This window comes from Panicum virgatum, chromosome 5N (assembly GCF_016808335.1).
Source record: "Panicum virgatum strain AP13 chromosome 5N, P.virgatum_v5, whole genome shotgun sequence".
NCBI classification, from domain to species: domain Eukaryota; kingdom Viridiplantae; phylum Streptophyta; class Magnoliopsida; order Poales; family Poaceae; genus Panicum; species Panicum virgatum.
Window position 1 is genome coordinate 51,616,734 of NC_053149.1, and position 138,703 is coordinate 51,755,436.

Below are 138,703 nucleotides of genomic sequence, written 5' to 3' on the forward strand. Positions count from 1 at the left end.
CATTCTAAAGTCACATGTGGTGTGTATAGGTGGGGTGGTAAAGAAACTACACGCGAGGCAAGACATCTCGAATTCGAGTTCTGGATTCCCAGTAGTATTTTTTACGTTACACATGATCAGGACTAAAGAGTCCGGGACTTTTGTCCCGAATTCATGGTCTCGGTTCAAAAACCGGGATCAATAGGGGTTGTTGACAGGGACAAAAGGCCGGTTGTGTACTAGTGGTCGGGCCGAGGCTGACAGGGCTGTGCCTTGAACGGGCGGCGCTCTTCTACAGTGTGTGTTGTGTACGCCTCTCCTACAGGTCAGGCGTGGATCCAGGACACCCGAAACCTGATCAGCAGAGCTGGGACGTCGACGTGCGCGCTTCAGAGCAAGGCTTTTCCTTCCATTCCCTGATTCCTTGAAGGCTAAAATCGCAGCCCGCAGCACGAGGTTCAGCGGGTTTGTTTGTCCGGTCCACAAACGCTGCGTCAAGTGTGTGAAGAATAGTCTCCCTACGACGCCGTATTTACTCAGTCTTGGACACCGATATTTTTCGAAACTTGAGGGGGGTTTCCGCCAAATATGCCGCAAGAAACGCGGACGATCACGCCTCGACACGTGGCACCTGGTCAAGACTTCGATTCGAAGCACCACCCACAACGGCCGCACCCACAAGCCAAGCGAAGCGAAACAAACAGCTACGAATGCCCGTGGGCGGTGGGCAGTGTGCACGATCGAACAAACCCCGTCGCGCACGGCCCCGCATCCTCGCGGGTCGTTGGCGCCTCCTCAATCGACGGCCGCGCCCAGGGCCCCGGCCGCCTAGGGTTTCCGGCGCGGCGGCCATGGAGAACCTCATCTCGCTCGTCAACAGGCTGCAGCGCGCGTGCACCGCCCTCGGCGACCACGGCGAGGAGAGCGCGCTCCCCACCCTGTGGGACTCGCTACCGGCCATCGCCGTCGTCGGCGGCCAGGTCTGGCAGGCCCGCGATCTCGCATTTGTATTTTTCCTTTCCTTTTTGGTTCTCTGGTTTTGAACGCGATGCTGGAGGTTTTGGCTCTACATTTGGTGTGGAACCCTAGTGTTTGTGATGGCTGCTTCGTAGTTTAATCCGCATTTATGCGGAGGCTACTTGTTCCTGATTTCAAAATTTGGAAGTATTATTCACCAATGTGGGTTTTGACATGCCATTTTCCTCTTTTTTTTTGCCGTTACGTGCGACAGAGTTCGGGTAAATCATCGGTGTTGGAGAGTGTCGTTGGGAAGGATTTCCTACCTCGGGGTTCAGGTACTGTGATGATTTCACGGTTTCGATCTTCCGAGAAAGCTTTAGTACCATAAGCCCCTTTGTACAATTTTGTGATGCTGCTTATGATTTGATGAAATTCTGCAGGAATTGTTACAAGGCGACCCCTGGTTCTGCAACTCAACAGGATTGATGGGCCAGGAGAATACGCAGAGTTCATGCACCTTAAGAAGAAAAGATTTACAGATTTTGGTAAGTCCTTTACTCAATCAGTCAATTGCTGTTATGGCAAGTGGGCCGACCAAGGCCCACGAGCATCTGAACTGAATTGCCAACTGCGTAAATACTGTAATACAGAGCAGCATTGTAGGATAACGTCTAAAATGCGATTTGAAGCTCATGGCACTCTATGGCATTATATTGTGTTTCTCACGACTTGAGCTAATGACATAGGGTTACGTTTGATACTTATCTTTCTGCACTGCTTTGATGGTCATATCTCGTTCTGTTAAATGTGGATTGAATTGCAGATTTCATGAGAGAAGTGAATGTTTTAGTGGCTTATTTTTCTGTTTAGAATTGTGCAAAGTCTGCCATAGCTATGCATGCATGGTTAGTGGTTCCGTAATTTTGATATACTCAACTTTACAGCCCTAGTGAGGAAGGAGATTGCAGATGAAACTGACCGAGCGACTGGTCGCACAAAGCAAATATCAACTGTGCCCATTTATTTGAGCATATATTCCCCAAATGGTAAGACTAAAATCCTGGCAATATGTTGGCTCAGTTTATACTCTTTGCTGCTATTGCTTTACCACATCTCCAATATTCAGCTTCAGTTTTGTGGGGTTTGGGTTGTGGTTGGTTTAATCTTAAAGCTTGAATTTTACGAGTTAGCAACTGGACTACTGGAGCATAACTGTACTTCAAGAAACCTTGCTTGTGTACATGGCTCTTGTTCCCATTAAAAGCCACTATAGTTTACAACATCCCCATCATTGAGACTAGTTCAACTGGCTCAGCCTATGATTTCATTATAACTCCTATTTTGGGATACTTTCAGTGGGATGTTCCTATTGTACCTCTGAAATTTATATTTGGAAGACCATATGCCGAGAAAATCCTGAACAGAGGCTGACTTTCATTCATTTTTCAGTAACTGAACTGGGTGGCTAATGGTTGTAGAATCCTATAGCCCCATTTTTTATATTTTTGTTATGTTGATAAGGTTCTACCTAATTTACTTCCCATTCTCTTCTTAATGTTTTTACCTATTGCAGTTGTTAACCTTACTCTTATTGATCTCCCTGGGCTTACTAAGGTAGCTGTTGGTAAGTCATTCTTGATGTCGAGGTATTGTCTCCTTTATTCCTTCGTAGTAGTTTGTGTTACTAACTTGCAATTATATATTTTGATTATAGAGGGTCAACCTGATAGTATTGTGCATGACATTGAAAACATGGTCAGCTCATTCATTGAAAAGGTACGTTTGTAATAACCCACGCACATTCTTTTCGTTATTATTGAAGAGCATAATTTCTACTTTTTAACTGAATTAAGTGGTGACTACACAAAAAACTGAGAATTGGGTTCAGTGTATTAATCCAGTTTTCCCTCAATATTTTGGTATGCACCAGTTCACGTATATATATCTTGACTAATTTTGTGATCTGATATGTTCTTCTCTTCTATAAAAGCTATACTTGAACTACAGACTGTCTTTTATATGCAAGTAACTGGCATAAATGTTATGTATAACAATGGATCTGTTTGTTTTTTTGTAGCCCAATTGCATCATTCTTGCAATTTCTCCAGCCAACCAGGATCTTGCAACTTCTGATGCAATAAAGATTTCACGGGAAGTTGACCCAAAAGGTATTATACCGATACAAACTTAATGAAGATTGGAGAATGTGATGAGTAGTGTGGTTTTTGAGTATAAGATATTTTATGCCTTTACTCTTCACTTGATGTGATTAATAAATTCATGTAATGTCTATTTTATAAATTAACTTGATAGACCAAAATAGACTCAGGCAAAAAAAAAAATCATCTGATCTTCTCTCAAATGCTATGTTGTTGAAATCAGGTGAAAGGACCTTTGGTGTGCTTACAAAAATTGACCTAATGGACAAGGGCACAGATGCAGTTGATGTAAGTAATATGTGTTACTCAGAATGTTTCATAAACAGTTGATAATTCTCTTGAATAAATAGGTTGTTTGACTGTTCTATGATTCTGTCCCAAATATGTTGAATCTAAGAACAATGATATTCTGTTAACTTACTAATCAAACCTCCTGATCATCTGTAAATTTCCTCTGGTGAGAAACTCACGCATGTGCCTCTCTGGTTCAGCTGCTGAGATCACTTGATTAGATGCATTGCCAATCTTTGTTTGCTTATCACCTTTCTCTTAGGTCAATGCATGTTCTCTCCTTGTGTGTGCTAGTTGCAGTGCATGTTCTCTCCTTGTGTGTACTAGACTACTAGTTGCAATGCATGTTCTCTCCTTGTGTGTACTAGTTGCAAGGCAGTAAGCCCCTAATTGTAGTTCATATGTAACAGCTGTGTCTTAATTCTAATTGAGTTTTGTTCTGTAGATACTAGAAGGAAGGTCGTATCGACTACAGTATCCATGGATCGGTGTTGTCAATCGTTCCCAACAAGATATAAACAAGAATGTAGACATGATCGCTGCTAGGATTAGAGAGCGTGAATATTTTGCAAGTACTCCAGAATATAAACACCTTGCTCACAGAATGGGATCAGAGCACTTAGCAAAGATGCTTTCTAAGGTATGCCATATAATTTATATTTGTTTGTTCAAATCCTATTTTACTATTTATTTGGACAATCTCACGACTATTCACTAGCCATCATCCTGCAGCATTTGGAATCTGTTATTAAATCAAGAATTCCAGGGATCCAGTCTCTAATAACCAAGGCCACTGCAGAGCTAGAAACTGAACTCTGTCATCTTGGAAAACCCATTGCCGCAGATTCTGGAGTAAGACTTCTGCATGTTATCAGTATAAGAATAGATGATTTCTATCTGTTGAATCTTCTCGAGTCCCAAAGTTTTGCCCATTCAATGGGTACCTGAATACATGATGAGTCTTACTATGATGTTACCTATTTCTTTGTGCCAGCTACAGATATGCATCTGTCATGTCCATTCAGACTGTATGCATCATTTTGTAACACACTCATGGTTTTCTTGTTTTATGCTTCTAGCGTAGGACATGCTCTCAGCTTCTCACTAGCCACTATTACATGCACTACAATTTTCTTGCAGCTGGTCCTTCAATTTTCTTATAAGTGTTTTAAGGAGTACTCTTCTTCCTGTTATTCAGGGAAAGCTGTACACTATTATGGAAATATGTCGCATGTTTGACAGTATCTACAAGGAGCATCTGGACGGAGCGTATGTTTCAACTATATCTGTTCATTATGCCTTTTGGAACATCACATTTAAATAGAAGTTTTTTTTTCATTTTTCATAGTTTAGATCAGGATATAATGTAGGGTCTGAGCTGAAACTCCCATAGCAATGATACCTCCTCATGTTTAAGACATTACAATAAATTTATACTTGCACTTTGATAGATATCCTTGTGTGCCTGAAGTCCTGAACATGAATTACAATATTTTGTTTCTAAGCTCGCGCAAATTGGAATGTACTCCCTCTATACCAGAATATTACTATGTTTTTTTTTCCAAGTCAAACTTTTTAAGCTTTGATTATGAATAGCCAAAAAATCATAAAGATTGACAACATAAAAATAATATTAGTTGATTCATAATGAAACTAACTATTATAGCATGTAACCTTTTCTATCTGAAATTAATTATTTTTAAAGATATTGTTGGTTAAAGATGAAAATGTTTGACTTTACCAATTCCAAACGTAGCTATATTTTTGGACGGAGGGAGTATCATCTAATTGATGTGACATTGTTGTATTATGCATTATATTATACCTTGGCACCTTGCATGCACACACTATGGTAAGAACCTGTAGTTAACTGCACATTTCAAAAATTATATATTTACCTGCCAAGTTAGTGATGTTAAACCAAAATTTTCTTCATTGGAGTGCTGAAAATGTACGTGCATGTGTGCTATTTCTCAGCTACTTATTCTGCTACACAAACAATTTTTCACATAACTTATCCACTGAGATATCCAATGAAAATGAAACTTCTGTTCTCTCCTTTCTGATACAATTTGAACTTGGTCTTCTGCAAGATTTTCTACATACTTCTACATTTATTTATGTTACTCCTATTTGTTTTGGCAGGCGTTCTGGTGGTGAGAAGATCTATTATGTCTTTGACAACCAATTTCCAGTGGCTCTTAAACGGTTGCAATTTGAAAAACATCTTGCAATGGAAAATGTAAAGAAGCTTATAACACAAGCCGATGGATACCAACCACACTTAATAGCTCCCGAGCAAGGATACAGGCGTCTTATAGAGTCCTGTCTAGTAAGTATCAAAGGCCCAGCTGAGGCAGCTGTTGATGCGGTAAGACATGCATGTGTTGATATGCTCAGTAACTCACATTTTATTTAGTTTTCTTCATCGTCTCATGCAGTTATCTAATTATTTCTAATAATGTCGTGCCTTGAAATGTTTCCATCTCAACACTTATGGAGATATCTCCAAAAAAATAATATAAAATTAATTAAGGGAATGTTTCATCCCTAGCACTCGAATAGTCACATTTTTTTAATATGACTTATCTCATTTATGTTTGGTCCCAATGTGGACACTCCACATTTGTTAGTGCTTCACAGCTAGTGTTAATCACTGCATCACAAGTTTTTCGTTTCCATACAAGAAAGTATTTTACATGTCTTTACAGTTTGGCATAGTAGGAAGGCAAAATTTTCATTCTTTCGTCAAATCCTTGCACTGTCTTTAGTCACCATCTTCTTCTCTTTTTTTTTTTGGATATATGACACTTACTACATTGGCACTTGGCAGGTCCATGGAATACTTAAGGAGCTAGTTCACAGGGCTATCAAGGAAACACATGTATGTTTTCTCCTTTCTTGATCAGTTGAACTGTATTTGCAGCACAAATATGGTTTTATAATCTGGTTTTATGATTTATACCTGTGGCGTGTGTATGCATGTACCAGTACTAAGGTAGGATTTAATGCATCCCTTTTCTTTTCTTCTTTTTGAAGGAGAGGTGGATGAATCAGCGATCTGATTTGATTTCAGTTATAGTTTCTTCGTTTACCAAAAACTGATATGAAATATTACCTGGAATTCAGGATTGCATCTGTCTTTCTATAACTCTATATGCAGGAACCTGCATTTGTGTATATCACTGAAATGCACCTTAGTAGATTAGCAATAGAAGTGATGGATAAATGTTATTTAGAACAAGAATATCCTGAATGTCAGCTTCACTTAGAATTGAAGTTGTCTGGTTGGGTTTGTGCAGGAGTTGAAGCAGTTTCCAACTCTTCGTGTGGAAGTAAGCAGTGCGGCTTTTAAAGCATTGGACAGAATGCGGGATGAGAGCAAGAAAAATACACTCATACTTGTTGATATGGAGTGCAGCTATTTAACTGTAGATTTCTTTAGGAAGCTTCCTCAAGATGTTGAGAAGGGAGGAAGTCCAACACAATCCATCTTTGATAGATACAATGAGTCATATCTCAGACGAATTGGTAAGGACTTCAAAGTGCATTTTCCACTACAGTTAAATGGTTTACCTTCTTACGGTTGTATATTGCAAGTTTTGAATACACGACATGGCCAAAGGGCCTCCACCTGAGATGGTTAGAGGAACCCAGCGGCACTCCTCAGGTCCTGGGTTCGACTCCCCGTGGGAGCGAATTTCAAGCTGAGGTTAAAAAAATCCCCTCGTCTGTCCCATGTCCAAAGCACAGGTCTAAGACCCGGCCCCAGTCGTGGTCGTCTCACATGGGCTACGGTGCCGCTGTGTAAGGATGGGGCAGGGGTTCGGGGGTTTTCTTGACCTGCGTGAGAAGGTCTTCTCTTAATGCAATGCCCGGGGGCTGTCTTACACGTCAAGTTTTTTTTAATACACGACATGTATTTAAGGATAGTTCCGACGCAGTATACCCAAAAATTAACTTAATTGCATGTTTTTTTACAACATAACATGCAATTATTCTTGTTATCTTACAGGTACTAATGTACAGGCGTATGTCAACATGGTATGCTCAAGCTTGAGGAACTCCATCCCCAAATCTATTGTTCATTGCCAAGTCCGCGAGGCGAAGCGCTCACTGCTTGATCATTTCTTTACGGAGTTGGGAGCAAGAGAGGTGAGTTATTTTGGCGCCATGCATTGTGGCAACTTTTCTTCACATTAACATAATGAGTATTTGAGTATTTAGTTGTTGAAGCGAAAGTGCTATGTAGCTTGTCTGTGCTCATGGTTCACTAATTCACCCATACATTTACTAATCTCTAAACAATTGTTTGTCATATGTGCTTGCATCGTGGCTAAATATAAAGTGTAGCGTGTAGTGTGACGATTGCATTAATACAGTCGTTAACCTCACTTCTGTTCGCTGTGCAGACCAAGCAGCTTTCTAAGCTTCTTGATGAGGACCCTGAGGTCATGGAGCGCAGAGCAAAGCTTGTCCAGAGGTTGGAGCTATATCGGAGCGCCCAGGCAGAAATCGATGCGGTTGCATGGGCCAAGTAATCTCGTCTCCTTGACCAGATTCCGCGTTTTTCAGCTGATTTTTGGTTTGGCCAGAAATATAGCTCTTTCGTGGGTTCATCTGTTTAGGTAGATCATGGTGTTCAGGAGCATAGACATCAGCTAGACCTTTTTGTTATCAAGAAGTTCTATTTCATTTGGCGTTTCTGTTCTTGTGCGCGAGATCGATGAATTTGTTAGGTCGGTCGATTCCTTGTGTAGCTGAAGGAACCACACTAGTTTCTCAGTAAAAAGGCAACGGATAACCCAAAGAAAAAATTGGAGAAAAGGTAACAGAGAACCATACGAGCACAGGCGAGCAGGGGACGATGGACGATGGTGAAGGCAGCAGCGGAAAATAAAAGCAGCACCCACCTCGGAGGAGTTCGGAGATAATCCCCAGGTGCTGAGCCCATCGGGACCGGATCGAGTAAGTCAGCCCAACAAAACTTGGCACGCGGGCCCGGCGATGCTTCGTGCTCGGAGCACTGATCAAAAGTTGGGCTCCGGTCCGACAAGGTCCACTGTTGGGATTGCTCTGGCACCTAATCACCACTGAACCTCCTCAAAGAAAAAACAAAAAAAAACAAATCACCACTAAACAAACAATCACCGACCCCTCAAAAATGAAAAAACACTGAACAATCACCCCTGCAGGCTGCAGCGTTTCAAAAGTAGCTGATGAAAAAGAACATGGCCTCAGTGAACGTCTAAGGGTGCTTGATCCTAGAGGTTAAAGTTTAGTCCTATCACATTGGATGTTAGGATGTTAATTAGAAGAACTAAATATAAATAATTATAAATTAATTGTATAAGTCTATATCTAATTCGTGAGATGAATCTGTTAAGGGTGCTTGATCCTAGAGGTTAAAGTTTAGTCCTATCACATTGGATGTTAGGATGTTAATTAGAAGAACTAAATATAAATAATTATAAATTAATTGTATAAGTCTAGATCTAATTCGTGAGATGAATCTGTTAAATCTAATTGATCTATCATTATCACATATTTAGTGTAGCATCACAATATCGAATCATACACTAAAAAGATTTAATAAATTCATCTCGCGAAATTAGCCTTGGAGTTATGCAATTAATTTTTTTATCATTTAATACTCTATCTAAACATCATGACTAAAGTTTAGCTCTCCTGAAACCCTTTAAAGGCATGATGCAAATGCCAAACCGGCAACCCGAGCAACTGCCAAACTCGACTAGCTACCGACAGACGGAACTCGCATGATGCACACCAACGCTCACATGTGGGCGTCTGTTCGATGGGCGATGGCACGCTCCGTGTCGTCTACACCGCACGGAGAATCAGCCGCACTGTGCGGGCGTGCACGGTTGCCGCTAGGCATCACTTGAAGTGACGGTTCGGCCGACCATCACCTCAAGCGTGATTCCCCATCGAGCGAAATTCAGATCCATTGATACAAAATAATGGATTCATGCATGTAGGTGGAGACAAATTGATGATATCACTAGAGATGTAAGTTAGATAACTTTGGATGATTGAATTGATCAAAAAAATTGATAAAATGAACTAGAATGACATTTTGAGTAAATAATTTGAAAGAAGAAATAAACTAGAGTGGCATGTAGAGGTGATAATGGGCCATGACCCTAATAATTTCTTCACAATCCTACGTAGCCCTTAATTTTTTAACTCAAAATTGTATAAGATTAGAGCCTAAGCCTAGCTCTTGAATTATCTAGGCTAAAATTAAAGCCCTTTACCACCTCTAGTGGCAAGCCATCGTAATTAATTAGCTGACCCAAAAAATATAATTGGGTACCCACTTGCATCCTTAGACTTCACCCACGTGCAAGTTCATACTTCATACTAAAATATATATATAAACCTTAAACCGTGCATCCAAATTAAATTTCGATGCACAAGTATCTTTCTTGCGACAAGATCTTCAAAACAAAACCCTACTTGCCTATGTTTGCACGATATTTTTAAAAATATTCTTAATACTAAATAATTATTTTCATCTACTTTAACAACACGAACAAATAATTATTTTTACAAACAAAAAAATTAAACATGTTGAACAAATAATAATATACTACGTACAAATATCAAACATTATATAGGATAAATAATGGAAAACAAACAAATGAGTCAACATAATGGAACACTTGCCACAGGAACATATAATTTGGCATTACGAACAAATTAGTTATATGTGGATAAATAATTGCACATAAAGAATTATAAATATATACACGTGCCAAATGAGTCCGTATGAAAAACAAATTAGTCAAATTTTCATCAGGCACACACACGTAGAGCATGTGCTTCGGGAGAAAAAGATCTTAACCACATATGCGATGTATAATTATTCCATAAGAGTGATCAAAACGTATTCACACACAAACTAATCAAAGCAAAATAAAAATATTTTAAGAAACGTATTCCCAATAAGAAAATAAATTAGATAAAATTTGAAATTATGCTTATTCATTCATGAATATGAAGAATTATAAAGAAAAAAATTACAATTAGAATGTAACAAAATGCAATAAAAATTTTTAAAATGTCTACATGACCATAAAAAGAATAAAATAAGAATAAAAATGGATATAGAAAAAAGAAGAAAAAGTTATTAGATCTTAAAAAGAAAAGAAAAAGAAAGAAGGATGAAGCCTAACAGCGGACTCAGTTAAAAAAACTAAATAAAAAGATAAAAATGTTAACTAAATAAAAATATGAAATAATAGAATTAAACGAACAATATTAGATAGGGAATAAGGGGCAAACTACTAAAAAAATAAGTGTCACTATAGTTATAGCATTCATAGATCTAGTCCATTGAAAAAAGTAGAGAATAATAAAGAAAGAATAAGAAGAAATAAAATACTAAACGACATAGAAAACAAAATGAAAAAGAAATATCTACCGGAGCATTAAACATAAATAGTAAAAAAATAGATAGAAAGAAAATCAGTATAAAAGAAAAACAAAGAAAAGAAAATAAAAAGAAATAAAGGTGTGTTCACTTTACATGTCTGTGCATGCAAGTGCCTGCTCAAACAGCTTTGCATGCGGGTGACTGCTTAAGGCTTTGTTTGGCACTGCTTCGTCTGCTTCAGCTTCATCTACTGTACCAGTACTGTAGCGAAGCGGCGGAAGCCATGTCTTGCTAGTTTCTCCGGCTTCACCACTGTGCTAGTTTATTTTCTCCCCTGAGCTTCTGTTCGGGCTTCGTGCTACAGGATTCAACGGTGTTGCACAGTACCACTACAGTATGAAACAGTATTTGCAGCACCGAAGCTGATCGAAGCGGTACCAAACGGGCCCTTTATTTCTTCCTACCATGATGACAGCGCCGGTCTAGAGAGTCAGAGAATCTAGACCTGCTAATGGGCTTAAATTCACCCTTCCCACCCCAATGCTTATGGAAATCAAACGGCAACCCACCCCAATACTTAACTCATGGGTGTATCTAGGTTTACTAATTAGAACGCACAACTCATATTTAACTATATATATAGAAATTTAGTGGCTCCTCTCTTGATGTGGGATCTATATATAGGTGTAACCACATTGTTTTGCACAGAATAGCTGCCGGTCATACTGAGCCATTCTCAACAAATTTCAATCAATTTTGATAAAAAATTATAGTGTAAACACAAAGTTTTATTTCCATGGCCCGCTCTTGATGTGGAGCGCACATGTAGTTCTAGCCACACTGATTTGTAGAGAGTAGCTGCCAGTTACACTGAGTTATCTCCAACAAATTTTGGTCAATTTGATAAAATTTTATTGTGTGAACGTGAGATTTTATTTCTAAGGTTTGGCTCTTGATATGGGATCCACGTGTAGTTCTGGGCACACTGCTATGCAGAGAGTAGAGTCAGCTCCAACAAATTTTAATCAATTTGGATCAAAATTTACAGTGTGAACACGAGGTTTTATTTTCGTGATCCGTCTCTTGATATGGGCTCATGTGTAGACCTAGCCATACTGCTTTGCCCATATTAGTTGTCAATCACATACTGAATCATCACTAGTAAATTCCAGTCAATTGTGATAAAATATTATTATATGAATGCGTGGTTTTTAATTTCAGAATCCGGCTCTCAATGCATGATCCACATTTATATATAGTTATACTAGTTTTCACAAAATATTCGTTTCAACCCACCCCACCCCGTCTCAATTCGTATTTATATAGAAGCTGCTCCATCCATCCAATCGCACTTTACATGAAGACTTACCTATAAAATCCATTTGAACCCGCCCCACTAGCAGGCATAAGAGAATCACACGGCACCGCAGTCCTAGCAAACCCACTAACATGCGACAAATACAGCAGGCTCTCAGATTTATTGGGCTGATTGACTATTGAACCGTGCACGCGATGGATTGTGATTTTGTAGCACAAGCCCTGGCTAGTCGCAGCGGGCGTGCACGGTGCACCGCACGGGCGCGTCGTGGAGCGGTGGAGGCGAGGGGCGGAGGGGCTGCACGGCACGTCGCGGTCGGGCAACTGTGCGCGTGAGGCAGCAAGTGACGTGCTAGTAGAAAGGGACGGCGGCGACGGCTGAATTTAAACATATGGAAAGTCAGAACGCCACGAGGGGTCCAAATCTGTGAAGCCGCTGTCCCCTACATTGCGCGCGTGCAACAGGGATGAATGCTCCGGGCGAAAGCCTTCTGACGGCGGCGTTCTCGGACGTCGCTTTCCCTGATGGGGCGTCTTTTTGGAGTTTCATTCCTGCTGCACGAGGTCTCTGGGTGAAAACCCTGTCTAGTTTCTAGACGAGCGACGGCGGCGCCTTTGGCGTCGTACCCTCCTCGGAGGCGTTGTCTCTTGAGACCCGCTCGATTTGCAGCTTGGCCGGCCCACTGTCTTTGGCGGCCTCGACCGGTGCTGGCAACTCCGTCGTGGGACAAGCTAAAGGGTGTGACTTCCACACGTCAAGGCGGCTATCTGTTGGTGATCAAGGGTCGTCGCTTGGGTGTCGCTCGGCTGCTCGCAGCGGACCACGGCGGCCGACGTTGCTTCGCAATCGTCGGTTCGGTGTGGGACAGCGTTTCGAGGACGGCGCTTGTGGCAACGGCATCGGGAGACGACTCGGCCTGTAGCGGATCGAGGCGAGTAGGTCAGCATGGCTGTGCCTATTCGGTGCGGTACAACGTTGGAAGACGGCACAGGTGACAACCTTGATCTGCGGCGGCTTAATGCGGGAGGAGGTTACGTGTTGAAGTTGAGACCACGGCGACGGTCTGTTGTTCTGGTAAAGTTCCTTGGAGGCGGGGCGGCTTTGCTCGCTATCTCGACGGCAACTTAAGGAACGAGTTCGAGCATGGAGTTGTGGCGGGATTGGCGAGGCCCCCGCGCACGAGAGAGGAGGCGTCCAACGGCGGATGCGGCGAGGCGCCCGCGCGTTTGGTTTGCTCGGACTCGGTATTTCTCATTCCGTCAGTTAGGTCCTGCTTGGTTGCAACGCCCAAGAAGGCGTCTGCCTCCATTGATCCTTCGCTAGCGCCGGATCACGTCGGAGTCTCGGTGACTGCAAGGGTGCGGTACGTGGTTTGGAGTTGCGGTTCGTTTCTCTCCGCTGTCGTCTTCATGTGTGGGGCTGACGCCGATGGGTGGATATGTGTGGTACCCCGCGTTGATGTCCCAATCCAACCGGGTGAGTTTAGTTGTTTTTTTTCTTTCCTTTTCTTTTCGGTTTCCCTGCCTATGGCCTCCCAGGGCCGTAGTCTTGTATTTTCTGCTATATCAATAGAAACGCACTCGTCGAGTGCCGTTCGTTCAAAAAAAAAAAATCTGTGAAGCCGCATGGTCACAGGCAAGCGATCGCCCTTGCTCGCCAGCCAACTAACCAACCAACCGTCACCGGCCGCACGGATCTACTCCTGAAGCGGGCCGTAGTGGTTAACCGTGGGGCTGGCGTGGCGAGCCATACCTTGAGAAACTGAAACTGCTTGGCGCGTTTAGTTCCAAAAAATTTTGGGCAAATTTTTTTGGAAATTTTTACAACACTAATTAGGAGTATTCAACATAGACTAATTATGAAACTAATTATATGGATGGACGGAAAATCGCGAGACGAATCTATTATGCCTAATTAATCCATAATTAGATGTTGTTTATTGTAGCACGACATTGTCTAATCATTGCATAATTAGATTCATTAGATTTGTCTCGCTATTTTGCCCGAGGGTTATGGAATGAGTTTTGTCGGTTATCCATATTTAATACTTCTAATTAGTGATCAAATGTTCGAAGTTATTGTATCGCATGAAAAATTTTGGAAACTAAACCGAGCTAAAGTGAAGCAGGGCTGGGCGGCAGGCGAGGACCAGTTTTCAGGCTCTCTTCCATGCGAAGAAAAGAAAGGGGAATTCGCAAATTTCTCACTTAACAACGCACCTGCAAATCCTTCAAAAAAATCAAGCATATCCGCAGAACCCTCTCACTGGAATCAGACTATTTGGCTACAGTACAAGCTCTCAATGTAGTACTCCAAACTGATCCACAATTATTTCATCATAGAAGAAGCAAAAAAGATGCTACGAATATTTCAGTGCTTCAAAGTTAGTGCAACCGAAGTGCAAATGGAATGGCTCACGAGTTAGGACAGATTGGCAGGAGAAAGTTATTTTCTAGTTTTATTTCTGAAGGCGTTCCAGCCTGCGTATCGGTAGGCGGTAGCTTTAAGCCATGATTGTAAACATGCTTGGTTAGTTTATAAGCTCTGTCCGTTAAAAAAAAGGAAACACTAACACGGGTCTCAAAACAGCTCCACTGTATACGCCAAAATTCAGGAGGAAAATCGATAAAAAGATAATAAACTTAGCTAACATCATGTGTATAACTCCTTTTTGTTTGCGGAACATTTGTATAGCTTTTTCAATGACAAGTAACATAATGTACGCCAAATTCACATCAAAGTTTGCTGACGTCGCTAGCTAGAGGTCCATTCGATTCCCCGTGCCCTGCTGCCACGAGTCGACACGAGAGCCTTCTACTTCATGCTCTGATACATGCCATCAATGACGCTCTGCAGACAAATAGAACACAATCCAGACGAAGGTCAGCTTGGCGAGGATGGGGATCGTCCAAGTGTGGTAACTGTAATTGTGAAACTGAAGTTGTGCCGTACCTGGTAGTATTTCAGCAGCTGCGGCCGCTTCTTCTTGTACGTCGGGGTAATGAGGTCGCGATCCATGTCGAACGGCACCGGGTCCAGATGAACGGCCCGGATGAGCTCGAAGCCTTTGAGCTGTCGTGCCAAGACACAGAATGATGCGTCAGATCAAGCTGCCGATGTCATTGCAACCATCAGCATTCCACATAGGCGATGATGTGTTCCAATTGTCCAGGTTCCTTACCTTCTTTTCTTTACCCATCTTGGTTAGTTCTCCCAAGATGAACTCTTTGGCTTTCGGGTCTTCACAAATCGTAGCAAACTCTCCAGTTACCCCGTTCGACTCTGCCCATCGCTCCAGAGCCTGCTTATTGGGGTTCACCACCGCAACAAGGCTTGATTCGAAGCTGTTGCCATACACCCAAACCTGGACGTACCAGTAGGAAATTAGTGGACAAATTTTGGGATGTTTTGAAATAATTTGCTGCAGAAAACTCAAGTAAGGTGTTGTCGATGAAGGTTGTTTTGAGCTGTACCGAATCAACACCGGGAGTCTGGCCAAAGATGTTCTCCAGATTCTCGACCGCAACATACTCTCCCTGCGAGAGCTTGAAGATATTCTTCTTGCGGTCGATGATCTTCATGCTCCCATCAGGCTGCCACTCACCAATGTCTCCTGTGGTAAATAGCAACTTTTGACAGTGAACAATTGAAGTTGTAGAAAAAAGTCTGGATTTGTGAAAAAATTTCAAAGGTTTTTTTGATGACAAGTTGAATTGAGGGTCACTTTCAAGACGGTTATCGGTCCCCCGTGAGTTGAATGCAAGCCATAAATTTGTTGACAAGAGGGCTCTGAAAGTTTTGTTCCCTTCCCACATTTTTTTTTCTGGACTACTCCTTTTAACACATTAACGAACAGTGATGCCGACGTGGACAGCCCATTCCCTTTTTTTTTGTTCTTGATAAAGGACGGGGACGTACTTCCATCAGACGCTGGGGGAGAGATTGATACCTGTGTGGAACCAACCATCGACCATGACTTCCTTGGTTAGGTCCTCTCGCTTGTAGTACCCTGAGAACAGGGTGTCCCCTCTTATACAAATCTCCCCACGAGGCGTCTCGCTGGACAACGCGTCATACCCCATCTCAGGGACAGATTCCAGGCGTACTTCGACGTACGGGACCGGAGGGCCGACGGTTCCCAGCATGGACATGTTGTTCGGTAGGGAAACAAAGGACCCAGCACAGGTCTCCGTGAGTCCTAGAGGAAGAAAATAATCATAGGCAATCAAGAATGTCAGGGATTTTGGGCGAATGTTCATGTTTTTAATTTAATCTTTTTTTTGAGAAAGTTTTTAATAAAGAAATTTTTTTAATTTAATCTTGGAAATGTATATTTTGTTGACGTCTTGACGAGCATACCATAACCCTGGAGAACATGGGAGCATGTCACCACACGCAGATACTCCTCAACATGTCTAGACAGGGGAGCAGCACCCGATAGAATCAGCCGAACCCTGCCACCTAGTCCCCGTTTCACCTATATATGGTACAAAGAAACAAATCTAGTCAGTAAAAAAGCACGGATAAGAAATCAAATTGTATTTTAAAATTCTAGCTTCTTGCCATTTCATCGTACCTTGGTGAAGACCAGTTTGTCAAACACTGCAGCAGCCTCGTCATGCTTGCTTCCTTTCAACATATTACCTTGTTTGCTGCACAATCATTTGGAGTTAAAGTTAGAGCCTGGTCACTATATTAGCCAACATATACCTTGATGATTAAGACTAACAACAGCCTTACTATTTGTAAGCAACATTGAACAAGGTCTTCTTCAAGAAACCACCAGTTGTGATTTTATCTTGCAATCCTGAATCACAAAAGTAATAAATGTCATTATTTGTATAACTGTTCGAACAACATTGTTTTTTCTCGAACACACATAAGAGCTGTGTATTTTTATATTATAGAGAGAGAAAAAGAGAGTCCCGTACATCTTTACCTCTCCTAGGCGATAACAGAGGTTCGAATACCATAACAGTACTGAATATGTTACAAATGGATTGATGACAGGTATGTAAAAAAAAATTCAATTCATGCACCACCTCACTGGCAGAGATTGTGTTATACGATTAATTGAAAGTTCAAGTGTCTGCTTTGCGCTCAGTTGGTTTGTTGGAAAAAGAAATATTTAATTCAATTAGAGTACCTCCATAAATCCTGTCCAGAACACGTGGAACAGCGCAGAATACTGTTGGTTTGAGTTCGCCAATGTCTTCAACCAAGAGTTTAACATCCTGAAATAAAATGCTTGCGATCATATTCACTTGAGAAAGGTATTGAGTATAGAACATCATGTGTTTCCTATACTTACCCCACGCCAAAATCCAATTGAAGCACCATGGTGAATGAACACCTCCTCAATCACCCGGTCAAAGATATGAGCAAGCGGAAGGTAAGATATGTAAACATCATCCTCGCGAAGCTGTTGGATCAAAATAAGATTTTGTAAAAGGAAGAGATAGTGCATTGTTGGGATACACAACACTGAAATAAAATACGATAGATAAGTAGCCTACCTCCTCGCCTGAGATTCTAAGGAACTCATCTACTGCTGAAACAATGGTAATGATGCTCTTGTTGGAGATTAATACTCCCTTAGGATCACCAGTTGTGCCACTAGTATACATTATTGTGCATATGTCATCCTTTTCCTTTGGTGGGAGTTCAAACTTCTCTTCACCTCCCTGTTGGTAAAACAGAAAAGGTTAATCATTCTAATGGATATATCAAGTCATATTTCTCACAATGATATCCCCTAAAAAATACGTAGTGTTGAAATTTGAAACTGAAAACGTGCCTTCACATAACAGAGTTTACTTGTAACAAAGCATTTATTTCATCTACGATTTGGTTAGGAAGGGAGAACCCTACCAGTTGCAGAAACTGTTCCCACGAGTAGATGGATAAGCCATTCTCTTCAACTTTTTCCTTGTGTTCGGGATTGACCTTACCGAAGCTCACAATTGCTTCAAACAAAAATGAAAGACTATCAGTAAGTCATATCCACTATATTATAGGTATGCACAGAGCCAGAAATTTCTCAAACTTACTCTTCAAAAATTTGGTTGAATTGGGAAATGTCTTGAGTATCTGAAAAGAACAATGAATTATTTGAAATGGTCAAACAAAAAGCTGCGCTGGGGCTCTGAAAGCATAGTACAGTACATTCTTGATAGGGTAGACAAGTTAGAGCAAACAGCAAACTGTGCTATGGGTTATTCTAATAAATCAAACAGCAAAAAAGGCCATTTTGTACTGGTGACTGGGTGCTATACCCTTCTTTCTTCTTAATATATTGATACGCAGCTCTCCTGCGTGTTCGAGAAAAAAAAACTATAACATTTGTCATGTACTTTTGTGGCTATAAGGAAAATGCAAAATAATGATTGTAGATTGCTAAGATAACATTTTCAGTCATGGAAAAGATCTTGAAACAAACATATAGGTGTGATTTGAGACAAGATCATGTCTTATTTCTGTAATGGCAACTTGTAAGATGCAATGATTTTTACTATGCCGACTACGGTGGAAAAGTCATAAAAATGCTACAGTAAAGGAGCATACCTCCCCAATCTTCTTTTCCTCAACAAAAGCAATCTGTACCTCTGCATGGCACAATACAAATTCTACTGCCCCGGCACCTATAGCCATAGAAGTGGACAGCAGATGGCAGCAGGCCATTGTTAACAAATGAACCAAACAGGAACATTGTAAGTGTGCGTACACATGTTTTAATTTGGCAGTTGCTATGCAAACATGATAATCCTGATTCCTGAATGTCAAGTATTTCCATTGCTCCACGGGAACAAGAAAAACTTACCAAGCGTGTCATACAATGGAACACAGTAGACGCCATGGGCATTGCAGGCCTGCACAATAAAGCGACATCATCGTGAAATTTTTGGTATGGTCAAAGAAAGAAAAGATGCATAAATACATTCATGAAAGGCAGTAGAATAGGGGGCATTTTTTTCCAGACATCCAAGAAATTTACAGAAAGTTTTCCAGGCATGCTCTCCCAATATTAAAGGATCAAACAGGTAATTGACAAATTAAGTCTAAAACTATGACTAAAGAAGAATGACTTTCCAATAAACTTCAAACCTACTGAAAAGTTGAAACAGCTGTGGCCATTTTTTCTTTGGTGGAACAAGAAAGTTGTAGAAGTAGGGCTTGTAGCTATGAGCCTACTGATTCTTCTAGGCTAAACATCTTAATGAACAAAGCAGCAAGTGGACTCGATGCTTGTAATTCGGCTTAGGATATTGATGCCATAAACGTACCTGCATACTGATAACCCACTCAGGCGAGTTGGCCCCATAAATGCCGCACCGGCCACCCTACAGACAATGAGGCATGGGACATGTCAACAGCCCATCAGCACACCATATATATTCAGAGAATAATGGAAGTATGGAACAACGAGGTTCCAGCTTCTCGGTATGGAAGGCCGCAGAGCAATAATCCGAATAAAAAGGTCTGGACCTTGCCGACGCCGCAGCTCCGGATCGCAGCCCCGACCTTGATCACGGTGTCGTAAACCTCCTTGTAGGTCAGCCACGTGTAGTTGCCAGCCTTACGCAAGAGACGGAGACGCCAATGAATCCAGGGAGGAACAGGAAACACAGAGAACCGTAAGCAAGCACCAGGTGGTGAGAGAGATGGAGAGGCTCGCGTGCGGCTACAAACCTTCCCGTCGACGATTTCGCGGCGGCCGAGCATCTTGTTGCCGGGGCACTTCTCGACGGACAAACTGCACAGAGGGGGCGCATCACGCGCACAAGCACGTCACCGGCGGATCGGAGATATGCGAGAGTAATTGTGAGAGAATCGACGCAACCGACTGATGCCGGTGGTGAACGTGATCCGGAATTCCAGGTTGAAACCCGGCATTGCGGACCCAGGGGGGAGATAATAGATCTATCTGCTCGAGATGCACATGCAGAGCGACGGCGCGGAGGATGATGAGAGCGAGAGCAGCGGAGGTAGAGGATCACGGAAGCGTACCGGAATATGTCCCAGCAGCAGTCGAGCCCCGGCGCGGCGCCCTTGTCCCCCGCGGCGCATCGGTACGTCGGCCCCGCCGAGGGCGCCCCGTCCGCCGCCTCCCTCCCCTCCTCCACCTGCACCAGGTGCTGCATCGTCGATGATCCCGCCACCGCCACCGCCACCGCCTCCTCTCTCCGACTCTCGCTCTCTCGTGCGTGCGCGCCACGCGGCCCGGCAGCGGGTCGACGAATTTATCACAAGAGTTCTGAGCTCGAACCAAAGTCTCGCGACGGCGCCCGCCAGCCCGCGCCCGCCCGTATATGTACCCCCGCGCACCCGTACCGTACCGGAAGGCGGGGCGCGACCGCGACCTCTATCGCGAGCGGCCGAAGAAGGCCCACGTCCGACCCCGAGGATCCGCGTGCTTGGTGCGCCACGGCGTGCGCGACCCGGCCGCGGTACACGGCACGGCACGGCACGGCGGGGCGGACCGGGCGCGGCGTGGATTTCCTTTGCGGTGTCGAAATCAGGAGATCGTTGACACGGGCGGTTTTTGTATTTTTATATTTTGTATTTTCGTTTTTTACAAAAAATATATTTTCGACTTGGAAATTTACAGAAATATACCACACCCCGCTGCCGGGACCTGGCCGCTCGGCAGCCGGGCGGCAGGGGCTTATCTGCAAAAAAAAGACGAAAAAAAATTACAAACAGGTCCCTGGGGACCGGTCGCCCGGCAGCTGGGCGGCCAGCCCCCCAGGCCGCCCAGCAGTGGGGCGGCCGGCCTTATTTTTTGCAATTTAGCTTTTTTCGCGAAATAATTTTACATATGTGCTCTTTTTATAACTTTTTGCAGAAATAGACCCTAGGGGTCGGCGCTGTAATATGTGTCGCCGAGATAACACGTCTTCGCCGAGGTGCCACACACGCACAAGCAATCTAGTGAATCTTCGAACTTGCCTTTAATATTTTTGGACATTTTCGGGAGACTAGAATAATAATGTGAATCACACATTAAATATAACGGTAATAATTAAGAACTAAAAACTGCATTACACAATGTAAACTATAGGAATTACATCATAATACAACGTTAATGAAACACACATCAGACATGCAGTGACATGACAGAACCCGTTGCAACTACGGTAAACAGATTCTGAACTAAGTTAACATGCCTTAGGGAATTTAGAAAAACACAACAAACACAACGATGCAGCATGTGACTAGCACTAGATAGTCCTAGTAGCCGTACCCCCACGTAGCAAACTGCGTTGAGCTTTCTCCGCAGAACAGGAGCAGTTTGCACGCAACAAGTGACAGATATGTTGTTAAAAAATACATATATGCTATAGTTATGTACATCAAATGCGTCATGTTGTCGCTATGTGGGGCTACAATCAGCTCCTAGGGCTCAGTACTTCAGCCTGTACTGAAACCATCTAATCTAACTGTTCAAGCTAAACAAATCTTCTGCTCTGCGTGTGCAATGATCAGGAGGGCACTGCAAAACTCGTAGTGCGTATAAACCAGTACAGAACATATTTCAAATTGTTCAGCATGTTCTTCAGCGCCTTGGTCGAGTTCTCCCTCGTATTGAAATCGCCTAGGACAACCCTGTAGTCCCCTACTTTATCACCATCAATCCTGTAAACCAGGTGATCTTATTGAGCAACAATGTGATCAAAGCTGCATGCCAATACAAGATATTTTCCTACTTTTTGTTAATTTTCAAGCTTGTTGCAAAATAACAAAGTCCTGCATGTACCCTGGACCGAAAATTGTAGGAATGAACAGAAGAAACAAATGGATATCACAACCATACAAGCCATATTTCAGTATTTTAATGGTCACAACTCCACAATGCAGTTAAACAAATTGAACATCAGATGGGAATCTTCAGTCACGACAATATTTCTTTAGGCACAGTTGCAAAATAACGAAGATATCATAAGCATAAAATAGAGAAATTCCGATGTGTGAATGACATGATCTGTAAGCCTACATAATACAAGAAAACTAGTGTTCCAAAAAAATCTTACCTATAGGGGAGCTTCAATGACTTGTCAGGTGGAACATTCTTCTCCTTATCCAAACTTACAGCAAACTCAACAAACTCTTGCAGGCACGTCAGAAACCATGTCATGGCCTTATCATATTGGGTGCTGAACAACACATTTGCCGGACCAAACCTGAACATCATTCACACCCAAAGCATGATAAATTTGCATGCCAATTCAAGGTGAACAGAAAATGCAGAAAAAGACCAAAGCCATTTTGCAACAAATAGAAGAATACTTGGTTCCTTCTAACGTAGTTTTCATATGAGGTTAAATTTTAAGGGTACTACACCACTTCATTATTACTTAAAAGACTTTTTCATGTTGATCTGATGCCCAAGCCAAGAAACAATTGACAATCACTATCTCGCCTCAATAAAAACAAACATATTTGCCTATATGTATTACTAAATACGAAGGTTTGTTAATCAGATATCAAACAAATTTACTAGGAAAAAGACCATTTTACTAGTTTAACCATGGAGAGTAGGAGACATGAAAATTACACAAAGTTTTTTTTGGACAATGGACATAGACTATGATGTCATCTGTCACCGCACAAAATTTGAACTCAAAACTGAATTTGTCCAGGGACAAATGAAAACGAGATTGGGCCAATTTAGATAGTTTAGGGGGAGTAAAAAGAGTTGAAAAATTGTTCAGAGGATCAAAATTGTTCCAGGTGTTAAATGGACTTTTTCCGATTTATTATGAACCATAGAAAAGTGACGATTGAGGAAAATTGAAGCAAAACCATATAGAAAGGGGCAAACACAAAGAGTACATTTGCCAGCAGAAAGCTTACAGTTTATGTGTTTTGTTATTGATGTCCGTGATTCTTGGATAGCTTCCCACAGCATGAATCTTGATCCTGTATCTATGCAAACATTGAGGAACTCAAAAGCATAATTTATCTGTATAACAATTTGTAGCATGCTAAGTAAACTTTTGCCATCTAAATATAATCAATAAAGCAAAACATGCAACTTACTTAGCGATAAAAAAAACTGTACTTATAATGCTAATGCTGCCGAGAGAGAAAAATAGACACAAAAAATGCCCAGTGGTCACCTAGCAAGCTACAAGATGTATTGACACCACCACCCAGCACCATCTTTTCTGTTCGTGCCAGTTGCCAGATTACTACCTACACATTAAGCAGCCAAGTTTGACCAGCCTTGGCATATGTTTAGTTAACTGCCCACACATTGGCTTGCCAAATTTCTCCTCACCACGATGCATTTGGGACCAATTTGCTGCTACAAAATTATGGTGGCAAGATAACTGTGGCAATCTATGGACATGAACCAAATAGGTGCGGTAATGTGTGTTCGACATATTCCTAGCCACAAGTGTGGCAAAGTTAGTAAAAAAAACTAAGTGTTTGACACATGGGCCTAGGGGGCTAACGAAATGTGGCTAGTAAACCAAACACACAGACAGATGTAGCAATCAACCAACTGTGGCATGACAAAGGGATGACAAGTTAGTCTGTGAACCAAACATAGGAATACCTTTAACACACATACTATTTCACTACTGTCATTGGCAGTAACACACCCCTAATAGCAGAGGAGACGGCTGCTGGACTGAGGTTATTAGAGCTAAAATATATTTCGGCATGCACTCCTAACAAACAGAGAAGATGGCTGCTGGACATAGCTTCTCTGAGCCAAAATATAATTTGGTATATTGGAGAGAATAATTGTGTCTATTCCTCCAACCATAGAAGGGTGGGTAATATAGAACCTATACATGGGCCTCTAGATGAGCCTCTATACATGGGCCATAAGGCCACTCACACATACACCAACACCCCCCGCAGTCTGAACTACCGGCGCAGCGGTGTTCAAGACTGGACAATAAAGAAAGCACACATAGGGCAAACACCCCCCGCAGCCACAACTAGCCACCTGCTACGTTGAGACTGAAACGAAACTCCGAGAAAGTCGAGGAGAGGAGACTCTTGGTGAAGATGTCAGCAAACTGGGAGGTGGTCGGGACATGGAGGACCCGAACATCGCCGATAGCGACCCTGTCGCGAACGAAGTGCAAATCGATCTTCACATGCTTCGTCCGCTGATGCTGAACGGGGTTGGTGGAGAGATACACGGTGCAGACGTTGTCGCAGTAGACGAGCGTGCTCTTGGCGAGCGGACTGTGGAGCTCCGCCAAGAGCTGTCGTAGCCAGGGCGCCTCCGCCACGCCGTTAGCAACAGCCCGGTACTCCGCCTCGGCACTGGAGCGGGAGACAACCGGCTGCCGCTTGGACGACCAGGAGACCAGGTTGTCGCCCAGGAAGACGGCGTAGCCGGAAGTGGAGCGGCGAGTGTCCGGACAGCCAGCCCAATCAGCGTCGGTGTAGACAACCAGCTCAGCAGAGGACGAGCGGTGAAGGACCAGGCCGAGGTCCACAGTGCCACGGACGTAGCGGAGGAGACGCTTCAGCGCAGCAAGGTGTGACTCCTGGGGATCATGCATATGGAGACAGACCTGCTGAACAACGTAGGTGAGATCCGGCCTGGTGAAGGTGAGGTACTGCAAGACACCTGCCAGACTCCGGTAGGTAGTAGGATCAGTCACAGGATCCCCCAGATCAGCAGACAGCTTCGCCTGAGTGTCGACAGGAGTGGAGCAGGGTTTGCAATCAGTCATCCCAGCCCGCTCCAGAATATCGAGGGCATACTGACGCTGGTGAAGAAGGAGGCCAGACGAGCAAGGCTCAACAGTGACGCCCAAGAAGTGGTGGAACTGGCCAAGATCCTTCATAGCAAACTCCTGCTGCAGAGAGGAAATGACGCGCTGAAGCAACTGCTGACTGGAAGTTGTAAGCACAATGTCATCGACATAGAGCAGCAGATAGGCAGTCTCATCCCCACGGCGCTAGATGAAGAGAGATGTATCAGACTTGCCTCGGTGAACCCCAATGTCAGCAAGAATGTGGCGAACCGAGAATACCAAACCCGATGAGCCTGCTTCCGACCATAGAGAGACTTGTTGAGCCGGCAGACCATGTCTGGACGACTGAAGTCCACAAATCCCGCTGACTGAGAGCAGTAGACTGTCTTTGACAGAGTGCCATGACGAAACATATTCTTCACATACAGCTGGTGCACAGGCCAAGAGCGAGAGAGCGCAAGCGAGAGGACCGTGCACATAGTAGCAGGCTTCACCACTGAATTGAAGGTCTCATCATAGTCCACACCAGGCCGCTGGGTGAAACCCCGGAGAACCCAGCGAGCCTTGTAGCGCTCCAGAGTGCCGTCAGCCCGACGCTTATGCGTCCAGATCCACTTGCCTGTGACCACATTGCAACTAGACGGACGCGGCACGAGGTCTCACGTCTGGTTAGCAAGAAGAGCCGCGCACTCCTCTTCCATCGCGCTACGCCAATGAGGATCCGCTAGGGCGTCGCGGACAGAGGAGGGTACCGGAGAGATCCGCGGCTCACCCTCAGTGGCGGAGAGAGTCGCGGCCTGAGACGCCATCCGCCGAGTCACCATGGGATGGATATGTCGAGGATCCCGATGGACGACTGGCGGGTGGTACACCGCCGGCTCGACACGAGAGTGAGGCGGCGGAGGCGGCGGTGTCGGTGCCAAACGACGCCGGTACACCTGCACCGGCTGAGCGTACCGCGGCGGCGCCGGTTCAGGCGCCGAACGACGCTGGTACACCTGCACCGGCTGAGCGTACCGCGCAGGTGCAGGGGGAGGCACCGGGGCCGCGCGAGGCACAGCAGGGGATCCCGTGTCCGCGCACGGCACGACAGGAGGACCTGGGGCCGCGCGTGGCGCGACAGCGGGCACCGGGGCCGCACTGGGCGCAGCAGGGATCACCGGAAGCGTGCACCGGGAAAACCTGCAGGGAAAGGATAGACAGGTAAAGGTGGCTGAACCACCGGGTCAGTCGAAAACAGCGACTCCAGCTCGGGGTCAAGAGAAGGTGTGGAGGAAGTGGAGTAGGGGAAATCCGACTCGTCAAACATGACGTGTCGGGAGATCAGGACGCGGCGAGAGGTGAGGTCAAAGCATCGGTACCCCTTGTGGTCAGAGGAGTAACCAAAAAACACACAACGAGTCGAGCGGGACGCCAGCTTGTGAGAAGCAGTGGAGGAGATGTTAGGGTAACATGCACACCCGAAGACCCGAAGGTGGTCGTAGCGAGGAGGGGTACCGAAAAGAGCGTGGTGTGGAGTGGGAGCAGGAGAAGCAGTGGACGGAAGACGGTTAAGCAAGTAGGTGGCGGTGTGGAGGCTCTCAGCCCAGAAGCGTGGGGGCAGAGAGGCCTGGATCAGAAGGGTGCGCACGACATCGTTCGTCGTGTGAATCATCCGCTCAGCCTTGCCGTTCTGAGGAGAGGTATACGAACAAGACATACGCAGTTGAACACCCCGAGAGAGGAAGAAGGAACGGGAGGTGGAGTTATCGAACTCACGCCCGTTGTCACACTGGACGGCCTTAATGGTGAGGCCGAACTGAGTGGACACCCAGGCAAAAAAGTGGAGGAGGGTGGGGAAGGTCTCAGACTTGGCGCGCAAAGGAAAAGTCCAAGAATAATGAGAAAAATCATCAACCACCACCAGATAATATTTATAACCCGACATACTGAGTACAGGAGATGTCCACAGATCACAGTGAACAAGATCGAAGTCATGCGCAGCATGCGAAGAAGACGAAGAAAAAAGAAGTCTGACATGATGACCTAACTGACACGCATGACAAAGGTGCTCAGAAGGAGTCCTAGTACATGGAACATCGGTACTACGACTAAGATGAGCCAAAACGTCGCGGCCGGGGTGACCAAGCCGGCGGTGGCAGGTGGTGGAAGACGGCGTCACGGCAAAAGCAGCAGACGAAGAAGAAGTCGAACGCGGAGCAGCGGAAGCAGGAAGTCGAAGGGTGTAAAGGGGCCCGAGCTGTCACATCGGAGAAGCGGACGCCGGGAAGCCGAATCCTTCACAGTAAGACCAGAAGAGTCAAATTCAATGGAACAAGAATTGTCAGCAGTAAACTGGCGAATGGAAAGAAGGTTGTGAACCATCTGAGGAGCAACAAGGACATTGGGAAGACGAAAAGAGCCAGGAGCAGAACCCACGGTGGTGACAGGAAGACAAGACCCATCACCAACCATGATGGAAGAAGAACAAGAGGGGTGTGGGGGTCGGACAGAGGAGAGGATACCGGCATCTGGGATGGTGTGGAAGGATGCACCCGAGTCGGCGATCCACTCGGTGCTGATCGGCGGCGTCAGTCCCATGGTGTTGAAGGACTGCGTCAGAGCAGCCTGGTCCCACCCCCCAAGCCAGGTCGGCTGCTGGCTGGGCTGAGCGGGCGGGGTCCAGGACGGCGCGAAGAGGGGAGCCGCAACATTGAACATGGCCGCCGGCTGGAGCTGAGGACAAGGCCCACCCCCCGGACCCTGGAAGGGCCACATCGAGATGCGCCCTGACCATGGGTTGCTGAAGGATGGCCAGGGCGTACCTCCAAGGGCAGGGGCGGGAGCGGGAGCCGGAGCCGGAGTCGGCACGCCCCGACAGCCCCCACCGGTACCGGTACCCCCAGAAGCAGGGCCACCAGTACCACCGCCACCCCGTCCCCCCCGCTGACGACGTCCATGCCCGCTCCTCCCCCACCTCCAGTCTGCCCGGCGGGAGCAACACCAAGGAGGGAGGTGGCAGGAGCGGCGGAGGAAGCCGGTGGAGCAGCAACGAGCGCGGTGGGGGTGGACGAGGACGATCCGAGCGCGAGACCCCTGGTGATCTCCACGAGGGCGAGGTCGTCCCGGACCTGCAGGAAGGAGGAGAAGGGCATCTGGCGGGTGATCCATGTCTTCAGGTAGTCATAGGTGCTGCTCAGGCCTCGCACGACATTGAGCACCAAGACCCGATCGCACACCGGACACCCGAGGTCGTGAAGAGCATCAGCCATGCCCTTCATCCGTCGGCAGAACTCACCGACGGAGAGGTCCCCCTGCACGAAGGTGCGGAAGCTGGCGTCGAGCTGGAGAGCGCGGAACTCGGCGTTACCGAGGAACTGCCCCTCTAGCGCCAGCCAGGCCTGTCGCGCGGTGCCGCCGTGGGTCCTGACGAGGTCCTGAAGATCTAGGGAGATGGTCCCAAAGATCTAGGACATGGCGACGCTGTCGAGGCACAGCCACACCACGTCCCGCGCCTCGATTGGCGAGTCGACGAGGGCGTGGTCGTCGAGGGCGTAGCGGCGGAGGGTGAGGAGGACCTGGTCCCGCCAGCGTCCGTAGGAGGAGGACGTGGGGTCGAGGAGGGCGGTGACCAGGGCCCTTATGTTCTGGACGCCGGCGGCCTGGAGGTGGAGCTGGGCGACCATGGGGTCGGTCGGGTCGTGCCGGGGTCCAGATCCAGCGGGCGGGGCCTGGTGAGAGGAAGAGGCACCGTGCTCGGGGACGACGGGCAACTGGCCGGAGGAGATGCGGAAGCAGTGCTCCGCCTCGGCGACCCAGAGGACGAGAGCATCGGCCGTGGCGCGCTCGCGCTCCCAAGCGAGGGCAGCCACGCGAACCCGCTCCTGGGCCGCCGAAGCCTCCGACTTGGCGGCGAGGAGGGCCGCTGCGAGAGCGGCGTCGGCCTGCTGCCCTCGGAGAGCGGCGGCGAGCGGCGCATCCGCGGGCGCCATCCCGAGACCGGACCACGCGGGAGCGGGTGTGGGGAGGATCGCAGGAAGGGCGGCGTCGGCGGCAGGCTGCTTGCCGGCAGCGACGGCGGCACGGTGGGCGGCGGCGGCGGCAGCAGCGGCGACGTCCCCCGCGCCAGCTGTAGCGGCGGCGGCGGGCTGCACCAGTGCGGGCGGCACCGGCACGGGCCCCTGCGCAGGCGGCGCACCCTGCAGGAGGCCCTGCACGGGCGGAGGAGGCGGCCCCTGCAGGGGACCCTGCACGGGCGGATCCGGAGCCGGATCGGCCCCCTGCGCGTCCTCCGCGCCTCTGCGGCCGCGGGCAGGGGCGCCAGCGCGGCAAGGGCGGCGGCGGCTGCTGCAGCTGGCGGCTGAGATGGGAGGGAGAGAGAAGAGAAACCCTAGGCTAATGATACCATATTGGAGAGAATAATTGTGTCTATTCCTCCAACCCTAGAAGGGTGGGTAATATGGAACCTATACATAGGCCTCTAGATGGGCCTCTATACATGGGCCATAAGGCCACTCACACATACACCAACAAGGTATATGCATCAAAATGACCAGAAAAAACCAAACACGATCGACATGGTCAACCTAGTAAAATGCACTGAAGCAGGTGGCATATAGGCCAATCATTTGGATATACTTCTCAATGAATAACAGCTACATAAACTTAAATATAAAACTGTCATGTGCCAAGGATACTGAAATTTCGGGGTGTAATACTGAGCCATGGTATGCAACAGAAGTGCAGCCTGACCCCAAGCAGCATTTATCTCATCCCACTCAACCTAAGATAAGAGTGACATAGCTGTATTCAAAGTGTGCCTCAAATAGAATGTAGTAAATCAATGTCTTATCTTTACATTTTGCAATTGGGATACCTACCACATGAGTGTGTCCAAGTCGGAGGTTATTTATTGTTCCGAATACTCCATACTGTGAAATATAGAATACATCATTCAAAATATTTGTATGCTTTAACATTTCCAGATGGGCTCGAGAAACTTCTATTTTTGCTGAAATGGCATCTCTTTCTTCCTGAATGATGAAGTGACAATTTTTCAGGTAGCAAACTATCAGTGACAGAAGAAAATGATGGAAAACAAGTCAACTATAAGAAAACATGCATATAGATAAGGAATCATGATTTGTGCTGCTATTTGCAAACAAGGCACTACGAAAGATAACAATGCAGGAACTACACACATTGCACAAAAATTATTGGCTTTAGACCTTTAGTATGCAATTGTTGGGATGAAAGAAATATATGATCACAAAATTAACATAGATTCAGTAAACTGTGAACTTCTGACTAACATGGAATAGAATGGATGTCTAATTGTCTATACATTTCATGTAAGGTTTCAACACATTTTGATGTAAGTCAACACTAGGTCAGTGCACTGCTATTCTGACAAGTATAAGCATACCTGATTAGATGTCAGCTGAAGCTGAAAGCTGTTGAATTCTTGCCAATACCTGCCAAAAATATGACACATAAGCTTTGCTTAGCAATTGAAGTTTTATAAACAACATGGGCCAACCAAACACTCAGACTGTGTAAACAACTGCATAATTGTTGTGGCAATTAGCGAAATGATGTTCCTGTGATAACAATTTTCCAGTGGTGGTATCTTTTATGCCAACTTATATGGAACATTTTATTTAGTTATAAAGTAGCAGCAAAGTATTTGCTTTTTTCTCTGAAGAAGTGGGTGCAATATTGCTCAACCTCTTATTTCCAGAAAAGAAACAAAGGAGAGCAGGAAAAATAGGAACTATTGCAAGCATGACCAAGAGATGGAGAGCCTACTGTCAGCGCCAAATAAATAAAAAAAATGGTTCAAGACAATGCAGCCTGTAGACAAACTTTAAAACTAATAACAAGAGGATGCCAGAAATAAAAATGGGAAGGAGAACAAATGCTAACCGCTCTTCCAATTCCTCAAATTGTTTATATTTTGTTTCAAGATCTTTCATCTCAGAACTAACTTCTGAATATTGCTTTTCAGCCTCTTCAATATCAGCTTTAAGTTTCTTTTCTTCTTCCTCAATCTGAATTGCAGCAAAGAATACAAATGGAATTTACAGAGTGTTACAGCTTACACATACCAACAAACAAATCTTGTAGCTTCTGCAATAAGGTTGGTAACATGGACATGCCTTCCAATATATTATGTTTGATTTTTTTTTTAAATATGGCTATTAAGTGTTAACTGCTTGAGCACTATTATGCATTTCAATAAAAGGCATACTTTCTCATTTCATGCCAGCTTCATAGTAAAAAAGATATAATTTGATTTCCATGTAATGCTGCTACATATTCATCATCCTTTAACCTCATTAATTAGCTTCCAGTATCATGCATCATCTTCTTAAATGCTGGTGGAAAGAACACATAATGTATACAAACTAAATAGTAAACTCTGGATTAAAGTTCATTAATTAGTTTATGATTAAATCATATATGCCAACAGGCATGGTCACCTTTTGGTTCTCCTCCTGAAAATCTGTTTCACTGAGAATGCTGTAGGATTCTTGCTCCAGTTGTTGAAGACAAGCCTCATAAGCTTTGATATCAGAATTAATATCTTCAATCTCAAAATCCATCTTATCAGAAAGAATTCTCATACATTCCACACAAAGTGGCTGTTCAACCTGCACATGATAGTTAGATCATTAGATCATTCGCACAAAAAATAATGCTATAACTGATTAGCACAAACATAAAGAAAAATATGAATGACAACAATAGCAACACTCACACAATCAATATCGATGCATCTTAAGTAAGCAATACTACCTGAGTTTGTGAGGTCGCAATCTCGAATGCTCTTTTTAATACAGTAACACTAGAGAAAAAACCAGAATTATTTCCTGCCAAGGAGCAACTTGGTGGTAGCAGCTGTGCACCATCTCCTTCAGAGGAAGATGTCTTGTATATGGAAGCAGTAGAAGGTGGAAGGACAATATACGAGTCCTCTATTGGCCTTGTTAGTTGGTTAGGTTCAATATGTGGGGATGCAGCACTTTGTGGATGTGGGGGAATTCCAAGACCTTTAGAACTGTTCTTCTTCGATAATACTACATAAGAATCATTCATCCTGCTTGCAGCCATATTACAACCCTGAACAGCAGATGCATGCAAACCTGCATCCATTAATGGTACAAAACGTCAGAGCCAATATTTTGCATGGTGGAGAAGCTTGATGGGTAGTGCTCGAAGGAAAGGGGAAAAAGAGAGGAAATTAAATGATGATTGTCGGGTCAAATCTGTGGCACAAAATTATATCAATTTAAAAGAAGATATCTAGAGTAAATCATTTAAACTTTGGCAGCTCAAGAAATTCCAGTTTTAGCATCATCGAAACAAAACAATGAAGAATTCTTAGGCTTAAGATCAAGGCAGCAACTCTTTTCCCAGTTCAACAGAAGAATTATAGCTACGTTCCTAAACAAGTCATACGCTAAGTATTTGCTGATTAGCCTTTCAGCTTATCCTGGATTTGGTCATGCAGGTTACATTGTGGGTGAATACCTCTATTTCAAACAACCAAGCAAAAGAACAGTGCAACGAGAAGCATGCTTGACAAGTTGACATAACTTAAATATGCAACATTCGCACCACGATGGATGGATCGTGGGTACTTGCTAATTTCCAGTTAAATCAGTAACGAAAACTTAAAGCTGTATGACCTCAACTTGTCCACCACCTCGTGCAATTCAGTGGGTGGAATTTGCAATCCCTATGACATGAGCTCACTAAGATTGCAAACCTGTCACAATCGCAATCAACATAACCACTGCAATTTCTAGAAACAATTACAATTTAGTGTATTCCATTAGAAAAATGCACGTGCAGTTATCGACAATTCAAATGTGCCTGATTCCTCAAGCTAATATCATCTAAAGAATTTAATCATGCAATCGGCTCGGTTCGAATTGATGGGCAAATAACGGGATGGCTAATCTTCGGATGAGCGACAAATGTACCGGAGGCCGGGAGCCTGTCGGCGACCCCGACGACGGCAAGCGCGCCGTGGCACTCCTGGCACCTGAACCGCGGCACAGATTGGCCCGCCGCACCGCTCTTGCCACCAGTCAGGTGCTTCATCTCGCCGGGTGCCAACGCTCCCACTAGGCAGGCTCCTTGCTGAACCGAACGGCCGTTGGCCTTGCGTTTGGCGGACTCCAAAGCGGCAGTTTATCTGCGATTCCCTTCAGGCACGAGGGGAGATCGAATCGGAGGAAGAAGGTGGGGTGCGGGCGGCGAAGACGCGGACGGAATCCGGCAGTGCCAAACGGCGAGGCGAAGAACAGCGTAACTGACGTGTGGGACCGGAAACGGAGCAGAGTATATGGGCCCACCTGTCGGTGGGTTGGAAGGCGGCATCCTTCCTTCTTCTAATCACGTTATCAGACGTCCTCTGGTAAAGTTTCTCTTCCTCTCCCTCTCCCTCTCCCTCTCTCTTCGACGACGTCGGCGAGGGCTAGGGTTTGGTGCGCCACCGCCGTCCGCCATGGCAGAGGCCCCCCAGTACCAGATCCTGGTGCGGCTCCTCGACGGGCGCACCGGCTGCCTCCGCTTCACCACGCCCGCCGTCTCCGGCGCCGCCCTCCTCGATGCCGTCGCGACCCTCTCCCGCGTTCCCGCCGCCGCGCTCCGCCTCGTCACCGGCCGCCTCGACGTCTCGCCCTCGTCCGTACTCACATCAGCCGCCGACGGGCAGTTCCCCTCGGCGTCCGCGCTCCTCCGCCTCCGGGGAGGCAAGGGCGGGTTCGGCTCCCTCCTCCGAGGGGCCGCCTCCAAGGCCGGACAGAACAAAACCAGCAATTTTGACGCCTGCCGCGACATCAACGGCCGCCGCCTCCGCCACGTCAACGCCGAGCGCCGCCTCGAGGAATGGAAGGCCGAGGCTGCGGATCGCCAGCTCGAGAAGCTCGCCGAGGACTTCATCAAGAAAAAAGCCAAGGAGGCGGGCCGCCGCGGTGGGCCCTCAGCCGCCGAGGTGGACCAGTACCTCGAGAAGTACCGCAAGGATGCTGAGATCTGCGTCAGCGCGGTTGAGGAATCCGTGCGTGCATCTCTTGGGAAGAGGAAGACCGCGCCTAAACCACCCCCTGGGGCGGACTCCAAGAAGCTTAAGATTTGGTGAGTAGCATCCAATCCTTTAGCATGTTGATTGAATTGCAGTTCATTTGGAAATATCAACTTTTCATCTCCTTAATTGAGCTATTTATGTCCAGTAACATTGGTACCCGTTTCATTTGGGAAGTATGGCGAGTTGTGCCTTCTGAATGCCAAGCTTGTTCTATTCTGTTGCTCTGGGATGTTAATTGTTATGTATACATGTTTACTTCTAATACTCCCTAATGTCTCTGAGTAGAGTAATAATGTAATATGCAAGGAATTTCATGTTTGGTTTTCTCAAATCTAAACACGTCAGATTGCCCTTATAAGCCTCAAATATAGGTCGTTTATGGGATGATTGCGTGTAAAGATAGTTGTGTGTCTGCAAGTCTGCATTTTGTTTTTAGGTATCTGATTAAATCAAATCAAATCAAATTTATTACACTGGACAATGGCTGAGTGCCTGATTTAATTCCATTGTTCAGGTTGGGAAAGAATAAGGTAGAAGATGATGAAAGCGATAGTGACAGTGATGTGGATGATGAGGATAGAGAAGGTGATGAGGGCACAGATGCCAAATCCATAGTTCTTGATGACGGGAATTGCTCAAACGGATCCAGCAAAAGTGAGGACGAGAAGCCTGATCTGGGTTCCATTTCTGGGTCACATTCAGAAGGAGAGTCCTCAGGTGAAAAGTCCCAGCACATTGATTCAGACGAAAATGGAAAATGTCTTGAGTCAACTGTGGAACCGGCAATGAGATCAGGGGCTGAAGGTGGTGATTTTGAATCTGATGGTAGTGTGGAGACTGACGTAGGAATGGTGGATCAGCCCATTTCTGTGATCAGTGCTGTAGTTGCTTCAGAAGAAGTGCTGAAATCCGATGGAGTCAAAGCAGATGTGGATGACACTGCTTCAGCTGCTTCAAATCAAAACAACCCAGAGGTGACTCAAGTAGAAGAATCTACTGATGTAAGCAATTCTCATTCAGAACCATTAGACCTGGTAAAGTACAGTTCAGCTGCAGAATTGGAGGTATGTTGCGAACTTTTTTCTTGACTTACTTTTTTGATATAATGATTATATTGTAGCTCTGCACTTGACATGCATTCTCTTTAAGCAATGTTATAAATTAGAGGTATTACTTTCAAGGATTACTGTCATATTACCATTATGTAAGGAGTTTAGAAATTTGGTAGCAGCTCAATTGCTAAGCCCCATTGATGGTACTATTGTGTCATGATAAGCCGATTGTATTTTAAAATCTCAAACTATTTCCAGATACCAAGTCAATCATAATAGCACTATTTATAGCTTCTATAGTTTCCCTTCAATACTCGACAAACACTGGGTCTTTGAATTGTGCTAATTCATACGAAGTGGCAAATGAGATTGCCTTGGAAATTAATGGGTAACGGGCTCATGTAGATATCATGACATACAAAGTGTAATGTGCATCAATTAGAATGGCCATTTAAATCACTGTTTCAGTCCCTTGTTTCATTCTGATTTACTCATATGCACTTGTAAAATCCATTTGATTTTATTGTTTTGTGTAACTCAATTTCCCATAGAATACTTGGCTGTGTGAGCACGGCTCACTGGATTCCTGTCTTTCCTCCTTTTCCCATATGAAATATATCCATCTACTTATTAAGACACAGGAGGGTCTGAGTTTTGTTTAGTCACTGTTTTCCTTTTATGTTTGAGCTTTATCCATAACTTTGATTTATGATCTTCCCGGCCTCACTGCTGGTGCCTTGCAGACACTTGGCTTGGAGAAGCTCAAGGTGGAGCTGCAAAGTCGTGGACTAAAATGCGGTGGAACTTTACAGGAGCGAGCTGCCCGACTTTTCCTTCTGAAGACGACTCCACTGGACAAGCTACCAAAGAAGCTGCTCGCAAAGCCCACTGCTGGGGGAAAGTGAGTAGTAATAATAGCATGTAACAGGTTATATGATTAAGGAAACAAGATGTAAGACTTGAGCTGTATTTGAAGATACTGGAAATCTGTTGTAAGACGATCATACGCCTTTGTCTTGGCACGGCAAATCAATGAGATGCCTGCATGTATATTAACTGCTGCTCTCCAAGCCACTATGTATTAGTTGCCTCTTTTTAGCTCAAGTTATGTTTGAATTTGTGATGCTGCTAACTTCGCACATGAAACGCGGGCAAACGAAAAAGTGTGGCAATACCTGTCGTGCCTCTTGATTAGAACTACTCAGATCGTGAGATCGTCGATGGTTTTTCATTATGGGATAAAGGCACATAGCTCTGGAGGAGGATGTCTGGATGGGGTTGACGACAGGTATGTTCTGATGGACAGAGGCAAGCCCTTATGTATGTATTTAGTTAGCCTCTTTTTAGCCGTTACTAGCAGCAGTCCGGGTTTGAGCCAGCCGGCATGACTTGCCTTCCGCAGCTGGACGCCGGGTTCAACAACCAGGAACCCGCCGGTAAAATTAGGGGTGTTAATCGGTGATCCTTAGGTGCACCTTCAACCCTCCTTTTTAGTTCAAAGTTTTGTGCTACTTTTTCAAAATGAGATTTCAATTTAAAAAAGTAGTATAAAACTTTGAATTAAAAAAGGTTCGAGGTGCAACTAAGAGTCATCAATTAACACCCTAGGTAAAATCCACCTATAACTTCTGAATTCAACGATTCAACTTTCCCTTTTCAAAATAAAAGGTTGCAGAACTTGTCCTCTGTGTGTGTAGCCTGGACTGGAGAGATTCAGGGGCCATAACCCCAGCAAGATCATAATACTCCACGAGAGTTCTGTAACGATTTCTCCGACCAGTTCAGTGTATGAGGTTGGGCCTTCTATCGTGGCGTCGACGTCAAGGTCTCGTCCACATTTCACTTTTACTGATCTCGCCGTTACCGCTTTTCTCCGCTCTGCCTTGGCTGAGAAACGGTCTTGGATAAGGGTCACGTTGCCCTCTTTAAATCTGATCACGATAAAACTTTGAACCGGTCCATCTATGAATGATCGTGACGGCCCACGGTGGCTTCAAAGAGGCACTACTACTAGTTTCAAGTTTCGCCGATGGTCCTCGCCTCATAAGCTAATCGTGCACCTTTGAAAACTGAGTGACCGCGCTGTTGTTAGTTTGTGACTGCCCGTGGCGTGAAAACGGCGGGGTCACATGTTCAAGCTGACTGGTGCTGTAACTGTAACAGCGACCCACCTGCAGTCCCCTGTGACCACCACTAGAGGTGATCATGGGCTCATGGCTCGTTACTCTCTTCACATTCTAACTTAATTTATATATAATTTTTTAATTTAAAATTATATAAGATAAGAATTGGCTTTTTTAAAAGCCAACCTTTAGATTATTATGCTAAAATTTGAGATCCTTTACCATCCTGGCACTACCCCATGAGAGATGGTGGCTAAATCGACTGTATCGCTAGCCATGGGCCATGGCGCGCGTACCACTTGCCCCCGTCGCGTTGCTTTACACTTGAGGTAAAGCGTGAAAGGGTAAGGTCCGGGGAGAGGATAAGAAGAGCCAAGCACTCCTTTGGAGCAGCCTCGAGGTGAAAAGCTAGCAACTGAACTGATGAGGATGGATGGGAACGAGGCGATCGCGATGGCATGTTTGTGTTGTGTCCTGATCAAGAAGCGGAACTCCGGCCACTTCGTTCTATCCGATTCTTTGGATGCTCGATCTCCGTTCTAATCTCAAATCAACGGCTCTAATCCAACCATTTTGGTAATGGCCCAGGGGATACATGGTGGATATGAGAAGAACATACTGAAGGTAGACAACATATACGGTGATCTGACAAACTAGTGGCCACCTCTTTCCACTACATGTACAGACACACGGACGGGTGACAAACCACACTTGCACACACTCACTCCTCAACTGAAACGGCAACTAGGAGTCTAGGCTAGGACACGAGCGAGCAAACTTCCAAAGCAATCTCCAGGCTCGAGCACTCAAACTAGTCGTGTCACACCACCTGTGTGCACTAAAGCTACTTCTCGTTTATCGGCGCGAGCTGCGGGCTCCAGCACACGTGTCGGCACGGCGCCGGGCGCGCGCTGCCGCCGGCCCGGAGCGCGCCCTTGAGCTCCGCCATCCTGGCCTTGCGCGCCCGCGCTCCCTGCGCCTTCAGCCTCGCCGCCAGCGCCTCCGCGTCCTTCCTCCTCATCACGACCTTCACCGTCACCACCGAGCCGGCGGCGCCCGGGGCAGCGTCGCCCGCCGGCGGGACGCCTCCTGCACGAGCACGACGTCGCCCCGCACGCGTCCTTTGTTCCTCCTCCTCCTCCTCCTTCTCAACGTCGTCCCGCCGCTGCTTGCGCGCCGTGATGACGACCGCGCGCCTCGACGCCGCGAGAGCCGCCGCCTCGGTGACGACGTCGTTCTTGGAGCGCCTCCACCCGGCGTTGCCCATCTCTCTGTGCGTGTGTGGACTGTGGAGCGGGACTACTGGTCAGTGGCCAAGTGACAAGCGAGTGGTGGTGGTCGGATAGGCAGCTCTTCGGTCCTCCCGCCCGAGCTTTATTTACTATTTAGAGTTCACGAATGTCAATCTCAATGTACAGTTTTATGGTATAGTCATCAAGACTAATGACTGAGATAACTGTGTCCGGTTGAATTATAATATTGGGGATAAAACTCCCCTCTCATCTTAGGAAACTTCTACCTTCCTCTCCTTCCATGTCAACAAAATTGTAATGTGATACAAAATTTAATACCATAAAATTCTATTGAAATTGGTCTAAAAGACAGCCACAACATGGGACAGATAGGTCTTCTCGCGGTCTATGGGCACAGAACCGAGCGCAAGAACTCAAAATGGTTAGCACTTCCACTTCATACATACTCCACTCTACAATCAACTTTTTTGTCAAAAAATATTTCAGTTTTGCAACAGTACTCTCTCTGTATGAGTTGTTTGAAGCGGTCCTGGATGATGATTCAAGTTGTCGAGGCCTTTTAAATTTGATCAAGAAAGATTGCAGCTTTGAACCGATCAATATGGATTGTGACGGCCTCAAAGATACTCCACTCTTCTTCTTTGGAAATGAGGGGCAGTGTATCTTTTAGAACTCATTTGTAACTGCATCTTACCACACTTGGCCACACCAAGATAAGAGAGTAGCTAATATATAAGTTATGTTGTTGTTTGGATATAAGTATGGAAAGATTCTCTCTCTCTCTCTCTCTCTCTCTCTCTCTCTCTCTCTCTCTCTCTCTCTCTCTCTCTCTCTCTCTCTCGCAGTTTGGTCTGACACGAAGTGAACTCAGAAAAAGTGCAATAAAGTCTTCCTAAGCAAGACAAAGTGTGTTGGAAACTTAGGAGCATGTTTGGATAACATGTTGGCCATATATTGCTGTATAACTCTGCCAAATCATGTGTATGATCAGCAATCTGTTTGCTGCCACATAATACATCAGGGCTTAGCCAAAATATGAGATTAGTGTCTCCTGCGTGGAGCCGGCTAACAAGAACCGAGCAGAGGTGGATCCACAGCCTCCTAGACTCCACAAACAATGAAGACCCCGTTTAGCTGCCTCTTTATTTAGAGAAAAGTCTGATTTACACCTTCGAACTATCGCAAAAGTTCGATTTTCAACCTTCAACTACAAAACCGAACAATATAGGCCATCCAACTGTCAAAACCGGACAAATTTGGCTCTTAAGGTGGTTTTGAAGATGGTTTTTCATTTTCTAAAAAAATTAAAAAATCTAATTAGATCTTAAAAAATCAAAACTAATTCATTTTAAATCAAAAAAATATGAAACCAGTACCAAAATTTTTCTAAAAATGTAAACTATCTATTATTTCTCCATTTGAATATTAGTTATTAAAAAATAATAGGCATAAGTACAAGCAACCAAATATTATGAACATAAAAAATTGGATCTGAACAGCTGACAAGTATTGTGCCAATAGATAGATCGCACTTTTAGAAAACTTTTGGTACCCATTTCATAATTTTTTATCTTAAAATGAATTACTTATGAATTTTTTTAGCTTAAATTGAATATTTTTAATTCTCACAAAATGAAAAACCATCTTCAAAACCACCTAAGGGGCTAAATTTGCCCGGTTTGAACAGTTGGATGGTCTTTGTTATCCGGTTTCGTAGCTGAAGGTTGAAAATCGGACTTTTGTGATAGTTCGAGGGTGTAAACTAAAGTTGTCCCTTATTTTTAGAAGAAATAAAGAGCAAGAAGAAAAAGGAGAGGGAGAAGAAGAGAGAGAGAGAGGAGAAAATAAACCTTCTTGGTTTCGTGGGTAGCTCCGCCACCGGAACCGCGCAAACATGTGGGGCCTAGCGTGGGTACCACGCTGTCAATCGCGTTGCTTTCTGTTCGAGGTTAGGGCGAGGGCAATGTTTATAGCCTATCCCGTCTTTAAAGTAGGCCCTCGTGCCAGTAGACCACAAGCTAATGTCATTGCTACAATGTTGAAGGCCATAGTGAAGGGCCCACCCATAAATAAAAAATTCCACCAAGCTAGCGGCAGCAACAGCAAAGAGATGAGAGAGAGGAGATGGCATGTGAGATGAGAGAGAGTTTAGTATTTTCAATTTCTTATGGGTGATCTTTATGGCTATGGGTACCTATAAAGAGATTCCTTTCTATTGCCACCTTCCACAATGTTGAGCCAGTCTTTATAGGACTATAAAGACCACTTTCCATGCACATTGTGGCTGCCCTTTGTTAGAACTCTAGGATCGTCTAGGAGTAGAACAGTGGTAGTAAACTTTACAGGGGAATGACCTTGCCGACTTCCATGGCGCCGCGGTGGAGGTCGGGGTCCGCCGGAGTAGTAGAAGCAGTGCGGGGCGCAGGAGTCGTAGAAGATGACGGCGTCGGCGTGACGCAGGGGCGACGGCGAGCCGGTTGCGCTTCCCGTCGCTCTCAGCCCTCGCTCTCGATCAGTCTAGGGGTTGAGGTGAGGAAGACTGGCGGCAGCGGTGAACGTCGTTAGTTGAGCTGCCTGTCCCCACCTCTTTTTTATAGGGCTGTGCGACGGGGGCCCACCAGCCTTGTCTTGGGCTGGGCCCCCGATCAGGGCGCGAGGTCAAGGAAAAACATAGGCTATACCATAAACCCATGTCGACTGTGTGTTCTCTGTACACACTGGGCGGTAAGCCTTTAATAAGCGGATCCGCGAACACTTGTCTGTTATTTAAATTCACAATGCATTTCAATCATGATTCCGGACTTCCTCCTTTACAACGTATAATTTTGTGTCAACGTGTTTGGCACCACTGTTGACTCGTTGTCATAGGAGCAAAATACTTTAATGGTTATCGCCTGTCAACCACTATCAACTCCGGGTACATGTTCTCTTAACCATTTTGCCTGTCCTCAGCCTCGTATCATGATATACCATATCTTTGCATCACATTGATCATAATTGCTTTGTTTTGGAGCTTTTCCACACAAAACCTCCAAGTGTCAAAGTTAGTAACAATTGTGGATTTCGCTACATATTTCACAAGTTCTACTTTTGTACTCACAACCCTTTGAGAGTACTTGATCTTTCCAACTTAGCATGAGGCCAACATTCTCAATTTCATTCCAGTGAGCTATATCTGAATTGTACTTTTGCCAAAATAACCTGGAGACACAAAATACGTCAGGATAAGTTCTTTACTTGCACGCTTATAAAGCTTCCAACCGCTGAAGCATATGCAACTGTTTCCATTTCACATTGGTTTCTGGAACACTAAGGTTCCCAAAACTATTACCCTTGACGATAGGAACAGGCGTAGGTTTACTCATTTGCATACTTCATTTTCTTTAGAAGCTTTTCTGAGTATGCCTTTGCAGTAACCATAATACGCCTTTCTTTTATTTTGATGAGTCTCAATCTGTAGAATGAAAAACTCATCACCGAGATTAAAACTTGAGAACAAGAATTCTTTATCTATAACAGTATATTAACACCACCACTAGAAAGTAGGATATTATCTTCATTTAAGAAGTGGAAATCAAATTTCCCATTCTTTAACTTTGCTTAAAAGCTATTGTACTCCTCAATCTCTTTTTAAACCCAAACTTTCTTCTCTTTCTATCTTTTGGCACAAGTCTTACTTTATATCTTTCAATATTCCCTCTGGAGTCACATTTCGTTTTGTAGGTCCATTATAACCTACTGTGATAGCTCTTTTAGAAATCATTTCTTTTCCATGGACTTAACACATGAAATTCTTATGACTTCTTCAAATGAGGTGGAATCGACCTCCATTTGATTTTCTTTACTTTGTATAGGTCCGTCGTTGCTTCTTTTTGCCAAATGGCAATGGACTAATGAGATCCTGCATAACAAAAATTTTCTTTACTTTATTCATTTTTTTAGAGATAACAACATGTGTTGTATACAACATCAGCTGGCATGAGAACCTTGTTTCTCTTGAATCGTCGAAGTGACACGCATTCCTACTTCTCTTCAAGTTTTAAGTCTCTATATACCATGCTTGTAACACCCGAGTGTTAAACTTGGGTTTAACTAGCTAACTAGTGATCCAATTCTCTCGGTTACAAGTCGAGTCACAAATTGACTCAAAACTCGATTTCAAATCCTGGAGCCAGAGAAACCCGGATACTCCGGGTTTGAATCCGGAAATTCCGGATTTACCCGGATACTCCGGATATTCTTCCGGATAGTCCGGACTTGAAATCTTATATCATGTGTTAGGGTCTTTCTACTATTTCCAGACGGTAAAACATCAGCTTTTCTCTCTTCCTCACTCCTCCATGAGCTCTCCCTCTCTCCTTAGCCCTAAACTCCAAATCCTTCCCTCCAAATCCATTTCCAAGGCCAAAGAAGCTCAAATCGGCATGGAGGATCATCTTCTCCAGGTATTCCACATTGGGGTGGTTTCGTTTTCGAGTTTTCTTGCAAGGGAAGCTTACTCAAGTTACTAAGAGCTAGGGCAAAAAGGGATTGATCGATCTAGAGTGTTTAAAGCGATTTCTATTGGGTCAATCATCTCCTTATGAATCATTCTATTAGGGCCTGAAAGGGTTTCAAATTTTGTGGGTTGGTTTTACCAAAATCAAGATTTCAGTTTTTGGGGGCGAAAATGGTAGGAAACCCGGAGACTCCGGGTATAAGCCCGGATACTCCGGATTTGGAGCACTCCGGGGAAAGCTCCGGGTATAGGCCCGGAAACTCCGTACTTGGGAGTTCGGATACTCCGGGTATTAATCCGGATACTCCGGAAATTTCGGATGTTCCGGATTGAATTCTGGATATTCCGGGTTTTGCAGAATTGTGGACGTCGGGTTGTCTCGGGTAGTGGTGCGTGTATACGGTTTAGGTTTGTTACAAAATTTCAAATCATACTGCATGTATTCTCATGTCATATGTATACGTGTAGACGCCGCCGCCGAAGGAGCCGTGTGCGAGGTGATCGCCGGGCCACAGGAGCAGCGGGGGCAAGTTCAGCAGGAGGATTGTGAGCACCCGGCCCAAGGCCCAACTGAGCCCAGTGTCGAGCAGCAGCCCGAAGGCTAGCCCCGGTGCACATCTATTATTTGAAATTATAACACCTATATATGTATTTATTACTTGTGCATTACGTTTTGGGAGTTGATTGAAACCCTAGTTGCATGATCTCTAGGTTTCTCTGAGTTATACTAGCATGAATAGGACAATAGAAATGCTATGCTTTATAGTTCTCGATAGAAGTCGAGTGACTTATTGCACTTGCAAGATTTAGGATGTTTAGAAGTCGGGTAATTTCCAGTTACTCGCGAGATAAAGGTTATTTCATGTTTCCATATATGAGTTACTAATCTTGGAAGGGAATGAAGAATAGAGTTTGAGACCGGGCGGAGAAAAGTGTAGCTCCGTCTGTGTCGGTTAAGGACCGTACCGTTGTTGGCCCTGCTGATCATGTTTAAACTGTACTAACCGCATGCCGGGAGTAGGAGGTAGTCGAAACCGGTAAGCCTAGTACTGCCTCACTTCAAAAGTACAGGATCCCATCTCACCTCCTGGGGTAGTCGAGTAGTCGCGGAGAAATGGGTTGTACGTATTTACTTTTGGTGGTCTCACGTTGAGCTCGGCTGACCATATGATGGTGGGGTGATCCTGTAGTTCGAGGTAGGGAGGGGAATGGTTGGTGCGTGTGGTCCGACGGGGCCTATGCGTGCCGTGTTGGTTAGGTCCACCTTGCAAAGTTAAATCGGATCGATTTGCCGTCAGTCGCTCTCGGACATGGGCACCTCGATCAACTGCGTCACATCATAGAAATGAGATGAAATATGAATGATATATGGTTATGATTACTTGAAATGTTATTATATGCTTTACCATGTTTGCTCTAGATATGCCAATATTAGAATAGAGTTAATTTGTATAGAATCTGGGGCTAAAATACTGAAAGTAAGGAATTACTTTAGTCGCTTTTTCTGCAAAATAACCACCAGCCAAAAGCCTTGCATGTCTAGATATGTGGGCTAAGTTATACCCACTGGTCGGGTAAGTCTTGCTGAGTATTAGTATACTCAGGGTTTTGTTGAAAAAAATGATTTCAGGACCCGCACACGTAGACTTCTGTCCGTGTTGCGCCAAGTTCGTTCGACTGGACGCGGAGGGGTGGAACGTTGAGGACCCAGGCGCGTAGCTTTGGAGTGTATGGAATTGCACACTCGTGGGCTGAGTGTGTAATTCATTTTCGTTCTTATATTTTGTCGTGGCAGATTTCATGTTTATCAAACTTTCTATAAAAGGCGGATACACTTGTATAATATTATGTATTTCGAACTCGGTTTGTAAACTAAATGTTTCAGAGCTTTTGATGTTTGCATTTTTAAATATTGTGTGGTGCTCGTACCTTCTGCGCTCACCTTCGTGTGAGACTACCGGTGTTGTTTCGATCGGGCCGTGGGTTGAGAAAGGATCGCCAAATTAAGCTATTAAGCTAATGCGCCCGATGTGTTCAAATGACGGCCATTACGCTTAATTAGAGTTTTAATTTGGCGGTTCCGTCACAATGCTCCCCCCGATTTTGCCATCTTTTGTAAAGATGGCATATCAGTAAATCTCTTTGTTTGGGTTCTATCTGTTAAAAACTTTATTTATGCTCCGTAAGCACCATCTTACTATCTTTGAGAGTCGTCCAGTATGAATGCTGGAATTTAACTATTTCTTTACATAGGGGTATCAGTATAGTGACTGTTGTACTCCCCATGACGGTCACATTCATTCTTTAATAGATTATCTCTTACTTTCAATGCACATTACAGGGGAGTATCTTTCTTAACTGTCTCATATTTCTCCCCCTCAAAATGTGGCTTGAACTTTTCTGCCACAATTTTGAAGACTATTCACAACTTTTGTGAATGGGGAAACTTTTATCACTTTATCCACATGATTACGTCATGCAGAACAAAGTAATGTCTTAATTCGTATGGGAGTACCTTTTACTCATTTCACTTTAAGAACTCAACATTGCCATTTATTTCAGACCTTTTTGCAAGCCATGCTCGCATATCATTCTTATTTTAAGGTTCGTATGTAACTTTTCATTCTTCTTCAAACTCATTGAGTGCTAAATCACTGTGATACAATAGAAGTGCCCGATAAATTCTAGAATAGCAAAGCTACTCTAAACTTTTCTCCCAGTGTGGAATAGACAAGCACATGAGTCATCACAACTTTCTCCCACCATGCAGGATTAGCACTATGTCTACTTTACCCATCATGCGGGTATTGTTTCATACTTTTTCCAGACATAAATGTCAGGATTGGCTCATATCAAATTCAGAAATAAATCTGAATATTCCATGACACACATGCTTCATCCGACGTTGGTCAAATTAAACATGTATGACTTATCACAACTTTGAATGAACTCAAAATGAATTCTACTTGATAGAGGGTACATAAGAGACATTTCTCAAAACAATCTCTTATTGCTCTATCTTCTTTTCGTGGATCAATATCCATAAGTACCTTTCTTTTCAAGCCAATCTTTACAGAGAATATATTCTCGCATGTAATGACCTTCTTTCTTTCTGAGTCACAAGTACCCATTTCATTTTTTTCGTCCTTCAAGGATAACATGGAACTTTTTGCCTGAAAAGACAATAATCAATACTTTAAGTTCTATTCTATATCACCATTGGGCAAAAATAGAATAATTTTTTACATTAATTTCATACCACCGTTGGGCAGAAACGAAATTAACGTATGAAAAACTCAACAAAATTTAAAACCATATATCTGCTCCTCAAAATTAAATCCTCCCGTTGGTTCGAATTTAATTACAGGATAATCAACTTTATTGCAGCACAAACTAGAAAATACATTTCTCTAGTTTGAGAGCAGTTCTTTAGCTATTCTATGAAAATGGTCACTTTGATGCAACACTTACCATAGACTTTAAACTTTAAGCTAGGACTCATAAGAATTATAATATCATTATCATCAACGTTGGTCAGAAAATAACAATATCATAATTAACTTTAATTTCCTTTTCTTTGAGAATTATATTTATAATTCCAGTGATGCTCAACTTTGAGACTTCAAATGGCATAAAAATGTCAAAACTCAATTTTGACTTTAAACAGCGGAAGCTTTTCTATCTTTTATCCACAAGAAAAATATCATTTAAGACTTTTAGACTATTCTTCCAATTAAATCTTCTCGTTGGTTCCGACTTAATTGAAAGGTAGCAACTGTGTAACAATGGAAATATTTTCCTTTGTTTATGGCAGCGGAACACTTTTCTTTCTTTTCAGAAACAGTACTTTGTACTCATTTTATCTCTAAACAATTTATCTCGTTGGTTCAAAATTAAATAGAGATAAAACTGTACAAACTTACTCAAAGTAAGTTCTTTAATCACGCTCTTAAAATTAATTCTCTCTTTTGGTTTGAATTAAAATTAAGAGCAACAACTTTAAAACTTTGCAGTGGACATATGTAAAATTTTATATTCAGAAGCATTACTGTTCTCATTTTTCTCACTAAGCAAAATGCACGTTTATGCAAATTTGAATAGAGATCAAATTCATCAATCAAATCCATCAATATACGATTCAAATTGCTTCTGAAAATATAGAAAACTTTAAAACTTTCTTTACTGTGTTTTCAGCCCAGTTGAAGCGCGCGGCCCAGCTCGGACCGTTTTCCGGCCCAGCTTGGCCCATTTAGCGCGCGCGGACCATATGTGCAGTACCTCTGCGCACAGCCCAAAAACCGCCCGCTCGCTCTCGTAACTACCCGAATAGGCGTAGAACTAGCCGCAGTACAAAGAAAACTACCCGATTGTATTGTAGTAGGATTCCGAATGTACTCGGCTAGGACTTTCCATGTAACTCTGTCCCCCCCGGATATGTAAGGGCGGGCAGGGACCCCCTCCAAAGATCACCACCTAAGGCAATACAAACAACCACACAAGACGTAGGGTATTACGCAACTCGCGGCCCGAATCTGTCTAAATCTTTGTGTTCCTTGCACCATCGAGTTCCAGAGCAGTCGATCCCTACCTACAAACCTTACTGCTAAGGGTATTCCTGAGCAGGCTTGGCGGTAAACACCAACAGCGCCGCCGTCGGCCCACTCGCCGGCGCGCGCGCCCGTGTGGGAGCGCGCCGCCGTCGAGCGGCCTGGCGGTGGTGCCGTGTGCCCCGAATCGGCGAGCACGTCCAAGACGGCGGCGGCTCGGGTTCGCACGACCGCGGTTGTCCGCCGGCGAACCGGCGGCTCTGGTGGGCTCTCCGTGCGGCGATGGCCGGCGGTAGAGCCGGTGGAGAGGTCCTGGTAAGCCCCGCCGCCATTTCTTTTCCCTTAGGGTTAGGGTTAGCATGATTTCTTTTGACTTTTTCGATGAAAGATCGTTGTTTGCATTCTTTTCTCTTTGATTCCTTCTTTCTTTCGATTCGTGAAATGAATCCTTCCCAATCTCAATCTACACACTAGATCGAGGCTCTTGATACCAATGTTAGAACTCTAGGATCGTCTAGGAGTAGAACAGTGGTAGTGAACTTTATAGGGGAATGACCTTGCCGACTTCCATGGCGCTGTGGTGGAGGTCGGGGTCCGCCGGAGTAGTGGAAGCAGTGCGGGGCGCAGGAGTCGTAGAAGATGACGGCGCCGGCGTGACGCAGGGGCGACAGACGAGCGGTGCAGTGGCGACGGCGAGCCGGTGGCGCTTCCCGTCGCTCTCAGCCCTCCCTCTCGATCGGTCTAGGGGTTGAGGTGAGGAAGACTGGCGGCAGCGGTGAACCTCGTTAGTTGAGCTGCCTGTCCCCACCTCTTTTTTATAGGGTTGCGCAACGAGGGCCCACCGGCCTTGTCTTGGGCTGGGCCCCGATCAGGACGCGAGGTCAAGGGATTAGTTGGCCGTTGGGCCAACTAGTGGAGATCAATTCTAACACCCTTAGCATAGAGCAGGGGCCTAGCTAGACGTTGCTCTCCGTTAAGTTCTAACTTAAAAAATCAAACTCCACCGATGATCTTGTTAATGAACCAGGGGTACACATCGATCATAATTCACAATACTGCAGCGAACATGTATGCTGATCTGATCCCAACTAGTTGCCACCACTTCCCACTGCACGTACAACGCACATAGTCGGGTGACCAAGAAGGCAAGAACTAATACTACTACTCGGCCGCAGCAACAACGAAGGGCACTAAGCTAGCAAGCTGCGCGCGCCAAAAACTAGTTCTCCTTTATCGGCGCGAGCCGCGGCCTCCACGCGTCCCAGCACGACGCCGGGCTGGCGCCGCAGTCCACAGCGCGGAGCTCGCCCTTGAGCTCGGCCATCCTGGCCTTGCGCTCCCGCGCGCCCTGCGCGTTCAGCCTCGCCACCAGCGCCTCCGCGTCCTTCCTCCTCAGCACGATCTTCACCGTCGTCGCCACCGTGGCGGCCGGGGCCTTGCCGGTGGCGGCGCCATCCCGGGCGCACGACGATGCCCCGGCCGCGCCGCTTCCTCCTGCTCCTGCTCAGCTTCCCCCCGCTTCTGCTTGCACGGCGTGACGGCCGCGCGCCGCGGCGCCGCGGCCTCGGTGCCGGTGGCGAATTCCTCGGGATTGGGGCGACGGCGCCGCCTCCTCCCTCCGGACGTGCCGGCCTCATCGCGGCACATGCGCGGCGGCACGGCGTTGCCCATGTCTGCAGTGCTGTGCGCGCGTCTTGCCACTGGTTATTAGAGAGTGAGGCAAGGCGCGCGGGCGGAGGCGGGCAGGCAGGCTGGTGGTGGAGGAGGTGCTCGGGTGGCTGGCTGGCCCCGTGGCCCGGCCGGCCCGGTTAAATGGGGTGCGAGTGTGCCCGTGCCTCGTAGCGTGGCGAAGGGGGAGGACTCGTTCAACCGGCCGGGGTAGTAGGGACGGGGGCGGCGTGTAGACCTGGGCTGCTCGTGCTCGGGGTCATCGCCTCGACGGGGTGACTGAACTCTGACTCTCTGAGACGAGGGCGGGGCCGGGGCGCGCGTGACCGCGGCCGGCCTACGTGTTCCTTTACACTTCGTCCCCGTCGTGGTCTTTGGGGGAAGGGACGGACCAGGGGCGTGACCGCGTGACCGTGCGAGAACTGCCACGCTGCTGTTGGTCGCGCAAAGTTGCCTGCCCGGGGCGCTGGCCGGAGTGGGAGACCGTGAAGGACGGGGCGGGGCCGCGGGGGCTCCCGCGTTTCGCGGTCGGATGCGTTGGCGAGGACTCTCCGTGTGGCGTTTCGCCGTTTCGTGATGCGTGATAGGTGAGCTCCTTTTCTGGAAGGGAGGGAGGGAGCGTTTTGAGTTTCCAAGCGGATCGGTGGATCTCTGTTCCAAGCTTTGCGCTGTGACCGCTGTGACTCGTGGCAGATCGTTGCGACTTGTTACCTGTGATCCCCAGGTGAGGATGATCTGGGCCTTGTTTGGTTCGCGCTAGGATTTGGGCGTGCTAATGAATAGTGACATTTTGATCGCTAATTATGGTGTCAAACAAAGTCAGTTTACAAAACCAACTCTATAACCCCCGCGCTAGTGACCCTGAAGAATCTAATAAGGCATTTGGCCACGCGATTAGATGATGGTTACTGTATCATCACTGTAGTCGATCGTCGATTAATTACCGTTATTAGATTCGTCGCTAAAAATTACACCCATCTCTAAAAAAGTTTTACAAATAGACTTCATTTAGTACTTCATGCATGTGAGATTCTTTTTTCGAGAAATGTGCGTGCTAGTTTTGAAGAATGCCAAACAAGACCCTACTATGTGTGTTAGTCCTACGTAGAAGATAACTCGGCTCTGTCATTTTTTTTCTGTTCTCTTTCTTATTGTATTCTTTGTTCACGCTAGAATTCAGTGGTGCAACCTGCTGTCGTTTTTTTGTATTTCCATCCAGCACACTAGCACTCCTGCGTCCTGACAGTTTTAAAGGGGTTATTTCAAAGTGACTGCAGTGGTCAATCATAGTGGGTCAACTCAATCACGAGGGCGTTGCAAAAGGCCATGTAACTGCACGAGAGTAGGAGACACGGTTAACAGACCTCCCAAGTATCCAAGCACCAAACGAACCAGACGATGGCTCTTACGTTCAGGTTATTTCCACGCACCAGGAACGACGCGTGTTCTAGCAAGAACAAGAGTACAAGGTTTCCAAAAAAAAAAAAAGAACAAGAGTACAAGTCTCTGACCTCATGTCAGCAAGACCATCAGACCCTGGAAAGTTGTTGAACTCAGTTAAAAGTCGCAAACTGTGGTGTCTCAGATTGCCCTTGCACATGCAGAGATAATACAGAATATTACCCAGCAAATTTACATCTATTAATTCAAAAGGACTGTACATTATTCCGACTACAAAACCACATGCCGACATGCAAAATATAACAGGAGAAGAAAAAACAATAGCCGCCAAAACTTCCAACTGTTTATCTACCATCAAAATATATAAGAGCTCTCTTTCCTTCCTTAATGAGCCCGACCATTATCTGTTTCTTATACAACTAAGAGAACACCAATTAATGTGATCAATCACAGGATATCCTAACGAGAACCCAAAACATGTTTCGGTCTATGCAGCAACCGGCTGAACAAGACCTGCGCCAGAAGGGGTGATACCGCCTGCAGCATTCTGATCGTTCGTTGTCAAGTACTTATCCACCGCTGCAGCAGCCTGCCGCCCCTCCGTGATGGCCCAAACCACCAGTGATTGTCCTCGTCTGCAGTCCCCAGCTGCGAAAACACCATCAACGCTGGTGGCGAAGTCTCCGAACTGGGCTTTGAAGTTTGATCTGTTGTCCTTCTCCAGACCCAGTTTGTCAGCGATAGTCTGCAGGAAGACAAGACTATTATTAATTCACAGATATTTCTCATAAGCGCTAGTTTAGGCACTATAATAGATTTGAGAGGTTTCTTTTGAAGGAGAGATTTGAGAGGTACTAACCGCTTCAGGACCCAGGAAACCCATAGCTAGGAGGACAAGATCAGCCTCAATGATTTCTTCTGATCCTTCAATCTCCTTGAGTTGAAATCTTCCATCTACTTTCTCCCACTTCACACGCACTACCTCAAGGGCCTTCAGCTTGCCATTTTCATCGCCAATAAAACGCCTTGTCATGACTTCATAAGTTCTTGGATCCTTGCCAAATTTGGTAGCAGCTTCTTGATGCCCATAGTCAACACGGAAAATTCTTGGCCACTACAGGCAAAGGAGAAATGAGCAAATAAGAAGCAAAGCTGGAAAATTCCTGCATTCAGCAATCTAAAGATAATGATAAATAGTACTCTAACAAATGCTATAAATACATAACTGAGAGATATTTACCTGAGGCCACGGGTTATCGGCAGCTCTCTTGCTCGGTGGTTTAGACAGAAGTTCAAGATTTACAAGACTGCTGCAACCATGCCTAATAGATGTACCAATGCAATCTGTGCCTGTATCACCTCCACCAATAACGACCACTTTTTTCCCCTTGGCAGATATGTATTTACCATCCTCAAGGTTGCTGTCCAGTAAACTTTTGGTATTTGCATGGAGAAATTCCATTGCAAAATGAACTCCTGATAGCTCACGTCCAGGAATGGTGAGATCCCTGTGCAAGGACAGTTTGGTGTTAGAATCAAAGAACCTGCTCTTAATACATCACAAGTATTTGAAGTATTTTTTATATATGCTATTTTTGTTGCAGTTAAGAACGTTACGACATCTGTATCCTACAAACAATTATGTGGGTAACACTTTAGAGTGTCTTAAATTTGTTACCTTGGTTTTGTTGCTCCACAAGCCAAAATAACTGCATCATTCTCAGAACGTAGACGTTCAATTGAGTATAAAGGATCACTACCAACATTGGCATTCACCACAAAAGTGATACCCTCTTCAGCCATTAAATTAACACGGCGTTGAACAATGCCGATCTTGTCTGTCTTCATGTTTGGCACACCATACATCATTAAACCTCCAATACGGTCTGCACGCTCAAACACAGTTACAAAATGGCCCATTTTGTTAAGTTGATCTGCGGCAGCCAAACCAGATGGTCCACTACCAATGATGGCCACCTTCTTTCTGCAATGGGAACATTACATTATCAATGACTGTAACGCGGATACGACCTAGTAATGCAACTAAATGTAACTGAAAATATAGAGAAAAATCAATGCAAAGTTATCAAAGCCTAAAAGTATAATACCCTGTTCTTTGAAGTGGAGGACGCGGTACCATCCATCCCTCTTCAAAACCTTTGTCAATGATTGCACACTCTATGCTTTTGATAGACACTGGATTTTCAATGATCCCAAGAACACATGACCCCTCACAAGGAGCAGGGCAAACCCGTCCAGTAAATTCTGGGAAATTGTTTGTCTCTAATAATCGATCCAATGCTTCACGCCATCTATTCTGGTGAACTAATTCATTGAACTCTGGGATCTTATTTCCAAGAGGACAGCCAGCACCTGAGCTTTCCTGTGAAAATAAAAAAGTTACTAAGAGTTATGAATTCTTATCATAGCAATGGATAAGAGTAGGAAAGGAACAAGTTGAAACACAGAAGTAACGTGTAAAAAATAACTTATTTGAGACAGCTTGTTCATTTCAGCAACTGAATAAAGTAAATCCGTAACCACGATGGAAAGACCTCTTAAACAAAAAATAACAAAAGCACTATCTCACCTGATGACAGAAAGGAGTGCCACAATCCATACAGCGAGCAGATTGCGTGTTTAATAGTGGGCCCGGTGTTGACTCAATCGCAACTTCCTTCCAATCTTTAACACGCTCTTTTGGATCTCGGTAAGAAATACTCTCTCGCTCATATGAAATAAAACCCCGATACTTTTTGGCATTGGCAATGCGTGTTGGTCGGCTAGCTGACTGATCAGGTTGTACTTTCTGTACATGAAAGTTCATAAAATTATAATTAGTCAATGAAAGCTTCCAGAGGATTGGAATTACATTATTAGCTATTTCTGATGTGCAAAAATTTGTAACTGGAGTTAATTCTCTAATAAATTATGAAATCCTAAACAAAATGGGATTTTTTAGCAGCGTATTTACAGTACCTTTGGAAGGAATTTGTGTTTTGAAACATAAAAAAGAATTGTCACTTGAAAATATATCTCACCTTGGTTGTCACAGAAATACCATTTGTCATCTTAGGATCCTTTGCGGGCTTAGCAGCAGCCTTTTCCACTTTTATGTTTTCCAAAACTCTCTTATAATCCCTTGGATATACTTTTACAAATTTTGGAAGAAGATTATTAAAGTCAGAGAGTATGTCTCTGGCTAAAACACTCTCAGTGTTGCGTCGATGTTGTTCAATCATCATTTTCAATGTGATGATGTCATCCTCTTCCTCAACAGGATATAGATCAACTAACTCATTGTTGCAACGAGAACTAAATTTCCCATCAACATCATAAACATAAGCAATGCCTCCACTCATCCCAGCAGCAAAGTTCCGTCCTGTTTTTCCAAGGATAACCACAGTACCTCCAGTCATGTACTCGCATCCATGGTCTCCAATTCCTTCAACCACTGCTTGAGCACCTGAGTTTCGAACACAAAACCTTTCTGCTGCCATACCATTGAAATAGGCATCTCCCTTGGTAGCACCATATAGAGCTACATTACCAATGACAATATTGTCCTCTGGGCTAAATGAACTGTTCCTTGGCGGGTACACAACAATTTTTCCACCAGACAATCCTTTACCAACATAATCATTGCTGTCTCCTTCTAATTCAAGAGTGATTCCAGGACAGAGAAAAGCACCAAAACTTTGACCAGCACTTCCAGTGAACTTCACATGAATTGTACCAGCAGGCAATCCATTCATGTGATAACGTTTAGTGACTTCATGACTGAGCATAGTTCCAACTGCTCGATTCGTGTTCTGGATTGGAGTCTCAATGAAAACACGAACTTGCTTTTCAATAGCAGTTCTTGACAAATCTATTAGTTTGTTATCCAATGCCATGTCAAGGCCATGATCTTGCTTCTCAACACAGTACTGAGCAGCACCTGGACGAATCTCTGCAGCTGACTTCAAGATCAGTGAGAGATCAATGTTCTCATGTTTCTCATTGCTCTTCACCACTTCTGGATCAACCTCAAGCATATCAGCACGTCCAACCATTTCAGTGATGTTGCGGAACCCAAGGTTCGCCATGATTTCTCTTAGCTCCTCGGCAAGCATGAAGAAAAAGTTAATGACATGCTCTGGTTCTCCAGCAAACTTAGCTCGAAGCACTGGGTCTTGAGTAGCTATACCAACAGGACAAGTGTTCATGTGGCATTTTCGCATCATAATACAGCCAAGTGTGATCAGTGGGGCAGTGCTGAAACCAAATTCCTCTGCACCAAGCAAGCAAGCAACAGCAACATCTCTACCAGTCTTTAACTGTCCATCTGTTTGCAGAACAGCGCGACCGCGAAGCCCATTTGCTACCAGAGTTTGATGTGTCTCAGCCAATCCAAGTTCCCATGGAAGTCCAGCATTCTTGATACCTGTCCATCTTGAAGCTCCCGTGCCTCCATCATGTCCAGAAATAAGAACATGATCGGCGTGCCCTTTTACAACACCACTAGCAACAACTCCAACTCCAGCCTCCGAGACTAGTTTGACACTGATACGGGCTCCAGGGTTTGAATTCTGCACAAAAACAAGAATATCAATATCACTGAACAACATTTGCAAGTTAGAGATACACAAACAACAGTAGAAGTCCACCAATAAGAAGTAGCAAGATTGGCCCTCGTAAGCAAGTATACATGAAAATTACGATTAATAAAAGAATTTCACAGGTTAATAAGACAAGGAGCATGTAGAAAGAATTAAACCCAGCACAGAAACAAGCAGTCAAGCGTTGATTGCTTGGGTATAGAAAGCAGTATTGCTATATTGATGATTTATACCTTAAGATCATGTATAAGCTGTGCAAGATCCTCAATTGAATATATATCATGATGGGGTGGGGGGCTAATGAGGCCTACACCAGCTGTAGAATGTCTTGTGACAGCAATGTCACCAATAACCTTGTGACCTGGAAGCTCGCCACCTTCACCAGGCTTGGCACCCTGTACAATTCAAATATGTAAGTAAAGAGAATTCAACATGATATGTAAGGCATATTCTTTCAAAAGAATGTAAAGATTTTAATGGCCGCATAGTACATAATGCTGTCAAAGTACCTGAGCCATTTTTATCTGCAGCTCATCTGCATTAGTCAGGTAATAGCTGGAAACTCCAAACCGTCCACTAGCAACTTGCTTGATTGCACTTCGTTTTGGGTTCATTGAACCATCAGGTAGTGGCTCCATACGAGATGGCTGTTCCCCTCCCTCACCTGCATAGATATATTAGCATAAGTGCATTTGGTAAGATAGGTTTTAGACTTGGGATGAAGGATTTAATATTAATATTAAGATCAAGAAATGTGTCTAAGAATACAAGTTCAAGTTTACACAAAAAATTGAAGGGGTTCTAATTGAAAAGGTAGCCCACGCAAGCTGTTAGGAGGAAATGATCAAGTTCTTCTAATTGAAACCCAGAAACTTATAGCAGGTGTCCTTATCAGCTTGCAGGCATGTACCATTTTAAATAACAAGAAAATCGGGATAATATGGTTTGAGAAGCTAATATTCAACAGAAACAGGAAGATGAAAAAGTTACCAGAACGCATGGGATGAGTTTATCTAGAAGAGTAGACATGCAAAAAAGATCTAGTTTCATTTGGTAGCAGCAACTTCAGTTATACATGATCGTGTCTAATATGTTGAGTGCAGAAGACAGGCCCTACTCCCTCCGTCCCAAAATAAGCTATGCAGCACGGATACGGGGATACGTCATTTTCTCAAAAAAATAGATACGCGGATACAACAACAACAACAACAACAACAACATAGCCTTTTTTCCCAAGCAAGTTGGGGTAGGCTAGAGATGAAACCCGAAAGAAATAAACGCGGATACGTTTTAGAATATTTAAAAAATAAATAATTTTGTATATTAATTAAAATTAGACAAGCATCCAACAATCCAGCATAACACTCTTCCAAATTAGTCTTCTATAAACCACGTATATAATGCAACAATCGGTCTAGGATCCTAATTAAACTCTCATAAAATAGCCTCCACGGCTCACACGAGACTGCGAGTCACAAATGGCCTATACACCCTTGTAATAGTAACTTTGAGCTTATCTATTCCCCTTCCTTTCCTTTCTCTCCGTAACCTTATCCCTTGCCTCCTCAGAGTCCTCTCTATCCGGCGGCACATGGCAGGCCGGACCACGGAGGAGCAAGCACAGGCAAGCGCGGATGGAGAGTGAGCGGCGAGCAGGGGCGCCGAGCTACTGTGCCGGCGGACGGACGGCGAGCCCTTCACCGGTTCCTCTCCCCTCGAGCGGCTACTGCACGGGCGGGCGGACGGCGGCGAGCCGCGGCGGCGCAGCCGCGCAGGCAGTGGCGCGGCCGGGCAGATGGCGGCGCGGCGCGGCTGCGCGGCCGGGCGGACGGCAGCAAGGCTCACCTGCTCGCCCGAGCGGGCAGCAGCGAGGCGCGGCTGGGCGGACGGATGGCGAGGCACGGCGGCACGGACGACAGCGAGGTGCGGCGGCGAGCCGCGGCTGCACGGGCGTGCAGGCAGCGGCGCGGCGCGGCCGGGCAGACGGCGGACGGCGACGAGGCTCACCGGCGCGGGCAGGCAGGCAGCAGCAAGGCGCGGCTGGGTCTGGGGACGATGGGTCGTATCGGAAGTCAGATACAAGAGCGGCAAATCGAGTTGGCATGTTTGATTTTTTGGGCAAAAACGTTAAAAATATTCCTCCAACATTTTGGCAAAAAACTTGGCAATTTTTGGCAACTTGGGAAAAACCAGCCTCCAGCGCGTAAATATACGCGCGCGGCGCGTGGTTGTCATCGTGGTTTCTAGTCAGGTGGAAGGGTGAAAAAAGAAATAAATAACAGAGAAGGGTTCTTGATTTAAGTTTTTAAGAGGTGGAAGGGCATAAATATAATTTTGTTTTTCTCTCAGGGTTCCTGATGTAAGTTAGATCTGGATTTGGCAAGTGAATTATGCCAAACTGTTGGAGATAAACTCTTTTTTTTACTTGGCATATCTTTTTATAAGTTGGCAAAACACAAGATATGACAAGTAAAATATGACAAACTCTTGGAGATGCTCTAACGTATCTGATTTTTTTCTTATTTATTTTTTTTCCGATACTCCCCCGATACGTATCGGTGACGTATCGATGGCGTATCATATCCGATACGGGATACGCCCATGCACCGGCGTATCGGGGTAGCGTAGAAAATAAGTGTTCGTTTAGAAAACTTCAGACACATTACTAGTAGTGAGAAATGATCTTGTTACCCCTAATTAACTATAGCGGTGGTGATTGAAAACCGCGTTGTTTATTTGGTTCCCTAGATTCTTAATAAATGCAAATGTATTGGAAACAGAAAATAACATCTACTTAAGTACTTGACATTGCTTTAGTTAGATGAACCTCGTTACAATCTAAACGAACATTTTTTGTGGGACAAAATTTGAATGCTAAACGAACACTCTCTATGGGATGGAAGGAGTAGATAGCATGAGCTCGAGTTTCAGGAAAAAAAACAGCAGCCCATCACTCTAACAAAAATTAGAAGATAGTCCATACTTCCTAAGTTTGCTTGGTGAGGTTCTTCTTGGAGCTAATGTGCCAAAAAGAAATACAATAAATTTGTCAAAGTAGAAACAGAGGATGCCACATATGGATGAGAACATACCTGTATTTGATTTCCCTCCAAGTTTGTTCATTGCTATAGCAAGGGCAGTATGTGCTTCCAATGAAATAGATCCATAACTCATTGCTCCAGTACAAAAACGTTTCACTATTTCACTTGCAGGTTCAACCTCATCCAAAGATATCTTGTCAGTGATATCTTTAAATTTCAGCATGCCACGTAGATTGCAGGTCTTGTTGAGCTCCTGAATTCGCTTTGAATATTCTTTGTATGCTGCCCGGCTGTTGACTCTAGCTGCTTCTTGTAATTTACCAATTGCAAGTGGGTCGTTAAGGTGGACTTCACCATTTTTCCTCCAGTGGTAGTCCCCTGGGTTGGGAAGGGCCTTTGCGTCTGCACTGCCAGGTGGAGGTGTTCTTGATGGGAAAGCTAACTCATGAAGACGGAGAGCATCTCGTGCAAGCATTTCAAATGTTGCACCCTCAATTCTGCTAGGTGTACCTTCAAAACACTTGTCAATAACTTCGGAAGAAAGACCAAGGGCTTCAAAAATCTGAGCACCTTTGTAGGATGCAAGGGTGGATATTCCCATCTTTGCAAGAACTTTCATCATTCCATAGTTAGAAGCATAGAAGTACTTCTTCACCAGCTCTTCCTTTGAGTAGGGTTGCCTATCTCCATTAGGAGGAATCTTCCCATCATTCTGCAAGCACCAAATTGCTTCAATAGCCAAATACGGGCATATACCATCAGCACCAAATCCAACCAGGGCGCAGAAATGGTGCACTTCACGAGGTTCAGCTGACTCAACCAGCAATCCTATACGTGTTCTCTCAAGATTTGCAACAAGGTGCTGATGTACTGCTCCAACTGCTAAGAGACAACTGGCAGCAACACGGTCTGAGGAAAATCCTGCATAAATTTAAGGAAAACAATAAAAGTCAGATCACAAAGGCTTGAAACCTTGATGGGCTGTCATAGGAATTGAATTGCAAAGGAGCTGTTTCCAAGCCAAATAAGGGAACACTTTGCCACATTGTGCAAATGAAAAGAGCAACAGATAAACCAATGATACTCAAGTTGTAAGGCAATTATACTTTATATTTCAAGATTTTGCAGGCTATAACAATTTTTTTGAGTGCATTTAATTCATCTGTGGAAGAGATGTAATTGATCGTTGGGTCATTAGCATAATCATACTCATATAGAACAAAAATAAACTATTGTAAATAATAATTCTAACCTCTATCTGAGAGAACCAAAATAGTGTAGCCTTGGCGTATGGCTTCACGAGCTTCAGCGCAAATTCTGTCCAAAGTTTCTTCAAGGCCCTTCCTTCCAGCCTTCTTTGGATAAGTTATGTCAAGCACCTTGCTTCGCCAACCACAGTAATTCATCTTTTTAATAGCCTCCATTTCATCAATAGAAACCAAAGGACCTTTAAGGGCAAGGCGGTTGCATTGTTTTTCGGTTGTTTCCAGCAAGTTACCTTCTGGACCAATCATACACTCCATAGATGTTACGATTTTCTCTCTAATAGGGTCAATTGGTGGGTTCGTAACTTGTGCAAACATCTGCTTGAAGTACTCAAAAGTCAGCTTCTCCCTGTTTGACATCACTGCAAGTGGTGTATCGTTTCCCATGGAGCCAAGAGCTTCCATTCCATCCTTAGCCATTGGCAGCAACAACATTTCCAGGGCTTCTACCGTGTACCTGGAGTTGACCAGATGAATAACTGTCCAGCATCCAGAAAAAACTGAACAGTGATGATTAATGAAAGACTTGCTTACCCAAAGGCCTTCAATGGGGTCATAATTCCATCGACACCAACATGCTCCTTGGTCATATTCTTCTGCTGCACCATATTGTAAATGAAATAAGTACAATATTACTTATTTTTGCCCAAGTTGCTATCAGCAAACTAGTTAAAGTTATAGCCCAATTAGATCTATAAATGTTGAAGCATGGTAAACGACTTACTGGAGAAGAGCTACAAATGCTTGGAGGAACTCTATCCGCTTCTGGCACAGATTCTACAATGTCTTTAAGGTATAGCTTTTGTCTCTTGAGCCATTCACCATATGGGTGAGCTTTAGAGTATTGTGATTTCAGAGCTTCATCATCCACAACGGTGTGATTCTCAAAATCAACCAATAGCATCATTCCAGGGTTTAGCCTGCCCTTTCTCAACACATCTTCAGGAGGAACATCAACAACACCAACTTCACTACCCATGATCACACGTCCACTGTGGGTCACATAAAATCGACCAGGCCTCAAACCATTGCGGTCCAGGGTAGCTCCAAGGTAGCGGCCATCAGTAACTACAGGTGAAACTAAGTTAGTTCAAGTAATCATCAGAAGTAAGATCGGACAAGGAAAGTGGGTCAGATATATTTACAAGATATTAGAGCAGGTCCATCCCAAGGCTCCATAAGTGCTGACAGAAATTCATATAGAGCTTTCTTTTCAGGTTCCATATTTGCATCATTCTGCCATGCCTCGGGGATCATCATCATCACAGCTTCTGGCATGCTTCGCCCACCGCGGACAAGAAGCTCAAGAACATTATCAAATGCACCTGCAGTTCACATATTCCAATCAATAAGTTTCCAAAAGATATTTGGTTTTCATTTGCCAACCTCAGACATTGAGCTCCTACCTGAGTCTGAAGAGGTAGCATCCACAATTGGTAGAAGTATCGACAGCTGCTCCTTTGATAAGCCAAGCTTCTCAGCCTCTATGAGACCCTCACGTGCTGTCATCCTGTCATAAATCCAGAGAACAATAAATCCAAACAACATAAGAACATAGAGATGATCATGTTCGCACCACACCAAAAATGTTACCAGCAGAGGAAAAAGGTTTAGCAAGGTTACCAATTCTTGTTTCCTTTAAGGGTATTGATTTCTCCATTATGGCCTAAAACACGCATTGGCTGCGCACGGTCCCAGCTGGGAAAGGTGTTCGTGGAGAATCTTGAGTGAACCTGTTTGAATGTATCGCTTTTAGGAATCATATTATAGCCAGATTTTTGCAGCTTTAAGCTGAATAAAACATCAGAATGAAGCACTAACAGTACCAAAAAGAAAGCGTCAGTTGCACAGAATTTCATGCAAAACAGTTGGGAGCCCTAAGCTACCTCAAACCAAACACATTTTCTTCCCACCACCTAATCGGAGGTCACATCCTGAAGAGTCGGGCATAGCAGTCGGCATAGCAGAACTGCAGCTGGACTCTGCAACATGGTTATCGGGTATCAACTAATAGAGATTCTAATACTTCACTTTAAGGCATCAACAGCCAGGACTAAAATATCATATGAGTAGAGCAGTGACGGTAAGACAATTCAAAAGTTTGATGCCTGCACAGGAGCGTGTCTTCATCTTACAATGGCCTTGCTATTATTGGTTCCCATCCGCCGACTATGATCATGACATTTTTGTGTAATAGTATCAAGGTTTTGTATTTACCAGAGCCATATAACTCGTGAAGTTTTCATGACCTAGGTCTGCATAGTAGTACCCCTTAAGTTGGCACGGCTTAAGCTGGCCCTTGTACACAATAGTCCTGGAAAATCCACAAGAAAGACAATAAGGATTACTCAAACTAACATAACCAAATGTCATTAGGCTACTGTTGACGCAAAAATCAGAGCACTTGAAGGCATCTTTATATCCCCATTACAATATGAAGTCTTGTCAAAATTCCCTTAAAACCAGGCTTAGTTGAGACTCCCTGATCCTTTTCAGCTCTGAAACATAACGAAATAAAAGCACAAACAAAAACTTTTAAAGTGAGGAGAGGGAAGCACCTAGAAGATAGAGAGCACATGTAGAAATCCCTCTCCCCTCCACGCCGTATATCCAGAGCAGCTCGGATAGACCTGATGGAGAGTCTCCGGAGAATATATAGCTGCAACAGTTCATGGAAAACTGTTAAGTCCAATCCATCACGTGTGTGACATAACTTCAAATTGTAAACTCATGGATGACCTGTTGCTCAAACTCAGCCTCTGATCTGGAACTCTTGGTAATGAAAACCTGCTCAATGGCTGGCTCGGTCTCAAGTGCAGATTCACCCAAGTCTGAGTTGTCAGTCGGAACAGGCCGCCACCCGAGTATAACATGTCCCAGTGATTCAGCAACCTGCATGGGAAAATCATTGCCAGTGAAGTGTAAATATAAATCTAGTAATTTGCTGATTGTTTCACACCAACCTTCTTAAACTCAGCTTTGCCCTTCTCGCGACGCTTTTCATCGGTTGGCATGAAGAACATTCCAACACCATACTCGCCTGGTGGTGGTAGCTCAAATCCAGCATCCTTTGTGGCCTATATGAACATCAAGGAAAAACCTTGAATAACTATGTCAAAGGTACTTTATTTTCATTATTTTATTCTTCCTTTTTTTTGTTAAAAAGAATCTCACCTCTTTGAAGAAGTCATGTGGCAGAGCAACCATGATGCCTGCACCATCTCCAGTGTTCTTCTCACAACCGCAGGCACCCCGGTGCGCCATTCTCTCAAGCATCTCAATAGCATCATTGACCTGGGATAAAAAGGGAAACAAAATTGACGTCCCATACGTGAATAGTTTACTGCAGAATACGTACTTATTAGACGATGAAACTCACAGTCTCGCGTTTGTAATCGCCAGAGAGCTCAGCGACAAACCCAACGCCGCACGCGTCACGCTCGAACGAGGGGTCGTAGAGACCAATGCTGCTGTCCGGGAGCTTCGAGAGCGGCCTGACGACCTCGGCGTCGCGTGCCGCCGCGCGGTGCGCCCGCGGCGCTACGCGCTCCTCGGTGCGCTGCACGCCGCCGAGGAACCCGCCGCCCTCGAGAGACACGCCACCGTAGGCTTGCCAACCGGAACGGTTTGGCGCCGCCACGGGCCGGCCGCGACGGGCCCGACGACCTGCGCCCCCCATTGGCGCCGACTTCAACGCTGTCCCTTGCGCCGTCGACATGGTTGAACCGCACGCCTCGCTCTGTTACCTGCCATGCAACAATCAAACAACGACGAACATCAGATGGTGTCCACTTAGCGATTAACCGATTCACTACGCCATGCGGGGGAAAATAGGAGCCAGAAATCCTGGAAAAAACAGATTAAAAAAACTCAGGAAAAACAAGCAGAAAGCACTAGCTGTCTCCTTCCCTACGCCCACATGTCAACACCAAAAGCATCCAGAAAGGCCCGTGCGTCCCACTCTGCAACGGAACAGAGCACGCCCAAAAAAAATTCCGGAACAGACGCCTCAGCGGCGGAAACACACGCGGGGATGAACAGATCTACCAACCCCCTGCACGGCGGCGTAGATTCCTCCGCCGCCGCCGCCGCCGCCGCGACACGGCGGATTCACGAACAAGCGCCCGCACGCACGGACGCAGAATCAAACAGCAATTAATCGAATAATAAAAACGATGAAACGGCCGCGCATGTCAACAACCACGCACGCACGCAACAACCGAACCAAAGCACCAAGTTGCTAAATCCCGTTGGTTTTTTTAGCGTCTCGCGGGTCCTGGCAAGCAGGGCGGAGGAAGCGGGTACCTCTCTCTCTCTCTCTCTCGTCTAGCCTCCCTCCCCCCACCTGGGGGCCGGAACCGGAAGGTGCGGGCTGGGGAGCGCTTGCCCCCGATCTCTTGTCCGCCGCTAGCTTCGCGCTCACGCCCGAGGATTGGTGCCTTAGATTTCTGCGGCTCGCCCCTCGCGTCTCCCCGGCGGCGGCGCGGCGGGGAAGGGATCGGCGATGTGAGTTGGTGGGAGTGGGGCGCCGCCTCTATCGCGGGGTGCCCTTCCCCTTCCTCCCGAACGTCGCTCGCCTCCCTTGACCTCTCCACCGGGTTAGTATAGGGGCGTTGGGGAGCATTCGGCGCCCCTGCATTTATAGAGGGAGGGTGGTGGTGAGCTCGCCCTCGCCGCGCCTGCCCTGCCCTGCCAACCTTACCAGCCCCGATCTCCTCGTCTCGCGTCGTGTCCCCACCAGGGTTCATCTAACCGACCGACGGGTCTCCGCTAACCGCCGGGCTCCGGTTTCGGTTTACCGGACTGGTTGCACCGATTACTGGTAGAAACCGATTAAATTTAAATTTAAATTCAAAAAACTCAGTTCAACCGGTTCGTACCGGTATACCGACCGGTTAGACCGGTTTACCGGTCGGTTTGACCGGTTTACCGGCCGGTTTGATCGGTTTGAATTCAAATCCAAATTTAAAGTCGCATGTGTAACCGGTATACCGACCGGTTTGACCGATTTACCAAGTGGGCCTTAATGGGCCGTCTCATTTTTTTCCTTTTTTTTGTTTTAATTTTAAATGCCCGAAAAATATGTTAAACAAACGAATTTTTGAGAGAATTTGACACCATTAGATTCGTCGCACCTTAAAGTATTTTTAGAAATTTTTTGAGAATTTTTCATTTTTTTAATTCAAATTTAAATTTTGAATTTGGACCGGTTTCATACCAGACCAAACCGGTACCGGACCAGACCAGTTTGACCGGTAACCGGTCAAACCGGACCGGTTACCGACGGTTCGGTTAACCTGGTCCCCACGCGCGCAGACGCTACTGCCTATATTTTCGTCCCTATTCTTCTCGCTAATTTGGTTCCTTTTTGTTTTCATTTATTATTTAGTATTTTGTTTTTTTAGCATAGTACCTTGGGCGAATTTTCATATGGGTCCCCGTCAGAGCCAGGATTTTTTGTTATGGGTCCAGTTGTGGTGATTTTACATTTTGAAAGTGGAACGACATGGTGATTTTGTGTATTGCAAAGATGTTAACGTATTGCAGGTTATACTGACGAGGTGGCATTTATTTGAATAGGAACATATTTATTGAAATATGTTTTTGTGTGTAATCTAAACTCATCAAGTGACTCATTTTACTTGTTTCGTAAGGCTTCCTAGCCAAATTTAACCATTAACTTCTATATCCAACATATTATCCTTGCATGTAAAGTTGGTCTCTAGAGCTTGCATAACTAAATCACAAAGCAGGCGGTTTAGATATTTATTTAGAGCATTTGTGTGCACGATATATGTGCACACACTATTCAAATGGTTAGCACTTTTTTGCTTGAGTAAAGTTTATGCTTTCTTCCTCTCGTGACCTCCCACCTCCATACACCTTGTGCGTAGCACCGACACTTCCCTACTTTTGTTCTTTTTTTATCTAGCTAAGCATGTCATCTCTTATATGATGATTATGCGACAGAGGAGACATTTGTGATAAAAGCACGGAGGATTTTGTACAAGATGTAATATTATTGTCGCTTAGCTAGTGACGTGGAGGAAAGGGGGATGATGCTCACACGCAGCTTATATCATCTACTAGTATCCCACCGGGCACACCAAGCGCATGACCGAATGACGTGCACATTATCTAGCATTCATTTCAGCCTATGCATATCAAAAAATCCATTCTAAAACACACACACAACACAGTTCCTAATGTTTGCATGGTACCCTCATAAAAGGTTTCATTGGTCATATTTTATTTCGTATATACATGTCATACATGCTCTAATAAACAATTGTCCCTAGTGAGGAAATTCAATTGGACACTTCATTTTATTTTATGCTAATCGAAGTAGATAGAAACATTCATTTAAATGAATTAAAGATTTTATAAGCTTGTTCCACGTACTACTTTTTCAAAATATTTATATTTGATACATGAGAGCGTATATCAGAATGCTCTCAAAACATTTACTTATCACTAAAATTATCAATTTCAATAAATATGCCTCACAATTTTTGAACTGACAATTTTATATTGAACTAGAAGATCGAATTTGGTGATCTATCACAAACAAAAGAAATACTTGAAGAAGAGAGGAGGGAAGCGCAATTCCTTCCCTCCAAAGGGGCTCCCATGGAAGGATCTCTTTGACCTTTTTGTAATATAAAATCAAGTAGTAGACGGTTGCATTTTTGCCCTCTTCCGCTGCCTGGCCAGAACCGCAGCAGTCCGGGGCCCACAGCCAGATCAGACGCGACGGGGACCTGTGCTGCCCACAGCCGGCCCCGCGCCAGTCCAGCAAACGACAGCCGCCCGCAGCGCGTGGGCCCCGAGATCCGACGGCTCCGGTTCGGCCGGCGCGCCGCGGCCGCTGCCGCCGTCGATGCGGAGAGCCACAGCCGCCTCGGAGCTCACCACGACGCTGCTTGTTTATCTGGGGGCCTTATCTCTAGTTTTATCTCTACGTGGAAGGGTTTGAATTAATTAAACGCCCCGCATAAAACTGTAATCTTGTTCTTGTCCGACGCTAGTGGCCTAGCCTCCGGCGTCCCTGTCCCGTGCGCACAGGGCTAGAGAGGGGGGGGGGGGCCTACCGGCCTAGGAGAGCCGAGAGCCGAGCCGAGCAAGCGCATCTGCTGCGACTACTGCGCATGCACCCGGATGCAAAAGCGGACGGAGCGGGGCCCAAGTGTCGGGCGAGGTAGGTGCCTTCTGGGGAGAGCTTCTTCTGCACGTGTTCCTCCTCGCAGTGGTGACTGGTGAGCCTAAGGGTGGGAACGTGGAAATGATTATCCAAATTTTTTGCATCCGTATTCGTATCCGCACCTAATATGAATATTTGTATCCATATCCAATTGTAATGTGGTACTAAAGTGGATATATCCGAATTCGTTTTTCCTTATTTTTCTCTATCCGATTCCACATCCATATTCGACAATATCCGCAACATCCGTATTCGAATAAGAATGAGCACATAAGAAACTATTTAAGAGTGATCATGAATAAATGACATATGCTACTAGGTTTAATATTTCTAATGATATATAAAGATTAAGTTTAATTAATTTCAATTTAATTAACTATATTTTGATATGGATAATCATATTGATTTTAATTTACTTTGGTTTATCCACTTATTGATAAAATTATAAATATACTTTATTCCATTCATTCTTTATAACTATTGATATTTCCATTAAAATATTTATTCATTTGCATTTTATATCTTTATATTATTAACTATTTAAATATTTATGGATAAATATGTTTTGATGAGATGCCTTTTTTTAACTATAACGGTTACATACTTTAATCCTTATTGTATAATGACTTAGCGATGCCTTCGAAATATGTTTATAATGAATAAAACAAACGAATATAACTATGTTCCAAATCAAGTAAATATCCGAATCCGTATCCGAATTCGAGACATCCGTTTTGCATCGTATCCGACAACATCCGAATCCGTATCCGTATCCGAGTTAAAATGTGGTAGTGCTATCCGAATCCGATTTCATGCGTATCTGATCCGATTCCATCCTTACGTGAGCTTGCCTGCCCATGCCAAGTAGCCAGTAGATTCCTGACCCAAAATGCTATGCGCACATGGGTGTTCCGGAGCCCCAAAATTTGTGTGGTTCCAGGCTTCCAGCTCCAAGTCTAGTATAGTAATGAACTGTTAGGTTTTAATATTTCTTGATGAGCATGATTCGCCAGTACTTGTTCATTGCCAGTATTGATACGTATAAATTTCAAAACATTATAGGTTACATTCAAGTTTTATGTAACTCATCAACTATTTTTTGAGGAAAAAAGGTATAAAATAGAGCGGATCTATGCATCAAATAGAGCGGATCTATGCATCAGAGATTCTTGCGTTCTAGAAGGGCGTAATAACTACCAAAAAACCGTGTGCCGACGAGCGTAGCAAATCTTTGTATGCAGCACTGGAACTGGAAATCTTTAGGGTAACCTTTGCGTAGCAAGTTAGGTGTGCGAGTGTGCCATGGAACAGATTTAGTTAACCCTCTAGAAAAGGTGTTGACTTCCATCCGAAGAAAAAGCTCGCCACGCACTCCGCTGGGATGAATGGCGGGCCGAGCGAAACAGACTCTGACGGTGGTGGTGGTGGTGGTGGTCGAGAGAACGACTCTCGTTTCCCTTCCACCATTCGAGCTCTGGTCCAATCAGCTGATGGCTTCCTCTTCCGGTGTCCGTTTCGGAGGTGTCAACATACCCACCCACCCAATGCAAATGGGTCCCATTCATCTGGTCATGTGGAGAAAATCGAGCCTCACGGTGTGGCAAGACCGGCAACCAGACACCAGAGTGACCAAGCCATGTTACCTCCTGCCTTCGCATTGCCTCCGGCATCAAGGGCGTGTTTAGTTCGCGATTTTTTATGGATTCGGCATCAAATGCTATGCGCACATGGGTGTTTCGGAGCCCCAAAATTTGTGTGGTTCCAGGCTTCCAGCTCCAAGTCTAGTATAGTAATGAATTGCTAAGTTTTAATATTTCTTGATGAGCATGATTCGCCAGTACTTGTTCATTGCCAGTATTGATATGTATAAATTTCAAAACATTATAGGTTACATTCAAGTTTTATGTAATTCATCAACTATTTTTTGAGGAAAAAAGGCATAACCATTAGCACCTTGCCTCTGAGTTAAAATAAACTGAGCCGTAGTGTTTTTTCTTTTGTTAGGTTTACATGTCAACATTTCAACCTTACAAATATACTTATACCAATCTTCATATAAAAAAAACATTATGAGTATATGGAGTTTGATATCAAGTTTGCTCCAGCATGCTACAATCAATACTTTGTGCCCTGTTCATTAACCTAAATGCAACTATTATAAATAACACTCCTATCGCTACCAATACTCTTGTTTACTAACGTGCTAGCACATCATTTTTGTGCAATCCTATGGTTCAACTTGCTATGTTCTACCTATAGTCATTTTAAAACTTGAAAGAGAAGTCAACCCAACTATCTCCTAATATTGTTTTCAACATGAGGGAAGATAATATAGCAAGCCCATACCTATCACTAAAAGTAAAAGTAAAAGAGTAGATTCACTAATGGCTTGATATAGTATGTATAGTGTCAACTTTCTTTTCTTTTTTATTTTTCCCCTTGAAGACAATGTACTTTGTTGTGCTATCACCTGATCAGCTAATTATTGCTCGAGTTACTGGATATGCTGTACTTGACAAGTTTTAATATATCCAAGGCGAGATTTGGCTGCATTAGTGTTGGATTTGTGGTACGGCAAATCCGAGTACGCCCATATGGTAGATTTCAGGAAGAGGAGATCGCAGAACCAAGATCTTAATGGTAATACAACAATTTAGATGAGCTTCGGATCGTGATGTGTGTAATACCTTATGTCCTGTTGGAGTGGTTATTTGCCTTGTGTTCACCTAAACCGTCGAGGCTCACGATGAGAAGCTGTCAAGGCTGATGATAATAAGCCGTGAGACTGTTTTGATGCCTAGGGGTACCCCTACCCTCCATACATACTCTTAGTCGATTACTATATAAAAGATCTAGTCAGATTACAGTTGTATCTACGTAATACGCCTTCCTTATGTATTCGGCCTTGCCGTTCCAGCCAAGTCCTTGAGGGTACCTAGGGGCTACGTTCCTCAATTAGCCTATAATAATTATTATTTATGCTGGGTTAGTTGCCATAAAATGGAACGTGGATCAATTTTCCTTGGTGCACACTCATCACCCCTATGAAAGCACGTACGCAAACACTACCTTATGAGCATCTTCGAAGACTGAGCCGATAAATCCTCGAGATTGATGAAGTCACCATTGTCGATGGAAACATCTGCTACCACTGAAAGGACACCACTCTTAAATTTTAGAATAATTATTTCTACGGGGAGTTGAACCAAGGACCTGAGATGCTATCGAGGCTCTTTTAACCACTAGGTTATAGGCCCTTTCTCAAATACAAATGTTTATGATACGTGACAAGAAAATTTTGAGTAACCAATGATAAGGATCTTATTTCAAACACATAGCCATCAATAAAAACATATAAACCTAATGGAACAAACAGGTAACTATAGCTTGCAGCAGGGTTGTATTAAATTTCATAGCCTCTTAGAGATCATGCTATCAATCTACAAACCAAGGATCTGAATCATTATTGTTCTAAAATTGGAACCTTTAATAAAATAGTGAAAATAAGGAAGGTTCTACCTGATAAATGTTAAACAAACTTGCAAATTGGAGATTTGAACCTTGATCTCAAATTTGCAAATTTGACTTACTAATACAAGATTTATATTTCATGCTAGCCAATAACTAAAAAATGCACGCTAGCTAGATAGAAATGCCATAAATGATATGTAAATACTGGTATGTTATCACTTAGAAGTGCATGTATATAAAGTAAATAGATTTTGTTACCGCGAACTGAGCGTAGCTCAGCTAGTAGGATTCCTTGTGGTGAACCTACCCACCAGTGTTCGAGTCCTTGACTCGGCACTGGTGCTCGTATTTTTCCGGATTTATTCGAGGATCGGTGATATTATTTCAGTGGTAGGCGAAATGCCCGTCGATAGCGATGAGCTAGTGGAATCTGCCGGCTCAATCTCTTGAAGGTGCTCATAAAGGTAGGGTTGCGTGCGTGTATTCATAGAGGGTGAGTGTGCATACATTTGTGAGAGTCTGTGTTTGTACTATGTTTCGCAAAACAAAATAGATTTTGTTACCAAATCTATGTGGAAAAAGATTGCTATTGATTCATGAATAGAGAACTATCGTGTGCCCGTAACGCATATTATCTTTTAACCAAACCATCTTTTAGGGAACCTTTTTGGGTGAATTTGCAGTTTTGCACCAGAACGAATCTCTACCGGTACTTTAGTTTGGTCCAAAAAAAAGAAACACTTCCCTACATGTACGGTCCATTGGCTCTTGGAGTACCAGCAGGGACGTTGTTGGGGTCGTGGAGCATGGACTCATGATCAAAGGAGTCACGACGGAGCATTTGATAAGCTGCCAGGTGAACATGTTCGCATAGGGACCCAATGCCCTTTCGCCCAGGGTCCCCACCCGTCAAACATGGCAGCACTCGGCCCTGCCATCTGCCAGCAAAAGGCTTGCGACTTGCGAGTGGTGACTTGTGAGTGCTCAGTGCTCCCATCATGGCCATGGGCACAGATACAGGGCGCGTTGCATGAGCATTTGGGGGAAAAAGAATGGCCGGCGCCTGTCCGCGGCACGCTCCGGGTGGAACTGGCCAGTGGCCAGGGGAGGGTTCTCTACAGATCAACAGATGTGCGCGGTGCGGTCGCACGTGACGCTCGCTTGCTTGTCTGCCCCTTGCGGGCCCCTCTTGGTTTCCTCACCAGGCCTTGTCCTGTACTCCGTAGCCCCTTCCTGCTTGGGCTGCACCGTCACGTTCTTCTTGTTCAGACGAAGAGCAGACGTCAGACGAGGCGACTCGTCATATAAGTGTGTAATTACAGCAGATATGATAAAGTTACTATGAAGACAGAAGAGAAAGTATCATGAGATGTGAGAAGAATGTTATCATCATTTTTTATGATAAAAAGAATGTTATCACCATGATACTCTTTCGGCTTGGTTATCTAGTTTACATCTTGATAACTATTCGATAACATTTTCATTTAAACTGATCTAAAATATCAGTTGAAAATACGTGACTGCAAGTGTTATAGTATCCAATAAACAAATTCGAAATAAATTTTTAAAACAAGTACCGTGAAATGTCAACCATTTGCAGTGAGTTGATTGAGTACTGTTGTCCGTTGAGTGGTGATTTGAAAGAGAACATTTATATGGCGGAAGTACTCCATGTGTTAGCAGATCCAAGGACTACTTTGCTGATTATGAAAAAGGGTGCCCCACTTGCTCGTCTGTTGGCAATTCCCATGCAAATTTCTGACGTTCGCCGTTTTCCAAGGCAAATGCACCACTAGCTTCACATGGCACCATGGCGCTGAATCGCTGATCACTCGATGGAATACTTATATGAGCCACCTATGATATGTGATCTAAGTAAAACTTATAGATATGCGCCACCTATGATATGTGATCTAAGTAAAACTTATAGATATGCGCCACCTATGATATGTGATCTAAGTAAAACTTATATGAGGTCAATCGAGTGGACTGTTAGTTGTTAGCTCTATGTGATTAGTTCAAAGCAAAACTTGGTACTACTTTTTCATTGTGGAATTTAACACCCAGGATATTTAGCATCATATACCCTGGTGTCACATAGTAAGTGACATTTCCAACATTTTGAAATGGAGCATTACATTGCAATATATTTTCTGGCAACATTTCTCATTTAATTAGTTACTCCCTTCGAGCATTAAAAAATTCTTGCACAATTATCTTGTGATGTTCACAAAAGTTTATTTTCTTCTACATACCAGTACTTTAACACTAGATATTCAACTTTGGATACGAATGATTTGTGGGGTCCAATCACCTACCCGGCACTTATCAGCACTAGTAGGTCAAACTAGTACAAATTTTAACCTTACATTTCAAGACGGAGGGAGTACAAGGTTTGACGGGGTTCACATACCAGGATAAAATTACCCTCTCTCCATGGTTCCCCACCAACTCACGACCTAATTAGTGTTACTGTAGCAATTTAGCGTCTAATTACGGCATAATTAGGTTCATTAGATTCGTCTCGCGATTTACAGGCAAACTGTGCAATGTGTTTTTTATTTCGTCTAGATTTAAGTCTCCATGCAGGTGCCGGAATTTTTTTTGGAATTTTGATTTTTGGAACTAAACCCGGCTAGAGGGATCTGAAAAGAGAGAAGAGCCAAAGACAACATTGCCCCTACTGACGGAAGACCACGAGAGGTTACCCGCTTATATAAGCACCCGTGGTTATCAAGATATCTTTATGGTTATATCCTACCAATTCGTAATACAGGTGGTGGTGTGCAGCTCGTCCGGCGACGAGATTCTCTTGTGTCTACCTGCCACGTCCCGTGATGTGCACGTGAGATGGATGCCCTTGCCTTTTGGGGTCGCTTTTGCTCGGGGAACACCGCAAAATGTGACCAAGCGACAGATGTTCAAGGGAACAATACTGGCCTAGCATGTTGATTGTTTTTCTTGAAATGATATGTGCGCATCTCGTTCCTTTTAATTCCAAAATAAATACACACTTGAAATTAAAGGTAGTTTTGGGTTGGACCCCAGTAGATTTGACCAGACAAGCATGTGTTTGCAAACTCCAACAAGATATAATTAGACCAGTCTAAATGGAAGTGTCATCGACACAGTTACCAAGACCATAAACTAAATAATCGAGTTGGAGGAGTGTCATGGTAATGACGCTCCTCCCACATTCCATGACACTTCTCATCCTCTCTCTTTATAAAAACTTTGTTATGTCAGTTAATTTAATGCTCGCGACACTACTATGACACTCCCATTGAGACTAGCCTTAAAATTATCGTTTACGCATCCCTTCTTTTTGCGAGTGTGTATTTCAAGTTTAAGAATGTATACTACATTTCATATAGATACTACTTTTATTCAACTTTTGGACGTTTGGCTGATTAGTTTGCCACCAAATTACTCTACATAAGGGCTGGTGAGGAAATATGATTTTTTTTTGCATCATAACAACTCAACTTACCTAGCCGCCTTCAACAAGATGTTTGGTGGTTTCCAACTCACGAGCTTTGTAATCCATCGGTTCATTAAGAGAGAAAGATCGAGAGGTTTGTCAGGTATCACACCTAACACTGGGGAACACAAGAAGCCATCTGATCACAGCTAGCTCGGGCTCTTCACTTTGTGAACTCCAAAATTCTCATTGGATACATAAAACTTGTTGGCATTTTTATAAGAAGTAAGTACGAGACGCAACCTGCAATAGTGCGCCTGAGAGCTCAACTTTAGCCATAAACAAATAAAGCTTCAATCTGAGATCTTCTCCCCCACCCCCCAAAGGGAATGGTTATTTAATTATAATATGGTTGGTAAACCGCTGATTAGTGTGCACACCAACCACAATGTCAAGATCGCTGTATTTCGGTAGTTGCTTTGTCGCTTTTATTCGAGGTTTCTTTTAGTTAGAACGAAGCCACCTGCCTCCCATGTTCTGAGGCTGTGATGAGGCAGACAGGCCGTGGTCCGTGGGAATCTCAAGCTAGCCAAGATACCGTGTCGTCATCTTTCATCAGCACTCTAGAATCTTCATTTTAAGTCCCCACAAGCAAAAAAAAAATCTCTAATAAAACAAAACTAACTAACCCAATTTCATAAACAATGTGGCTTTCATTTTTTTAAAAAAACACTACAACGTATAGCACTTTGTCACTTCATGTGGGGGCAATGTCATGTTTACCCACATGCCACCACGTGCATTCGTCCCAGCCATTTGCTGTGCAATAACTTTCATCGGTTAGGGGAAACAAACACTCAGCATCGATGGCAAGCCTAATCATGAGAATCATAGATGTCCATTCGGGCCGCTCGGCCCGGCCCGCCCTGGCCCGGCCCTACAACTTAGCGGGCCGTGCCGGGTCGGTCAGCCCACGGGCGGCACCGACGGCCCAGGCACGAGCCCACGGGCCGATTTCGTGCAGGGCCAGCCCGACATAGTCCGGCCCAACAACAGAGATCGGGCCGCCCGAAGCCCACCGGAGATGGAGGGGAAGGGGACTAGGGGAGAACCGAAGAGGCCGGCAGTGGAGGCGGTGGCCGGTGGGTCGGACCGTCGGAGACGAGGAGGCGGCGGCGGCTGGCGGGTCGGAGACGAGGAGGCAACGGCCAGCGCCGCGGAGCCGAGGACGGGTCACGGGGCCCGCACATCCATGCCTGCCGCCGTGTCCACCGGCCACGCCGGGCGAGCTTGTGGAGCCGTTCGCCGCACGGATCTGTAGAGGAGGCACCACTGCGCCGGATCTGTAGAGGAGGCTGGCCGGCGGCGGGGCGTTGTGCGCCTGCATCTGCGCCGGCTGCACGGGGCGGGGCGGGGCGCTGCGCCTGCGGCCCTGCGCCGGCTGCGCAGGAGGGAGCGGGGCGCTGTGCCTGCGCTGCGCTGGCTGTGCGGGGGGGAGGGGGAGGCCAGGGGTTGGGTGGGGGGATCTCACTTGTTGGGGTTTGGCGCCGGATCGTGGTCCCTGGGCTGGCTGGGCTGTGCATATTTGGAGTTAGCGGGCCGCTACCGGGCCGGCTTGCTAACTCCGTGCCGGGCCGTGCCAGCCCACGGGCTGGGGTGACGGCCCAAGCCCGGGCACGGGGAGCGGGCCGGGCCAGCCCGGGCACGGTTTTGGATCGGGCCGGGCCGAGCCAAATTTGCCGTGCTTCGGGCGGGCTAACGGGCTGCGGACTGCATGGACATCTATAATGAGAAGGCACAACAAACAGAAGCAAAAAAAAAAAAAGGCATTAGAATTGCCCCCGAAAACACAAGACCGAGACCATCTGGTTGCCCATCTGGTCCTCGCCGCCCCGGCCCGGCCCCATGTTACTGCTGGGACGCCGACCCTACGATCGATCGGTAGCCGCCGGTAGGTGCAAAGAAAGCAACCTCCCGAGGAAACGCCTCCCTCCCCCACAGATCCAAAAGCGGGGCACTTGATGCCTCCTCCTAGCGATAAGGAGATCCGCTCTGAATGGATGCTTGTTTCCCCGCTCCCCGTTTGGACTCATGCGTTTCAGGCCTCGGAGGAGGGGGAATCCGAGCCATTCCCGGCACCATCACAGGAAAAAAGGGATTACTCCCCGCCGGCCAGCTAATCTGGAATTAAGTAGTCGCATCATTGGCGTGGCCAGCAGAATCGCCATGATGCAGGCAGTAAGATTTTTAGTTGTTCTTATTCAGCCCTTGGCTTGCAAGCCTGGATCTCCTTTCGATCTTGGAGACTTTTTGACGTGCTCCGAGCCACCGGCGTTTTTGGCCTTCGCTCGAGCCAGATGCTCCCGGCCCTGGCGTTGATGTCGACTTGTCCTTCTTCCTGCCCTCTACAAGAGCCGAACTGTGCTATGAAAGAGATCAGGGGTGTAACGATCCGGTTCAGGATAATGGCTAAGATCTACTCTACATTTTGAGTAAACCACACCTGCTAAATAACTCTCTTGCGCTTTCGTCCTCGCTTCGCGCAAAAGGCTGCAGCCGGAATTATTCACCTTCCCGTGACCGGTCTTTTAAACTGGTCTAGCTCGTTACCGTTTCTTGGTATGGACTAAACTGGGAATACTGTGCCGGAGATACAGTATTTTTCGCGCTACAGTAGCCATGCTACAGTAACTCGAATTCAGCCCGGCCCAACTGACCACGGGCTGCCACAGTCACCCCCGTTGAGGACTCGACGTCCTCGTCGAGACATCGAACCAGTTTACCCCCATACGGGACAAAGGAGCAGAATCCCCTCTGTTGGGCCACGTCCCATACGTCTAGTGCTACGATCCCATGTGCCACGCCCGTGGGTTCACTGCCAGCAGCCCATGTGTGTCCGTCCACATGCTGTTGGCATCTGTGTTTCCACGCGTCGATGTGCTCATGTACGCGCACTTCTGCCCGTACGTGGATCCCCTCTCTTGGGCTACGTCCCATACGTCTAGTGCTACGATCCCATGTGCCACGCCCGTGGGTTCACTGCCAGCAGCCCATGTGTGTCCGTCCACACGCTGTTGGCATCTGTGTTTCCACGCGCCGACGTGCTCATGTACGCGCACTTCTGCCCGTACGTGGCGTGAACCGCGCGCCGACGTGTTCAGGTACGCGCACTTCTGCCCGTACGTGGCGTGAACCGCGAGAGTATGGCTCTGATACCCCTGTAACGACCCGGCCCAGGATAACGGCTAAGATCTACTCTACACTTTGAGTAAACCACACCTGCTAAATAACTCTCTTGCGCTTTCGTCCTCGCTTCGCGCAAAAAACTGCAGCCGGAATTATTCACCTTCCCGTGACCGTTCTCGTTACCGTTTCTCGGCATGAGACTAAACTGGGAATACTGTGTCGTAGCTACAGTAACTCGAATTCAGCCCGGCCCAACTGACCACGGGCTGTCACAACGGTCGGGGGAGAAAAGATAAGAGGAAGAAAAAAAATGCACCCACCCTTTTGGCTTGTTACGTTCCTTGCAGCGAAGTCTGAAGATATTTTCAGTTTCTGCGGCAGTGCCATTGGGGGTAGCAAGATTACACTATCTCTGTTCCCCGTCTTGCTAGAATGCTGATCGGTCAGAATTGGTTGGGTAGGATGGGTCTATCGGCTGCTGGTGAGAAGTACTGAAACTGTTTTGACAAAACTTGGCCATGCTACAGCGCACGTTGTGATAAGTGGACCTGCCGACAGTAACCCGGGCGGCGACTGGGATCTGAGGATAGCTCTATGCTTGTATCGCCGCTCCCGGCTGGGTGAAGCAAAGATTGCTGCAGCTCCAGTCACTCGCGGCTGGTTTTCCATGCATGTAACGAGAAAGTGCCATGGCTTGATGCTGCGCGTGCCAGCCACCAGCAAGCAAGAGAGGTAGAGATCTTACGTGGAGCCGTGGAGGAAGCTCGATTCTTGCTCGAGCTGAGTGAGCTGTCAAGCGGGTTTCAGTCAGACAGTCACAAACGCCAAGTGAGCGGCAAGAGCTAACCTAATTTGCAGATCATTCGGGACACCGAAAATCAAATTAAGTTTTCCCCCCCAAACAGCCAGATGAGGGAAGATGCGTTGCCTTGCTACGTTTTGTTCACCATGCATGCTAGCTGTTGCTTTCTTCCGTTTTTCCAGAAAGGGAAAAAGTAAACTTATATGCGGCGAATTTCCTCCGTATAGTACTCTATGCCATTCCGTTCAACTCTCCTGCTTTCCTTTTTTTTCCCCATGCCTTAAGACATGAGAATTCTCCATGACTTGAAGAGGAAGACACCAAATCCGATGCAATCACATACTATACTCGTACTATATGGAGAGGAATGGGCAAGTTGTCACTCTCAAGCTTCAAGACGTGCGGCGGAGCAGCAAAGTCGTAGTAACAGCTGATATATATAGCTAGCTAAAGAATCTAATCTTACTGTTCCGTTTGATGTTCATCTGCCATAGCAATCTTTGAAAGGGAAGAATTTTTCTGCACCAATCAGCAGTTACGGACTCAGCCGTCGATTTTTTTTCTTTTGTCATGCTAGTCTTAGTCTTGGGCCGCATGGACGATGCGATTCTTTTCGTTGTTTATTTCCTGGCACGGAGAGGTCATCCCTTGGAGGCAACCAAGGTCCAACCAGCAGCAAGCACGGCACGCCGAGGGCAAAAGGCAAACAGTTTCTTGCTTCCAAATCCCAATTAACAAAAAAAAACAAGATTCCTTCCAATGATCCAACACCTTGACTTGTGGTACCAATCTAACGGCACCACAGATTCCGGCACAACTTGGAGGAAAAGAAATCGAAGCAGAGAGAAGAAATCAGAAACAAGCCGCTAGTAGCAATGAACCATGATGAGATCATGCGCCATGACCCACTCCACGTCTGATGTCTGCACTAGAATAGAGGCAAGTCAGACTTCTCGTGCAACAAGTAACATTTGCAGCTAGATCAGTGGGCATTAATTTCTTTTTCAGTTCCTCCCTCCCTAAACAGAACAGCTGAGTCCATGTTCTCCTCTCCACTGATTGATTATTTTCCTTCGCGGCTTCGGCTTGCCCCGTCCGTCCAGAACCGCAAGAGCTGATCTGATCCACCGGAATGCTCTGACTCTGAGCGAGACGGCAACCAGAGCCCGCCCGGGGAAATCGCCGGCCACTCGACGACGACGGGTCTCGCTCGCAGCCGCTGCCGGTTTGCCGGCGCCGCCCTCCGGGCCCCGCCGCGCGCCAACGACTCCCCGTGCATGCATATGCGCGCGGCCTCACATGCCACTGGGCACTGGAAACCCAAACCGGCATTGGCTAGCTAGCCACTGCCAGCATTTCTGTGATTCTATCTATTTGGTCAGGAGGCATACGTGCCAAGTAAAAAAATGGCCAAGAGGACAAGAAAGCCAAGGCATTGGCATGCACGCATAGGATCCGGCGTCCCGGATAAAACTTTGCTTTTTATCCTTTCTCTACGTCGCCGTCGGCTCGCCTCGTAGACGAGAGTGATGAGTAGGAGCATAAAATTTTGCTCCGGGCGCGGCGTCGTTTCGCTCGCGGGGCGTCCCCGACGCCGACCGAGTCGTCGCCGTCGCGTCGTCGGGTAGGAAGCCGACGAAGCGGGCGCGGCTTTCGCTTTCGCTTCCGGATTTGGATTTCTTTTCCCTCTCCGTACGTGTCGCGTGGCGAGCAGTCGAGCGCCGAGCAGGCGCGGTTCGCGAAGCACGCAGGAAGGACCGGGGGAATTTTTCCCGTGTGCCGCCGCGACAAACCGGTGTGCCCGAAACAGAGGCGCGGGCGCACGGTTCGGGGGAGAAAAAGGTACACTGATCGTGTCGCAGCTTGCTTACGCGCGCCGCTCCCTCCGCCGAATTCGATCTGTTTCGCGCAGCGACTTTTGTCTCCCGCCGCTCTGACGCGCGTACAGCTGACTGGCAATTTTCTCGATCTCCTAGTCCTCAACGGGGGACGACGCCATCTGTGCGAGCATGGTATTGTGGTTGTCATCGATCAAGCTACAATGATGTCGTCCGCCGCCGGTTGAGTGTGCCCACCGGAATTTCGAGAAGGAAAGAAAGCACATGCAGGAAATTCTCCTTTTTTCGCTTTTCCTTTTTACAGAACAACACGGGATTGTACCCGTTGCATTAAATAGAGCAGAGCGTATGCATGAGAGATTCTTGCGTTCTAGAAGGGCGTAATAACTACTAAAAACCATGTGTCGTCGAGCTTAGCAAGTTTTTAGGCAGTCTCAGTGGGAGTGTCATCGACACAGTTATCAAGACCAAAAACTAAATAATCGTGCCAGAGGAGTGTCATGGTAATGACACACATCTCACATTTCATGACACTCTACATTCTCTCTTTTCATAAAATCTTGCCACATCAGCAAAATTAATGCTCATGACACTACCATCACACCCCATTTGAGACTGGCCTTATATGCAGAACTGGAACTGGAAATCTTTAGGGTAGCCTTTGCGTAGCAAGTTAGGTGTGCGAGTGTGCCACGGAACAGATTTAGTTAACCCTCTAGAAAAGGTGTTGAATTCGATCGGAAGAAAAACTCGCCACACACTCCGCTGGGATGAATGGCGGGCCGAGAGAAACAGACTCTGACGATGTCGACATTAACATGGTGGTGGTGGTGGTCGAGAACGACTCTTGTTTCCCTTCCACCATTGGAACTCTGGTCCAATCAGCTGATGGCTTCCTCTTCCGGTGTCCGTTTCGGAGGTGTCACCATACCCACCCACCCAATGCAAATGGGTCCCAATCATTTGGTCATGTGGAGAAAATCGAGCCTCACGGTGTGCCAAAGACCGGCGACCAGACACCAGAGTGACGAGTGACCCAGCCGCCATGTTACCTCCTGCCTTCGCATTGCCTCCGGCATCAACTCCAAGCAGCGCCACGTCGATCAATGGGGGCCCGCTACTGTACAGGAAAGCTCTTCGGGTGGTCCGTTGGCAGGCGAGCGCGAAGCAATCATGCAGACACGACGGGCATCGACACAGCACGGTGCACCTACCTGCGAGCTGACCTCACCAGTCGGCGGTCGCTGTTCACGTACAGACAGCGGAGCGTCCGGACGAGAAGGGGTTGCCTGATCGGCTCCGATCGAGCCTCGCGTGGAGGCTGCTGCAGCTGAAGCCTGAAAGGCTCGAGCTCGAGCAGCAGCGGGGCGCGCGGCGCTGGCGCCCCTCTGCCTCCCGGAGGAGGCAGCATGGCCGGTGCCCGGTGGCTCGCTCAAGTCGCTATGGCGGCGGCGGCGGCTGCTGCTGCTGCTACAGTGCCTCCGATCCACCGCTGTGCTTATCGGATCAGGCCCGGTGCCTAACCGCTCACGGTGACAGTACGTCTCGTCCACTTCTCTCCTCGAAGAACAGGAGATGGAGCATCTGTCGCAAGCTTCAAGACGGATGCCAAAACATTCACTTATGAAAAAAAATCCAAGAAACAAACACCACCTCAGCTGCACATTATATTCTCTCTCCTCCCATCCAATCTCTCTTCTCCATTCATTATTTTATCAACAAGCACCGATGCCAAAACATTCACCGCTCCCATTTTTTCAAGCTTAGACATCACTTAGGCATCACAAACTGCAATGTTAGAAGTGATGTCCAAACACTCTCTCTTCACTCAAAGCCAACATTGTGGAGAGTCTTAACCCCCCAAGTCAAAGGCTACCCCCGGTTGGACGGCCACAGCCCACAGACCACTGCCTGCATAGTTTTCGCAACGTTTACCTGAGCAGTGCATGCATGCAGACTAATTGCTCACTCCTTCCTGCAATCCCCCGGTGGACACGAACGGACGGACGCCGCGACCTGGCAACGCCTACGCGCTCCTCCGCCTGCTTTCCTCCCCACCCCGTGTCTCCCAGGGCGCGCGGCGCGGCGCCCACGGGAACGGGACGCACGCATCCCGTCGCCGTCCCCGTTGCGTCATCGCTTGCTTCCTCGCCATGGCCTCGCTTCTTTCCACGCACTAGAGCGAGTATAAACAAGGCAGTTCTTTTGCACACATGCATAAAGTATTAAATGTATTTGAAAAAATAATTAATTATACAATTCAATTGTAAATGACGAGATGAATCTTTTAAGACTAATTAATCTATGATTAGACATTAATTACTAAATAATGACGAAAGTGCTACGGTATCCAAACCCAAAAATTTTCACTAAAGAGGCCCTAAAGCGCGGGATCGGCGATGCCGCCGTAAGCCCGTACGTAACAGTAGGTAATCGAGACGTCCGCGTAAAAAAAAAGAGAGGCGAGAACAGCACGGGCACGGGAGCCGGGAGGCGCGCGCGGCCGCTGCGGCGGCTGGAGGGCTCCACGGCCCGTTCCGACGCCCAAGGGCCGCGGCGCGCGTCCCTTTCGCGCGCGGAGCGATGCCGCCGCTGCTGCCGGTCGGTCCCCTTCCCCTCTACCGCGCCCCGAGCCGCTGCTCGCGGCCGCGTCCCTCTTGAAAACAACGGAGCTGGTGGCACGTGTTGTCATGGCCTCATGGGACTCTCATGATGGAGCCTTGCGCCCTTGCCGTCTTGCCGCGGCGCGCTTTTCTAAATTGTAATAAGCGAGCACCTGAAAAAGGCTACTGGTAGTAGGAGTATTACGTCCGATTTATTTTGAACTGCTGCGACTGCGAGTCCGGAACAATCGGGGTAGGAATTTTCTCCTCCTCAACCTGACTGATCTATCAAACTGGCCCAAGCTCAGAAAAACTCAGGGCTCTGATTTGTCTGGGCCTTAAACATCTGCCAACATGGGCCTTGAACGCGCTGGCGGGAAGAAACTGGCCCATGAAATGGCAGCCGGACAGGCACAGGCCGACATCGCCTATCCACAGCGCCCGGTCGCATCCGAACCGTACACGGCTCTCCATCCCACCGCCCATCTTGTGCAGGGGCAAAGGCGGATCCCCACTCGCCTCCGTCTCGTCGTCGTCCTCGCGGCCCTCGACCGCGAAATCGAAATCCCCCAAAACCCTAGCTGCCCAGCGCGACTCCCCCCCTTCCCGCCTCTCTGCGGCGCGGCTCGAGTGGCACGCGGCCTCTGCTAGCAAGTGCCGGAGGAGGGGAGGGTGTAGCCCTGCGGGAGGTCGATGGCGTCCACGGTGCTGGAGGCGACGCGGGCGGCGCACGAGGACCTGGAGAGCCTGGAGCGGCTCGCGGTGCGCGAGCTGCAGCGGGACCCCGCCAACTCGCGCGACCGCCTCTTCCAGTCCCACCGCGTCCGCCACATGCTCGGCCTCGTCGTCTCCACCTCCGACAAGCTCGTACGTCCTTCCTATTAGCTCTGATGTCATTCCCGGTCTGTGCTACTATATTCCGTCCGCTGGCTGAAGTGATTCTGTTAGCTAGTTTAGGTTTGGATGCGGCCAAAATTTGCCTCACCGCTGAATCGAGATGCTCGCTTACGGTTGGGTTCTGAGTGTCTGTGAATTACAGATCCGGCTCCCACAAATTTGTTTGTTTTCATCATTCTGTTGCATGTCAAATCATGTGGATCTTCGACTTCTATCTGGGTAGATGGGATTTACAGCACGTTTGGATGCAGTCCCCTGCTGGCCCTGCCAAACTACTGGCTGGTTGATATTTGGCGGCCAAATCATCCGTGCTGGGACGCAAAAATAAACTGAGCCGGAGCAGCTGAATCATGACATGAATCCAAACACAATTTTAGGCCATGGTCTACGACCAAAATTTTGCTGGGCAGACGCTGACATCCATCCAAACATGCCCCTAGGCTCTTGCTTTGTTGGTGCAACTGTGCTAGTGTTATTGTGTTGGAGGTTTTGTGCGGGTTATTTCTGTGCTGTCCTCGTTCCCTTCCTTTCGTTTCGAGTGAAGAACTTCCAGAAGATGGCTCATTTTTGCTAATGCTGCTTATGTCTTGTTTAGGTGGAAATCTATGAGGACAAGGACAATGCAAGGAAGGACGAGATCAACACACATCTTACTGCACCCACGCAAACTTTACTGTTTAGCAAGTACTATGAAAGGCTCAAAGAGGTAAATATCCTAGCGTAGCTGCTTGCCTGATTGTGACAAAAGCAATGTTTTCCTAAACGTTAAACGGTAAACAGTCGGTCACCCTTTGTTTAGTGTTTAGCTCGTTTAAACGGTGTTTAGACGGAGTTAAACGGCCTAAACGGTTTGGCATAGTAACATTAAAATATGCATATTTATGTACATAAATGTCAAATATGCTAGAAAGTCTATATATTTACACATGTAAAAGTAATTATTCTGCCAAATAATATTTTTAGAAGAAATCTAAATCCCACATGAATACCCACATGTACATGAAGGTATCAATAGAAGAAAATGGTATTATGCCAAATATGCATATTGATGTTTTCATATACGTATCAATAGAAGAAAATGGTATTGATTTTCAATGAAGGTGCCTTTTAACTAATTGACTCACATGAATACCCAAATATACAATTGGATAACAAAATGATTCGCGGCAAGTGGATATCTTGCATGCATCGGATTAAAAAGAATAAAAATATCTGGGGACAGGCATCATTTTTTTTGCTGTATTAAGCCTCAGGAATCAAACTGACCGCATGCTGCTCAGTTTCCCTGTTATTATGAGATTTGTACTGTGTTCGTGCTTTACCTGGTCTGTGGTAGACATGTCATGCACAAAAAAAATGTTATTGTTAAAGAAGCTGTGCTAGTCCATTAGCAAATTATCCATTATCAGCAAATATCTAGCCTATGCTAACTCTATATTTTTATTAGTTTTCTTGTGTGAGTTTTCTCCTTAGCATATTTTATTGCTTGTTTGCAGATCCGTGATTATCATAGACGAAACCCTTCAGCCCGTTTTGTCAGTACAACTGATGATTATGAAGAGCTTCTAAAGGAGGAACCAGCTATTGAATTCACCGGGGAGGTATTGTCACTTTCTTTTTAGCTTGTAGCTTTGCTTGAAATTTATGTAACTTTGTATTATAAAGCATACCATGTTTCATCTGAATAACTTGTTACTTGCATTCATTTGCGCTGGTGATTTGTACTTTGTATGCCTTCAATGCTACCCTCTGCTATTCCAGCCTTTAAAATTGTGGCAATTTATCTGGATACTTATTTTTATAATAATAATTTTTAAAGCAAAGTTGAACTGATGGTAATAAAGCTGCATTCAGTCTTTGTGTTAACCAATGCTAGTTAGGTGATCATCGATATAGTTCTGATGAAATCATTGAGTCCATTAGTGCCTTTTCTTTCGTTTCACTACAGTAGTCTTGAAGTTGAGGGTACCTGCGTTGTGATATGTGTACTTTAATTTCTGCAGGCTTGTTTGATTCCTCTTGTAGGATCTCGGTGGTGTGGATGGTAAGATTTAGGCAATGATTTGAACTGAGGTGGAGCATGATCAATAGCTTGACAATTATTCTAAGCATTGTTCCTGTTATGGCCTGCACTTCCTTGTAGTTCTATTCCTGCTACATCTTGTTGCATGTTCAACGCATCGTTGGTGTCAATGTTTTACTGTTTTCGGGGTAGTTATATTTGCATTTGCTAATGGTCTGATTCTTCAATTTGACAGGAAGCTTTTGGCCGTTACCTAGATTTGCATGAGCTTTATAATGAGTTTATAAATTCCAAGTTCGGAACACCAATGGAATACTCGGCTTATGTTGGCAGTTTCTCCCAGATTGAGAAGATCCCGCAGAGTCATAAACTTACAAGGTATGTGATATGTGTTTTCTATGATAAAAAACATATTATCTCCTGGCATGGGCTTCTCTAGTATGTGTATGCCATATGCACCTTCAGTTGATTTCTCTTTTCTTTTCTTTTGGTGGTAGTCTGGTGAGGGATATTGCCGGTGAATTACCTAGGGCCTTGTTCGGTTAACCCCCTTGTGAAGGGGACTGATGGTGTTATGGTCGGCATCCAGTACCAGAGGAGGCAAGCGCGTGGCTAAGGGGGCGCGTGGATCAGCCTTTCACGGGAGTTTCCAGCGCCATGTTTCTAGCGCTTGATTTCAGTAATTGTAGGAGCATTTAGTTGCCTTGTTGGCTGGTTTGTAGCGTGGTTGTTTAGCATGCGCCTATTAAGGCCTAAACTCTTGGCTAATGGAAAACCAACTGGAGATTGAGATCAATCTCTCCCGTTCTCTCTTTGCCTCCACGCCACGCACACCCTGGACGCCGGACCTCTGGACGGCGTCCAGCAACGCCGCCGCCGGACCTTCCGGCCTCGCCCTCCTCCCTCGCACGACTACTTCCTTCGCAGCCGCTACGCCTCTGACAATCTGGTATTGGAGGGGATTGAGGGGAATTTGATCCCTCCAACCCCATCCAATCCTCTTCAATCCCCTTCAAACAGAGCAAGCCCTAGAATGGTGGGATCGTAGGGTGATATGTGTTCCATATATGTGAATAGTAAAATAGTTTCTCTGTATTTTTGCCTGTTGAAAATTCGTCATTCTTTTTTTTCTTTTCTACAAGTGGGATGTGGATAATGAATACTGTTTATCTTTCATTTCTTTAACTTGACAGGCGATACAGAGAATACCTGGAACACATTCTGGAATACCTGACGTCATTTATGTATCGAACAGAACCATTGCAGGATATTGAGAAGATTTTTTCTAAGGTCAGCATTTTTACTATCTTATCTTCCCTTTGTGTTCCACACAGGCTTATGCGATGATGTACTGTTGCACTTTGAGAAACTAGTACTTTCATACCGCTTTTCACTATGATGTTGCTCTGTTAAATTCATTTTGGAGTTGCTTATTATGAGTTTTAGTTGTTTGTTGAATAGTGTAGCATCGTCACATTCACGTAATTTACTATGTGCAAATAACACACTATGTGTGCTCTTGTCCAGTTGGAAAGTGAATTTGAGGAACGATGGATGAACGGAGAAGTACCTGGTTGGGGAAATAGAAGCACAGAAAAGGAATCTGAGGCAGAAGAGCCTGAAATAGACCTTGATTACTACAGCACAGTGGAAGAACTTGTTGAGCTTGGTCCAGCAAAGTTGAAACAGGTTATTCTTGCAGCGCTGTACTATTGCTGAGCATTCTTTTGCTGTCTGTTCATGTAGATTATTTCATCATTGACTTGGTTTGCATGAGTTCTATTGATGTATTTACATTTTGTTAGGCTTTAGCTGCTCGTGGTTTGAAGAGTGGTGGTACTGTTCAACAGCGTGCAGAGCGGCTTTTCTTGTTGAAGGTGATTTAGAAATGCTTGTGCTACTGTATATTCAGCTGATCTTTTGATGATTTATCATTTCTTTTGACTTATTGTTGATTATGTTTTGCAGCATACACCTTTGGAACAGCTGGACCGGAAGCATTTTGCCAAAGTTCCACGTACTAAAGATGTCTCAAACACAGCTTCCAATGGCAATAATTTCAAGGATGATTTGAAGAAGGAAATCGCACTGATGGAAGTAAAGATGAGGCGCCTCTGTGAGCTCCTAGATGAGGTCAGGTCTTCCCTGCTCCCTGTGTGCATACTTTTGTGTCGTTCTTGATGCAATGGTATATTTCGCACTCATACAAACGCAGTCAATCCTTCAACCCATTTTGTTATTTTATAAGCTGAACATGTGTAAAACAAAAAAGATGGTCTTGTCTAGAAGTCCGGGATCTGTATGTGTGTGGTATGCTGTCATTCTGTGTTCCTCAAACTGCAATTGTAGTCATGGGTAGTAGTATGATTATAAACTTTTCCTGAAATAGTTAAGTGCCTCATGCATGTGCTGTGTAGGTTTCCATGTTCTCATCTATTCATCTCATGCATGTGAACTCTCTACCACTATAACCTGTCCCAAGAGCTCCATTGATATTAGCATAACTGAAAACAATGCGCTTGAATGGTTTGTAAAGTTAAAAATGATTAGTAGTACATCACAATACCACAACATGGAACGGAGTATCCTGCTCAACTGGGTTTTTTAGTTAAAACAAGCTAATTTGTTTGTTCTATTCGAGTAAAATCTACTATTTGCAAGGTTTTTCATAAAATTAAGCAACCCGTTCGTAAATCCAAGCAAACTTCAAATACCAACTCACAAAATTCAAAAATTGCGGAGCGTCTTGTGAAGTGAAAAGATGAGCTATGATGGCATGGTTTCTCTAAAAGTGCTCTGTGCTATTGTCGCGCACCTACCAAGAACAGTAGAAATTAACACCGTGTATGTGCACCTCACTGATACCGTCACATGCGCTTACAATATGATTCCAGCATGATCCACTTTCTTGGTACATGAAGCCTCGTTATTGTAAGGACTACGATTGTTCTTTCAAATTTAACCTGCTTAACAATCTTCATGTAGGTCTTTGTGCGGACAAAGGAAAATGCTGAGAAGAAACTCACTTTGACATATGAAGAGATGGAAGCAGAACGGGAAGAGGTAACTTCTCTCTTATCACTTTATCAGCAACTTCACTGTTGTGTTTGCATTTTTCTGGAATTCGTTGTACGGATGTCCCTAATGGGTCATATTTGTCCATAGTCCAGAACTTGCTATTCCTTCTTTGTTTTATGCTGCTGATTCAGTGATTGCGGGTTTGGCATATCGCGATTTGCAGCGGTTTTAATGATTTATAAATATAAATATTTACATGTGTGAGTGCAATATGCATTATAAGAAAAATAACACAGCAAAACTGTTGAGTTCCAAATATATCATATATATTTGAAACACAAGTTTTTGAAGAATCAAGTCACAAAAAGCTTCTTTCAAAGGATGAAAAAAAGTTCATAAGGGGCATGTAAAACACCATTTTTTTTCTTTGGCCCACTGTAAAGACCTTTGCAACTTTTCAAATTCTGCTAAACTGCTAAGCTTCAAAATTTTACCCACTATGCATGTATATTCAAGGTATTACTGCAAACACACTTGTAGCGGCCTACATCAAGGTCATCGTGGCTGTGCATTTCAGACCGGTGATTGGAACAATTATGATATCTTTCGTCTTTGTCCTGTTTTTGAATTCAATCAAATATGCTATTGAGTGCTCTGACTGGTTATTGTTAGTTATTGAAGCTATACAGAATTCATTGGCTGCTCTCTGTTTTATGTGTTTTATGTTTTGTTTTGAAACATTCCATACAGTGTGTAGTGAATCATTTTTCATATTTTTACTATTACTCCATATGATTTGCTGATTGATGTTATCTAATTTAATACTATACTGATTAAACTGCATATAGTTTCAAGTCTGTCATGTTATATCTATGCGAGTCCTGTTAGTAACATGTTATAATAGTGATTGGATGTTTTTTCCTTAGAATGTAGTTCTTTATGAGCTCATGACTTGGTTGAACTTTTTACTGTGTCTTTGTCTTTTCTTTAACAGAAGGAAAATACTCAGTTTATTAACTACTGGCTTATATATTTTTCTATAGGAGGATGTACAGGCTGACACTGAGAGTGATGATGAAGAGCAACAAATCTACAACCCTCTCAAATTGCCGATGGGTTGGGATGGCAAGCCTATCCCCTATTGGTTATACAAGCTACATGGCCTTGGGCAGGTAAAATAGTCTTCTCAGTGCATCTTTGGGAACCTTCCTTTTCGAGTTACTATTTTTAATAGTAGCCTTTTTCCTCTAGTAGCCACTAGTCACCGATGCTCACTTAATGGAACTTTTGATCGACTATTCACATGCCATATGAACAAAGATGTTCATCCTGTATGAATGAATCAGTCATCACTTCACAACTATGAAGCCAAACATGCCATTCTTTGATGCAACAAATTTTCTGATCACCCTGTCAATAACTAACACTAACTTTATGTTATTGGAGCTCTAAAAAAAACTTTATGGTATTGGATGATTATTAAACATTCATTAAGTTTTCAGCATAATATTAATATTTGCCAGTAATCTCTGTACTGTTATTTATAAATATTTTCAACCTAATTATGTGTTCTTTTACTTGGCCCAGTCTAGAGCTGCAAAATGTTCTGTTTCTAAACTAACTGGATACGAGTTTATAATGTGATACATCTGAATTATATTTTTGTGTAATCACATGCTAATGCTTGTTAGTAGTTCATATTTCCACTTTCAAGAATGCCTTGCATTTGAACATCAAGGCATCCTTCTCTTTATGCTGAGCGACCTTCATTAAATTTGCTACTGTACCATTGACATGTTTTTAACTGTTTTGCTTTGATCAGGAATTTAAGTGTGAGATATGTGGAAACCACAGTTATTGGGGACGAAGGGCCTATGAGCGTCATTTCAAAGAATGGCGTCATCAGCATGGGATGCGATGTCTTGGCATCCCTAATACTAAGAATTTCAATGAAATCACATCAATCAAGGTACATCATCTTGTCTTGTTGATATGTTTTTCTTGCTTGGAATTATTGTTGATGCTTAAACTGTAGTTTCTTCTCATGTAAATATTTTGGTATAGTGTTTTTGCTTGCCCCTGTTTGTGTTGGCTTTTGCTTTTATACTCTCCGTTGTGCTGATTTATGTGCTGTTGGCATGCATGATGCAAACCTGAGTTGTTCAACGATGGCTGTTCTGTATGTACATATTCATAACATTTCTAACTTCGGCTGTCAGGAGGCGGAAGTGCTCTGGGAAAAAATAAAAGCGCGTCAAGGGCTGAACAAGTGGCGGCCAGACCTGGAAGAAGAGTATGAAGATCAAGAGGGCAACATCTACAACAAGAAGACCTACACTGACCTGCAGCGGCAAGGCCTGATCTAGAATTCTAGTTCAGTAGTTCAAGGGGCTCCTGCTACTCATATGTTCTGGATTTGTTTGGAACAACTTTACCAGGATACTTGCTGCGTCTTCGGATGCATTGGGCTATTAGCCGTTTGGCATACACTTCGAGTAAGATGGTACGACGAGGCATATGTGCTTTTTCCTGGTTGCCATGGTAGTTCGTACATCCCCTTGTCTTGAGCAGTTCTCATTATAATGTATCCAATATTGTTTCGTGGATTAAATTACAGTTACGTCTCTTACTCTCCTGGTTTGGTCGACCTGTTTGTTACTTTAGACTTACCATAAGAAAAACTCTTAGCACTTGCACATAAAAAACTTATGTTCTGTTCTACAAAGACGAGCACTTCTCAAATATGGCACTTGCATTTCTACTGAGATGTGGTGCACGTTCACGAGCTGAGGAAACACCAGCAGCTTGCAAAAAACTGGCATCAAACTGTCCCTGCCAGTGCGGCTTACGAAAGATAGGATACATCGTGATCTTTTTTTTTTTTACATTGCCGACCAAGTGTCCATTGCTCTTACAAAAGGTAGTATACATTGCGAAAAAAGTTCCGAACTATGCCGACCAAGTAAATAGTCGGCAGATAAAAAGTAGTGAAAGTCAGAAATATCCTCTACACTGTTGTCTACACTTTCAAAATGAAAAATAAAAGATTCTAGAGACCACACGCTACTCCTGCTTCATCTTCAATTCCGATTGGCTGCATGGGTGAAGCAATACATGGATGCACAACAGCCAGCAGGGGAGATGGACAAGAAATAGGTACAGATATGTCGCGCTGCTCCACTCCCACAAGAACTCCATCCAAACCCAGAACTCTCCAATGTCTACCGTCCAGGACCCCTTGGACAGCCCTTTCATAATCAACAATGCAGCTGGAGGAAAACCCACCACGGCAAGAGTTATGTTTGAAGCCAACAGTACTGCACGAGGAAAGAAATTCATCCCAGAGCATGCCTTCAGAGGCCGAGAAGACAGACACATCGGGATCAATATCAGAGCCCCAAGCTGCGCTGTGGCAAAATTTATGATCGACATGAGCCCGAGTCCAATGGAGATGGAAGTGATCATTGTAGCTTTCAGAAGTTTCCATTCAACACCGGCTGAGTATGGTGAGCCCGACATGATATAAAGTGCAATCAGTATGACGATGGAAAGCATAGCCCAGATCACTGAGCTTTGTATCGGTGCGGCATCAGGGATCTGAGTAATGTAATATGGAAGTAGTGAAACAAGAACTGCCCAGAGTTGGATAACAAGCAAGACTTTTGCAGCTTGAAGCCATTTCCATGATCCACCCTTACTGTGCAGAAAATCAGCGCTCCCATTTGTTTTACTGTCACCTATTGACTTCTCTGCCAATTTTTTCATGGTTTTACTGCCATCAGCAAGAGCAGCAGCAACTATTGGGAGGGGTGCCAAAAGGAGTGCAAACGGAATCATATACACACCAACAGAAATGAACTTGCTTGGAGCCGTAAGGAAGTAGAGGAAAAAGGACTGATGGAACTTTTCAAGCAGATTATTTACTGAACGCACCACTCCTTCAACTAACCTGAACCAAATGGATGTCCAAACATGTTAAAAACCTCTGCCAGTGCCATGGCCATGATAAACTATATTCTCTTTACAATGCAGATCGAGCAACTTTTGCAGAAAATGAAAGCAAAGCTGTTAACATGCCATGATTTTCATGCAGCGGCAACATAGAAGTGACAGTGTTCCTGTGGCTCAATTCAGTGCAACAAACACCAAGCCATCCATGCACATTTTTCATTGGGTTTAGTCATGAAAAAAATTGTGGCCAATACCAATCTGTTCTGGTATTCCTCCAAGTTTACCAGTTCATGTCAACACTTTCATTCCTCCCACCTATTCTTGATACATAACTTCTATTCTACCATCATCGATAAGGCTACATATGCTAACACTTTAATAAAATATTGCAGCTGCAAATGGTCCGGAGGCACGTATAATACCTAAATCTAAGTATATTTTCTGTAAGGAACTTGCAAGCTCATGTTGGAAACAAAACAATTTTCTGTTATGCTATATGTTCTGAGGAGATTATACAACTCCGGAAGTTGCTGTACGCACATTAACAAACTTGTGCAGATAATACTAAATGCTGTGAAGTTCTGGAACAAACAGTTGCATGCCCAAAACGCATGGCAAAGTTCAAATGGCCTAAGTTATCCAATAAGACTAATAAGAATGGCAAGCCTAGAGTAGTTATAACCTGCCAACCCTCACAAAATGTTTTGTAATGATTTGTGAGACTAGCGAACACACACAACGACACTTATGCAAAGTTGTCTAGTCAACTATTCATCACAAGTCAACAATCACAAGATGCCTCTTATGCTCTAACAACAATGCAGTTCCGAACAAGAAAATTGAAACACAGCAGGAGCATACCTTCCCCCCCTTAGAAGAAATAAAGATTTAGCATTCTCATTCTTGACATTGAATGTTGGTGTAAATTCTAACGAAACCGCATCAACTTGATAATCCCGGAAAGCGCCATGGGATCCTGTGGGCACTCCCATAGCCTGCATCACAGAAACCAAATTAAGAAGGGATTGTAGAGTTACAAATGAAAGTGTTATTTAAGGTGAAATAGGAACAATTGGTTCCAGTTACCTGGTTGTATATAGAGCTAGCTAGGTTTGCAGTCCCCTCCACATAATCAGGGACTGCAATATCAAGCTTCCAGTCAGGATTTATTTTTCTTAACACAGTCCCAAGAGTATGAAAAAATTCAGCAATAACCCTAAGCCAGGCAGAGCTCAGCAAAGAACTAAATGCCGCAATGTTCACACGGAAACCTTGTCTATGAACAGCTAAATAGTGTATGACATTCAGAAGGTCCAGGTTTGGCATTTGTCCATTAGATGCCTCTGCATACATCGTAACACTATCTCTGTCACCATATCTCCTGGTCTCACCAACTTTAAATATGAGAGCAGCAGCCATTGTTCCAGCACGTTTGAAAGCCTCAAATTCTGTCTCTTCTGCATTGCCATCATATATATGGTCCGCACCATGTATCTTGGTATCTAATATCACAGAATGACTCGGGAATACAGGATTATGATACTGGTTTAACCATGCAGAGACTGCAGCATACTCTCCAAACTGTGAGTCTGCGGATAGCCACATAATATCCTTGGACAGCCATGCTGCTCGGCTTAAGAGGGAGAACACAGAGAAACCAAGGGCCAGGGATAATAATTCATTTGAGCGAACTCTCTGAGAATTATAAGGAGTAACCAGCACTATTGCTTCTTTACCATCGCCTCGAGGAGCTCGTATAATGCCAACAGTGTTTATACCAAAATTGGTGTAGGTGCCATTAGGTTGAATTGCCATGTCATTTGACATGGAGGTGAAGAACTTCAGAGGATGAAAATGCTTGCTATGAGGGAGGAACTTATGGTAACATACTTCTGCACCCAGTTCTTCCATTTGCTGGGCAATGAATTTTGCCATATCTCTGTAACATAAAACAAAAAATATGGTTGAAGTAAAATCAGATAAATCCATTTACTCTTCAATATCTAGGATTGTACTAACTGCTTGACTTGTTGTCATATGATTCAAGTGTGCACTTTCATTTACATGCGACTTTAATTAATCAACTTAACTCAGAACAAACTTGTACTCTCGTTTTTATGAAAACTGAAAATAAGATCTTTGTCTATTAACACAGTTAGAATGCAGCAGCAGGCTTGAAATTTTCAACTAATAAAACAATAGAACTATACAACTTATGTATACAAAAATTGATGCAGACGAATGTTATCGCATGAGGGAAGCTACACATGAAAAAGACAATTCTATACAGAGCAACATACATGCCACCTATCGAATCCCCATCCGCAGCTTCAATTCCTTTCATAAATCTGTTTGCTTCGATGGCATCTTCAGTAGAAAATAATGGAGTAGCAGAACCTACATACAAAGCTTAATTTTTAGAGATCATTTGTGCACAGAAGTTCCAAACAAGAGTTCCAAATGAAAAGCATGCCATTATTATTTATTTAAAAAAAATGAAAACTCGACTAAGGGAGGAGACTCCCACCCCCAGGCTTCATTCTAAGAAGATGCGATTATTATTTATCGAGATTTGTTCACCTTGCGTGGTTATAAGAAACTATACCATGCTAGCCTGCTATAGTAGCTTATTAAAATACATAATTTTCCTGCGAACGTAACTGATGTGAATAATTTATCTTCACAATTTAATACTCACTTCGTCCATGGACGTAAGACCTATGCTTTTAGGAGAAAGTCACAAAACTGAATTTTGACCCATAATATCTATTTCAATATTATTGTCAATTGCTACAAAATCAACATACTTCAAAATTCCTTCAAACATGAATCTATATCGATGCAATTTTTGTACATTAAACACACAAATTAATAGACCGGGGGGATAATAAACATGAAAACCCACTATGATACAGCATATTCAATGAGCCCCAAAGCTATGCTGAATACCCAATGACCAGGATACTGAGCAATATTGATATGTTTCTTTAATAAAAGGATTCGGCAAAGCATGCCAAGAACACTTCAATGCACATTATCTACCATATCTAGAATGTGACATTGTGCCCCAATTCGAATTAAGCAAGGATGAAGCTTAAGCTGGTTGGTGGCCATGTGTGATACACCCAGCGTGTGAGTGGATCTGAGTCGTTCGGTCTTTGGGGCGTTATATACATATGAAGATCAGCACGGAACACCATGAGACAGGTGCACCCTTCATGGTGACAAACAACAGCAGACGTATGCATTTGTAGGATCAACAAAGAACAAACAACAAAGCCATTTAGTTCCAAGCAAGTTGCGGTAGCCTATAGATGAAACCCACCAAGAGCACCAGGAAGAGCATAAAAAAGAGGTACCAGTGGTAGCAATAACAGATATGCATTCATAGGATCGCAGTTGAAAGAAAATAGATTAGAGGGTAACTTACCCGGTATAAGAGCATTCTCCGAGAGGTATGTATTTTTGGCAAGTGAAGGGAGGAGGAGGAGCGCAATAATACCCGCAGAGCAGCAAATAACACTGACCCGAAAATGGTGAAGAGTGAGATAGGGAATAAGAAAGGACTAAAGGAAGCATTTAGACTGCAATAAGAGGGAGAAATGAGGATGAACCTGAAGAGAATGTGGTGAGATGCAAGAAATATGCCAAGGCGGACAATGAGCCGCGGCTTCGGTTGTGTCTCTTGCTTGACTAACGACTCCATGATGTAATAGAGTTCTCAAAGACTTTCTTTAAATCAGATCAACTACACAATTACCTGCAAAATGAAATGATTATGAAAACATTAGCAGTTTGAACAGAAATTTAAAGTCAATTCTAAACTATTATCAAGCTTGCCATGTTGTCATACTAGAGTCCCTGTGATGCCATTGGCATTCCTGGGTGAGTAGCTCTACTTCACCACGTTTTTAATAATGAAACCCAACATCCCTCTCTAAAAAACAGGCAAATGCCATAATGAAATAAATTACTATGACGCTGTTTTTGTCCTGAACTATATTAGTTGAAACAGATGGAAGGTTTAGTAATATTTTCACAGCTAAACAACTTTTGATTCTGGACTAACAACAAAGCAAGTTCACAAAATGATATGCACTAACTTATCTTTCCCCAAATTTATCCATGGGAAATGTGATAATTCATGGTCAATACTCTTCAAATGTCAACGAAGGATCAATTGTAATCAAAACGAAAGAAACTATTGCTAGTTCAGGTTGCAGGCGGGGCGGGTTCTTATACGAGCCCGCGAACCCGCCCCGCAAAATCGTGGTTCGCGACATCCGCGGTCCAGCTGCAAATTATTTGTGGGCCACTGCTATCTACATGGCGAAGCCCATTGGACAACCAGAGAAACCCGCAAGAGCCCGCAAGCACCCATCGCCAGCGTCGCCCGCTGCCCGCCGCCGCACTCTGCAGCTCCCCCATCTTGCTGAGAACGCCCGCCCAGACTGGGGGCCTGCATGCGCGCGTTCGCTGGCGACTGCGCCGCCCCACGGCGCCGGCGGCCGGCCTCCACGCACATCTGCCACGGCGCCGGCCTTCGCGCGGAGCCCGCGCGCGTTCGAATGTTGTCAGCTTGGTTGTCCCGTTCCGGCATTTTAGTCTTTTTAGGGCATCTTCTCTCACCTCCAATACTGCAAATGAGTAGTTTAATAGGACCAATGTGCAGCGCACAAAATTTACAACTCACGGTGGGCTGCAGACTATTTCAACAAGTAGAGTGTGCAGTGCACAAAACAGCATTTCCGGAGTGTCCAGTAGACAAAAAACCCAAGAAAAAAGGATGGTATAGTTAAGATGACCACTTCATATGATATGGATACACCAATTAATCGATGGATTTACACTTGCAAGTTGCAATAGGGAACCGTATGGAGATGCATAATTGGAGATGGAGTAGAGTACACACAACTCACCAGTGAGGAGATCTGCTGGCTGCTGGTGATCGGGTGAATGGGGATGGCGCGATACTCTGTTGCCGCGGTGCCCCGTGGCCGGAGCGGGTGCTTGCGCGTCAGGTGAATGGGGATGGCGCGATGGTCTGGTGCCGCGGTGCCCCGTGGCCGGAGTGGGTGCTTGCGCGCGGCGCGTCCGCGCCGGACCTGTCACCGCGTCGGCCGGTCAGGGTGTCGGTTGTCCGATGGCAGCACCAGTACCAAGAAGGCGACGCCGGCGCTCGGCCTGTCGGTCACTCGAGCGTCGCGCGTTACGGTCATGCGGCGCGGCTGTTCGGCGGGCGGTGGCGGTGGCGGCGGCGGCGCGGCGGAGCTGAACGAGGCTGCGGGGTCGGGGGTTTGGGTGAGCAGACAAGACTCGCTGCCGGAGGGAGTACGTGCTAAGGTTGATGTCCTGGGCCGTTGGATGTCGGCCTCCTGGACCATTTCTTTTCTATGGGCCGTAGATAAAAAAAAACATTAGCCCAAAATCAAGGGTAGTTCTGAAGCGAGAAGAATACACGAATAATCGCGGTTGGGTGCGTGACCTCGATTAGAGGTGTTGCAGAAGGCCCACCACAAACCTACCACCGCCGCCGTTAGGGTTAGGGTTAAAGTTCCGGGGGGAGCGATTTGCCCTATGATGTTGTTTAAAACGTGAGCTTTGCTGTGAACCACTGAAATAATTTATTACTGCTGAAAGATACTATTAAAACGGTTACATTTTGCCACAAGACACTGCATGCATTATTCAATTCAATTTAATTGAAGAGCCATAGGATATGACTAATTTGCCCTTCTCTTCCCGCAGGCTATTTTTAGTGTCGCAGCAAAGGCCACCTTTCAACGTTGTCCTTAGGAAATTTTTGCCAAAAAAAAAGAATGAACACCCTGATCTATATTATAAAAGTTAAAACAATTGAAAACAATTCTCACCAAGATTAGGCCCAACGTACTCCTCACAGAGACCCCACTTATCAGGCCAAAAGGTTTGACGAAAGGGAGGGAGAGATTGATTTCGTCAATATTTTCCACCAAAATCCTATTACTTTTTACACCAGTAATTTTCTATACCCACCTCTTGTACCTACATATTATTTTTTTAGCACACACATACTTTTCTTTGCATATTCATTGACCCATAATTCACATTATTTTTTGGAAGGATAATAATTGATATTATTGTTTATGGAAGGAAAAGAAAGACGTGTATTAACGTATTACTTTTCTTTAGTATACACATACTTTTCTTTGCACATACATTACCCCATAATTCACGTTATTTTTTTCGAAGAATAATAATTGACATCATTGTTTATGGAAGAAAAAAAAGACGTGTATTATTTTTAGAAGAAAAATAAATGGCATCGTTGATTGATGGTTTTGAAAGGATATTAATTGACATCATTGTTTTACGGAAGAAAAAAAATATGTATTATTTTTTAAAAGAAAATAAATAGCATCATTGCTTGATGGAAAAAAAAAATTAAATACGTGGGCACGTACATCTTCTCTAGTGCGAGAAAACCACAGAAGGTGGGGGAAAGACCGAAAGACTAGGATAAGTTTCTATCTTTTTAGTTTTTAATATTATTATATAAAATATATTACCCTTCGCAAAAAGAAAACAGAGAGGGTGGGGGAAGAACTCAACGCTGGGGAGTCTGAACGCCTTGCTAGGCTCAAGCTCCGGCCTCCGGTGGCCGTGGTCCTGCTCCTCTCACGGGGACTCGCAGCCTCATGCTGTACCAGCGGCGCCGGCGCGAACCCAGCCAAAGCCAAAAAAAAATTTTCTGATCCGATCACCCCAGCTACGTGTCCGCGCCGTCGACGGGCGCTGCCGCCCTGGGACCGGGGAGCTCTGGGAGACGCGCGGCGGCGACAGCGACCGGCCGCGCGGCGAGATGCAGGAGCCGCATCGAGAGGCTGCCTGCGCCCCGCGCCCAATCCTGGATAATCCCCTCCGCCCCCTTCCAAACCCCACGTCGCGGGCGCAAGCGCAGCCCCCGTTCGCTCGCTCGCGGCCGAGCGGAAGAGACAGGCGCGGAGAATGGCGCCGCTACACGCCGCCCCGCCGCCGCCCTCGGCCTGCTCATCCTCCCCCGCGGCGGGCCCGGCCTTCCTCGCCAGGCCTCACCACCACCACCGCAGGGCGGTGGCGGCCTCCTGCTGCTCCCCCGCAGTGACCGCCGCAGCTGCTCCGTCGAGGAAAGGTTGGCCCACTCCTCCACTAGCAGTTTCGTGCGGACGAGGAAAGGTTCCTTCTTGGCTGGGCACTGGGAAATGGGAATCGATTCTTTTCGCGGTAGTGTTCCGGGTGTCGTTTACTGTTTTAGCACGGCGGCCTTTCCATCCGCTTGCGCAACTGCTGCTGCTGGGAAACGGGTGAGGACGGAGTAGACGCCATCGTTCTGGCTCGGATCGGATGCCAGCACCTGCCTGCGTGGCGGCGTATGACTTCAGCAACCATTTTCTTATTATTCCTTCTCCAGTGGAGCAATGTTCGATGGCATATATATAGAACTCTTGCGCATCTCGGTCTTCTCTCCTCCGGTTTTTTAGTCCTTGCCAGATCGAATTTGGTTTGGGTTCTTCTTGGTTCTTGCTAGGCCATCGATTCATCTGGTTCTTGGGTGGACTGCATGGATGGTAATCCGAGTAAGAAATTCTTGCGCACCTTGGTTTCTTCCCCTCTTTCTTCACCTAGCAAGGAGCAAAGAAAGATGACTCGCTTGTCACCTGTCACGAATGCTTATCCGCTCAGCGTCGATCGCTCAGTGTCGATTTCTGTAAGATAAGATTAAACACTTGTTCGTTGATGCAAATTTCTCGGTCTCTTTGCACCAGCGTTCCTGTCATGCCCGGATCACAGCCCCGGACGGGCACTGGCGCCGCCACGCGTCACCCCATCGTCGTCCCCGGCGCTTGTCGCGTCCGTAAAGGACCTGTACGACTTCATCTGCAGCGGGCCGCTGGTGGACAGGATCGGCTACACCAAGGAGAAGGTCGCCGAGTCCATCGACCGGTGGCTGCGCTGCGGAAGTCAGATCGCTCGCCTGTTCCGCCTCAACGAGCTCCAGCTGTCGGAGGCCGAGAAAGTCAGGATATACCACTTCTACATCCCCGTCTTCCTCTGGTGCGAGGACCAGGTCACCGAGCACAGGGCCAAATACAAGGAGGGCGACGACATCCCACCATTGGTGGTAAGCAATTGTTTTCATGCCAAATAGAACTAGTCAGTCGATTTCATCAGTAGATCCGTCATCTTACATATAAATCGACGTATCTGTCACAGAACTCTGTCTTGTAGTTTGGATAGAATCCAAAGCTCTAATCATGCCCCCATACCAGCTGTGCAGAAGAGAACAAGTTATTGTGAATTATGCGTCCACTACACACATAAAAGAAACATATGCTGTCCATGAGGCACACTTAATGGATCGAGAAAATCAATAAAGGAGATATTTCAGCCAGGATGGGGCTTGAATCTAATTCTGATTTTATAACTACTTACAATTTCAGTTTATAACTGATAACTAGTCATCTTTATGTAACCCAGATTGGGGTCAGCGCTCCTCAAGGAAGTGGAAAGACGACCCTTGTCTTCACGCTTGATTACCTTTTTCGTGTTGCTGGTAGGTAAGTTTTTCTTATCGAAACTGATCATAGCATGTCTCGTCACCTCTATGAGTAAAGGGCTAAAATTTTATGTGACGCAGGAATTCCACCACGTTGTCTATAGATGACTTCTATTTGACAGCAAAAGAACAGGTGTGAAGCTTCAACTAAATATGGATTCCAATCCTACATTCAGAAATGGTCTCAAAATAGTGAAAATGCTGATCCTTACGATTTTCCTATGTCCAGAATGAACTGAGGGATAGAAATCCTGGAAATGCTCTTTTAGAGGTAGAAACTCCCTCCAGTAGGCTGCTAGGCTGTTCTTTACTTGAACATTGCAAAATATGATGAACTGAGAGTAACTGACCAAAACTTTCCAGCTCCGTGGAAATGCTGGAAGCCACGATCTCCAATTCTCAGTTGAAACACTTGAGTCACTTACCAAACTAACTAAGGAAGGTACAGAACGAGTATTTGAACTTTCTGCAAACTATTTCTGTTTCTTCTTGATGATGATTTGTGCTTAGGGCTTCTCTTCTTTGCCTGTATGGAAAGGCATGTGAACTGAGCGCTGAACTTTTTTGTGAACTGACAATTGTTTTCACAACATTTAGGTATGAAGATGAAGGTTCCACGGTATGACAAGGTAAAAGGTTGCAGTTAACCTTCTTCTAGCTGATGTTTATAGCTGATCATCTGCATGATGCATGCCACATGTCCATGTAGTCTGCTTTTGGGGGAAGAGGTGATCGTGCTGATCCTTCAGTGTGGCCAGATGTCGAAGGACCATTGGAGGTAATCTCATATTTAGCTGAGGAGCATTAGTTTGAGAAGTCTGTTATTTTCAATTTAGTGTATGTCTTCTTTGATGCCATAGGTTATTCTCTTTGAAGGATGGATGCTTGGATTTAAACCTCTTCCAAATGAAGTTGTGAAAGCAGTGGATCCTCAGGTGATCTTATCAGATTATTTTGTTACCTAATTTAGCTGTTTTTTCTTACTTCCACTCTAGTTATAGTGTGACACTAACATTCTCATCATCAGCTCGAGGTGGTTAACAAGAACCTAGAAGCGTACTATAATGCTTGGGACAGGTTCATCGAGTCATGGATCGTGATAAAAATACGAGAACCCAATTGCGTATTCCAGTGGAGGCTGCAGGTCATTACTCGTTTATCTAAACAAGTGCGTTGCCGAATTCATGACAACTATGGATTGCAATTTCTGAAGTTTCTACTTGTATTTTTGCAGGCAGAGATAGCTATGAGAGCAGATGGAAAACCTGGAATGTCCGATGAGGAGGTGCGTTCTCTGACAGAACCCCTTTGGAATCCTAGACTGATTGACTGGTTGAGTGATGTAGTTTCTTCATCAAATCATTTTTATTTTATTCATTTGAACCATCTGAACTAGACACACATTTATCCAGTCATTAAATTCCTGACGTGGTTTCTTTCTTTCTTTTTGGATGGTAACAGTGTTCCCCACTCGATTTCATTACCCTGACGTTTTTTACATGGAAATATAATCATTGGCAATTCTTGCAGGTTATGGATTTTGTATCGCGTTACCTACCGGCATACCATGCGTATTTGCCCACACTATACAAAGAGGGACCAAATGGTTCAAAACCAGAGCAGCTGCTGGTCATTGACATAGATGAAGGGAGGAACCCTTTATGGGGCAGCTGAGGTTGTGAATTCCTAATGTACATGCTGAAAAGTGAAAATGGATTTTTTTCTGACTCCACAGTGCAGCTGGGATCTCTGCTCTTTATGAGACTTCTTATGTTAAGCAAGCATTGTAGGCATCTTTGTTCCCATGGTTCGAATATATTGTGAACCTGTAAATTGCATTCATAACAAATTTTGTTATCTATCAAGGAAATAAATCAACGTTTTGTCTTCCATTTCTACCCGATTCAGCGTGTTAAATATTCTGCACACTTTCTTTTGTATTCGAAGTCCGTATCATATGCTGTTCAATTCATCCTGTCAAGGTATCAAGTGGGATCTTGAATAATGTTATAATAGTTATATAATTATAGAGGACCACAAAATCCGTTGTAGTCTAGCTGGTTAGGATACTCGGCTCTCACCCGAGAGACCCGGGTTCGAGTCCCGGCAACGGAAATTTTAGTTATTTTTTCATGTTGTCTTTTTCCATCTTCTCAAAGTTTGATGTACCGTTCTTCCTTTTTATTCTTGGCTGCCATATTTGGCTCTCGGCTGGGCAAACTTTGCTCCTCTGCTCGTTTTAGGAGCTTACTATAATGCCTGTTTTTACATGTTTTTTTTATTTGGGTAACATTCAACACTACTCCATGTTTTATTTATTTGACTACATTATGGTAAATTCCATATATCCATAATCTTCACTAGTCTTTATTTGATATCTACTCTGGAAAGCCAGTTGAGAATGTAGCTGAGCAATGCTGTCAAGGTAGGTTAGCTGACCACAGACCACTTGCTAAACGAAAGTAGAAGTAGCGAAAAGAAGCGAGAAGAACAAAGCTGAATGACGCTGCTCATAACACAGGCAGGAGCATGAAACAGGCATGCATGATGCCTTTTATCCTATCAGAGAGACAGAGAGATCCCATGACGAATAGTTACAGCTTAAAACATGGTATATTTCTACTTCTACGAAAACTAAACAAAGTGCTGTTCTGTTCAGCAATAGGACCGTTTTCACCAAGCTAACACAGGAGGAAGGAGTTGCAGCGTCCCTCCGACACCTGATGCCTAGCGGCTCACCAGGACGGCCGTGTTGCCGGTCACTGGCTGGAACGCCGCCACGGACTCTAGCCACTCCCATGCTAGCCTTCGCTTCTGTTCCAGCAACGCCTGCCTCTCTCCGTCTTCCTTATGCCTGGCAAGGCAGGTGGAAAAGAGCTCCTCGTCCATCTCTGACAACATCTTCTTCACATTGGCTGTCAGGTTTAGGACCGATACGTTCCAGTGGTTCTGGATATTCTCTTCCAATGCTGGGGTGACAATGGGCACGATCATTTGCCGGTTTTGTGCGACCAAGCTGACGATGTGGTCATTGTTCCACATGAAGAGTGCTCGCTCTGCAACCTGAAACAGTTTGTGTGATCTGAGTTAACCATTTTAAAGGAACAACTGAAAAGTAGTCATAAGCCTAGATATGCTAACAGGTACCAAAAAGAACAAAAAAGATAGTAAATGGTGAATAACAATAATAGAAAAGACCACAGGAACAGTACTTGCTATAGCTGTGGAAAAGGTTTCATTTCTCCTTTTGCAGGGGAGCTAACTATGACCAGAACACCATCAGTTATCTCAATTATCCATTGCAGTTCACCTATACTGGTTTTATTTAACATCAAATCCCACCAAGACTGGTCATACCATACATCCATACATGGCACCAATCAAACCCATTGCTATATGGCTCATATTGTGCATACAGTTCTGCCGTTCAATTTCTGTAGAAATGGAAGAACGGCGAAGTCAACTAAGAATATCTCCCATATGCATGGGTGATGGCACTCTGGCCTACAATCTTTTGTCTACATCTTTCTGAAAACAGCAGGCATTTATTACACGTTTGGCTTATCTGCATACACGTCAAGTAACGGAATAGAACCTAGCCATACGCCCATATATGGGCATCCAGTGGTTATGTAACAATAAGTCCATTCTGTGGAACGGTTCCAATTGGATGCCTGGTTCTTTGGACTCTACTATGTAGTAGATGACAAAATAAATCAGCATGTCAGGAATGAATTAGATGCAAGCATCAATGAGTGGGAGTTAGTTATTTGGTTGTATGTTCTTCATTTGGTACAATATTTTTTGCATATGCAATAACAAAAGAGGGCTACAGTGCATGCAGGCTACACTATGAATCTGTGAATGTAAATTTAAAATACAGCATCCCATTTATTTTCTCAAAGCTAAATAAGAAAGGTAACAAAATTTAGGATAAGATATTGAACAAAAGTACCTGGAAGTGGGAATTATTGATGCAGTGAGCAATTCGTCGGAACAATGGAACCATGCATTTCTGGAATTCGACCATGTTGGTTGCCTCCAGGACCTCTTCAATCTCACTCAGAAACATTACCTCTTTCTGACTATTTGTTATTGGCCAGTATCTGAGCAAGCCAAGTATCACCGAACTTGCAAGCTTTGGCTCCTTCTCTACAAACTGGGTCACACAGTAGGTTAGCTGCTGCAGATACACACCGACTGTTTTTGGCTTGTGTAAAGGAATTAGTACCCTCCAAAGAAAGATTTTGTGTTCCTCCTTCAGAGGCAATGCAAACCCACTAATAACACTGCCAAAAACCTCCAACAGTTCAGCAATACCATTATGGCGATCAGTCTCAAACACAAAATGGTAGAATATATTGCTCACTGCTTTGCGGATGAAAGGACGGTGCACCATGAATTTTCCATAGATTCGATGCAATATTGTTTTCAAGCAGTCCCTTTCCCTTGGGTCCTCAGAATCGAAGAGCTCAAGCAACTTTACGATGAATGTGTGGTCAAAATATTTCTTTCCTACCTTTGCATCCAGAGATGAGGAGCCAATAAATTTCAGTAGGAGATCATACACAAGATGCAGATGGGGCCATGCAGGGTCAAACATTGGCTCCTCCTCTTCACCCTCACCACCGCCAGATGAACTGGACCTGCACTTGGGAGGGAACACCCTGAACAAGTTGATAGCAAACATTCTGCAGCAGGCAACAACCATCGGCTCCGTGATGCGGGAGCTAGCAGAATCAACATAATCCACGAGATCCACCAATGCCTGCCTTTTGAAATCCTTCTCCGCCGAATTCTTGTTGGGGTCCGAGAAATCAAAGACAACGCAGCACAGGCTCACCTTGCTGACAAACAGGTTCGGCTTCTCCCCGTTCGGGACATCCTTGAACGGCACGAGCGGCTCAATGCCAGCCACCACGCTCGACGGGAACACCGCGGACGACATGCGCTTCACGCCGGGCGCCGGACGGGCAGGCCCGGCGCTCGGGCAGCTGCTCGTGCGCTGTATCCCGCTCCCGTTCCCGGCATCATTGCGTCCCGGACTAGAGCCTGCGGCATGGTCGCCCTTCCCGGAGGCAGAGGACTTCCTAGGCAGCTTGTGCAGGAACTGTTTCCACATCTTTCCCCCCAGCTAGAGATTTCTCACAGCAACGCCATGCCCACAGCGACACCAAAGCTCCTGATGGTCCCGGGCGTCTAGCACGCCAAAAATCGCATGCAAGTGACCACCGGCCAGAGACAGTAGAGCAAGCGCACGGGGAGTTCGATTCTAATGCTAATGATGCAGCGAGGTGAAGTCCGGGCAACCAGAGTGAGTGAGCACACTGGGGCAGTGCGAGCGCGAGTGAATCGATGGGAAGAAGAAACCCAAAACAAATTGACCCTAGAGCACCTGATTGCACAGCCACACACAAATGCAAAGCTCCAGTGTCAACAGAGACGAAGATCGCGATCGCAGAGCTGCGGCTGGAGGGGGTAGTTCACCGGGAAGGCTGGGATTTGTTCGGATCTGCGGCGCGTCGGCGAGAGCTTGCCGGATCCAGACGCCGAACCGCGGTCCTGGCGGCGAATCGAACTGCCGAGAGGGGGGGCTACTGGGGTAGCGCAGGCGGGGAGGCACGGGGAACCGCGTGGAAATGCGGTGGGCTCTGCTTCTTGGGAAGAGGGCAGGAAGGCGAGGCAGAGGGAGAAATGCGAGGGGGGTGGGACTAGGGACGTGATAAACGAGGAAGCCAGGGGCGCGCGTGTCGATTCCTGGCTGTTTCTTCGTTTTGTTCGCTCGGCGATGGTTCTGGGTACTTGTGTTCTTCACCTTCTTGAGCAACAGCTACACACACAAAAAAAACTTCATTTTCCCCCTCCTTGTGTGTGTTCTTCTCTTTCGGATTCCTCTATCTTCAATCGTCAAGATGATCATTAGATCTCAAATTATTGGAATGATATCTTCGGCGACTGCTGCAGCATTGGATGTCGCTCGGGATCGGATAGTCATGCCTGCAGCTGCTTTTTCCAGTTATTTATATAATCGCATTATGTATTATTTGAACCTGTTGTTCCTCCTTATATAATATGGTAGTGCTCTACGTATCTTATTTTTTTTTTAAAAAAAAGACCTGCAAATTCTCCATGTAAATGCTATTGTGCATCGATCAAACAGGCCCTTTTAGTAATATACTTCCATCCTGCCCAGCCTCTGCAAGTCACGTGTCTCTACTAATAAGAGCAAGGTTTATAAAGTCGCTCGCTTACCGGTGTCTCACTCGTCAGGTCATCCGAGCATCCACGCGGTAGTGAGGGGGCCCACGTCAATGAATGCACTGTTTGGTTTCTGCAGCGACGCGAGCGAATGAGAGTCCAGCGTTTTGGCGCAGAATGCATGCGCCTGCTTTCGCTAGCGTATCGCGACTTTCGGTTTCTCTTTCCGCCAGCGATGTTTTTTTTTGTTAGGGATGTACAACAGTTTAGTCAGCTGTTGTCTATTTGTCACGTATAGATAGTTAAATAGACAGTTTGTACAGTGAGTCGTCTGTTTAGTTGTATCCAAAATATTTAATTCATTTTTTGACACAAAAATTATGGTGATCTACTATATAATTTGATCTTTGTTGCCATTTGGATGCTTATATGTGAGAATGCAATTTATTTATCCAAGAGAACTTATAAAATGCTTAAGGAGGATTGTAATATACTTGATTATTTCATTTTATAGCATCGTGAAAATCATTGTGTGGTGCTTTGGATCTTTGGGCCATTCCCATTCGATGGCTTCGGCTAGGCCAAGCTGGTCACCAGTCAAAACACTAAAACACAGTCCACATATCATCTCATGGCCCAACTAACGGCCTGTCACTGTTCTTCTTCCTCAAGATGACTCCGCTTGCTTCTTCTCCTGCTGTCCGACTGAGTCGCCGCCTCATGCCGCAGGGGAGGGGAGGGCCGAGGACCAGAGGGGGATTCTGTGCACATGGGATCCTCGTCGCCGACGCCTACTGCAGCGGCTTGTACAGCGAGTGCTTAGAGCCGTCCCTTTGCATCGGAGCACGGGCTTTTGCCGTCGACGGAAGAAGCGACGGCTTCTCTCTCCATGATTAATGAGGCTTGGATCGTCGCATTTCATCACGTACGAGGGAAGTCGACGAGGCCGTCTCTGCGTTGTACATGCCTTTACGTGGCCGGCGAGTCGCCCCCTCACGTAGGATCATAAGATATCCGCAATGATAATAGCTACTACTAGCTATTTGGTCAGCTGGAGGTGAGAGAAAAAAAAGACTATTTAATATTATTGTACTCACACGCTCTTTTCACATGTCTTTGGACTATGTGAAATAGATCAATTATTTGCTCGTCACTGGTGACTACTCTCTCTATTTTTTTTATTGGCACATCAAACCTAGCTAGCCAAATAGCTAATCATTGCGCACATCCTAATACTTGCTCTAAAAAGAGATTAGCATTGTTCGTTCCGACGAATCTGACCCAAATCGGATCCCCAAAGGCCTTAATCCTGTTGGTTGGTCAGGCATGTAGCACCACGTGCTTCCGAGACAGACGCAATACTGACAAAATGGTCACAGCAGATCGCTGTACCCTGTACCCCACAGGATTTTTTTTTTTTTGAAGATTAACCCCACAAGATCACAGCCCAGAACCAGAAGGCCCCCCGTGATCGTGTCTCGTGTGTAAGTACTACTGCAGCTGTAAATGGCAAACGTGAAACAACCAACGGGTGGGCATTTTTTTTGTTTTGTTGTCGAGAGGAGAGCCTTTTTTTTCGATAAAGGATTCACCCAGTTTTTTTTATAAAAAGCGAATAAAATGGTACAAACCAGTAGGTACCGGGGATACCGGTTTACAAGAAAGCAACAAACAAGTCACGCGAAAGAGCCAAAAAGCCCCCCTTGGCTATCCATCCGAAGAGCTTAAGCGACTAAAAGCACAAAGAAAGAACAACTACGCTAAAAAGACATCTGGGTCCGGCGGCCGATCTCTGAGCTTCTCCAAGAAGTTCTCCACCCACGCGCTAACTTGGAGTTCCCAGGTCTCCAAATCAGCTCGATCTTCACCCCGTAGCAACACCTTCCATCTCTGCAGAAATAAGTTAATTCAGAAAATGATATCAGTCGGACATCTAATAAACACCCCCTCAATAGCCATCTTGTTTCTAGCGTTCCACAGCGCCCACATAACCGTGGATAGGACTGTCATCTTGAGGTCGTGCTGGCTACAACCAGAGGGAACCAGTGATCCAGGAAGTCTTGAAGAGATTTAGGGGTCCTAGACCAACCCAGGGCTTCCCTAAGGCACTCCCAGGTGAACTTAGCAAGAGGGCAGACAAAGAAAATATGATCAACCGTCTCTGGCATGTCACACACAATACAGTTTCTATTTCCTTTCTATTTTTTTTGCTTCAGTGCCACCCCTGTCTGTAGACGGTCCTGGCATGCCAGCCAGAGAAATATTTTAATCTTGAGAGGGAGTTTGCACTTTCATATTCGCTACATTCGGTTATTGATCACCCCTCGATGTGAAAGCATTCTGTACATCGATCGTGCCGTGTAGGCGCCAGATTTCTCCAGAGCCCAACATGCAACATCCCGAGAGTCTGATAGAGTAATCCCCCCAAGTAGATCCAGCAGACTATCCCAATGGGCAATCCCATCTTGATCCAGGGATCTGCATAAATCTGTGTTCTATTCATCTGAGTCAAAACAATCCTCAACAGTAGCCTTCTTGTTAGCACAGCACCCATACAACTCAGGGAAAAGAAGCCACAACGGGGTCTCTCCCACCCAAGTGTCTTCCCAGAAAAGGATATCTTTTCCATTGCCTAGCTTGAAAATCACCCCCATTTAAATTTGTCCCTTATTTTTAGCAAGCCTCTCCAAAACTGGGACCCTTGCCTGGTGTTTGCCAAAGCAAAGGTTGCCAAAGCAAAGGTACATCTACGTAGGTATTTGGTTTTGAGGAGCTGACAGCAAGGGTCATTTGTTTCACCATTATACAGGCGCCATACCCATTTCAGCAATAAAGCTTCATTCAGCAGCCTGGTATTCAGGATCCCTAGGCCCCCAAAGTCTTTGGGAAGACATGTGTGCTCCCATTTAACCATGTGATATTTGAACTTCTCCACATCCCCCCTCCAAAAGAACTGAGATCTCACTATGTCCATTTGGTGATGGACTTGGTCATTCAGTAAATACACCCCCATGGTGTAAATAGGCATGCTGCTCAAGGAGTTGGTTAGAATCAATCTCCCACCATAAGAGAGGTTTTTCCCTTTCCAGGGTTGCAGTTTATGCCTCATCTTATCCACTATTCCATTGAAAGCTTTGGATGGTAAGTTTTTGTGATGGATGGGGAAGCCCAGATACTTGATTGGCAACTTGCTAACTCTGCAGTTTAGCATGGAAGCTATCTCCCATTCTCTGTCCTCATCTACACCAAAAACAGTGACCTCACTCTTATGGTAGTTGATTTTAAGACCCGACATCCACTCAAAACAGTATAGAAGGAACTTCATGTTTACAATAGAGGCATCATCACACCCCGTCAAGATCACAGTATCGTCAGCATATTGTAAGTGTGTAATGCCACCCCCTTGGACTAAGTGAGGTACCACTCCCTTAATATGGCCATTAACTCGGGTTTTGTCTAGCATATGGGCCAAGGCATCAATTGCTAAGTTGAACAAAAGTGGAGACAGCTGGTCCCCCTGCCTTAGTCCCCTATGTGTTTTGAAATAAGGACCATTTTCTCCATTAATGTTAATGCACACTTTACCCCCCTTGATGGTGCTCATGATCCAATGTTTAATTTTGGGGTCAAAACCTTTTTTGGTCAAAACTTCCTCTACAAAATCCCAGGAAATACTATCATAGGCTTTCTCAAAAATCTATCTTGAAAAGCACCCCCTGCATCTTCTTAGCATGTAGTTCATAAACAACTTCATGTAGCATCACCACCCCATCCACAATATATCTTCCTTTAATAAAAGCAGTCTGGCTAGGAGCTATCAAGTTCTGAGCTTTAGCCGCAAGTCTATCCATTAGAAGTTTTGTGAAGATTTTGAAGCTAACATTGAGTAGGCAAATTGGCCGGAATTGCTTAACATTGTTGGCATCTTTGACTTTTGAGACCAGAGTAATCACTCCATAATTCAGTCTGCCAATATCCAGACTCCCCATATAAAAGTCATGTATCATTCTCATGAGTTCCCCTTTTACAAACTCCCAGCACTGTTTATAGAAAGTGACACTAAACCCATCTGGACCAGGTGCTGTATTTTCCTTCATGCCAAAAACCACTTTCTTGACTTCATCTTCACTGAAAGGCCTGAGTAGATCATCAATGTCAGAAGAACTTAATCTGCGCCTATCCTCCCAAACCCTCTCAGCAAGTTTGACAGTTCTTAAGGGTTGAATTCCAAACAGCTTTTTATAATAGGTATAGATAGCAGATTGTATTTGAGCAGGATCTGAGAGCAGCTCCCCCTCATGATCAAGTGAAAGAATCTTCTTCTTCCTCCTTCTGCCATTGGCCACTAAATGAAAAAAATTAGAGTTAGTATCCCCTTCCAAAATCCACTTCTCTCCTCAGCCCCCATGATGTTTTCTAGCTCTTTTCAAGCTGTATCCTCTTGACACTCATCTCATGGTTAAAGCCAAAGTTTTCCATATTGGTATCCAGTTCTTGGATCTGCTGAATGATACGGTTTTTTGTTCTCCTGTAATCCCCCCTAATATTTCTTCCCCATCCTTTTAGAAAAGTTCTAAGAGCACATTTTGCCATCTATCTAGGGAGTAGGAACTCTCTGGACATTTTGCCATTGTGACACCCCAATTGTCCTTAACCAAATCCAGAAATCCTAGCTCCTTCACCCACTGTTTTTCATAGAAGAACTGTCGGCAGTGAGATAGTTTGATTTCCCCCGTGGAGAGCAGAAGAGGACAATGGTCTGAGCCTAGTCTAGTTAGACTAGAGAGAGTAGCTAAAGGAAATTTCATTTCCCATTCAGTAGAGACCAACACTCTATCAATATTGCTTTGTATGGGACAATCCTGCTTGTTTGTCCAGATAAATCTCCCCCCTGACCTATACATCTCCCTTAGGCTTTGCCCTTCAATGAAATTGTTGAAAGCTTGGATCAGATTCTCATCTCCCACACCTGTGCTTTTGTCTTGTAGGGATCTTATCAAATTGAAATCACCACCCATGACAATTGGTAGAGTGGCATTCTGGCACCTCATAGTTAGCTCCTGCAAGAAACAGGGGGATCTTTCCTGGTTGGCAGGCCCATAAACTGTCAGAATATCCCATCTGAAATTTAGAACCTTGTGTCTGACAGTGGCACCCACAAAGAATTCCCCACTCTCCCAATTTTCCACTTGTAATAAGTCCTCTTTCACACCCATAAGCAAACCTCCTGAATGGCCATTGGAAGCAGTCCAGTACCAGTTAAACAGCCCCTGGCATCAGACTGTCCAATTCTTTTTGTGAGAAGCTCTGCTTAATAGTTTCTTGTAGTCCCACTACATCTACTTGGTGTTGGACCAACAACTCTTTCAGTTGTCGAATACGGGCAGGTTGTCCCATTCCTCTTATATTCCAAAAAAGACCCTTCATTGCAAACTGATACATTTGAGCTCCTTAGCGAGCTTGTTCTCAGTCTTCCTTCCAGCTTTCAGTTTACAAAGCTTTTTCTGTTGGACCCCCTTTGCTCATTGACAACTGGTTCTAAAACCAAATTCTTCCCCTCCAAAACATGTTGTTTCTGCAGCTTTTCCTCTAAATGTTGCTTAAAGTTAGCTTCATGAATTTCATAGCCGAAAGGGTTTCATGAATTTCCACAGAGTTATTACCCAGGCAGATATCCCAAATATCAGCCATGTCTTCTAGATAATCATCCTCACAAGAATTGAGAATACTAAAAGAATTAGTAGGTGGAGCAGGGATAGTACCTGTAGGGGTATTATGTTTGATCTTGGGCACTCTGGTACTCTTCCTTACCGCCATCACTGGTCGAAAGTGTTGTGTCTTGGGTGTCTTCTGACGAGGAGGTACCACCTCCCAGGGCTCCTCCTCTTCAATCACATCTTCCTGGGCCACCCCTTTGATCTGGTTTTCTTCTGTATCCTCTTGTTCTTTGTCACCATCTTCCACAACCTCTCCAGTCCCCAGGGATTCTTGTGAAGCATTGCAGGATTCTTGGAGCATTAGTAGTTTGGATTTCGGAGTAGTCAGAATAGGCCAACTTTCCTTGCTCATCAGACTTATCCCCCCATTCTCTGTGTGCATCACAAAATGGCTATCTGAATTGTCTGCAGCAGGAACCTCTTCTTCCACTTGTGAAGCATCTTGGTCCTTCTCTTGTTGATAGGTCATTAGCAGGTCAGAGGTAGGATCATACATAGCTATTGGTTTGACCAGCAGGTAGTCTGTTTCTTTTTCATTTAATTCTTCCTGCTAAAGTTCTTGGTGAGCTTGAGACTGTTGTCTCCCTGTACTCCCTGTTTTACCAAATTGGTTAGCAGGAGGAACATGAGTCTTTTTTGCTGTGTTTTGGGGCACAACCTCTTCATCTGTATCATACAAATCATCCTCTTCATCCCCTTCAGAGTAGCCATCATCAGGTTTCCTATGAGAGGTGGGCGTAGGTCTCACCGAGCTTTTTCCCTGGCTTTCAGGAGTGAATTTTATCTCATAGCCCACACCCAAGATGAACACCTCGATGAATCCCCTCATTTTTGAGATGTCTCTTGCCTGTAGCTTGACTCTCACTGGCCCTTCCTTAATTAGGGATACTTCATCAACAACAATCACCTCACCAGCAAGCTCCGCAATCAGGGTAATGGCTTCAACATTCCTTGCTAGATCTGGTATGTTAGAAAGAAGAACCCATCCAGTTTGCAAAACGGCTGAGGCAGTAGGAGCAAGAGAGGAGTGTGTGACTGTAGCTGAAATATTGTGGATTGCCATATCGATGCCTTTAGATCTGGATAAGGTATCAAGGATCTACTTGTTGGGGAATATAGCTAGGTATTCAAGGTCTGAGATTTGTCTCACAGCCCAATCCCACTTGCTGTCAATGAGATGCTTTAATTCTTCTTCCAATCTCAGAGAGTTAGCTTCACCACATTTGATCTTGATTAGCCCCACATTTTGGCTGCTGCACTTGGTAGCTTGGCCTGGGATTGACAAGCTGTGGAAGCCTTGGCCAGGGAAACCGAATCCAAACATCTTCATGGAGCAGCCTTTGTTGCTTGGACAATTTGATCCAAGGTGACCAGAAGTTTTGCATCTGAAACAGAAGGCCGGGTTTGTGCAATCCGCTTGGTGGTGACCTTCCTCCCGGCACCAGAAGCAAATCCCTGATTCCTTGGGCCAATATCCCCCCTAGGTCCCTCAGAATTCAGGCCTCCATGACTGGGGAAGGCAACCCACCCACCCCCCCCCCCCCCCCGCGCGAGATGAGCCAAGACGGTCATGGACTGAGACGTGGTGGGTACTGTCAGACCCGGGGTAGCGGGACTGCTTATAGGCATAGAATGTTCTAGAATAAGGGATAGCTCATGGATGTACCTTACCTCTCTTGTAACTACCATCGAGTTCTAGAGCAGTCGATCCCTACCTACAAACCCTACTGCTAAGGGTATCCTTGAGCAGGCTTGGTGGTAAACACCGACAGCTGGCGCGCCAGGTAGGGGTTTTGGCGAGTTCACCAGCGAATTCGATGGCCGGATCAAGCAATGCCAACAACGTGCCGGAAGGCACAACCCTCGTTTTTGGTTCCTGGGCATGCACGGCTGACGGAACGGGAGGCTTCTCCAGCCATCTTGTCACGCCCAATCCGCTTAAGCCAAGAACCCGCTCCCAGCTCGCCGGCATCCGCGAGTCTTGCGGATCTCGACGAAAAAAGAGTTCTACCCGAACTCGACTCGGATAATCCAGAAAACGTGTCAACTTCGACCCGAACTCTTGGTTCAGTCGAGTTCGGCACAAACTCCGACTCCTAAAACCCTCATCTTTCCAAAACTCTTGGAAAATACTTGACTCATCTCAAGACTATCAAACGCCCTAAGATCAAAAACTCAGGACTACTCGCTGGAGTAGATCAAGTTTCGCGGTCAATTGAGGGCTGCATCAAACTTGCAGAAACTGCTCTCGGCTCATCTACGTCGCAGCAGATCCCTAAAGCGTTAAACCCACCGCAGAAGAGGTCGAGTGATATACTCTCAGGGATCGATCGGGTGAATTCAAAGCTTGCCGACTGCATTAAGGTGGCCGAAAGCACTCTGCAACACAAAGAGCATAAAGCGGGAGGAAGAATCTACGGGGGAGCTGGTGAGACAAACCCCCGGCTTGTTCGGATGGGACCGTCTATCTCCAGGATACCTCAGAGTCCTTCACCGAAACCTGCTCACACTTGGACTCCGAAACCAGTCGAGTCCAAGTTCGATCAGGACTTTGATCGTTTCATGAACGGTCTCGAGAACTTTGAACCATTCGACGATCTCGAAGATTGGTCAGACAATGTCGAGTTGTTCATGGATGCTATGGCCAAACTAATCGAGCATGCTGACGCTCTTTGGGAACTGGCCAAGCTTAAAAAGGGAAAAGCCAAAGCTCTAGAACAATTCAACGATTCAATCTATGACAAACCCTTGATCAAGGAGCCTGAGGGGTTGACTCCTACTCAATCATGGCTACATTGGATGAACGAGAACGCCCTCCGTGTAGAGATGGGTGTCCCGCTTCTCGCTCACCCAAAGCACACATACTCTAAAATCGGTGGGCTAACCGACTCCGAATCCGAGTACTCTTCCGATCCGGAGGACCAGCTGGATGATCTAATCCAGTACAGTAAACAAGTCGAGTCCAACTCGGCCAAGAATCTCAAGTCCGATCAAGACTCCCTCCCTAACTTGGTTATATATGCAACGCCGCAAGGACGGACAGTGCATCTTAGTAAGGCACAAGATCTCAACGCTTCCGCCTCACAGCCAGCGGATCTGCCCCACCAACAGAGCACTCCTTTAGACCCATCCTCAAGCAAACAAAACCAAGAAGTTCAAGACCTCTGCTGTGAAATCCTCATGGTTCTTATCGCCGAAGAACCTGAGGGCGATCCCACAGAGCGTCTCAACCTCGACGACTACAATTATGATGATTTCAACGAGTACCTTTCCGACAATATGGAAACTACTCTTCCTACAATCACAGAAGCCCAAGCTACTACCAAGGAGGATCTACCTGCTCCTTCTCCTCCTCCAGCGGTGACCATCACCGTCCAATTGGATGAGCAGCATCCAGCAGAAGATCTCTACGAACGTCGTCGCCAGCTCAACTAGAAGAGGGCGTTCAAGCGTCAGCACCTCGCTAACACCCTACAAGAACAACAAGGCAACAACTACGACTATTCCAACTGCGACCTCCGCAGTGTGATCAACATTGGGTGCGACGCACACAACATCATCATCTCAAGGAGAAAGGAACGAGAGGAAGTCGAGGCGTGCAGCCCTTCTTCCAACTACCGCATCCCGCCAAACGCTTCCGCATCCTTCAAGAAACACAAGCCGGCAACCATCAGTACCCGTCCTCAGGGTAAACCACGCACCCAGCACCAAGGTGAATCATCTCAGGGTGGCAATAGGATCAACAAAGTACTACTACGCAAGTGCTTTATCCACCCAAAGAGCTCTCACACGATCTTCCAGTGTGACTCACTTCGCAGGGTCCTTGGGGCACCTCTCCTGAAGGATACCCTTCCACAAATCTAGTCGACCTCCATATCGACTAGTATCATCTTCAAATAAGTTTTATTCAATTATGCAAACCATTGCTCACGTCCAACGAGCAAGGGGTAGGTCTTAAGAGTCAGAGTCTGTCACTTTACAGTTATTGTAATTTCGACAAATCCAAATAAAGTTGATTTCTCCTATATTGACTACTTGGCTCTCGCTCACACAACCAATACCCCATGTCGAATGTCTTGCTCATCATAAGAGCAGCTATCGAGTAGTTTTTATGGTTAATACTTGAAGTGATTTTTGGACATTTACATCTTGGGCAACCCGACGGGGTTCGTACCTAACAGTTCTGTCCTAAAAGACACTCTAGTCCTCCGGTAGGACACCCTACTCGTCCTGCCCGAGTAGGTTTGGATACTCTTTCGGCACCTTCATCTTGGGCAACACGACGGGGTTAGAACCTAACAGACTTTCCCAAGAGTTACTCCAGTCCTTGGTCAAAAGGACACCTTACTCCTCTCGCTCGAGTAAGTTTTGGATATCTCTTCGACATTTACGTCTTGGGCAACCCGACGGGGTTCGTACCTAACAGTTCTGTCTTATGGATTACTCCAGTCCTTGGTTAAAAGGACACCCTATTCGCCTCGCTCGAGTAGGTTCTGGATATCTTTTTGACATTTACATCTTGGGCAACCCGACCGGGTTCGTACCTAACAGTTCTGTCTTACGGATTACTCCAGTCCTTGGTTAAAAGGACACCCTATTCGCCTCGCTCGAGTAGGTTTGGATATCTTTTTGACATTTACATCTTGGGCAACCCGACGGGGTTTGTACCTAACAGTTCTGTCTTAAAGATGACTCCAGTCCTTGTTAAAGGACACCCTACTCGCTCGCTCGAGTAGGTTTTAGATACTCTTTCGGCAACTTCATCTTGGACAAACCGACGGGGTTAGTACCTAACAGACTTGCCCTAGAGTTACTCCAGTCCTCAGGTAGGACACCTTACTCGCCCTGCTCGAGTAAGTTGGGGATATTTCTAGAATATTCATGTCTTGGTTAACTCGACGAAGTTCAATCCTAACAGTCCTATTCTAGAAATCAATCCAGTCCATTAATAGAACATACTACTTGATACGATCGAGTAGTTTGGGACATTCTCGTAAACAGTTGCATACTATCTGGGTAACCAAACAAGGTCTATCCTAATTAGTCAACTACGAAAACTCCTCAAGGAGTACATATAAGTTCTTGATACTATAAAATAGGTTGACATAAGTTTCCCGCTTGCTTAGTCTACTATGGGAACCTCCATTGCAGAATTTTTTTGCCTCGAGTAATTGACGGGTACTACTCGCTTGCTTGAGATACAAAAAGAATTCTTGTTCTCCCTTAGTCCTCTGAGTAGTTGTCGAGAGCTGCCTGTCTTCTTATCTATCAAGAAACTTCTTATACCTCCTAAATACTTGATAAGAGTTTTCCCCCATTTGGACAAACCAGGTCCATAACTACTGCACATTTCCTCATAAAGGAAACCCACTCAAAGCTATGGCTTTTTTCACTCTTATGGTGCTATTCCCACTTGGTTATTCCCGACGGATTCAATCCTAACCGGTTAGCACCATGGTTTTAAACCAGAATCATAAAAACTCGACCCTAATCGAGAATGCTTTGCCTCCTAAAGCACCCACGGATACAATCCATTGTATCTACTATTATGACTGAGGGGGCGCGATGCCGCCTACACTCAGGACCGTCGACTACAACTACTCGACATACCAAAGGATTCCACAATCCAAATACAAAATGGGTACTTAACATTTCACAAATATTCAGTATTTGTTCAAAAATATTCTTGGCCCACACGCCAATTCAATTACAATAAAAAGTTCAAGGAGACTCTGCCTTGCTAAAGGACTCTACAATTTGATCGGCCACTCTGGAAGTCTGTCAAATACTGACGAAATTTGTCTTACGTACAATCAGCTTTATCTCCTTGTCCAAGGGCGTCCAGACGAGTGGTTGGCCAATAGGACTTCACCAACCCCAGTACGTGACCCACGTACTGGCGGGTGATGGTGGAAACAAACCTCTCAAAGGCTCCGGGAACCCTGCGAAGCCTCCTAGCCAGCGTGAGCGGCTCATCTCCATCTTTTTGTGGGATTTCCATGGCCTCGGTCACCTCCAGAGCGGCATCCCTGACATCTCTCAGCTCCACGAGTTCTCGGTGCATCGAGTCTCGTGACTCCGACAAGGTCTTGAGCTGCTGGAGAGTCGACGCCGCCTCCCGATCAGAGTCCTCCTTGATCTCCTTGAGCTTCTCTATTTCATCTGTGTTGCGGTACATAAGTATCTTTAGATCCAGTACCAAGCTTTCCTGAATCTCTAAAGATTTGGCACAAGCTGTGTACTCGATTAAAAAGAAAAAACTTATAAACACCAAGCAGATCTACTAGTCGAATGCATATCAAGTGCTAAAGACTAACCTTTCTTAGATTGAGAGAGCTTCTTCAGCTTTCCCTCAAGAGCTGTCTTCTCAGATGAGAGCGTCTTAACCCTCTCTTTCAGGGCATTCCACTCTGCCTCGTCCTGGGATTGGCCACCCTTCCGTCCCAGTGCTTCCTGCAATAGAAAAAGATCAGTATACTACTCGATCTACTACAAAAAGTACTCGAAGTATTCGACTACTTACCTCTAGCAGCTTGACAGCAAGCTCCACCTTCTCTCGTGGCAAGCTACTTCCTGATGTGACTTGGGAAGTACTCGCCAGCACTTCAGCCACAGCCCTGTTGGGCACATTTCCAATCCTTCCTACAATATTCCCTGTGATTTGGGAATCTAAAGGAAGTACATGCTACTTAATCACATTAAGAGCAATAAAAAGATGCCTTTCCTACAAGGTGTTACAAGCTTACCTGCAGGGGTCTTCTCGAGCTGTTCATCAGTGCCTCCCTCAGAAAGCTTTTTGCCTTCTCCCCCTTCTGGAAGCTTGTTGCTTCTGTCACCTTCCGCGATTTCCTCATTGCCCCTCTCCAAGTTCGGCAATGGAGAATCCCGAAGCATGGAGTTGGCCATCGCCTCCGCATCTTGAGCACTCATGTCTGGAGTGCTCGGGGGCTTTTCCACCCCTGATTGGGAAGCTGAGTGGGTCTCAGCCTCCCCGTTCTCATCCAGGATTGCATCTCTGCAAAGACAAAGTAGTTAAAAACTACTAGACTCAAAATCAGATTCTATGGCTACAAGTTCTAAAGAACTTACGTAGGAGCTCTTATCAGAGTAAGCCCCTTGATGCCAAATCTGCGGGCAGGCTTGGCAACAATGGCCCGCTTACCCGCATCGCTAGTAATATTTACATCAAAACTACTCGCTGAATGAGTAGCCCCGATCCCACTCGACGGGTCCACTGTGGTGGAGGGGACCGTTTGTTCCACCGCAGCATCATCCCCAGATGCTGAGGTTCGTGGCATCTTAGCCGCCGGACTTGGAAGAGCAAAAACACAAATCAAAACTTGCAAATCGACAACTAGAAAGTACTCGATTGCAAAACAACTAGCTACTTACCTGTCGCTAGTAGTGTGGGAGGAGCTGCTACGCTTCCTCGCCACTGACCAAGTACTACTTAGGCGCTCGGTCTGGGTATCAGCACTTGGAGTGGGGCTGTGCTCACCATCACTCCTCTCCCCAGACACTGCCTCATCTGCACAACCAAGGTCAGACATCAGTACTGTTTATATGAAACCTCATAAGAGCATACTAAGACTTGGTTAGCAGATCGAAAGTTTGGAAGAACAAAAGGGCGAATAAATGCCTGGCAGTGAAGGACTACTTTTAAAGTGCTCCACATCCTCCTACAGAAAACAAATCCTATCAGACTTACACTATGGTAAAGTACTCGATCATTACGTATCGACTACTCTTATCAAGTACCTGCTTTGGAGGATTCGCAGCAGAAAAAGTATCAGGAACAACTGGAACTTTCTTTACATTCCTCAGCAGTCGTTGTACTCGACTAAAAGCTACATCATTCGAGATTTCTTCCTTCAAGCATCTTGATGAATCAGTTGTTCCCTGATACTAGAATCCAAGAGAGTCCCGAGCCTGAAATGGCTGGACCCTTCTCTTTATCCAGTCGAATACGACTGCTTCCCCAGTTAACATATTTTGCCTTAGAATGGCAATTCGCTCGAGCAGTTCAGGGATCTGACTCTCGTCGACTGGTTTTTTATTCCACTCAGGCCATTGAATCGGAGGACCTGGGGTAATTGATGGAAAGCTTCCTAGCTGGTTCGCGACATAGAATCACTTGGGCTTCCATTCGATTACTTTATTGCTAAGACTATACGAAATGTACTCCCTATCCTTTCTTTGCCTAAGCTGGAGACCCGCACCTCCTACTATATCTAACATGAACCCATCGGGTTGCGGATTCAAATGGAAAAGATATCAGAAGAGTTCAAAATGGGGCTCAATGCCCAGAAAAGCTTCGCACAAATGCACGAAGATAGACATATGAACAAAGGAATTGAGAGTCAGATGATGCAGCTGGATCCTGTAGTAGCACAGGAGACCAGAGAAGAAAGAAGAGCAAGGAAACCCCAATCCCCGTTCCAAGAAAGAGGCAAAAGCAACAACTTCCCCCGTATTTTCATACGGATGATCTCTCCCCAAGACAGGACGCCATTGGACAGTAGATCTGGGAGCCAAAAGGCCCTGTTTCACTAAAGATTCCAAGTCAGATTGGGAACACTTACTAGTGTTCCAGCCTTCATCGCGGGTTGGTTCCGCAACCGCACCCTTCCCCTTGGTCGCCTTTTTGGGAGCCATCCGGAAATCTACGGATAGCTTCACGTGCATACACTGGCGGAAACCCTAGGACGAAAGTGGGGAGCAAAGGGGAGCAAGAACTCTAGATTACATTCTGGAAAACCTAAGTTTACCGTTTCATTTTATAATAGCGGTGGCAGTATGGTAAAAACACCCAACAAGCCAATAGATCGTTGAAAATTGCAGAAAAAATGGGATTTTAGGAGACATTCCTTTTTCTAAGATTACATTCTGGAAAAAGAAAACACTCACATCCCTAGCCAACTACTCGACTCTCCTTTCCTTAACTGGGATTACATTCCAGAACAAAGCAAAAGTACTCGACACAGTACAACTACTCGATATTACAACTCGAGTACTTCTTTCTACCTAACTTTACAAACGACTCGGGCCTGCATGCATATCGCCGGGATCTCTTGGAGCTTCTAGCCGACGCCTGCTGCAGTTAGATCGGCCCGAGGCCGTGACAAAATACAAACTTGTTATTCCCATTAAGGGAATAATGATACTTGTACTCTGGGAGAAAAATTTCTAGAGTATGGAGGCAGATTACAGTAATCACCTCGCAAGTCCTCTTGTAGCATCTTCTGGAGAAACTTCTCCTTCTCCCAGAATACAATTGTGACAAGATTATGTTGGAAATATGCCCTAGAGACAATCATATTTCCTTGTATTCATGATTAATAAAGTGTTCCTTGAATATCCATGGATGACAACTTGTATTGATTAATGCTTATGTAAAGTATTTGTTAAACTCTTTACTTGTATGGATATTCTAAAGTGTTCCTAGTCGGAGTTCATGTGAGGACACACATGAATATTAGACTAGCACATGTATTAGTTGATTGACTACATTTCACAAGTCATGGACATGGGGATGTCAAACTAATAATGTGGGCTCATGTGAGACATGAGATTGAACTGACCCAACACGAGATGATGACTTCTCATTACACAATATGTACGCTGTGTCCTAAGACCTGAGATCGTCGTATGTACTCAAGATGTGAACTGACTTACTTAGGAGCCATAAAACGCTGCACCGTAACTAGGTAGTTATAAAGGTGGCTTTCGGGTCTGTCAAGAAGCATGATGTGAGACATGGTCGGTCAAGACGGGATTTGCCTCTCTCTACAAGAGAGATATCTCTGGGCCCCTCGAGTAATTCGGATCAGGAAATGCATGGCCATGCTAGGGTTAAGAGTTAACCAAGGATTCCGAATCACTTGATCGAGAAAGAGTGGTCGGCTTCAAGCTAGACCAAATATCGTGAGGCAAAGGGAACAACATGTATATGATATTGTGGCGGCTCGTCTGATATGATCTTTGTGTGCATATAGGAGTTGACATGTCTTGCTAGAGGTCACTGTCTACTATTGGGCCGAGTAAAAGTACTTGGGCCATGTATATTCGCATGTGAGCTCATAGGGTCACACACTTAAGGGAAAGAAGCCTGATAAGGATGAGATCCGAATTAGACTGGGCTTAGGTGCACTAATGGGCCTTTTAGCCCCAAAAGGGGGCGCCCAAGGTGGGGCCCAAGGCAGCCCACCTAAGAGGCTATATAAACAAAAGGGGGGTCGTCTAAAAACCCTAACCCTTGCTACTATTCACGCACATAAACAGTACCCGTGAACAGTAGCGCCCCCCATCCCTGTTCCTCCTCCTCGTGCAACGGCCCTAGTTCGTTCTCGTGGATCTAGCAATCCGGAGTGCGAAGCTTCTTCCCGTATGTGTGGACTTCGTGGAGGTGCTGCGCTTGCTGCACAAGGACGAGCCGTTCATGAGGTGGTTCACGCAACTGCACTGCCGGCTTCCATCTGCACTACACCGACACGCTACAAAAGTTCCGCAACCGCGCGTCTAGTGGTAATCCCGTGATCTATAACTGCAGTAATCCTGGTTTATGCGGTAGAAAATTTGTTTTTGCTACCCCATATTCCTACAGCGGTATCAAGAGCCAGTGCTGTCTCGTTATATATTCGGATATGTGCATATGGAGATATGTGTAGTTTCAGATCGATCTATGATCTAGTTTCGTAAACTTGCTGCGAAAGTTGTGCAACGACATACTCCTACCGGTCGGTTTTCCGCCATCGGAGTTAAGTGATGCACATAAACCCGGTCGCTGCGGTTGGAGATCAATGTGATTGGTCGAATCGAAACTCAGGGCATAAGCCAGATGCATGAGATGCATAGGGCAGTAGATTGGATCTACTGCGAATTCCGTTTTGTTGCAAAAGTATGTTTTACAGTAAAACAGTCATAACTTTTGCATACGAACTCGGATTGAGATGAATTTTATATCGATTTGTATCTACAGAAAAAGTTATACTTGGTTCAGAACAGAGTCGCTATTTTCGCAAAATTTAGATTTGCGAAATTCAGCCTGGAAGATAGAGTTTTCGGTGTTTTAATTTCGGACGTCGGAATCGCATAACTCTGTTTTGCAGGTTTTGTGATCGGTATGGCCCCTATGTGTATGTGATGCATGTGTGTAATTATTTCATGACCTGCGTGTCGTGACTATGACAATTCGGCCGGAACTATATGAATTGTTGCATTTGATGTAATGGCCTGCGTGACAACCTGTGATGATCCAAGTCATGAATGTAATTTTAATTACTAGCTGTTAGGTGTAATAGCAAGTTCTAGTTCTTGGAGTTTTCATCACATGAAGGATGGTGCACAAGTTCCATGAAGATGGAGATCTACATGGCGAACAAGTTTTATGGAGATGGAGATCACCATGAGAACAAGGGCCATACTGATTCACAATTATGTGCTTGTCGTTCTTAACATTTTACAACTACGAGCGTCATAGTAGAAGTAGAACGATCCCTCATTAATTTCGAGCAATCATGCACTACCAACTAAACCTTGCACTGTCCCATGTCTTGTACGATTGGTGGTGGGTCTATGAAATTAGGGCGCCACTGATTTTTCCTTGACTAGACAGGTTGTATCGGATACATGCACGCATAAAGGGTTGGTGAGCTTGACAAGATTATCTTAACAGTTAAGGACCTTGGAGCATAAAGGTTGGGAGCGAGACATGGAGATGTCACCCAACAACAAGAGTCATATGAGATATGATTAGCAAAGAGTTGCTTACCGATCTATCTATTCTTCTAGCGGTGATGCTAAAGCTCACTAGTCGACTTGGTAGTTGTGGGTCTTGAATCGCTAAGAATCAATAGAGGGATATTGATTTTAGTGGGAGTAAATTCTATTAAATTGTTCGTTCTCACGGATCTAGCAATCCGGAGTGCGAAGCTTCTTTCTGTACGTGTGGACTTTGTGGAGGTGTTGCGCTTGCTGCACAAGGACGAGCCGTTCGTGAGGTGGTTCACGCAACTGCAATGCCGGCTTCCATCTGCACTACACCGACGCGCTACAGAAGTTTCGCAACCGCGCGTCTAGTGGTAATCCCGTGATCTATAACTGTAGTAATTCTGGTTTATGCGGTAGAAAATTTTTGTTTTTGCTACCCCATATTCCTACAGATTAAGGCCCCTTGCCAGAGACGCAGTTCTTGGGTGCTCACAACCTGGGAATCCCTAGGATATGACACAACAAGACTCCACTCATCCCCCGAAACCCTGCCTCATTGGAATATGCAAGGACATGATGTCCAAAATGGATCCGATGAGAGCATTGGGGATGCAACAGGAGACAGCAGAGACTTCTCTTATCACTCGCAAGTTCTCTTCTAGCATCTTTTGTTGGAATGAACTATGTAAAATTTAGGAGGGCGAGAGCAAGAACACCAAGGATAAGCCATGGCTGCTACACTTTGATGCTTCTGGCAAAGGTCTCTCTCCCACCTTTTATAGCCACAAAGGGGCTTACTGAAGGAAAGCCCGTGACTCAACAGTGCACGTTTCACGGACGCATTCATTGCAGCATTCACGGACGCAGTCAAAGATACAATAATGCAGATTTTCCAAACAGTAACATCCCATGTGAGCACTAAATAAAGAGCCGTACATCCCTGGTTTTATTCCTGAAGTTATTTCGGGTGCAATCAGTGTGGCGGATCCAATTGTATCATTTTTCTGTGATTTTACCCGAAAAAGTGGTCTTTTCGGATTCTAGGTCTGATGAATCCTGTAAATAATTTGAAGGATAAAATCTAATGACACGTCTTAAATTCTTAATTCCAAATCTACGCTCGGGGGCTACTCGCATCAAAAGAGATTTTGATTTAAGGCTCGGGGGCTGCGAGATATAGGCATCAGAGATTTATTTATCAAATTTTTGAAAATAAAAAAGGAAAAAGACGGAAGTGACTCTCAGCCTGATTCTGCAATTCAACCTAAGGCTCGGGGGCTACTCCATATGGAACGCGAATACTTCGCGCACCATATATGATCAAGATTTCGGGGCTAGAGCACCTCACAGCCTCGGAGTAACTAGAAGTACTTGGAGGACAACTCGACGTATCTGAAGGAAGGCCCAGAAGCAACCAGAAGGACGTTCTGACTATTTGAAGTACTCGAAGACGTCAGCCAAGTACTCGACGCCTGTAGGACTCGGCTATGAAGAGCTCGGAGGCTTGTCAGACCCGGGGCAGCGGGACTGCTTATAGGCATAGAATATTCTAGAGTAAGGGATAGCTCATGAATGTACCTTACCTCTTTTGTAACTACCCGAATATGCGTAGAACTAGCTGCAGTACAAAGGAAACTACCCGATTGTGTTGTAGTAGGACTCCAACTGTACTCGGCTAGGACTTTCCATGTAACCCTGTCCCCCCGGATATATAAGGGCAGGCAGGGACCCCCTCCAAACAATCATCAACACCTAAGGCAATACAAACCACACAGGACGTAGGGTATTACGCAAACTCGTGGCCCGAACCTGTCTAAATATTTGTGTTCCTTGTACCATCGAGTTCTAGAGCAGTCGATACCTAACAACAAACTCTACTGTTAAGGGTATCTCTGAGCAGGCTTGGCGGTAAACACCGACAGGTACCTGACTCACGGAGGGGGGGGATTCCCGGACCTCGAATCCTCGAACGCCCTTCGCTTGCCGGCATGATCGCTTGCCCCTGGTCCGCCACCCATGTATGGTTGACGATCCCTTCCTGCACCTCCACGGAAGGGGGCATCTCTGTGGGGGTCTTCTTCTCTGTGATCCTCTCTGTTCCCCCCTTGTTGGAAAAGTCTCCCACCCCTGTCATCCTCGTAACGGCGTTTCGATCCCCCAGCTAAATCCATGGAGGCGTCGTCTCGTCCTAAGCACGACGAATCTCTAGCCGTCACCACGGCAGCGTAGGAGGAGGAGAGTGGAGGTGGGGGATGAACCCTAGTCACGCGGCGAGCCCGCCAGCCTTCTCTTCGAATCTCTTCCGATCGGGCCTGATACCCCTGCTCCCCCAAGGTTGCGGGCTTGGGTACCCAAATCCAACAAGCCCCCTATCAGCCCGCCATGAATGACCAAACAGATCCTCCATCGAGCGGCCAAAATTACTTTTCGGTTGAAATCTCTGAGCGCCACCTGTCGCCCCCTTGTTGTTCTTCATCACCCTCCCCCTGTTTGCTGGAATTTTGCTGATCGCGGCCTCCAATTCGGCACAAGCCAACTCCAAATCAGGATCCCCACCATGCCCAATCGGAGAAGTTCCAGTGCGTGAGGGGGAAACAGGAAACCGTGGAGAACAGAAGAGTTCACGCTTGATTGCTCGAGCTTCCCGCTCCCTGTCTGCCTCCTCATCACGTCCAAGTCGGCACACTCGCCCCTCCAGCAGCTCCTCACGATTGACTCTGCGCAGGATCTCCGATCTCCCCTTCTGGTTGAGCCTCAGATTTGAGAACAAACGTGGGTTTACCTGCACACTTTTTGGAGATGAGAAGTTCGCCTTACGTCAGGTATCTCGGCGTGTCGAAGCAGAGGCCCTCTCCACCGACTCAAACGCAGGATCAAGGGCAGCAGGGGAGCTCCGAGGACAGCGGTCGACGACTTCAGACGCGAGGGCGTCGGCCTCCCGCGAGAACGCCGTCGCCGCCTCCGGCTTGAGGTCCCAGGACGCCGTGCGCGGAGGAGGAGAGCGAGGCGGAGGCGGAGGCATCTTCGTTCCGTTCTAAGTGCGATCTAAAACAGCTAACTTTCTTCAGAGAGGAGAGCCTTTTACTCCAGCCCGCTTTCGAAATCCCGGGCAGGCCCATGGCGGGGGCCGGGGGGTGTCGGTGCCCACCCGGCCGGCGTTGCGCTGTGACGATGGCCACCGGGCCGGCGTCCCCAGCTGTCCCCGTCGTTTCGGCCGGCGCTTTCCTCCCCTCGCCTTGCCATGCTGGGGACGTGACACGCCGTGACGTTTCTGTCGGTGAGCGGGGTCCTCGTCAGGGGTCCCTTTGGGTACGAACCGGAGCAGCGCGCGTGCCTCGTGCGTGACTTGTCCTTGCCGTCGTCCGTATGTGCTCTCCGCCGCGTCGGTGGTTCGGCTCGGCGCGGGCCGCGTTCGGAGACAAGTGTGGGGTGCTGGAAGAAGTGAAGGACGTTCGCCTCTCTGTTTTGCTACTTTCCCTCCCGGGCTGAGCTTGGAGACTTTTTTTTTACAATCTCAGAGCTTGTCCGCCGTATTTATGTATACCAGTCAAATATGCTCGTATCGTTATTATTGATAAAGTTAGTATACATATTGGATATGTATAGTTGTTCGTGCATTAATTTGTAGAAATTTACATGATCTAGTTATGGACGAAGGACTATTCCGACTTGCATATAAGATGTACTAACACCAACTTATCAATGGCACAAAGCAAAGAAATCAGAAAATTTCGATGGAAACATCACTTGTTTTAGAAATAGCTATAAATATGCATGTTGTACCACGAGAATATGTACATAAACACTTTTGTGGAACGGAATTGCTACCCATCACTCGAGTAAAAGCTGGTTTCTATCATCACTCGAAATTTGTGTATCGAGACTCTTTCGGACCAGCTCATGGAAGCTCATGGAGTGATGGAGAGAGCATCCAAAAGCCCATATGCAGGTATTGTACATTATCTGCCCAGACTAGCCACCCTTCTGTTCGTGTCTGCTATAATCGTTGTGTTTGTTTGGCTTATCAGCCAGCCAGCAGTACTATTCTCTCATACTAAATCAGCACCAGCCACCAGCTACCAGCCAGTCAACAGTACTGTTCTCTCGTAAAAAATCAGCAACAGCCATCAGCCACAGCTAAGTGAACACATCATGTGTCATTTAAAACAGCGCCAACACTAGTACTCCATCAACAAGAGTACATACTAGTGTCTGTTTATGTGAGCATCAGCATCAGGATGTACATATCTTTGTTGTCGATGTTACAGCAGCTCATACTGGGTAGTGGGGCCATCGGAATTGGCGATGTTCTAAATGGTGACGGAGATGGGGTCATGGGGATGGAGATGATAGATGAGTGGATAAATATGTGGATAGCTCCACAAGGCATGCATGTCCCTTGTGGAGTTGCGGTTGCGTGATGTAGGGAGTCATTTTTTTCGTTTCATAACTGAATAATTATTTTTCCCTCGAAATGTAGATATGTACTTGTTCCATTCTAAATTATAGATCATTTTTTTTCTAAATATATAATTCTTATTATGTATCTAGATACAACGTATATTTAAATGCATAGTAGTCAATGTATGTATAAAATTTAAAATCACCAATAATTTGAAATGAAAGAAGTATAAATGTTTATATTTAAATATTGTAAGACCTATGACACTAGAATAGTATCACCAACATTTACTTGGTGTCGTAGGTGTGTTTTTTAAATTTGATCAATTCACAATAATTTAACTTACTTAAGATCTAAACTGGCTATGTCTGAAATGTAAGGAGAAAGACTGATACTTGTAGGAGTTACCATTGCATAGATTTCATCCATACTTGCTAACTGTTATCCATGCTCGAATAATATATTATCTTTGCTATTTCTATTATAATGGCCGAAAACAAATATGAATACAACTGCTGGACTTCATCTAAAGTGGCAGCAAAGTTTGTGTGGGCAGGATACTATAACTTTATCACATATATTCATACCGTTCCTGTTACCGGTCTAGTAAAGATATATCGCTATGTTTGTTCCAACCAGCCAACAGTACTGTTCTCTCAGACTAAATCAGCATCAGCCACCAGCTACCAGCTATGCCTGGGCATTCGGGTTACCCGAAAATTTCGGGTCGGATTATTCGGGTTTTTGAAATTTCGGGTTTTGAAAAATACAACCCGAAATTTGTTGAAAATAAACAAAACCCGACATTTCGGGTACCCGACATTTCGGGTACCCGACATTTCGGGTTCGGGTTAACCCATATTACCCGAATTCCTACTTGCTGTTGTTCTAATCTCGCAGGCAATGCTCGCGGCTGAAGAATGCCCATGACTCCATGAGAAATCCGAAGAGGATAAAAGGAGGAAGAAGTGTTATTGAATGAAAAAACAACTCCTCGTTCCTGAATTTATCTAATCTATCTAGTGCTAGTAAAGAAAGGAAGCTGAATTCAAAAAAAAAGTAAAGAAAGGGAGCTTAGATTAACTTGTGTAGTGTTCTGGCTGGCTACTCGGATTAGCTTGTGTGCTGTTCCTCCGTTGTTGGTGCCGTTCCGTCTTCCTGGTCAGCGGCCGGAGAAGCTCCATGCTCACCGCTGCACGCCTGCTCGCAGCAAGCCTGCACCAGCTCGCAGCGCCGCCGGACGCCAGATGCCGATAGGGAAGACGAGCTGCTGCAGGCTGCACCTTGATGAGGAAGCCGGGGCCAAGGCGATGCTGTTACCGTCGCGCACTCTTGCTGCGTCGCTTTGGCATCCGCGGCGAGATGCGCCGCCGTCAAGCGGCGGCTCCTGCGTCCTGCCTGGTGGTGGACTGGTGGAGTGGTGGTGGTGCCGTGGGTGGGGTTAGGGTTAAAGCAGATAAAGGTGACTTGTGGCCTGGGCTGAAACATTGCGTACTTGGGCTGAATTGTTGCGTACTTGGGCTGCTGAGCTGAATTTCGGGTTTTTTTTAGAATTCGGGTACCGGGGTTCAAAACCCGATTTACCCGTAATAATTTCGGGTACCGTGGCTTACTACCCGAAGTTGTGTTCGGGCTTCTCGGGCTCGGGTTTTTCGGGTTCGGGTTCGGGTTTTTCGGGTTCGGTTTTCGGATTTTGGGTAATATGCCCAGCCATACTACCAGCCGGTCAGTAGTACTATTCTCTCATAACAAATCAGCACCAGCCACCAGCCACTGTCAAGCGAACACAACAATCCATACCCGTGATGAATTACGGCTGACATTCTTATGCTAAGACAAAAAAAAACATCATTACAAGATGTCCCAACCCACTCACTGTACATTCATATGACTACAAAAGTATATTTTTGTCTAAAATTAGCATATAATTTTATTGCACGATTATCAAGAGTAAGAACTTATTAACCAGCCAGATGAAAATTATAGGTATAAAACTCCTCTTATCTTATGAAACTCCCACTTATTTGGTGACTTACGAAAATCTTATGAACATCCACCATTTGACTGGCATAACCTTGCAGTACATCATCACAATACAATCATTGACTAACTGCCTCACACCTCAGCGTCTAAGGCCAGTCTCAATAGGAGTGTCATCAACACAGTTACTAGGATCATAACTAGGTAATCGAGCTGGAGGAGTATTATGGTAATAACACTTCTCTCATATTTTATGACACTCTCCATCCTCCTTCTTCATAAAAACTTTGCTATGTCAGCAAATTTAATGCTCATGACACTGTTATGACACCACCACTGATACTGGTCTATGGGGATTGGATTATGTTTTGCTTATGAGTCATGACTACGGTTATTGTCGCTAACCGGCAGTTGAGCGTCAAGCTGTGCAAACCGCAAAGGGTCAGTGAACAGACAGGATCTGGCTTCTGTCAATGACAGTGGGCCCTAGACATTGACAGCGGCCGCTTGGCATCGGCGGCGACCTCCATCTCCGCCCGCAAGGGTCCAAGCCTCCAACAGCCAGCAGCAGCAGCCCCATCGCCAGTTCGCCACGCAACGTTTCGTCCCCAAAAATTCGAAACCAAACGAATCCAAGCCAAACTGCACGTGGACGACAGCTCTCTCCATCTCCCTCCCGTCTTCTCCACCGAGCTGCTCGGCTCATCCCGCCCGACGCGCTTCGTCGGGAACCCTAGGGCCGGATCCCCGCGGCTGCTGCGGCGGCCGCGGAAATGGCGAACCCCCTAGCGGGGCTGCAGGACCACCTCAAGCTCGCGCGCGACTACGCGCTCGAGGGCCTCTACGACACCTCCATCATCTTCTTCGACGGCGCCATCGCCCAGATCAACAAGTGAGCTCCCCCTAGTCCCCCGACCCCGGCGTACCGGTTGCCCTCTTTACCCCCTTGATTCGGTCAGTATTAGGCTACTGGGCGATCGGTTGGTGCGGATCACGACGTCTAGCCCGCCCGGATCTGCGTGTTTGGCCGCACGGCTACGGATTTTCATTCTAGCTGTTGTGCTTGAGTTGAATCGAGGTGGTAGTTTGAGCACTGTGCTGCACCGCTGGTGGTTCGACTGTTAGGTACTTAGGTCTATCCCTATTTTCTTTAGATGGCATATAAAACTAGCATCGGTTTGCATCCACTTGCAGTCATGAGGCTCCAATTAGGTGAAATTGACCGTTTCTGATGCGAATTTAGCCAAATTTTTATCTGTCGATGACTTTGATTTGTCTAGGTTTGATTATTTGAATACTGAAGTATTTAGTAATTGGGGTTTGTGACTCAGGAAGATGACTAAGAACCAATGCACAAATGTTTTTAATCCATATCTGGCCAGAGAGTAGGCAGCTTTGTGTTGGAAAAATGATCAGCTGTGCATTGTTGCACTTGCACACCATGAATACTTGTGCTTTAATTCGTGCAAATTTCATAACCTAAGTGGCGTGTTTGGACTAGACCAATGCAATGACATTTGAATTCATGGTGGATACTATTTTTTTGGCATTACTAAACGACGAAGAATCACATTACTTTTCAGTTTGTCCTTTAAAGCAATCAACTACATATATGATAAATGGTGGCAATTGTTGAATATAGTAAGTGGGATGTTATCTAAAAGCCAAAGAAATGTGTTTTCCTTGTACCTCATGTTATGATGGATAAGACTAAACTATGCATGCATCTGGCTACTTTGGATGATGCTCTCATTCATACATACTAGATGGGCTCTAAGAAACTTATGGTTGAAGAAGTAAAAAATTGCGAATCAGCTGCATGCTTTATTTAATTGTGCAACTTTTAAGATAGTATGTTGTGTATTTCAGTAGAATATTGCAATACCGCCATGTCAAAGTCAGTATTTACAGACAATATTTTATGAAGCACTGTCTTATGGTGAATTGTTCAATTTAATAACTAGTAAAGATAATTCACAGCCTAGATGAGGTATTTCCCTTGCTGCGTGTCATGTTACTATGGTTAATCTTAACTCTTCAGGCATCTAACTACTCTGGATGATGCTCTGGTTCGTACGAAATGGATGAACTGCAAGAAAGCAATCTCTGAAGAAGTGGAAATTGTAAAACAGTTAGATGCCCAATTAAAGTCCCTTAAAGATGCTCCTGGGGTGAGGCGGTCCTCATCACCTCCTATTCGCTCCAACAAATCATTTCATTTCCAACCGTTGGATGAATATCCAACTTCGTCACCAGCACCCTTTGATGATCCTGATGTGTGGGCTCCTCCAAGAGATATACCAAACCGAAGGTCAACAAGAGGTCAATCTAGTGCAAGAAAATCCTCCCAAGATGGAGCCTGGTCACGTGGTGCATCAAGGACTGGAACACCTAGCCGTAGCGCAAAGCCTAATGGGAGTAAAGGAAGCTCTGCGGTAAGATCATCAACTGCGTCTAGCGCTGGTGGGAGAAAAGGAAAACCAAGTTCAAGCAAGGCTGATTCAGCGGTAATTTCTGTCAAACAAATGCTCTTTATATTCCTAAATTCTTTATCTTAGAAAATATACTGTGTTTCTTTTCATAATTTACATTTTGCACATTGGCATCGGCAAACAACAAGACTTTAATTGATGAAATAGTTACTTAATTTTTCTTTCTAACATTATATTCATACCAATCTTCCTAGTAAAAAACCATATCTATTTACAGAATCGATAATATGCACCTCTTTTATAATCAATCCTCATTCATGTATCCATTGCGGAATATGCCCTACCTTTTAAATTAATGCCTTCTTGGTGTCTATAGATTTATAGAATGCAAGTAAAAAAATCTGCAAGAGTTGAAATGGAAGTGTAGAATCATGGGTCTCAATTGGTCATTAAAAATAATAAATTAACATAATTCAGAAAAAAATGCATATTGTAAGATGAATTTGACTAGAACAGCATATTCATCATAATCATATATGTTTTCTGTGCCTGTTTATGCATGTCATATTGTCATGTTCAGGGTCTTAAGCTTTTATAGTGCTGGACACTCTAACAACCACATCTAATATCTAAGATAAGGATTCAATCAAAACACAACTGAAGCAAACAAACTTATGAACTCCGTTATCTTTGTTAAAATACTAGCATTTACCATCTGTTTCCTCTTTCACTGGGTTGTATGCTTATCTCATAGGCATAAAGTATGACAGAATACTCGACAAGAACTGATATTAAGGTGGCAAGATGACTAACATAAACCATGTTGAAACATTAGTGCCTATCATTATATTCCAATCCAGCCATCCAGGATACTGGAGCAGACTCTTTTGCATCATGTACAATGCACTGACTATCCCTTGTTACCATCCTTCTGCTAAGGTAGGTAACTACTTCTAAATCATTAAGGTTTTTAAAACCTTGTTTTTTCTCAATTCTTTTTTGCAGAGTAGTGATGCTGAAGAAGGTAAGTCCAAGAAGGGTCAATACGAAGGTCCGGACATGGACTTAGCTGCCATGCTTGAAAGGGACGTTCTAGATTCTACTCCAGGCGTAAGATGGGATGATGTTGCAGGACTTAGTGAGGCTAAACGGCTCCTTGAGGAAGCAGTTGTGCTTCCTCTCTGGATGCCTGAATATTTTCAGGTAACAATTTATAGAAAATTCTTCCGTAGGTCACTGAATTTGTTATTTTGTCTCTGGAAATTGTGTTTGTCTGCAGTACATTCGTTTGTCCTGCTGATAACTGTCCTGTAAACCAGTTTCCCTAATTTATATTCTGCTATGCTGTCCCTTACTGGTTCAAACATACCACCATAAGAAATATCTGAAAAATGCTTCTTCATTGTTAACAATTATACAGGTGTATGGCAATGTTAATGATTTGTTATTAAAATTATGTGCATGAAGTCCAAATTACACCCTCGAACTATCGCAAAAGTCCGATTTTCAACCTTCAACTACAAAACCGGATAACATAGGCCATCCAACAGTTGAAACCGGGCAAATTTGGTCCTTAGGGTGGTTTCCAAGGTGGTTTTATATTTTTTAAAAATAAAAAAATTCTAATTAGCTTTAAAAAATCAAAACTAATTCATGTTAGATGTATATGTATCTCTTGTAGTTTCCCCATTGTATAAGGGGTTTTGTGCATATTTTCTAATACCTGTACGTGTATATATTCGGGTCTAGAGCCCTCATGATGCATACAAGTGCTATTCATAACAATTCATTTTGAATTAGAAAAATATGAAACTAGGCGTATAGCCCGCGCATTTGCGTGGCTAGTATTGAAAATTCAAAAAATTGCATGTCGTTGTATCCTTACTTAAAAATTATACTATTTTTTTTACCATACATCACCCTGTTCATTATTGTAAAATTATGTCTTATTGTTGGTTAAAACAATTCAAATATGATCTACCTATAATAGCAATTTGATTTGTTGAGCTTTAATAATATTATGCATATAATTATTTTTATTTTATTTTGATTGATTGTTGTTTTATTAATAGTATATGTTTGTAATTGATACATAGCTAAATGATATTTTATATTTAATTTTTCATAATGTCATTGGTGGGTGATTTTTAATTAGGCACGGGGGTATTTTAGGCTAATTTTATCGTAATGACAGTGGTGGGTAATTTTTATTTTTCTATTTTTCTCCGATTAACGTGGGAATTTCTAGGCCTTAAGAGCAAACATTTTTTTCTAGAAATGTAACCTATTTATTATTGCTCTATTTGAATCTCTGATATTTAAAAACAATAGACATAATTACAAGCAACTAAACATTATACAACAACAACATAGCATTTTTTCCCAAGCAAGTTGGGGTAGGCTAGAGATGAAACCCGAAAGAAATAAGTTCAAGGTTCAGGCACATTGATAGCTAGTCTCCAAGCGCTCCTATCCAAAGCTATCTCTTTAGAGATATTCTAATTCTTAAGGTCTCTTTTAACCGACTCATCCCACGTCAGTTTAGGTCTACCTCTACCCCTCTTTATATTATCGACCCGCTCAAGAACCCCATTACATACCGGTGCCTTAGGAGGCCTTCGTTGGACATGTCCAAACCATCTCAGCCGATGCTGGGTAAGTTTCTCCTCAATTGGTGCCACTCCGACCCTATCCCGAATAACTTCGTTCCGGACTCTATCCCTCCTTGTGTGCCCGCAAAACCACCGCAACATCCGCATCTCTGCTACACTCAGTTGCTAAACCCTTTCGACTCTAACGTGCGTCTCCACAGCTCTAACTTCCTATTAACCCCTGCCCTACTCTCGTCAACTAGCACCACATCATCAGTAAAGAGCATACACCAAGGGATCTCACCTTGTATATCCCTTGTGACCTCATCCATCACTAAAGCAAATAAATAAGGGCTCAATGCTGACCCCTGGTGTAGGCCTATGTTAATAGGAAAGTCAGTGGTGTTGCCATCACATGTCCGGACAAACGTCGTCGCATCCTTGTACATATCCTTAATGAGGGTAATGTACTTAGTTGGGACTTTGTGCTTCTCCAAGGCCCACCACATGACATTTCTCGGTACTTTGTCATATGCCTTCTCAAGATCAATGAAGACCATGTGCAAGTCTTTTTTCTGTTCCCTATATCTCTACAAGCAACTAAACATTATGAAAATAAAAAAATAGATCTGAATAACTGAAGTATCGTACCAATAGATAGGTTACATTTTTAGAAAAAAAATTATACCCATTTTGTACTTTTTATTTAAAAGAATTACTTATGAATTTTTTAGTTTAAATTTGAATATTTTTAATTCTCACAAAATAGAAAACCACCTTCAAAACCACTCAAAGGGCCAAATTTGTCTGGTTTCAACAGTTGGATGATCTTTGTTATCCGGTTTTGTAGTTAAATGTTGAAAATCGGACTTTTGTGATAGTTCAAGGGTGTAAAGCGGAATTTTCCCTATATTTTAGCATGTAAATTATCTAGATATAAATATTTACCAGTTTTTACATAACTTCAGAAAACATTTTCCAGAATGATTGTGAACCTAAACCATATGCTGCCATCAATTTGAAAATATATGTTTATGGCTTATGGCCACGGACACAATTTAGCATGAAAATGGTGCTGCCTTTTATTTGGTACCATGTAAAGTTTCTGGATACGCTCATGTATTGGTTTTCCTAATTGTGATACCAATTTGGGCCATGTTACCTTTAAATGATTATGAACCCAAACCTTACAAGGAGTTTGAATTTTGTGGCATGATCTGCGTATTGTTTTCTTCTTTTCTAACATTGTTATCAAATATTCCAATCTATAAATTATACCATTGTAGATACTATTTATAGTTGCTAATTGTGCTACCCTATTTCTTATCAGGGTATTCGTCGACCTTGGAAAGGAGTTCTTATGTTTGGTCCACCAGGTACTGGAAAGACTCTTTTGGCAAAGGCAGTGGCTACAGAATGTGGAACAACATTCTTTAACGTTTCATCTGCAACATTGGCTTCTAAATGGCGCGGCGAGAGTGAGCGCATGGTCCGTTGTTTATTTGACCTTGCGAGGGCCTATGCTCCAAGTACAATTTTCATTGATGAAATCGACTCCTTGTGTACATCCCGTGGGTATGTATATTAATTTTGCTTTTCGGTTGATGCCTAAGTCAATGGAATTTTCTTGAATACTTAGTTCCATAAACATGAATGATACCTAAACTCCAAACTCTGCTGGACAAAATAAACTATACCTAGATTATCAGTTAATGTATTTATCCATTTTCTTTCTAAATATCCAGAGCTTCTGGTGAGCATGAATCATCAAGAAGGGTGAAGTCTGAACTTCTTGTGCAAATTGATGGTGTAAACAATAGCTCTACCACTGAAGATGGTCAACCAAAAATTGTTATGGTTCTGGCTGCTACCAACTTTCCATGGGATATTGATGAAGCACTGAGGTTGGGAAAGTCTTTCTGTTCATATTCAATTTACTTGAGTTGCTACTGCCTACTGAGAAATAGAGATTGACACCTGGAAGACACACTAGATGATTCATATAAATCATTCATACTTTAGCAGTAGTAGAGCTTGATTGGTGTTGCTAGTTGTGTTAGATACTGCCAAAGTCAGAAGCTGTATATTTGATTCCTCAAACTTATACCAAATTCTTTTTGTCTGATTCCGCTGCACTTTTTCATTCCATCAATTATTGGGTAAGATAATAACCTGATAGTTCTTTAACCCATTATGTGGATGATGTAATTTACTGGAGGGGACAATCTGTGTCATTTATAAGCCATATAGCCTAATGCAGTCTGTAAGTAGGAACACTTTTGTGAGGATTATAGGTGCCTGTACATTGAAATTAGGTGGACAAATGACATTCACAATTACAACCATTGGTGCCTTTTTTGGGCAACAGCCATGACTGGTAGAGTGGTGTTCCTTGCATTCGTTGTGTTCGCTTGGCTGTGGTTGGTGGATAGTGCTGATTTGTTATGAGAGAACAGTACTGCTGACTGGCTGGAAGCTGGTGGCTGGTGCTGATTTAGTATGAGAGAACAGTACTGTTGGCTGGTTGGCTGACAAGCCAAGCGAACAGAGCGTGCATACACTCTTTTTTTGACTGGTTCCACTAATCCATGCCTATATCTAGAATAATGTACCATCTTACCTGCTTATTCTCTCATATGCTGTAGATATGTATTTTCCATATCGAAAATGTTGGCTTTGTTATTTATTTTCACCTTGCTATTTCTTTCCGAGTCATGCGCTACACGTATGTTATTAATGTTTGCCATTACCACAATTGTTGACTCTTTGAATCTTAATTGACACAGGCGTAGGCTGGAGAAGCGTATTTATATTCCACTTCCAGACTTTGAAAGTAGAAAGGCACTTATCAACATTAACCTTAGAACAGTTCAGGTTAGTTGCAGATAGATTTCTGAGTCATCCTTATGATCATCTGTCCTGTTTCAACTTGGGTCATTATGAACAGACTGCTTTAATCAGCCATGCTGTGCCTGCAAATTTCAAAATTGTTTTTACTGCGCATGGTCATTCTTTCCTGGCAATCAATTTCCTAGAATCACATGTTACCATAAGCTACATGCCTGCATCATACATTGGCCCAGCCATTTGTCCTCCTTTTGATTCTCCGATTTTCCCAAAAATGGTTACATATCTCAGCATTGCACTGCAATTCCTTTTAGAATCACATTGCTCACTACCATGATTCCATGATATATGTCGATGATGAGTTATTGTGTCACATCTTCAGTTGCTTATTACGGTACCTCTTTTTTATATGAACAGATAGCTGCAGATGTTAACATAGATGAAGTTGCTCGGAAAACAGAAGGTTACAGTGGAGATGACCT

The 138,703-nt window shown here is 45.0% G+C and overlaps 13 protein-coding genes and 1 non-coding gene across 23 annotated transcripts in view; 6 read left to right on the forward strand and 8 right to left on the reverse strand.

The window, feature by feature from the left end:
- Positions 1 to 669: 669 nt before the first annotated feature.
- On the forward strand, positions 670 to 8,099 carry LOC120675263 (dynamin-related protein 5A-like). Its single transcript, XM_039956379.1, has 16 exons — positions 670 to 959; positions 1,211 to 1,274; positions 1,380 to 1,484; positions 1,884 to 1,985; positions 2,513 to 2,563; positions 2,654 to 2,715; positions 3,017 to 3,107; positions 3,322 to 3,386; positions 3,835 to 4,029; positions 4,122 to 4,241; positions 4,588 to 4,658; positions 5,535 to 5,760; positions 6,223 to 6,273; positions 6,692 to 6,920; positions 7,405 to 7,544; positions 7,802 to 8,099. The coding sequence occupies exons 1-16, from the start codon at positions 690 to 692 to the stop codon at positions 7,928 to 7,930; spliced, it is 1,971 nt and encodes a 656-aa protein (XP_039812313.1). The 5' UTR covers positions 670 to 689; the 3' UTR covers positions 7,931 to 8,099.
- A 6,585-nt stretch (positions 8,100 to 14,684) lies between these two features.
- On the reverse strand, positions 14,685 to 20,374 carry LOC120675264 (long chain acyl-CoA synthetase 4-like). Of its 2 annotated transcripts, XM_039956382.1 has the most exons (19): positions 20,114 to 20,374; positions 19,796 to 19,859; positions 19,592 to 19,681; positions 19,390 to 19,446; positions 18,927 to 18,975; positions 18,671 to 18,747; positions 18,157 to 18,196; positions 17,978 to 18,072; positions 17,623 to 17,790; positions 17,418 to 17,528; positions 17,253 to 17,340; positions 16,847 to 16,913; positions 16,683 to 16,758; positions 16,466 to 16,583; positions 16,056 to 16,304; positions 15,580 to 15,719; positions 15,288 to 15,470; positions 15,059 to 15,178; positions 14,731 to 14,956 (listed from the first exon to the last, which is right to left on the reverse strand). In XM_039956382.1, the coding sequence occupies exons 1-19, from the start codon at positions 20,245 to 20,247 to the stop codon at positions 14,921 to 14,923; spliced, it is 1,962 nt and encodes a 653-aa protein (XP_039812316.1). In that variant the 5' UTR covers positions 20,248 to 20,374; the 3' UTR covers positions 14,731 to 14,920. The 2 variants fall into 2 exon arrangements, with proteins under 2 accessions (XP_039812315.1, XP_039812316.1); XM_039956381.1 differs by having other exon boundaries at positions 14,685 to 14,956; positions 19,592 to 19,859; positions 20,114 to 20,366.
- A 960-nt stretch (positions 20,375 to 21,334) lies between these two features.
- Positions 21,335 to 33,101, reverse strand: LOC120675266 (beclin-1-like protein). Its single transcript, XM_039956384.1, has 10 exons — positions 32,802 to 33,101; positions 31,612 to 31,958; positions 31,296 to 31,466; positions 30,739 to 30,863; positions 30,239 to 30,287; positions 29,694 to 29,846; positions 29,511 to 29,596; positions 22,961 to 23,032; positions 22,138 to 22,287; positions 21,335 to 21,742 (listed from the first exon to the last, which is right to left on the reverse strand). Exons 1-10 carry the CDS (start codon positions 32,920 to 32,922, stop codon positions 21,589 to 21,591), a joined length of 1,428 nt encoding a protein of 475 aa, XP_039812318.1. The 5' UTR covers positions 32,923 to 33,101; the 3' UTR covers positions 21,335 to 21,588.
- Positions 33,102 to 33,204: 103 nt separating this feature from the next.
- Positions 33,205 to 36,066, forward strand: LOC120675265 (replication stress response regulator SDE2-like). The gene is made up of 3 exons (XM_039956383.1): positions 33,205 to 33,960; positions 34,425 to 34,974; positions 35,706 to 36,066. Exons 1-3 carry the CDS (start codon positions 33,329 to 33,331, stop codon positions 35,865 to 35,867), a joined length of 1,344 nt encoding a protein of 447 aa, XP_039812317.1. The 5' UTR covers positions 33,205 to 33,328; the 3' UTR covers positions 35,868 to 36,066.
- Positions 36,067 to 37,690: 1,624 nt separating this feature from the next.
- On the reverse strand, positions 37,691 to 38,452 carry LOC120675268. The gene has a single exon (XM_039956385.1). The coding sequence runs from the start codon at positions 38,350 to 38,352 to the stop codon at positions 37,930 to 37,932; it is 423 nt and encodes a 140-aa protein (XP_039812319.1). The 5' UTR covers positions 38,353 to 38,452; the 3' UTR covers positions 37,691 to 37,929.
- Positions 38,453 to 48,368: 9,916 nt separating this feature from the next.
- LOC120675269 lies at positions 48,369 to 48,887 on the reverse strand (the record flags this gene model as incomplete). Its single annotated transcript, XM_039956386.1, has 1 exon — positions 48,369 to 48,887. A coding segment is annotated over one exon (285 nt), but the record flags the coding sequence as incomplete, so codon positions are not given.
- Positions 48,888 to 50,650: 1,763 nt separating this feature from the next.
- On the reverse strand, positions 50,651 to 63,973 carry LOC120675270 (glutamate synthase 1 [NADH], chloroplastic-like). Of its 7 annotated transcripts, none has more exons than XM_039956389.1 (23): positions 63,669 to 63,973; positions 62,739 to 63,107; positions 62,534 to 62,653; positions 62,323 to 62,436; positions 62,099 to 62,251; positions 61,918 to 62,018; positions 61,577 to 61,673; positions 60,983 to 61,092; positions 60,766 to 60,869; positions 60,505 to 60,684; positions 60,084 to 60,427; positions 59,894 to 59,958; positions 59,347 to 59,816; positions 58,146 to 59,015; positions 55,563 to 55,717; positions 55,287 to 55,448; positions 53,494 to 55,023; positions 53,043 to 53,261; positions 52,561 to 52,835; positions 52,131 to 52,436; positions 51,693 to 51,960; positions 51,312 to 51,566; positions 50,651 to 51,197 (listed from the first exon to the last, which is right to left on the reverse strand). In XM_039956389.1, exons 2-23 carry the CDS (start codon positions 63,075 to 63,077, stop codon positions 50,940 to 50,942), a joined length of 6,495 nt encoding a protein of 2,164 aa, XP_039812323.1. In that variant the 5' UTR covers positions 63,078 to 63,107; positions 63,669 to 63,973; the 3' UTR covers positions 50,651 to 50,939. The 7 variants fall into 7 exon arrangements, with proteins under 7 accessions (XP_039812323.1, XP_039812324.1, XP_039812321.1 ...); XM_039956390.1 differs by having other exon boundaries at positions 59,894 to 59,955; positions 62,739 to 63,105; positions 63,665 to 63,973; XM_039956387.1 differs by having other exon boundaries at positions 62,739 to 63,105; positions 63,665 to 63,973.
- An 18,331-nt stretch (positions 63,974 to 82,304) lies between these two features.
- Positions 82,305 to 90,453, forward strand: LOC120675272 (splicing factor SF3a60 homolog). Its single transcript, XM_039956396.1, has 12 exons — positions 82,305 to 82,748; positions 83,374 to 83,484; positions 84,275 to 84,379; positions 85,037 to 85,179; positions 85,995 to 86,091; positions 86,329 to 86,490; positions 86,607 to 86,678; positions 86,770 to 86,934; positions 87,787 to 87,864; positions 88,863 to 88,991; positions 89,642 to 89,788; positions 90,039 to 90,453. Exons 1-12 carry the CDS (start codon positions 82,575 to 82,577, stop codon positions 90,183 to 90,185), a joined length of 1,530 nt encoding a protein of 509 aa, XP_039812330.1. The 5' UTR covers positions 82,305 to 82,574; the 3' UTR covers positions 90,186 to 90,453.
- Positions 90,454 to 90,624: 171 nt separating this feature from the next.
- Positions 90,625 to 97,103, reverse strand: LOC120675271 (glycosylphosphatidylinositol anchor attachment 1 protein-like). Its single transcript, XM_039956395.1, has 7 exons — positions 96,690 to 97,103; positions 95,385 to 95,530; positions 95,201 to 95,292; positions 94,071 to 94,167; positions 92,857 to 93,709; positions 92,632 to 92,765; positions 90,625 to 91,768 (listed from the first exon to the last, which is right to left on the reverse strand). The coding sequence occupies exons 2-7, from the start codon at positions 95,474 to 95,476 to the stop codon at positions 90,883 to 90,885; spliced, it is 2,154 nt and encodes a 717-aa protein (XP_039812329.1). The 5' UTR covers positions 95,477 to 95,530; positions 96,690 to 97,103; the 3' UTR covers positions 90,625 to 90,882.
- Positions 97,104 to 98,644: 1,541 nt separating this feature from the next.
- LOC120675273 (D-glycerate 3-kinase, chloroplastic-like) lies at positions 98,645 to 102,243 on the forward strand. Of its 3 annotated transcripts, XM_039956398.1 has the most exons (12): positions 98,645 to 98,920; positions 99,555 to 99,910; positions 100,267 to 100,346; positions 100,427 to 100,478; positions 100,575 to 100,616; positions 100,709 to 100,787; positions 100,943 to 100,974; positions 101,055 to 101,123; positions 101,206 to 101,280; positions 101,373 to 101,489; positions 101,580 to 101,630; positions 101,876 to 102,243. In XM_039956398.1, the coding sequence occupies exons 1-12, from the start codon at positions 98,758 to 98,760 to the stop codon at positions 102,017 to 102,019; spliced, it is 1,260 nt and encodes a 419-aa protein (XP_039812332.1). In that variant the 5' UTR covers positions 98,645 to 98,757; the 3' UTR covers positions 102,020 to 102,243. The 3 variants fall into 3 exon arrangements, with proteins under 3 accessions (XP_039812332.1, XP_039812331.1, XP_039812333.1); XM_039956397.1 differs by having other exon boundaries at positions 98,670 to 98,920; positions 101,373 to 101,630; XM_039956399.1 differs by lacking the exon at positions 98,645 to 98,920 and adding an exon at positions 99,122 to 99,365 and having other exon boundaries at positions 101,373 to 101,630.
- Positions 102,244 to 102,387: 144 nt separating this feature from the next.
- Positions 102,388 to 102,460, forward strand: TRNAE-CUC. Its single transcript has one exon. It is a non-coding gene; the product is annotated as a tRNA-Glu (tRNA).
- Positions 102,461 to 102,823: 363 nt separating this feature from the next.
- LOC120675274 (serine/threonine protein phosphatase 2A 57 kDa regulatory subunit B' kappa isoform-like) lies at positions 102,824 to 106,077 on the reverse strand. Its single transcript, XM_039956400.1, has 2 exons — positions 104,301 to 106,077; positions 102,824 to 103,408 (listed from the first exon to the last, which is right to left on the reverse strand). Exons 1-2 carry the CDS (start codon positions 105,465 to 105,467, stop codon positions 103,073 to 103,075), a joined length of 1,503 nt encoding a protein of 500 aa, XP_039812334.1. The 5' UTR covers positions 105,468 to 106,077; the 3' UTR covers positions 102,824 to 103,072.
- An 11,833-nt stretch (positions 106,078 to 117,910) lies between these two features.
- Positions 117,911 to 119,589, reverse strand: LOC120675275. Its single transcript, XM_039956401.1, has 5 exons — positions 119,350 to 119,589; positions 119,007 to 119,275; positions 118,784 to 118,929; positions 118,578 to 118,713; positions 117,911 to 118,422 (listed from the first exon to the last, which is right to left on the reverse strand). The coding sequence occupies exons 1-5, from the start codon at positions 119,556 to 119,558 to the stop codon at positions 118,064 to 118,066; spliced, it is 1,119 nt and encodes a 372-aa protein (XP_039812335.1). The 5' UTR covers positions 119,559 to 119,589; the 3' UTR covers positions 117,911 to 118,063.
- Positions 119,590 to 130,920: 11,331 nt separating this feature from the next.
- LOC120675276 (katanin p60 ATPase-containing subunit A1-like) overlaps positions 130,921 to 138,703 on the forward strand; it is an 8,281-nt gene continuing 498 nt past the window's right edge. The window contains exons 1-7 of the mRNA XM_039956402.1: positions 130,921 to 131,243; positions 132,393 to 132,858; positions 133,789 to 133,986; positions 136,705 to 136,949; positions 137,120 to 137,278; positions 138,161 to 138,248; positions 138,639 to 138,703. The exon at positions 138,639 to 138,703 is cut by the window's right edge and continues 498 nt beyond it. Of these exons, the coding sequence (XP_039812336.1) occupies positions 131,125 to 131,243; positions 132,393 to 132,858; positions 133,789 to 133,986; positions 136,705 to 136,949; positions 137,120 to 137,278; positions 138,161 to 138,248; positions 138,639 to 138,703 (1,340 nt within the window). The 5' untranslated portion in view covers positions 130,921 to 131,124. The remainder of the gene's footprint in view (positions 131,244 to 132,392; positions 132,859 to 133,788; positions 133,987 to 136,704; positions 136,950 to 137,119; positions 137,279 to 138,160; positions 138,249 to 138,638) is intronic.

Excerpts from the sequence above, each read along its gene's own strand:
- LOC120675273 (XM_039956397.1), top strand. The coding sequence starts at position 98,758 with ATGGCGCCGCTACACGCCGCCCCGCCGCCGCCCTCGGCCTGCTCATCC. Across the intron at positions 99,911-100,266 it reads ACGACATCCCACCATTGGTG|ATTGGGGTCAGCGCTCCTCA; the intron begins GTAAGCAATTGT and ends TATGTAACCCAG. Across the intron at positions 100,788-100,942 it reads TACCAAACTAACTAAGGAAG|GTATGAAGATGAAGGTTCCA; the intron begins GTACAGAACGAG and ends CACAACATTTAG.
- LOC120675272 (XM_039956396.1), top strand. The coding sequence starts at position 82,575 with ATGGCGTCCACGGTGCTGGAGGCGACGCGGGCGGCGCACGAGGACCTG. Across the intron at positions 86,491-86,606 it reads GTCCAGCAAAGTTGAAACAG|GCTTTAGCTGCTCGTGGTTT; the intron begins GTTATTCTTGCA and ends ACATTTTGTTAG. Across the intron at positions 86,679-86,769 it reads AGCGGCTTTTCTTGTTGAAG|CATACACCTTTGGAACAGCT; the intron begins GTGATTTAGAAA and ends TATGTTTTGCAG.
- LOC120675275 (XM_039956401.1), bottom strand. The coding sequence starts at position 119,558 with ATGCCACGAACCTCAGCATCTGGGGATGATGCTGCGGTGGAACAAACG. Across the intron at positions 118,930-119,006 it reads GCTCGAGAAGACCCCTGCAG|ATTCCCAAATCACAGGGAAT; the intron begins GTAAGCTTGTAA and ends TACTTCCTTTAG. Across the intron at positions 118,714-118,783 it reads TTGCTGTCAAGCTGCTAGAG|GAAGCACTGGGACGGAAGGG; the intron begins GTAAGTAGTCGA and ends TTTCTATTGCAG.
- LOC120675265 (XM_039956383.1), top strand. The coding sequence starts at position 33,329 with ATGGCAGAGGCCCCCCAGTACCAGATCCTGGTGCGGCTCCTCGACGGG. Across the intron at positions 33,961-34,424 it reads TCCAAGAAGCTTAAGATTTG|GTTGGGAAAGAATAAGGTAG; the intron begins GTGAGTAGCATC and ends TCCATTGTTCAG. Across the intron at positions 34,975-35,705 it reads GTTCAGCTGCAGAATTGGAG|ACACTTGGCTTGGAGAAGCT; the intron begins GTATGTTGCGAA and ends GGTGCCTTGCAG.
- LOC120675270 (XM_039956389.1), bottom strand. The coding sequence starts at position 63,077 with ATGTCGACGGCGCAAGGGACAGCGTTGAAGTCGGCGCCAATGGGGGGC. Across the intron at positions 55,449-55,562 it reads TGCAGATAAAAATGGCTCAG|GGTGCCAAGCCTGGTGAAGG; the intron begins GTACTTTGACAG and ends TGAATTGTACAG. Across the intron at positions 52,836-53,042 it reads GCACTCCTTTCTGTCATCAG|GAAAGCTCAGGTGCTGGCTG; the intron begins GTGAGATAGTGC and ends TTATTTTCACAG.
- LOC120675263 (XM_039956379.1), top strand. The coding sequence starts at position 690 with ATGCCCGTGGGCGGTGGGCAGTGTGCACGATCGAACAAACCCCGTCGC. Across the intron at positions 4,030-4,121 it reads TAGCAAAGATGCTTTCTAAG|CATTTGGAATCTGTTATTAA; the intron begins GTATGCCATATA and ends ATCATCCTGCAG. Across the intron at positions 4,242-4,587 it reads CCATTGCCGCAGATTCTGGA|GGAAAGCTGTACACTATTAT; the intron begins GTAAGACTTCTG and ends CCTGTTATTCAG.
- LOC120675274 (XM_039956400.1), bottom strand. The coding sequence starts at position 105,467 with ATGTGGAAACAGTTCCTGCACAAGCTGCCTAGGAAGTCCTCTGCCTCC. Across the intron at positions 103,409-104,300 it reads TCAATAATTCCCACTTCCAG|GTTGCAGAGCGAGCACTCTT; the intron begins GTACTTTTGTTC and ends AAACTGTTTCAG.
- LOC120675268 (XM_039956385.1), bottom strand. The coding sequence starts at position 38,352 with ATGGGCAACGCCGGGTGGAGGCGCTCCAAGAACGACGTCGTCACCGAG.
- LOC120675266 (XM_039956384.1), bottom strand. The coding sequence starts at position 32,922 with ATGAAGCACCTGACTGGTGGCAAGAGCGGTGCGGCGGGCCAATCTGTG. Across the intron at positions 22,288-22,960 it reads AATAACAAAACACATAAACT|GTTTGGTCCGGCAAATGTGT; the intron begins GTAAGCTTTCTG and ends AATGATGTTCAG. Across the intron at positions 21,743-22,137 it reads TCATTGAAGCTCCCCTATAG|GATTGATGGTGATAAAGTAG; the intron begins GTAAGATTTTTT and ends CCTGGTTTACAG.
- LOC120675271 (XM_039956395.1), bottom strand. The coding sequence starts at position 95,476 with ATGGAGTCGTTAGTCAAGCAAGAGACACAACCGAAGCCGCGGCTCATT. Across the intron at positions 95,293-95,384 it reads TCTCACCACATTCTCTTCAG|TGTTATTTGCTGCTCTGCGG; the intron begins GTTCATCCTCAT and ends TTTTCGGGTCAG. Across the intron at positions 93,710-94,070 it reads GGGGATTCGATAGGTGGCAT|AGATATGGCAAAATTCATTG; the intron begins GTATGTTGCTCT and ends TTTATGTTACAG.
- LOC120675264 (XM_039956381.1), bottom strand. The coding sequence starts at position 20,247 with ATGCAGCACCTGGTGCAGGTGGAGGAGGGGAGGGAGGCGGCGGACGGG. Across the intron at positions 16,759-16,846 it reads TTCAATGTTGCTTACAAATA|CAAACAAGGTAATATGTTGA; the intron begins GTAAGGCTGTTG and ends ATGATTGTGCAG. Across the intron at positions 16,305-16,465 it reads CCATGTTCTCCAGGGTTATG|GACTCACGGAGACCTGTGCT; the intron begins GTATGCTCGTCA and ends TTCTTCCTCTAG.